General features: G+C 38.1%; 2 protein-coding genes and 1 long non-coding RNA gene across 12 annotated transcripts; 2 read left to right on the top strand and 1 right to left on the bottom strand.

The window, feature by feature from the left end:
- Positions 1-34,720: 34,720 nt before the first annotated feature.
- Positions 34,721-119,440, bottom strand: dysf (dysferlin, limb girdle muscular dystrophy 2B (autosomal recessive)). 10 transcript variants are annotated; one of them, XM_081359317.1, is made up of 56 exons: positions 119,065-119,440; positions 110,763-110,818; positions 110,548-110,639; positions 108,912-109,017; positions 105,952-106,066; positions 105,556-105,773; positions 104,442-104,570; positions 104,275-104,337; positions 104,136-104,186; positions 103,875-103,905; positions 103,582-103,697; positions 103,345-103,471; positions 103,163-103,266; positions 102,251-102,319; positions 102,127-102,170; positions 101,745-101,827; positions 100,563-100,595; positions 100,161-100,276; positions 92,362-92,475; positions 92,074-92,251; positions 90,978-91,102; positions 90,785-90,891; positions 90,504-90,699; positions 88,507-88,653; positions 88,262-88,393; positions 86,802-86,968; positions 86,571-86,685; positions 86,274-86,379; positions 86,028-86,170; positions 82,992-83,165; positions 81,058-81,145; positions 80,891-80,968; positions 75,848-76,029; positions 74,392-74,532; positions 73,870-73,899; positions 73,334-73,369; positions 73,170-73,211; positions 70,816-70,917; positions 70,493-70,654; positions 69,613-69,778; positions 69,163-69,236; positions 49,752-49,850; positions 47,433-47,561; positions 45,837-45,992; positions 45,135-45,226; positions 44,639-44,809; positions 43,602-43,744; positions 41,939-42,078; positions 41,655-41,743; positions 41,471-41,566; positions 41,045-41,186; positions 39,495-39,594; positions 38,490-38,662; positions 37,434-37,543; positions 37,124-37,271; positions 34,721-36,470 (listed from the first exon to the last, which is right to left on the bottom strand). In XM_081359317.1, exons 1-56 carry the CDS (start codon positions 119,150-119,152, stop codon positions 36,417-36,419), a joined length of 6,288 nt encoding a protein of 2,095 aa, XP_081215443.1. In that variant the 5' UTR covers positions 119,153-119,440; the 3' UTR covers positions 34,721-36,416. The 10 variants fall into 10 exon arrangements, with proteins under 10 accessions (XP_081215443.1, XP_081215448.1, XP_081215442.1 ...); XM_081359322.1 differs by having other exon boundaries at positions 82,992-83,162; XM_081359316.1 differs by lacking the exon at positions 119,065-119,440 and adding an exon at positions 116,510-116,936 and having other exon boundaries at positions 82,992-83,162.
- Positions 119,441-124,834: 5,394 nt separating this feature from the next.
- LOC308686129 (zinc finger protein RFP-like) lies at positions 124,835-130,520 on the top strand. Its single transcript, XM_081358518.1, has 7 exons — positions 124,835-124,859; positions 125,376-125,962; positions 126,520-126,615; positions 126,773-127,006; positions 127,087-127,237; positions 129,093-129,479; positions 129,570-130,520. The coding sequence occupies exons 2-7, from the start codon at positions 125,384-125,386 to the stop codon at positions 130,136-130,138; spliced, it is 2,016 nt and encodes a 671-aa protein (XP_081214644.1). The 5' UTR covers positions 124,835-124,859; positions 125,376-125,383; the 3' UTR covers positions 130,139-130,520.
- A 7,312-nt stretch (positions 130,521-137,832) lies between these two features.
- On the top strand, positions 137,833-139,990 carry LOC308707440. The gene is made up of 4 exons (XR_014032166.1): positions 137,833-137,913; positions 138,400-138,456; positions 138,921-138,995; positions 139,086-139,990. It is a non-coding gene; the product is annotated as an uncharacterized lncRNA (long non-coding RNA).
- Positions 139,991-144,179: the final 4,189 nt, after the last annotated feature.

Genomic DNA, 144,179 nt, shown 5'->3' with positions numbered 1-144,179 from the left:
TATATGTTTAAAATGTAACTTAACTAATTTTCAGCAGTCATTACTCCAGACTTCAGTGTCACACAATTATTCGGTTTTACTTTATTTTGATGGTCCTTTTAACACATTCTGTTGCACTCACATGTCTAATAACTCTCATAAGAGTGTTAGTAGTATTAGTAGACTGGTAGGGTCAGGGTTAGAAAAAGTTGACATGTACTTGCAAAGTTACTTACAGTCAGTAGAATGTCTGTTGGAGGACCATCACAATAAACAGTTAGCAGATATTAAAGGAGAACTCCGGTCAATTTTAACATTGAGCTCATTTTTTTTGTACATTTGGAGTGCTGTCAGTACAGAGAACAACGACAAAAATCGGTGTTGCCTACACCGTGTTATCCTCTTTTTAAAATGTGCACCCTGTTGACTTCAATGGGGCAAGTTTTAAACCTACTTTTAGCCTCTTAACATCCTTGATGTGTCATTACAAGTGCATAGGTCACGTGAGTGATTGCTTCGGAGTGATCACGGGTGAATCTGACTGCAGTAGATGTGAAAGATATGAATAAAAATGATGTTTATTCAGCCAGTGCACATACCTGTATTTTCTTCCTGTTGAAACTTGCCCCATTGAAGTCAACAGGGTGCAAATTTTAAAAAGAGGATAACACGGTGTAGACAACACCGATTTTTGTCGTTGTTCTCTGTACTGACAGCACTCCAAATTTACAAAAAAATGAGCTCAATGTTAAAATTGACCGGAGTTCTCCTTTAAGAAGACACTCTACTAATACTCAAATGACGTTACAGGTTGGGTGGCTTAGAAAGTGCACGAGGAAGGAGATGGTGACAGATACAATGTCTTTAATAACAAACTCAGTAAGATAATGACCACGTTCACACAAACAATAGCCGCCAAGGACTGAACAGAACAGGGAGTATAAATACACATAGTAAATGAGGACACTAAACAGGAACAGCTGGACAGAGATTAACTAATCAGAATCCATGGTAACTAATGAGAACTAATACAAACATGACAGAAAACAACTAAACACAATATAAATGTGACAAATGAGAGTTAGTTGTACATGTAGTTGCAAAGTTACTTATAGTCAACAGAATGTTCAAAAGGGACCATCAAAATAAAGTGTTATTGATTATTGTAATATGCTGTTTTGGTGCACACGGTTAAAATTCGTATTATTACCAACTGGAAACAGTTGTGTTGCTCAATATGTTTGTAGAAACCATGATTAAAAAAAAAATTAAGGATTCTTTAATGAATGGAAAGTTCAAAAGAACAGCATTTGTCTCTTTTGATCAATATATTGCATCCTTGCTGAATAAATATGTTTTAAAAAATAAAAATAAAAATAATAATCTTACTGACCCCAAACGGTAGTGAAACTGACAGTCCAAAAAAAAAATTAAAGTTAAAAATATAAAGATTTCACACCACACACAAAGTCTCGTATGTATATTTGATGTATATAAATTTGAAATAAGAAGTTTTTGTGTCTGATAAACAGGATTTGTGGACAAGCACTAAACTTTTTACCAGTCTCCTTCAATCCTGCATTATGGTTCAAGCTGCTCTGTGGTTAAATGTCTGCTTTGGACCTCTGTTTGAGGAGAAATGGTCAAATGCAGCCAGTTTAAAATCTTCTTTTAAAGTGGGATTTTAGGAACTGGGCAAATTGTAAACAAGCATAACCTGCAACAAGCAAGCTGCATTATTTCAAATCTGAAGTACATCATTTAGCCTAGCGCAAAAGTCCATACTACATAAAGATGGGGGTAACGTGTTTTATGAAAAGTTTTCACCATAGAGTCACATAAAGAAAATCTTCCTTGTAGCATCATAGATCTAGATAAGATACAAGCTTTAACACACACAACCTGTATTTACAGAGATTACTAGTAGAGCTATCAGTTAATGCTCTTAAAATAATTTAACACAGGGCATCAGGCACTGAGGATTTACAATCCCTGTTTTACGTGAAGCAAGGAATGGAAGACGAGTGAAGTAAACGAATGGAATGTTTTAATTATATGGCTCTGATTGGGTCGGTAATGAAACCACAACACAATATTATGGCTGGCAGCAGGTCAAGGCACTGATGACCTAATCCTTGAGAGCTCTGACTTATTTACTTTCCTCCTCCTGTTTCAGGATTGAGGGAGATGGAAATGAAGAGAGCAATGGAGCGCCAGGCACCAGTGTTGCGGAAGCCCAGCCTTTAGCTAAGGCCACAGATGGCATTTTTGAACAACAGACAGTTATTCTGTCAAATGATGCTCTAGTTTACAAACACTGGAGAGTTTCATCCAAAAGCCCATTTCTGATATTTGATTCACTTGAAATACTGAAGCAATTCTGCTCTTCATAAAGGATTCCTCGTCAAAACACACTCAGGCCTCTTGATGACGGATTGCAGCGTCACAGCTGACTTGAAGAGAACGTCAGACTTCTGGTCCTGGATCTTTTCAGCGACCACTCCATAGAACAAATTAGAGATCAGAGGGGATGAAATTAGTATGAGGGGCAGATAAAAAAAAGAGGAAGGGTTCAGAAATAGCCTGGGGAGTCTGATGGAAAAATCAACAGAAGTGGTCTACCAGAACTTCTCTAGATGTACAATTAGTGCCTGAACAAAGGTGAGAGGGTTAAGAAATTCCAGTAAGAGGAACCTTGCTTTTAATAACACAACGGTAAAAAAAAAAAAAAAAAAACCTATAGAGAATTAGAACTAAAATACTAAAATGGTCACTCATACAACAAAAAAAGCTGCAACAATCATTTAAAATGGCCATAAAAAGGCCACAGTCTGGAAAGTTTTGAACGAGTCTGCTTCATCAAATATCATATTGCTAATGTGAACATGAATATTTATTAATATTATTAATATTTATTAAAACTACACGAGTAAAAATTGTGAAAATATTACTCTTATAAACCTTTTTTTTTATTAATCAAATGAAATAAATTTTTAATTAGTCAAATTTACTGTCTAGTTGTAAATATACTATAAAGAAAGATACATATTTACAATAGAGTTTTGTTGTATTTTAATTATGGTATTCCTATTCCATCAACCTTATTTTGCAACGCAGTAGATATTTTCTCTTAATGTACAAGACTTGAGAATCAGTAGCTGCCATAAGTAAATAACTACAAACCAAATGCGTTTATGATTTCAATAAATAATATGATCATAAATACCAGTTTGCAACATCAAGTAACACAGTGGTTCCCAAATAAAATGTTTTTTTGCTGTTCATTTAATTTTACCCCATCTTAAAATGATTTTAAAACCGAGCATGTATTTCAAACAGACAAAATGCCACATCTAGTGTAAAAACAGGAAAATGGTAGTGGCGTAAAAAGTCAAATACATGACATCAAATCAAATTACCTCATCTTTTGTGGGTCAAAACTTACAGCATCCAAGACACGTGCATATGATAGGTTGCGTGCAGACTACGCTGCCTTAGGAAATCACGCTACATTACTGCCATTCTCGACAATGTACCTTTGCCAAGGTGGGGATTTATGCTAATACTAGCATGAAGAACAAATATAGACACAGAGACTGCATAAAGATCAATTTAAGACTCAAACTCTCTGCGATACAGAAATATACCCTGTGTGAGTTCTTGTTTTTAATGTTGATCATATATTATACGAATATTTTCCCCCGAATATTTACACGATTGCAAATGTGACACTGATTTGACATGGTTGAACATTTCAACAAACAAAGAGGTCATATTAAGTGACGTACAAGTGACGCAAAACTGTTGTGGTATCTCCAACACACAACGGTGTTTCATTAGTGAACAAATCGGCAGTTTTGAACGAATTGGGAGAGTCAATGTTTTAATGACTCGTTCATACAGCCATTTGCTTCGTTACTGAAAGAACTCATTAAGACAGTGACTTGTTGCCACCTACTGGTAGTTTTAGTTAAATATTTAAAAGTATTAGTTTTTTACCATCATTTTATATGTCTCATCATTCAATTTTTTTTTTTTTTTTTTTTTTTTACACAACATAATCTCATAACATCGTTTATGCCATCGTAACTGCATTCAGGCCACCTCTGAGCAGCATTAAACAGTGTAAATGCATCTAGATGCAGCTTGTGCCATTGCAGTGCAAAGATGGCTATACCGGTTTCATTGATTGAAATTATTGATTTAGTTAATTTATTGATTAAAGTAAATTTTTTGCTTTATTTATTATATCAATAATTACATTAAGGGAATTTTGACAAAACATCACACATACAATTAAAATGGTTAGAAAAACTTTTCCTTTATAAAAGTAAAAAAAATGCACCTGAAAATCAATACAAGACGCCAGATATTGTCCCTTGATGGAAGAGGTGTGACTGCAGTCTAAGTGGAAGAGAGGGGGTACGCAGAAGGATGTTAAATGCCTCAGGGAGTTTGCCACTCTAAAAAGTCTGGGAACCACTGAAGTAGCGTAACAGACTGTTTTTGTACAGCTAAAATAACTTAAGCATCTAAGAACTGAAGCCTTGTACAGTCAAGTTACAAATGGCCAAACCCACTATCTCTTATGTTAAAAATAAGGTGCACAATGGAATTCTAAAACATTCAAATATTTTATAGAAAGGTCTGGTTCCAAAGATATTTTCTGTACAGTATGACATGAAGAATATGAAAAGAGGGCATGACGAGGGCAGATACTGGACAGCACCACCTAAATGTAAACCAGTTTTATAACTTCAGGGGATGAAGGTTCCTTGCTGGAGCCTTTCTCCCTCTCTTTCTGTGTCCTCTCTTCCTGCAGGGTTCTGGAAAGTTCAGGTTTAATGCTTCATTGACTGCAGATGTTGCAACCATTGCGAAATCTGGAGTCTCCTTTCTCTCAACGCCAGCACATCTCCATACTTAGTCTGGTTTGGTCTCCTCTCAAAGCTCCTCTGAAGGCTGATTGAGCTCATCCCCTCAAATCGATTCTCAGCTCGTAGGATATGTTGTTGTGGTAATGATGAAACAGCATGTTTGCCGTTTCAAGTCTTCACTAGCTAATGCGATTCTGGTAAATGAAGCCACGGGCCTAATTAGGTTCTTTAGTCTGTATAGGTCATCTTGAAGTAATTTGTGGACTTTTGAAGAAAATATATTTAAAAAAAGGGGGGGGGGGGTGGGGGAGGGTGGATTGAACAAAGCAACGCTAACTCTTTTTAAAAGAACATTTGAGTTAAAATAAGATGGATATGCAATCAGATACTTATCCCAATACAAAAGGTCACATTTACAGTATTGGCACTGAATCTATTTAATTAAAGGTAAAATTTAAATTTTACAGAGAATGAATCCATGCAACTATATTATGAGAGAGAGAGAGAGAGAGAGAGCCCTCAAGTCATCCTAAGTGTATATGACATTCTTCTTTCAGAAGAATACAATCAGAGTTATTTTTTAATATTATAAATTTAAAAATGTCCTGGCTCTTCCAAGCTTTATAATAGCAGTGAACGGCCGTTTCTGTTTTGAAGTCTATAAATGTGCATCTATCCATCATAAAAAAAAGCTCCACACGGCTCCTGGAAGCTAAAATACTTACTTTGTCACGTGTTAAATAGGAATATTTTTCTTACACAAACACTTAGCTTCAGAAGGCCTTTATTAACAACCCGGAGCCGTGTGGACCTAGCCTGGCAAGCCAGACCTACATCAAGATGTTATGTCTGGCAACTCACCATTGGCACGGCTCAATCCGAGGGGCGGGATAAACGGTTGTCTTTCAAATTCCCTCGGCACGCAATAGGATAGCGCTACAACCAACCAGAGCATTTTCCCACCAGCGGAGCTAGTAGATTAAACTTTGCCGTATCCGGTCAGCAAAACTACGAACACATCTTTTTAAAGAATTACTTAAGTGCCGTTCTTTGTTCTTTTCTCAAAGAAAAGCTTAACTCCAAGTCCTCCAGAGTCGCGGCCAAAGTCGATTCGAAAGACCGCTGTTCACCAGCAGCAGCAGCCATTCTTTGGCAGGGAATTCACACGGAACCGTCACAACTCTGTCGTCATTATGTTAAGCCCGCCCACCAACTCTATACACGATTTGATTGGCCTGACTAGAGTTTGGTTTTTCCAGCTCGAAAGTCAACGGAGAGTTGCTAGACTACACTGGCTGCAAAATCAATTTTGCTGCCGCTAGGGTGCGTCTAGATTTCTAGGCTAGTGTGGAGCACTTTTATCATGGATGGATGCACTTTAATGGACTTTTGGATATTGCTTTTAGTTTCTGCAAGTGAAGTCCCACCCACTGATCTATAATATGTCTGTAGCGTGAGTGGGTCCCACCCTCTGGAAAAATGAGGAACGAGTGTTTGTAGTCTCGACCCCTACAAAGATATGGGACTTCCTGCTTAGAATGATGCAAAATGACGATTTTTACATCATTATAAGCAGGAACTGCAACACTGAAATCCGTATTCCTCCCGTCTCAGGGGAAAACGAGGGGATAATGCACGACCATTCAAAAATATGACTGGGTTTCTAACAATACAAAGCTTAATGCAAATGGGTGAAGTGTCCCTTTAACTGTGTCTCATTTCGAAGGCTGCGCCCTCCTTAGGTTGCACTTGTTGGCTGCATATACGTTGAGTAAGTCTAATTAAAAATTTTTTTTTGACTGTTATTCCTTGTGAGGCATAAATTATTGTAATTTCTTTCTTACTTTGAAATGTAATGGCTAGGCCCTGTCCTAAATGGAACCCTAAGCACTTGCGGTCTTCCTACGAGTCCACACTTTCGTGATGTAACACCGCTTTGATTGTCGGGAAGTAGTCTGTTACGTAGCTCGCATCAGTGCGGGCTCAGCAAAAGTGCGCATATCAACCGCAAAGGGGGCGCTCGCGAGCAACCTTCTGAAACCTAAAATGACAAATGGGACACCCTACGGACCCTACGGACTCATGGAAGCGCACGCAGTAGCCATTGTAAGTCCACAAGACTGAAAGTGCATATGAAGTGTGCCATTTGGGACAGGGCCTTACTTTTCCGAAATGAGGCATGCTAAATGAGGTATGCAGCCAACAAATGCAACCTCTCGAGGGCGCAGAGGCGCAGACACACGGTGTCAGGCCATTCTGCCTATAACGCTACGTTACAACATCAAGCAATATTCCAATAATTTATATAATTATAACACTTTATTTAGGGCCATTCTGCATAATGAGTAGTTTCACATTTAGTACATTTTGCTGACTACTTATTTAAAATAGTATTTAAGTAAAAGTACTGTACTTAAACATGGTTTTTTTTTTGTGGTATTATTACTTTTACTTTAGTAAAAGATCTGAGTACTTCTTCCACCACTGGTAGAAAGTAGAGGAATTAAGACTAGAAGATAATAAGGGTTTTGCCAGTGACACTTTTGATATATTTATTGATATAAGCTATTTTTTATATAACGTGACTAAATAAAAAGACAAAGTAGTTAGTGAAGATTGTGCAACAGTATTTAGAATATAATATAGAATAGAGCATACAATGCAAACTAGTTTGGTTACAGCTCAAATGTATATTTCTCATTCTATCATTCACCCTGCCTCCATTACATATCTTTGTCACACGTGTTTGATCAACACATTTGAGTGATCATTGCAAAAAAAATGTGTTTATAAACATATTCTGTTTACTGTATTCTATATACAGTACCAGTCAAAAGTTTGTACACACGAATGGGAAAGTGTGGCCAAACTTTTGACTGGTACTGTACTATAATATAATATTGTTACTGTATTATGATATACACATAAATAATATCGGTCGATATATCGATATTGGGCTCCCTTATATCGGTATCGGGCCCCCAAAAGTCCATATCGGTCAGGCTCTACTACTCACCAAATACCAGTTAAAACTATTTTATTTTAAATATCATTTTTTTTAAATGAAATATTAATTATTTTATTTTATTATCTAATAAATTGGTCAGTAATATGAGAGCCACTAAAATCGGTTGCCAAAATGGTCTATATAGCTTACAATTATTATTATTTTTTTTTTTTAATTTGACTACAGAATTCTGTGCCTGACCAATCAGAATCAATTTGTCCAGAGAGCTGTACGTAATTAAAATATTTACAGTAATGAAGACTTGACTTTTGACATCCATCTGGTCTAATAGCAGTTTGTGTGAGAGTCCATGAGAAAAAGCATTGCCTCACACTTATATGCAGCCCCTTGAACGATGGGATAAACCTTCTTTGACTCTAGACTCAAGTTGGACTTGATCTCACTGTCAATCCTCAACAGCTTTTGTAAATTCCTCAGTACCCCCTTCATAGATGCCACCCTGCACTGAATTCATTCACTGGCAGAACGCCTTTTGTGTTTTTAGATCTCTCTCCTCTCTTCCCTTGGCCTTCTGGTTGTTGTTTTGAACTCAACAGGGAATGTTGAAAAAATGTTGTTGTTTTTTACTGCAGAACATGCCTTGAGCACATTGTTAGCGAGCAAGATTTAAAGGACCCTTTTAATCAAACCCAGATCACGGTTCATGGCAGGGTCAGCAGTCCTTCTCTGCAGGGCACTCAGATCTACACGTCTCTCAGAATCTGCAAATCTTTCCTTCGGTTGGACATCCAGGTGTGAGGATGAGATTTTAGGTCATAAAAGCTGCTGTGCACCACCCCGCCCAACAGTCCTATGAACTGAACTGAAACTCGGCAACTATATAGCTCGACTAATCACTGCCTATTGGCGTAGTATTTTATCAGATGCATTTTACAAACCATATTAACAAGAGGTGAATAAAAAGGAAGAATGGTAAAACGACAGTAAAAAAGAAGTGCTGACGGGCTCCAGCCGCTAATGAAGGTACAATTTGTTCTTGCTGACTATTTGTGGGAATTTTGTGGGTGTCAAGAAGTTAACAACCAGATTTACTGTAACTATTGCATCATTTTTTTTATCATTTACGCATGATATATGCAAGTAACCCACATGAGCACCTTTCAAAGGAATTAACAACATTAAGTATCTAGATTGAGGATCAGTGTTTGCTTACTTTGCTAATGTGGAGAACAAGCAACACCGGTAGCTGTAAGTATAAACAGCTCCATAAACAGTGGCGGCTCCAGACAATTTTGATTGGGGGGGCAATGGGGGGTCCTGGTCATTTCAAGAGGGGGTCTCATGCAAACCAACAAAAAACACCACACGGCTAATAACTGCATATTAGGCTACTGCTACTAAACAACAAAATCAGCAGAGCATATAAACTACTTTGTTTTTAATCAATTTCAGTTCGCAAACAATATGCTGAACTTTAATTGCCATAGCCACACCCATGACAGAAAACATATTTACAAAATAGTAGGCCTATCTATTCTCTGTGGAAGCTTGCTTCCGCCACTGAATAATAAATAAATAATAATAATTGCGACTTTTTCTCTCACAATTCTGACTTTTTTTCACACAATTGCGATATATCAAGTCAGAATTGTGACTTTTTTTCTAAGAATTGAGAAATATGAAGTCAGAATTGTGAGATATAAAGTCGTAATTCTGAGAAATAAAGTCGCAATTGGGAGATATAAAGTCAGAATTGCATGATATAAAGTCGCAATTGCGTGTTATAAAGTCAAAATATTATATTACAAATATAATAAATATAAAGTGAGATATTTACTATTCTGAGGTAAAAAAGAAAAGAAAAAAAGTCTGTCTTTTTTTCCCTAATTGGACTTTAGATCTCACAATTGTGAGTTTATATCTCACAATTCTGAGATGTCAGAATTGCGAGATATAAACTCGCAATTATATGTATTATAAAGTCAGAATTGCGTGATATAAAGTCGCAATTGCGAGGGAAAAAAACTGAATTCTGACTTTAAGACGCAATTGCTACTTTATTTCAAGCAATTCTGACTTTATATCTCGCAATTCTGATTTTTCAACACGCAACTGCGACTTTATTTCATGCAATTCTGACTTTATATCTCGCAATTCTGAGAAATAAAGACAGAATTGCGAGATGTAAACTCGCAATTGTGAGATAAAAAGTCGCAATTATCTTTTAAAATGTTTTATTCTGTGGCGGAAACAAGCTTCCATGATTATCATACTCTCACCACCTTTTGATTGCCCTACTTCTGTCCAGTTTCCCCCTGGCATCTTCTCTGCTCCTCTTTTGTCCAGCAAAGCGATCCATGTTTAGCTTCAAGCTCTTGCGGGCTCGCGGCAGCGCCTTGATCGCAATGACGCGAGGCGCAACGACGTTCATGGGGCGTCGCAGTGATTCTTATGTTTATATTTTTTTATATGTCGAATAAATTATTAATTATTATTGTTCTGCGTAAGAGGAACATTTTTAAATCTTTATCCCCGGTATATATATTTTTTAATCAGGAAGGGGTTGGGGGGTCAAATGGGGGGGCAAGGTGTTTTTTGGGAGGGTCTTGAGACCCCCCAAGACCCCCCCTGGCGCCGCCGGTGTCCATAAATATACGTAAGTGAGTAAATTAATAAATGCAAATGTTGTGCTCTCTACTGCTAGTGTCACATTCCTCACCTCCAGACCCTCCTGGGTGAAGCAATGTACCAATAAAGAGTAAACGAGATCAAGCCACTGGAGCTGGACACTTTTACTGACTGAACTACGTGAGATCCAGATGCCTGGAAAGCCATCAAATGGAGATGATCATTTAGAGCAGTATTTCTGAAATGGTGTCGCGACCCAAAAATGGGTCACAGTAGAGCTGTACGGTTAATCGTTAAAAGATTGCGATCTTGATTAAAACACTTAAATAAAACATTATTAAATGACGATGATTCTCCGGTGCTGCCACTGACCCAGAGAGAGCAGTTGTCATGTGAACAGCTTCACAAACAGTCTTTTCAACCACACAGTATTGTTATTTCTATGTTAAAAATTTAAATCACAGAATTACTTGGATAACAGTCTACATCAGCGATCAAAATAGAGCAAATCACCTTTTGAAAGTAACTTGGTGCTTGAAAAAAGGATTGTTTCGATTACAGTGTTACGCAAATGACTGAAAAAAATATTTATCATTGAATCATTCATTCAAGAGATTCATTAAAAACGCTGATTGATCCAGTAATGAAACAAGTGAAGTATTTGTGAGCGAGTCATTGAATTATTCATTAAAAATGTGTTTTTTTTTTTAATAATTCATTTAAATTAATTTAACATTTTTAAAATGATTGCAGCAATTAACATTTTGTCAGAGCCTCTAGTAAATTACGTTTTTTTTTTTTTTTTTTATCTGTTCAGAATCATGGGAGAATCGCAATCTCTATTTGAAAAAAAAAAAACACAAAAAAATCTCCATTTATCCAGAGCCGTGTAGTTCAGGATTGTTTGGAAAGAGTTGTGAAAAAATTGTGAATAATGCTAAAAGCAAATAATAAATAATGCTAAAAGCAAATAATAAAATAAAACTAACAATTTCTATGCATGTTAAGGTAGCAAAATAAATAGGCTTAACTAGGAGAAACTGATAATGTCAATCAATATTCTTATTTATGTCCACCTGGCCCATCATGTGATGATGATGATGGATGATGATGATTATTGTTTTTATTATTTATATATAGGCGACATGTTGCAATTAGATTAATACAAAAAAATATGATTTTGGTTGCTGTTGTGTTATACATAAACTAGAAAACATTTAAAGGCCATGCTCCTTAGCCGTGTTTCTGCACTTACAAATGTGGTTGTAGTACTATGGTAAAGTATCAAATGGTAATACCATGATACTTTGTGATGATCAGAGCCGGATTAACGCAAAGGCAAACTAGGCACGTGCCTAGGGCCCGATTGGCGGGATGGGGCCCAGACAGAGGGGCAAAAAAAATAAAAAAAATTAAATGTCCTATCTACAATTTATTTCAAAATGTAGCCTATTAATCAACTAAAAATAGTGACAATGTTTATCTTAACCATAGACTGTTACATTACGTCACATTAACGCCAGCCCATGACTGTATAGAGGCGCCAGCCAGTTTAGTCCGAGGGGACGTCAGAGGCGATCAGAGGCGGTCAACGAACGCATCCATCAGGTGCTGCGAGTGCGAAGCAAAAGCAGAAATAGGCACGCAAAGAAGCACAGCTCGTAATGCAGGTCATCGATTTTGGTGTGATTGCAATGTATTTTAAATATAAACTTGTGGGATACTGTAGATCAGCGTCATTTCTGGAAAAATCATTCACCGCTTTGTGAATTTAAAAGAGCGCGCGAGCGTCATTAACGTGCCCAGACGCGACGCTTTGAATTTGCGCGTACAATCAATGAATAACATCGCGTCCAAAGCTAACTAGTAAAAAAGCTACAAAAGTAAAAGACAAGACGTTTGTGTTCAAAGTTAAAAAACCAACACACTGCAACATTTTTAAATGTTTCAAATAAAGGATCTCATATCTATGGGTCTATCTTCTATGCTGATGCTGATGATTAGATAATACCCTGACATCATAGCCTATACGAATATCAGTTTAGATTTTTTTTCCTGCTCAGTAGCGATCGTGTCTTTCTCTTCCACTTGATTTGTGTATAGCATATTTAAGGTAGCAATGCAATACATAATAACATATTACTGATATTAATAATATGACAATATCTGCAGTCAATATTGATTAAATGGGAGGGAAAAATCCTGCCCATAACGCAGAAAAATTATAAAAGCACGTTCATGTTCATCTACTGAAGTGGTATTCTGGAACTGTGAATAAACTGAATAAAACAGCAAAATAACAACAAGAACAATAACATCTTCATTAAACAAAAAAGAGATTAGCTTAGATAAAGTTTGATAGGCTACCAGTAACAAGTCTGGACCCATTACTATTTTTAATGTTTTTGAAAGAAGTTTATTATTATGCTACAAGCCTGCATTTATTTGATCAAAAATACAGAAAAAAACAGGAATATTCAGCAAGGATGTGTTAAATTTATAAAAGTGATATTGAAGACTTTTTTAAAACAACTTTTTAATAATCAAAGAATCATGAAAAAAAGTATCACATGTTATAAAATAAATATTAAGCACCATTTCTAACATTTGATAATAAATCAGAATATTATAAAGTTTTCTGAAGGATCACGTGACTCTAAATTTAGCTTTGCATCACAGAAATATATTTTAAAGTATAGCCTAGTAAAATAGAAAACCATTATTTTAAATTGTAATAATATTTCACTATATTATTTTTCTGTATTTTTGAACAAATAAATCCAGGCTTGATGAGCATAAGAGACTTCTTTCAAAAACATTACAAATAGTAATTTGTCCAAACTTATGTACTGTGTAAGTAAAAATATACTAAATTTAAAATTAAATGTTTTATAAATAAAAAGGTTAGGAATCATATTTGTTTCAAGTGTGTTTTATTGGGGGTGGGGGGGCCTCCAACATGAATTTTGCCTAGGGCCTCCAAATGTCTAGATCCGGCCCTGCTGAGAACATGAATTCAAGTATTTTTCTAACTGCGCTGGTTTCTATCAAATAAATTATTATTTTTAATAGCCATTGTATGAATTTAATCTTGTTTTAACTTTTTTTGTTTTTTGTTTTTTGCAAATTACTTTTTGTTCTTAAACTACAATGAGAAATCAGATACTCTACATCTCAAAGATCAAACAAGGAGATGTTTTCTACTGCCACACATATTTGATTTGAGGTTAGAACTGAAATAGTTTAAGTAAGCTGATGACATTTATGTGAAAACCTCTCTGTGGCCTCTGAAATATGAATGTTTTATTTATTATTAAGCTGGAGTTCAGACAAGCTTAAGGTTTAGTTCCAGAAATTTACAGCCATTCTAATATTTCATAATTTCTCAGGAGCTAAAGTATTGACTGGGAGGTCCTGCAAAGACCCAATTTCTTTTTCTTTTTTTTTTTTTTTTTTTTACTTAAGACAGGAAGAGAATGACAGGAGGGATGAAACTGAGGTTAATGCAAAGAGGCAAGTCTAGAAGAGTTGAAGTAACGCATATCCACATATAAAACATTCCATTAATTCACACCTTTCTCTATTTACTTTTACTAATATGCATACATATTAGGAAACTATTACCGCATATCTTCTAAAGCCTCAAAAATTGAAGTTAATATTCATTCAGAATTGATTCAAACAGCTACTGCAAAGTCCCTGGAGTTCTGCTTCTTCCACTCAGTGCGCCCTGGCCAAACATGAGAGCGTTTCAACAGGCCTGATTGAACGGGGATTGGTTTTTTTGGAAGATTGGTTTTGTTTATGCTGGCTTTCCATTCATCGTGCTAATGGTCCATAGTGAAATAGCTGAAAAGACCAGGGCATGTTCCAGACATACTGTAAGACTAAAGTGAAGAGAAATATGGTCTGAAATAATGATTTTCTTAGCCAAATGTTCTGTTGCCCTGAACTTGTGACATTTCCAAAAACTAACAGTGATGTCTGTCTTGTCACTCACTTTTCGTGGTGGTACATTCTCTGCGAAATGTGACACTTTTTCATCGTGATCACTGATGATCATGGATATGTAAAACTTTTTGAATTAAAGCAACAGTTCCACTGAACATGAAAAGTCATCTTGTTCCAAAAATGTGTGAATTTCTTTTGTTCTGTGATTAGGTGGTACATGCAATTAAATGAATGGAGCCCAGAGCTTTCAAGTTACAAGAAAGAACACAAAAGAATCACTCAAGTGGTCCACACAATACTTCAAGTCTTCTGAGCTATATACAAGCTGTGAGCTATACATAAAATACTTATGTCACACATTTGATAGCTATGTATCATTAACAGACCAAAAAGTCATTATTCACTGATAATCAACTGTTAACTGCTGCGAACGGATTGAGTCAAATCACTGAGTTGAATTTGAAGACCAAATAGGTCTGATTTGTGAATGAATCATTTGCATCTGATTCGTTGCAAAGACCTGGCTCAAAATAACAATTTGTTCACAAATCAGGTATTGCATGAATCATATCGACTACTTTTATGATTGTGCTTTTTTGTCATTTTTGTTGCTTGACAGCTCCAGTTCTTATTCACTTTCATTAAATTCAAAAGAGTGATCGAGATATGCTTAACAAATCTCCTTTGTGATTTACAGAAGAAAGAAAGTCATACATGTTTGGAACGACATGAAGGTGAGATTACTGACAGAAACATTAACCAAATTTTCCTTTTTATTTGATCTATCCCTTTACATGCTGCATAGTTCATAAATAATACAAATACCAATGTCAAAAAGTACTCTCATTATTTGTATAATTTATAGTCTAAAACACAAAACAATTGAAAATGTGAGCATGCCATGGTCCAAATCAAACATACTGTAAAAACTAAAAATATTTCCTTTTTCATTCTTTGTAATGACCATGCTAATCTTTATATGTCTAGCATATAATGTGAATATTATGACTTGACTGTAAAAAGTCCACACCCAAAGTAAAACTAGCATTTACAGAGCTGTAACAGATTAACTAAAATGTGGCTTAGCACTGAACTCTAATAAATGCCTACCTTATTAAGAAATTGCTATTTGTGAATCGTTCCAGAAATCCAGGAGTACCACCCTGTGAGAGGGCAGTTGCTGGGACTATGAACACAACTGTGAACCTTGACCCTGGCACCCATGTTGATTGCTTCTCTGGGTTGATTATTGGGTCTCTGCCAGACTGTAAAGGACCCTGTTCTGCACAGTACCTCGACTTCTAACGGTTTTAGCCGAGCATGCAATGAAATGTTTTGTGGCCTTTTGGGAACGACTTATGGAAAATCAGAGGAGGCGAGTGGCCATTAGGCCTGCTTTGCAACCAACTGGTGCCAGAATCACAGCTTTAGAAAGGCCGAGCGAGACAGCAAATAGATTTTTCTAGTGCTCTTGGGAGCTGTTTTCAAACCCCACTGGGACCAGGACTGGGAGTTGATTCTCTCCCTCTCTGGATTCAATTCTTTGTGAAAAGCTTGTCAGTCATTTTATATTTGGCACTAAAGGTTCATCTCACCCTCTCTTTCCCATCCCTCATGTTTTAACATGCGGTAAAAGAGAAGCTGTTGTCATAAAGAATTCTTGCAAATTTTTCCATTTCAAAAGCCTATGGCGTCATTGTAACCACACAGATTCTTGAAAACAGAATGTTAAGACTAGAACGCTGATCGAGTTGGTGGAGGATGATGGGCTTTGTTTTAGATTGAGGGGGACAAGACAGCGTTGAACTGTGGTTTGTGTGCGTAACACCAGTCCCGGGAGAGTTGCGAGTAGAATAAGAGTAGGAAACCGAGAAACCAGTACTTGTTCAAAACCGCGGTTCCATTTTAAAAAAAATAACAGAACCGTATTTTTTTTTTAATGACGTTCGGTCCGTGAACTGTTCTCCTGCGTGCATTCTTCATGCTCCATTCGTGCTATAGTGCGAACGGAAAGTGAAACTCTGAAAGTGTTCTTGGCATTAATATTCAGCGTGAAACATACAACGCAGCCAGATAAGTCAGATTCCAGAGTGAATATGTCTTCCCTTTCTTTTTAGTGAAGGAAATCATGGTGTGTCCTGTGAAATCCGATTCCCGAGCTAATGATCCAGTCATTTTTACTAAATAAAAAATGTACATGTATAGTGTGGTCAGCTCTGATTCCAGAGTTAATGACTTATGAGTCACTACTTTTTAGTGAGTCAAAAACATACAGCGTGACGAGAAATGACAGTTATCCAAGTAAAAGTCTTGTAAGAGCTGATACTTTTTAGTGAATAAAAAATATACAGTATGACCGGTGAATTATGAAAAGCTGTGGATTTTTAGTGAATCACAAATGCAATCCATAGGGGACAATGCTCAGTGTTTATATGAAGGAAATTTCCGTATTTTTTTTTTCACAGGTGTTTTGCCCACATTTTGAATTATGCATTGCATAAAGGCCTGTTCACACCGGGACGAATTTCGCGCGCGATATTCGCCGACGTTTAACGCCTCGTGACTAAACAAAGGGCGCCAATGTGAGTGTGCACACTGACGCGAAAAACGCCACGCGTAAAAGCGTCATTTTTTAAAAAACGCCTCGGGTTCTTTTTTTTTGGTTTGACGCGCCGCGTCAAAAACTATCCGACCAATGAGATTGGCGCTTTTGCTCACGTGTCTGGAGCTTCTGAAGTTACAGTAAAACACAACTTGGAGGCGCTCAAACACAAAACGGTCTTGCCGAGCACACATACGTAACGGCGAAGAAGATATATGCCGAGTAGCGTCTAAACACTGCCGGGAAGAAATAAGACGAGGAAGATGCAAGGCAAGATGAATGTAGAGCTGCTGGTCTCGTTGGTGTCGGAACATAAAGAACTATATGACAAACGCGACAGCGACTACAAAAATCTTGATAAAAGAGAACTGTTATGGAGTGGTATTAAGCGCCATCTAATGTCAGGGAATGAATTTGCATGTTCACTCGGCTCATCGGCAGCGAAAATCGCTTGGGTGTGAACACAAAAAACGCGTTGAAAAACGCTGGCGAATAACGCGCGCCGATATTCGTCCCGGTGTGTAGGGCCCTTTAGGGTTCAGGGAAATGTTCATCCTGGCAGAAAACTACCAGTAGCTTTTACATATTTCTACAGAATTTTTTTTTTTTTTTTCAAAGTGTGCTTATGAATCAGTTGAAGCAAATTCTCAATTATTCTAACTGAACTGTAATTTACAAATTTTGTCATGAACCAAGTGTGTTAAAGATGCAAATCATGGGTTTTGTCACTGGTTTTATTAAAATAAAAGAATGAATGAAATATATATTTGAAATAACATTTTTGTTCCATGTTGTATTACATTTATCAGGCTATTGAAATGATCCCAGCATTTGGCAACTGAATTGCCTTTTTTCTTCCCTAAAGGTTCACAATGGAACATACCTGTATAACCGGAATCATAAAGAGGAATCGGAATTGTTCAATTTGCTGTGATTCCCTTTCCAATTCTTTGTTCTTCTAATGAACACAGCTTTGTAATTGATGCCAAAATTGCTATGCTTTACCTGTTTTGACAGACAAAAAAACATTTTAGTTTTATTATGTGCTCATGTGGCTAGGATTAATGAAATGGCTTCTGCTACAAAATACGCTCATGTCTGTAAGGTACAGTTGGCACGCAAAATATGGCTACTAAGCTTTTTTTATGAGTGTAATTGACAAGAGCAATTACAGGGTGCTTTATAAGGCCTAAGTCTGTATGGCGCAGCTCACACATTGCTTTCATTCAATAATTATAATTTGGAAACACTCACTGTAAAACAGTATTAATGTATGATGGTTGTGCAATAAAACCACGCAGAAACACAAAGGAGCTCTGGTGCTGTTTTGGGGGACTAGCACTACACATATTCCATCTGGTTTAGCATTTTATAAAATGTGTAGGGTCTATTGGATAAAGCTACAACCCGAAGTTAATCTGAAGTGCTTGGCTGATAAACTGCAATGTGAATCATTACAATCAAGTTGCTGAAATGTTTGCACAAAAAGTAAATAAAGAGATAAACATCTGATGCAACATGGAGCAAGAAATACAAGAAAAATCATTTGGACAGCGCAGTATTGTGCAAGTATAGACATGATAATTACGGTGAGGGCTGTCTCTCACTTCTAAACATGACTGCAAACAAGTGTAAACCCATTATGGTTTTAATGGAATTTAATTTGATTCTAAAGACAGTTTGATTATGCTTGGTAGAATCGAGGAAATGTGCGAGGCCAGCAGAGGTCATTATGATTTTATAGATTTTTTTAGTTCTACATAGAGCATAGAGCTACGATTGGCAGACACTCTCCTTTTGAGCTCAATGCTCATACAACTCATACTTTTGATGTTTGAAGCCAGGAAGAAAAAAACGTACTCCTGGTTATGATTTAATAACCTCTGACACGTAAGGTGTTAGTCTTTTTCATTATGGAAGCACTGGCTCAAGGCGAATTCCTTTGCTCAGGATTCAAAGGAATTCTTTACAGGTCAAACACTAACTGTTTCGAAAGAAGTGACAGATTTTGCTCCCATTATGGAATCAATACCTTGTTTTTGATCATACCATGTCTTGAAAGTCTTCTTTGAAAATTTGAACTTTACAAGCTCCACATACCAGGCCCTAATGATTCTGAACGGGGAAGAATACCAAAGGATTTTACCCTTCTAAAATGAGGGGTTCACTGGTTGGCAGATGCAACACACAAATCAATAAATTAATTTATTTTATGAAACATAATAATCACCACTATAAAAACCAGAAATATTGTTTTTGACATTTTCTTACTGATACCATTCCCCTTCGGTTTTATGGAGGTGACTGAAAGGTTGAGGAAATTTGGAGGGAACTGCATTCTGCAGAACTGGAAACAAATGTGAAACAAAAAAAAAGAACATCAAACAGCAACAGGATATTATATCACAAAGTAATGAGTTGCCAGTCATTTGATCTATTAAAGTGTTTTGCGATGCTATGATTCATAAAGTTCATAGGTCATCTCTTTTTGGAGGCAGCATACTAGAATAAAAAGTCACAGAAACTGTAATAAATTGATTAGAAAAATAAAAAGTGAAATTAACATGGCTCAAAAACTTTTCCAAGCCACATTTTCAGACCGGACAGCATTCCAGCAGATTCCAGTATTTCTCTGAATGGTAATAAAGATGTTAACCACGTTATTACTTGAAAAAATAGTTCCTTCGCCACACTGTATCATTTTCCTTGTTTTGCATCAGTAAAATGGAATGATGAAAATGTCCTGTCCAGAACTGATTGCAAAAATTGCTAGTTAAACACCACTTATGCCATAGGCTAGTCTTTTGTCTTTGGTTTAGGAAAGCTTCTCAGAACATAGTGTGGTAGATTTGGAGACGTCATGGTGATCAAACTTTAGGTCATGTAGAAAGCCAATGGTATATTAATAAAAACAGGTACCAACATGTAGACACAAGTCATTACGAACGGGATTAGTCAAAAATGTAATGTTTCAGATTCTGGTTCTAATTCCTCTTATCAATAATTGTGGCCCCTTAATTGTTATATTAACAATTTTAGTGATCCTGCGCCTTCAGTCCTCAATCTTCAATCCTGCTCCTGGAGGGCCACTGTCCAGAGTTTAGTTCCAACCTGCTTCAGCACACCTGCCTTTGAATATTCAAGCGATTCTGAAGAGATTAGGCTTGTTTGAGATGCGCCTTGCCTCGCCTGAAATGTAGTCGAGAGTAGGCGGCTGCAGTGAGAGGAGGAGTGAAAAAAGCGCAGGCAAGCCGGACAGTTCTCTATTCTCGTAGTGGATCTGACACATGTGAGATCAAAGACGGATATCGCGGGATTCACGCTCGTGCACAGTGTTGATAATAAACTGGATGGAATTTAAGTTCTGTTGCTTTTATATGAAAATAAATATGATAAACAAGTCACCCAAAGTAGCCTACTTATTTAATTCCATTCCAAATACATGTTTATCAATCTTTTTTATTTAATACAGACATATGTGTTTATTTTTTTTTTTTTTTTTTTTTTAAATTACATTGCATAACCCAAAGAGATCGCACTGTCAGATAGTTTGGGAATATTCACACATAACGTATACTCATAAAACATGATATCAGAGTTTTAAAATCAAACATTTTAAAAGAGAACGATACATCACGGTTGTTTAAACCAATGAACATTAAGCTGTGTCGTCAGCAAGTCGTTTCCCATCATTTTGATCAGCGCAGTCGGTGGAGAGCAACTGCGCTCGACTGCAGAATCCGACAGGTGCGCCTTGCGCTCGCGAGAGATTTTTGACATACGTCAGCATGACATCAGAGCAAGGCGGGCCGCACTCGGACACATTTCTAACCGGCATGCATCTCGCGCTGATCACCGGTGATCGATTCTGCGCAGATTTTGCTTATCTCAAACAAGCCTATTGATAAGCTGATTCAGGTGTGTTTGATTAGGGTTGGAACTAAACTTTGCAGGACAGTTGCTGAGTCCCAATTCGCCTACTTATACTACGACCTAAAAGTATGTACTTTTTTTGTGATGAAAAAGTACATACTTTTGAGTGTGTAGCAAAAAAGTATGCACGTTCTGGGACATACTTCGATGACGTCATGCAACGTGAACTTGAACGTGGTTGCCTAGTTACGCACACCTCGACTGTTAAAAAAACATTTAACATTTCATCATTCTTATATATCCAATATCATTTTATTTAGCTACTATTCCCATCTTTTTTTCCACAATACATTTACAACGTGTTTACCAAATTGAGGAGTGAAGCAGGGCGTCGTCGTAGATCAACCAAACGCAGGTCGTTTGTGAGGCGGCTGGTTCTGACGTTCATGTGCAAATGTGTGTAACGAAAGCTAGCGCTACTTATTTTCTGAGTTAAAATATTTAAAGTTTATAGTGTAACTATTGTTTAACGTATTTTATACTTAATCTTATACTTATGTATAATACTTAAAAATACCCCGATGAAAATGAACCATGCTTTTACTATAGTAAAAGTGTAGTAACCATGTTTCTTTTGATTGGACTGATAAAGTTAACATATGTACAGCCACAGTATTACTACAAATAAGTCAGACAGAAACATCAAAAGAAATACATAAAAAAAAGACACTTGCATGACACTGTACTAGAGCCTTTTTATTTATTGTTTTGTAGCCTGCAATGAGGCGCTCGTTATCTTCATCGGACCCTACAAGATAAACACGGTACTTTTTTGGCACAACATAAACCCATTAATATTACCAGACAATAAAATATAAGTTTAATTAGGGTTAAACATTTGAATTCTTACACTTAAAAACTGAGGGCGCATCTCCGTTGCTGCATCCGACTGCCAGGTTTACATCACCATCATCACCGCAAAGCTCCTCCCTCCCGCACGCAATGGGTTGTGGGCAATATTAGCCGTTAGAGTGTGCATTGATCTGCACTTCGAATTCTAACCGGAAATAGTAGACCATCCGGGTATCTTTGGAATACTCATTTCAACATGCTACGATTTGGGACGTACTAAGTGGCTCTCCAGGAGCAGGATTGAAGACCTCTGTTCTAAGCAATAGATCTTTTTTTAAAAAACATTATTAAATAAAAAAAAACACCTCACCTGTTTTATGTGTTGTTATGCAGGTCTTACTATATTTTAATCTGGTTGTTCTGTAAAGCACTTTGGTCAGCCTAGTGGCTGTTGTAAATGTGCTATACAAATAAAGTGAACTTGAACTTGAATTTCATATTGCCATGATGATGATATAATTTCAATAATAATGTAATTTAAAAACATTTTGCAAAAGGACTTTAATTGTAGTCAAATAATGATTTGTAGTCAAATAATTGTACTGCCTTTACTATGTAGTAGTCAAAACATAGGAAGGCCGCCCGTGTTTGATTCACTAACAAGAACCGACTTCTTCGAGTCATTCTTTCAATCAGACTACACTGGTTGCGCTGTATGTTTCAGATTAACTTAAAAGATCTGGCTCAAAACAGTATTTTGTTTTGGAATCAAATTACTCTGGTTGCACAGATTCAGTATACTGCCCTACAAAGCAAAAAGGCAGTAACTACGCAGAGTGCAGAACTGAGAAAAATGACTTTAAAGTTATCCTGTCATCCAGCCTAAGTAGTTGTAGGTAGATTATTGGACATGTGGCTGTTTTGTTACTTTATGTTAGCTTATTCTTTGTACATATCAATCCTCACATTTAATTTGATATTTTACCCCTATTTTGCAGTTACTGTATTCTTGCTTTGTATTACTTACTAAAAACGTGGCACCATACCAAGGAAAAAAGCAGTAACTACAGATTCTCCAAAAACTATTTTGCCACAACTTGGGCTCTGGGTGTGTTAGATACACTGTATTTGAATTAATTGGAACCATTTGTTTTCCTGAACATGGATATACCAATCCCAAACTAATTTGACCATTTTAGGTCAATATTTTCCACCCGGAAGCTGCTCTGGTGCTGAAACGGCTGCTTAAAGTCGCACATTGCTAAGCTGTATCAAGGTCCAAATGGGGACCATTTATTTTAAAAAGGACCACATTATTATGTGTGAGTATTAGATTAATGTGTGTCTGGGGGTGTTTCTGTATCTGTAATGTAGTATCTGTTATACCTACAAATCACATTAATGTTAAAGCACTGCAAAACAACTTTTCTTTGGAGCAAAACAAAATCATTTTGCCTACGTGTTTCTAATTTGTGTGAAGTTAGAAGGGTGAAATCGCAAATGTTAAAACCGTCCCGTGAGTAGGCCTATGTCTCGATACCAAAATTCCAGTAGTCGGTACCGATACCATTCAAATTTTACGGTTCTCGGTACCAATTTCGGTACCACAGCAAAATCTGTTGAAATTTTTCTATTTTATTTAACTGTTTGGGAAAAAAAAATATTTATGACGGTGATCATAAGTAAATAATACATAAGCATTGAAGGCTACATGCTGTTTAAACGTAAATATTGCTTATAAAAAAATCAAGTGAAAATTAAGCAACCCTCTATGCACACATTATTTTTAGTAGTAGTAGTAGTATTTTTAATACATGGAGACGTGGCTAAATCTACTGTACAGTAGCCTAATATAATTATTTCGGTCAATTTCTTCAAGTTAAACCGAACTTTTATTTTGACGGGTTGCCGTGAAGACCTTTGAGTTTCTGTGTGTGTATGATATGACGATAGTTTTTCTCAAATTAAACGGTAAAATGCTCATGAAGTGACTCTCAGAGCGGCTCTGGATATGAATTTCATCATGCCATCATATCGTGAGGCAGCAGAGACTGAAAACAGCGCGAGCGTCACTCATGCTTGTGTGTGTGTGAGAGAGAGAGAGAGAGAGAGAGAGAGAGAGAGAGAGAAGTACCGTAAATACCGCGCATCTGCGCCATTCATTCACAGAGACAAGCAGAACATGCAGGGTTAATGTTTAAATTGTCTTTTTGCGGTTTAATATATTATACACAGACACTATATCATGGTATATGCCGGCTACGTCAATATGCACTTAGATAAACATAGAAGCAACTGCAGCTCCTATTACAGAAATGCTGGTATCGTCACATTTAAAAAATTTCAGTACCGAAGTACCGGTACTTTTGACAACACTACCCGTGAAGATGCCGCGAAATCATCTGTGTGTGTTCACCATGGCAACAGTAACTTCACTGCGCAGCAACACGGTTATTTTTTTGTTAGGTAAAACATAACAAGAACACAGTAATGGATGTTACTGTACTCATGCTTTGTTTCACGAGGGCTTTTTGCAGTTACTGTACAAACGACTACCATTTTTCTCCAAAACGACACACATTTGAGATAAGATGTTTTGTCACATAACAAAGGATGCCTTGAATGTCATGAAAATGATAATAACTCATTTTTGACCAAAAATGCAGTTACTGCCTTTTTGCTTTGTAGGGCAGTATTGTGCCGCCACTAAACTCTGTCAAGATACTTTAGTAAGGCTTAAAGGGATAGTTCACCCAAAAATGAAAATTTGGTCATAATTTAATCACCCTTAAGTTGTTCCAAACCTGTATGAGTTTCTTTCTTCTGTTGAACACAAAGGAAGATAGTTTGAAAAATGTTGGTAACCAGACAGTTGATGGTAGCCATTGACTTCAATGGGGGGAAAAAAATACTATGGAAGTCAATGGCTGCAGTCAACTGTCTGGTTATCAACATTCTTCAAACTATCTTCCTTTGTGTTCAACAGAAGAAAGAAACTCATACAGGTTTGGAACAACTTGAGGGTGAGTAAATTATGACAGAATTTTTGGGTAAACTATCCCTTGAAACTCAATTCTTATTTATTGCTCAGATCAGATCAGATTTTTTTTTTTTTTTGGCTGGTCACATTATCTTTTAAATGTGGCCAATATCAGATTTGGGCCACTTTTGCCTGCAGTGTGAACATAGCCTAAGTTGTTCTGTCCTGAAAAAATGTAAACAGAACTGAATGTCATTCATAATGAGTCATTCATAAATAGTAGATTAAAACTAGTAGACGACACTAGAGGCCATTTTTATGATTTGTCGGTAGAAATACAACATGGAAATGACATACTTTCTCCCTCCCAGCTGATCGGAAACCACCAGAATGTGCTGTTTATGAAGGTTTGGTCAGCTGCTCAGATGTTTTCCTAATTAAAATGAAAATCAATGTGAGTGTAATAGAGGGCTTTTAGCTGTAATTGGAAATGGGAACATTATACACTACTGATGCTACATGTTATTTAGCACCCTGTTTTGCTGGAAACAAAAGAATTGTGGGCACATCTAAGCATGGGTAAAATGAAGTGGTAAAACCAAATACCACTGGGGACAACAATGCAATTTCCCACAACAAAGGAACACATTGTTCTAGCTGGAGAAGACGACCCAAAGGGCTACATGCTCAAAGCTAAGAGCTTAAACTCCCATATTACAGCTTCAAAGAAAAGGGCATTTTTCACTTCCTGTTAGCTGACCTTTAATGCTTCCTCTTGCTGCAATGAGAGGAAAGAGGCCATCTGTGTGGAGTTTGGTTCCCAGGCATCATAATGTGAGACTGATGCCTTTACATCTGAAATACAGCCAGTAACAACCGAGTGGCCGCAAGCCACACACTTGTCTTCCATCACTGAAGGTCCTGTAAGGACTCATCTGAGCTCATCTTTCTTGTTGTCGTTCAACACCCTCGGCCCCTTCCGCCTTCATAAACTTGGAACCACAAACGGTTAATTTAATGTCTTAATAATCAGCATCCCTTGCATTCCGCAGATTGCGTTTCGGTGACTGTATATGTGATTTTCCCAGCAGTTTTCTCCTCTGCTCCCTTTCTTTTTTCTCATACTGTTCTCTGCCGCTTACTGTCAGGCACTGTGGTAGGTCGAGCTAATAGCCTGTTTGGAGGTTTTGTGGATGAGAACTAGGCTGACCTGTAGCAGGAGCTTTTATTGTCATGATTCAAACTCAAGGATAGGCTGTGAGCCAGACCCGTCTCAGTAGGGCATCACATGCGTGTACCACCCTGCTGCTTGCAGAATGCATGGAACGGGGCAAACGATTATGCATACTGCTCCATAAAACCACCTCCTTTGTGGTTCCCATGAGTGTAAAGGGTGAGAGGGCACAGTAAGGCCACCTGGCCTGTTGTAATGGGAAGAACTTAGAATACAGAATGAAGTAGGTATTTATATGGTTAAAGCACATTTGCATGTATGGATATGCTGAAATGTACAATATGGACATACTGACAGCATCTAAAACATATTTACAAAGTAAAAAGCATCTACATATGCATAGAAACAAAAAACTAAAATATAAATACCTATATACAGTTGTAATCCCAATTATTCAACCACCATTGCAAAATCAGGTTTATTGGCAAAATGTACAGACGTTCAGCTGTTGTAATTAAAATAGCTCAACACAACAAATGTTTCAAGTGGTTTCCCCAAATTCAACTGAAAATGCAACTTTTAATGACTTCTGCAGTCTCAAAATTGTTCAGCCCCTTCATGGCAAGCATCTTTAGTACTTAGTAGAACACCCTTTTGCTGCTATGACCTGCTGCAGAGATGTATAACCAGACAACAGCAACGTGTCTGAGGAATCTTGGCCCATTCCTTATGAGCAATGGCCTTCAGTTCAGTAATGTTTTTGGTTTTGCGTGCTGCAACCGCCTTCTTCAAATCCCACCAGATATTGTCTATAGGGTTCAAGCCAGGTGACTGATAGCCACTGTAGAATCTTCCAGGACTTCTTCTGTAACCAAGCCTTAGTGGAATTTGTTGTATGCTTGGGATCAACAAATTCAACAATTCTCCCCTGACCAGGTAGTGTAACTACTGTTCCTTTAATTTGAACTTGCGAACTATGCTTCCAACGGTGTCTCTAGGAACATTTAGTGCCTTTACTATCTTTTTGTAGCCTGGATACCAGCCAAACTTAGCCCCGCCCACAACATTTTTAGGTCAGGAAGTTCGGTCTGGACTTGATCCGTTGTGGAGCTATTATGCCTGAACCAAAGCTGTTCGGACCAATCAAATTGTCAGGGCGGGCTTTATACGATGATGGACAGATGATCAACAGTAACGTAATCATCCACGTCACCAAAGAGCGCTTGGGTTGAATTTGTTTACAACAAAGATGACTGCCGCTGGAGAATTGAGATTTCACACTTACAAATAAGTCAGATAGAATAAATGCATATTCGGCGTACTGTCCGAGAAGAGGGCTCCGGGCTCGGTATTCGGCCCGAACCCAAAGTACTCCCCCTGTATTCCTGGCTGTGGAAGAACAAGCCAAGAGTGAGTGGAGGGATGCTGAAAACTGTCAAGGAATGTTAGGTGAGTTGACAGATTGAATATATATATATGCTTCCTCTCATGATGAGACAGGGTAGACATGGTAATTGTTTGATGACAAGTTGATTGGATTGATTAGCCTATTTGAACGTGCTCCTCCCAAACTTTGTTTATGAAACATCATGTGTAGATTCCGCCATCACGTCTGTTATAGAAGATATCGACAGCCCATTAATTTGAAAAGAGGAACAGAGAACCGCGATCAAGGCATTTGTCGATCGGAAAGATGAATGAAGAACATACGTCACTTACTCCGTTGCTCTGATTGGTTGTAGGTCTATCCAATTGAGTGCAGAGGCATTTTCCTTTCTGGTTCGGTTGAAACACGCCCCATAATCACAGCCCAATGGAGCAGTATCAGACTCATATTCTGACTAGAATCTGAGTATGATGACGTCAGGCTAATCTTTTTGTATCCTGTTCCTTGTTTGTGAAGGGCGGTGATATCTTCTCTTATCTTCTCGTCTTTTGACTTAGCCATACAGTATTTCCAACATGCAGATTTGTGCTGTTGTAAGGTTTTCTATTCAGGGGGTTGAATAATTTTGAGACTGCAGAAGTCATTAAAAGTTGCATTTTCAGTTGAATTTGGGGAAATCACTTGAACATTTGTTGTGTTGAACTATTTTTATTTCTTTTGTTTGATTTGTTCATTGCAAAAGTCTGTACGTTTTGCCAATAAACCTGATTTACAATTGGGGTTGAATAATTGACCGTTCGCAAAGACCCGCCCCCTTTAGTTACTGTTGCTATTGCTATATCGACAAGCTACGCCAGGTGGCGATAATGCTCCATATGGTTGCAAGTCGCCAATAAAAAGAAGAAGAAGACAAGCTACGCTGCTCTCACGCCACTCCATGTTCTCACCATAGACTGTAAAAAAATATGGACGTAGTGTCCGTGACGTCACCCGTAGGTTTCTGAAGACCATTTTTGAAGCCTAAAGTGGGCGTGGCCGACCGTCGCCATCTTGGCAGCGCGTCACTCCCGAATTTATTTATTTTTACCAGGGGCGTAATCTTTCAGAAACAAAAGTTTCTCCTGCTCCTAGCTCATGGACACCTCCTACTCACACTCTCCGTCTCTGCAAGTTTCGGAAGGGAATGATTCAGATTTCTCTTGGCACAGCTACTAGAAGACAGACAGGTTGCTCACGTCACATCTACGTCGTCAAGCTCAGTTTGAGTCTGTGCAGTACGGTCAGCCATCAGGAAGTGAGTGCTTCTAATTTACTTCACTTTTCTCCGTTGAATCCAATGGGGGCGCTGTGTCCATTTCTTTTACTGTCTATGATTTTTACAGTCAGACAATTAGCTGAGGTAACCTGACGGCTAACAGACAACAGACAAACGGCTAATGATGACTAATGACCACTGCAGCGGGAATCCACCTGTCACTCATAAGTGAACACCCTTAATTATGCAGAAATTTAAGGCTTAATATAATTTAAACGGATGAGTTATAAAAAAATTCACCCCCCTCACAGTTGTCATGAAGGGCAAAATTAGCTGTATAGACCAAAGCCACTTTTTGCTCCAGGCTGTAAACATGTTTTTTTCTGCTGTAAAGTTGGGCATTTTAACATGGGGGAGATGCAGATTTGACTCACTTTTGCAGCCAGCCTCAAGCGGCCAGTTGATGAATTGCCGTTTAATACACATCCGTGTTGGTTTCAAGAGAGAGACAGGGAGGTTGACTGACTTGGTTCTCACGCAGTGAAAAATACATTGCGGTGGAGAGAGGACACTGACAACGTGTTGACAGACAGGACAGACCAGGTTACTTTTGATATGAAAGAAAAACCTCAACTTTCAAATTTGTTCATTTTCTAAATAAATTTAAACAATAAATACCGTTTTGTGGCTCTTTAATGTGTCTGATAGATCGCTGTAGAGTCTTAAAGCTGCTCGTGAACAGATCATCTCTTCCTTCTAGTTAATTTATAGCATCAAATAAACATGAATGAACAAAAGAAGGAATGTTGTTTTAACCGCGGAAAGACATCAGTACACTCCGTTTTTTCAAGTTCAAATTCTCCAACGTTAATCTTCTAACTCTCCTGACTTGCTTTGTTGGACAAAAATGGCGGATGGCGGATTATGATTGGTCAGATCGCCTGTCAATCAAACTTCCTGCGAAGGGTCAATTTCGATTACAATGGTTTTTGTATAGTTACATTATATTATTACTCTTTTCATTGAATTTATGAGCCTGTACGCACAACCTGATTTCACCAAGTGCAACATGTTCCTGGATCAATGTCTTTAAATTAGACCAGATAGATCAGATTTGAGGGACAAATTTACAGTTTATGTCAAGTTTAGGCTTACAACCAGGGTTAGGTGCTTCTACATCAGTGTTATTCACCTATGTTTTGTCCCTCTGACAAAATATATTGGCCCAGGAACGGCAAAATCAGGCAAAATCAGGACATGCATAAATGTACAGTTACAATTTAAGTGACCATTTTTAAGCAGGAATTTTGTGAATGTAATCATTATATGAAAATGGGTAAAATACGTTTGATAATTAATCTTGATTAAAAATTATAAAAACAACCTATTAATTTCATAAATGTAATATTCTTGGAACCTACAAGACTTTTCTAAGGTTTTTATTTCTCTAAGGTTTAAAGGTGCTGTCAATACATTAATAATGTAGGCTTTGGTTGAGTATGTACAAAAATGTAGAACCATATTTATGTATATGATTACTAATGAGATTATGTTTGATGATCGAGTAATGTCTAGAAAAGATTTTTTTTAAATGCATTATTTAGCTATTCAGAGAGAGCAAACATGCTAAAGCTCAGGCATTGTCAAAACAAGGGCAAGAGAAACAAAGGTGACTCAACACATCAAAAATCTAGTGATTGCTCAGCTTGTAAAATTATATAGCTTTTTCCACTTCGCAGTTCAAAATTCCACCTTGTTTATTCAGTTGATAATTAAGTGTAAAATGAGATAATACATATGTATATGCTTGCAAAAAAATGCTTTAAGAGGCCACTTAGCGAGACTATTATGCAGTTAGCTGCCATAAAGGCAGAGAATAAACATGCAACAAATGCAAATCCAAAGATGACTAATTATCGAGGACCCACGTCCAACATCATCCATTTCTTACAGCACCCATGATGTTCCCATAGTTCTGGGGTTATTAATCCATTAATTCTGTCTACGTGGATTTGGTCTATGGACGTGAGATAGTGGCTGGGGGCGATCTTGGCAAGATCAGAGCAGTCAATGCAGATGTGGTTTTATAGGAAAGGCTTTTTGATGTTGATTGTCTGGATTTTTCCATGTTCTCACTCAAGAAACATTAAAAAATAAGTTCTGTTAAGCCCAATGATCCTTTTCCATGTGGAGAACAAGTCAAGACTTTGCCTCAAACATAGTAAACTTCATTACAAAGCACATTTGAAAATGACTGTACTCTAAGGCCTATTCTAAACTAGGCTATTATTAAAGTGTTAGTTCACCCAAAAATCACTCTCATGTTGTTCCAACCCTGCAAGACTTTCGTTCATCTTCGGAATACAAATTAAGATATTTTTAATTTGTTAAATTTTAATTTGTGTTCCGAAGATGAACGAAACATTACGGGGTTGGAACAACATGAGGGTGAGTAATTACTGACAGAATTTTCATTTTTGGGTGAACTAACCCTTTAAGTATTATAGATATCAGCGTCAATTTAAGCAATATTTCCATATTTCCTAGCTGCATCAGGACCCTAATTTATAGGAACCTCTCAGCTGGTGACATCTGATATTTCCCCAAAACAAAGGAGAGACCAAAAGTGGTGACAAGGGTCTGGCTCCTGCCTCCCACCCATGCAGAATGTGGACAGCGGTCATGGAGCACAGGAAGTTCACCAAGGCTGAAATAACACACCCAAACCAAGCCTGACATTCACGTGCCTGTTATCTACACAGGGCGAAGTGTAGAAAGCGGGAGAAACGCAGCAGCAATTAAGGAAAACTAGAAGACTGTTGAAACAAAGTTACAGTGAACTTTTTGCAGATTTCACAAGTTCACGAACAGGTCAGTGAACAGAGAATGTATTTCACTTCTTTTTGCCGTTTAAGAGAAGAGTTAATTATCTTGTAAAATTGACATAACCATGATGTCACTTCCTTTACAGAAAGATGGTGCACAATTCAATGCCTGAGCAATATTGAGTTGATTTTGTCCATGGGGAATATTGCTTTTTTTTTTTTTTCTCCTATAGAAACAAAATATGTCCTTCTCTTGTTCGTATGTATAAAGTGTCAATGAAAATGTTTTTAAGCAACTGAATATCAACTGTTACATTAATAAAGCTCTCCTCAAGCTAGATTTAATCCTAAATTCCTACATTAAATGCAAGAAATAAACATGTACTGACTTGGAGAAATTATATGTTTGCCGAATTAATACTTTGAATACTAGTATGCCAATAATGTGCACTGACCCGATTTTCTGATTACTTTTAGTTCTGTCATGACAACTCTCTTAGGGACTAGCATGGTAATGCCAATGGATAAGGCAATGTTTATGTATTTGGTCGTGGCGGAATAGATCGGTTACGCTGCTGCTGCAGAGCAAGTAACTTGCTACTGCTAACACATTCACAGACATTGCTGTGAGCATGTAAGACATGTAACATACATGAATAACCCTCGTAGCAGATCTATACTAGCCTGGAAATCCAGACCTAAATCTGAAAGATTAATGGTCTGGCATCGACTAATGAAAATCTCACTGCACGCAATTGGATAACACTACGACCAATCACAACAATAAACCCCATACGCTTAGCTACCAGCGGAGCTAACTGGTAGATTAGACTCTTACCGTATCCGGTCAGCAAAACAGCAAAAACGCCCTTCTTGCACGAAACGATTCGAGCGCCGTCGTCTGTTCCTCTTTTAGATATTCAGCCAAGTCTAACTCGTTCATTGTAGCGGCCAAAGCCGTTTCAAACAACTGGTGTTCATCCATAGCCATCTTGCAATGTTTACTAATGACTTCGACGTCACAGCGCTGTCGTCATCTTTAGCTCGCCTCTGGCCCGCCTATATTAGATAACGCGATGTGATTGGTGCAGCTCAGATACAAGGGCATATTTAATGAGTATCATTACTCGACGCCAGAGTAACTTGCTGAGCAAATTCAACTTGTGCTCTCGCGAGAACTCTGGATTTCCAGGGTAGATCTGGTGGAACTGGGGAAGTGGAGGGTTTCTGAAAGCGTGCTGCAGTCTGCTAACAGCAACACTACCAGTATTTGTTTGAATGTTGAGCCGCAGCTCATTGACCGCTGATGCAACAACAACTTATCAGCTGCACTGTGAAGATGATGATTCGCTCGCTACCAAATGACTTAAGGACCTATCAGCCTGCAGTTTCATGCCATAACTAGATAATAATACAAAAGGAATACTGAAGGAGTGACCATGTTTACATACACAAGAATTCTTTAGTTTAAAAAAAAATGGGAAAATTACAAACAGCAATGTTGCATCCTTGAAGGGCACTTCGGGAAAAGAGGATGCCATTTGTACACTGTTAAAAATTTGCTGTAGTTTTGCAGCTGTTTGCCAGTAACTTACTGTAGATTTAAATTTATGTTATTTACTGGCAACAGTTTGTTCAAAATTAAATGAACATTAAACATTAAGAAGTCTTTGTCTTTAAAGAATAAAATTATAAAATAACAATCTAATGCAAAGCATTCTGGGAACCAGAAATCTTCATCAACCTTTTTCTGTTTTTTTCCTTCAGATTTTGGTTCCCAGAATGCTTTGCATGAAGATGTTATTTTAGTTTTATTCTGTAAAGATAAAGACTTGTTAATGTTTAATGTTCATTTAATTTTGAACAAATTGTTGCCAGTAAATAACATAATTTTAAATCTACAGTAAGTTACTGGCAAGTAGCTGCCAGTAATACTGTAATTTCTACAGATTTTTCTAACAGTGTAGGGGTGTTCCAAACGAGAGTCTTAAATGTAATTACCGCACAAAGTTGACAACAGATGCCCCTTGTGGAACACAGTTTTGTAATTCCAGTTTCACTAACTGTCTGTGACTTCACTAAACTAAGTAGAAGAGGAACTCATGACCTGGTCATGGAGAGAAAAATTACAAACAGCAATGTTGCGTCCTTGAAGGGCACTTCGGGAAAGGGAGATGCCATTTGTATGGGTGTTCCAAACGAGAGTGAACAACTGAATCCCTTCACAAAGGGCCCTTCCTCAAGTCAGTTAAGGATACATGTGATGCTTTCTTAAAGTAATTTTATGGTTTATGGTCATGTGACCCAGGGTGGCGAATCCCCGTGATTCATAGGGATGCTCACTTCCGATTGGAATTTGTCCTATACAGTATATAATTTGCTGAATTTTTTTGCAGCCATTACTCCAGTCTTCAGTGTAACATGACCCTTCAGAAATAATTTGAACATGTTGGTTTGGTGCTCAAGAAATATTTATTAATATTATCAATGTTGAAAACAGTTGTATACTGCTTATTATTTTGGTGGAAATGGCGATTTTATTTCAGGAATCTGTGATGAAAATAAATTGTGTTCTTTTGAACTTTTTTTAAACAAATTTAGTATTTACTGCTTTAGTGCCCTTGCTGATTAATGTATTAATTTCGTTAAAAACATCATAATGACTACAAACTTTTGAATGGTTGTGTAAATATATTATATATTCATGTAGATACAAATATTTTCACACATATACACATGAACTTGTCTCTCTGGTCCCATTCAGATGGAGCATTACGCAGAGCTACAGTGAGGATGTGGTGTCAAATCTACCACTCTGTTAAAACTTGCACTGGATACTATCATATGGCCATTTCTCTATATGGTGTAATCTGGTTACAATGAGTGAAAGAGTATGAGAGCGACACAGTGCCCCTTCAAACCAGTGTACTCACCAGATTTACAATGTTATAACATTTATAATTTCCTCCCTGCACTGTTATGAGTTAACAAAACACATGTAAGAGCACCCTACAAGAAAAGCGAACTCGGAACACTGTATTATTGTTTTAAAAAATGTGCTGCTTAATTTTTTTAATCACTCACTTTACAGAACAGCTGGTAGAAATGCAAGAGTAAGTTGCCGTTGGCTCCATGAATCCCTGGCTAGGCACTGGACTGCTTCTAATTTGCTCTCAAGTCAAACACCCTGACCAGTCTGTTGTGGTTTGGCTTTAAAAGGTTAAATCTGCACATAAGGTGGTCCGAGAATCTGGTGGGGGGGGGGGGGGGGGGGGGGAATCGAATCAAAGCAACACGGTTCTTTAGAATAGACTTCAGTTACATTGGACTCAAAATGGCTCAATCAGAAAAGATCAAAAATATACAGAATAGAATATATATAGGTATATATTTGACCATAGAGTGCTCATGAGGAGATACAAATACAGTCAATTTAACACAGTGAATTCATGATAGCAGAAGCTTTAAGGCAATTAGACGACATGCATCATTACAGTAAAACGGCAAAATATCATTCTTAAGTTCAATAACAGAAATATCCATCTTGATTGTCAAATTAAGAGACTTGTCGTGAAACTTGTATATGAATGACAACTTTTCATAGATGCTCAGCATTACCAGAGAGGATTTGTGTTTGCATAAATCCAGTTATTCAACTATATTCTGTACAGTATTTGGCAAGAGTGTTTTTGCTTAAATGCAAGGGTTTTTGGTTCATCTGATTCATTTTACTTTCATAAATCAGTAATATTTTAGATCCATGCACAGATGTGCAGAAAATAAAATAAATTGTAATCACTCTTTTTGTAATTTCTGTGACGGATAGGAATGCATTCTCTTTACTGTCAAATCAGTGACGTTTATGGAAACATCAAATCCTTTCTTCTTTACATTTACCCTACTTTTTTTAAGAATAAAATGTAAGCATTTCTGGAAATCGTAACAGATTATGTCGGATTAACGCATATCTCTTGACATTTCCTGTTCATAGAAAAGATAGTATGATTCTTGCCACCAGATAAATGTAATGTGAGAACAAACAAAGTTGACAACAGATGCCCCTTGTGGAACAGAGTTTTGAGAATCCAGTTTCACTAACTATCCGTGACTTCACTAAACTAAGTAGAAGAAGAGCTCATGACCTGGTCATGGAGAGAAAACAAACAATTTGTGTATTTTGTCATGTAACAGCTTGTTCACAGGCATGTTTAGAAGTCTGGCAACTTCTTCCAGATGCGCCTGTTCATTTTCATACTATGCAAACAGGCACAAAGGCACCGGGGCGCGAGTGTAACATTTACACAAATAAACAAGTCTTTTTCCTCTTGTTCTCGTTCGCAGCCCACATTCCACACACGTACATACATTCACACACATGATGCGAACCCACAGTTGACCTTGAATCCATTTAGTAGGGATTTCGCTAAAAGAAAATAACAGAGTTTGATAGTAATCAGAGAGGTGGGCTTGCTGACAGCGGGGGCTCAGCTAATAACCAGCCTGTCTTGGACCTTACAGCCTAACTGTACAAATCAGGGTTGAACCTAAAGGAAGGAAAGGAGAGGAGAGGATCGAATTGATGGGAGGTGGTGCGACGCGGCTCTGTCTCCCTCTCTCTCTGCGTGAAGGAAGAAGAAAGAAGCATCTGGCTGTGAAGAAAGAACCCTGTTTTACAGGAGACATGAAAAAGGATTAAACAGGCAGGGAGATGAAAGTGTAAGTGGGAGTTAAAGAGAATACTGAGAGAGTTCAGGACTAGGTCAGAGAGCTTGATGTGTAATACATGTACAAACACACACAGACGTTATGCAACTTTCATGCATATAGGACTAGAACAGGCTAACGAACACATGAAGGCACACACACACACACACACACACACACACACACACACACACACACACACACACACAAGACTTCAAATAATCTCAGCCCGTCTTCAGCTTGCACATGTGCACGAGAAAGGCAAATCTCTCCAGTAGGATGGAGGAGTTGTGGATTTTGATGGATTTTTGGTGAGGTGGTTTTGAACATGGGGGTCTATGTCCTCTTTCCCACAACAGTCTCACGGTGTTCCCTTTCCACTGAAGGGTCCAACCATCTTCATAGCAGCATAGTTCTGTAAAAAATTATAATATATTTTAAAATACTAAATTCTAACATGGGTATATTTACATTTATGCATTTCTTTAATGTTATACAGAATTAAATGAAATCTCTTAATATAATATACACTACAATTTGAAAGTTTCAGAGTGGTTTTTTTTTTTTTTATGTTTTGAAAGAGGTATCTTGTGCTCACCAAGGCTGCATTTATTTGATCAAACATTCAGTGAAATTACTCCAGTCTTCAGTTTTGCATGATCTTTCTAATATGGTGCTCAAGTACATAGCATTTCATTATCAGTTTCGAAACAGTTGTGCTGCTTAATTCTTTTGTGCAAACCGATTAATTAAATAGGTCAAAAGAGCAGTGTTTTTTTTTTAATAGAAATCTTTTGTTACATTATAAATTGATTTACTGTCACATTTGATCAGTGTAATGCACCTTGTTGAATAAATGTATTAATTTAATAAATTAAATTAATTCATTTAAAGTTACACAGAACTATATGAAATGTCTTCAATATGCATGACTCTGTGTGTATGAGTGTGTCTGCAATACTGAATAACACATGCCACACTCCTGAACTACAATCAGAGACACACATCTCTGATCAAACATTTCATGATCACAGAAACCCCCATTTTCACAATTACTCAGATACTTACAGGGAAGGCGTAGAGAAAGACTCCAAGGAAGAGAATAATGAAAAAGAGTATAAAGAAGCCCAGAATAAGCCACTTAAACCTCCTCCACACAATGAACCTAAATGTCTTATATGGGGACGAGAACCAAAAGAATGAGGTCTCAGGACGCCTGGAGAGAGAAACAGACACTATATTAGCAACCTTATATTCAATTCTATAATTCCCACATTGAGATGAGGACCAATAAAAAGGCTGTTAATGCTGAAAGCTGTTTTTTCTTCTTCTTGTTATTTGGTAAGAGGAATGACTGTGATGGGTGTGCTTGACTTACTGTGGCTCTTCTAGATGAGGATTCATGTTGGGCTCATCTCTACCGTGTCCGGCAGGCCTCTCATCCTGCTCCTGCTCCGAGACGATTTCCAGTGACATTTCCAACTTTCCCTGAATGACAGACAGAGAGAGAGAGAGAGAGAGAGATAGAGAGAGAGAGAGAGAGAGAGAACTGGTAACTGGTAATATGTAATAATAGTATATCAAAATATTTAACCAAAATAAAAATCGACTAAGCTAAGCAAACTATAAATGTGTATTACGCTATAAATAAAAAACATATAATAGTGTCCATAAGTGATGTCCGGCCTAGGAAAATTGCCATCTTCACCCTTTATTCAAAAGTTATTAAAAATGAGTTAAAGGTTTTGTAAGCATACGGCATAGTTGTGTTTGGAGTCAAATGTTATTTATGATAACGCACTGAAACATTCCAAATTGTATGGATATTATCTTTGTTCAGGATGTCATACAAAATGATGAACACATGAAATTGAGCGTTGTAGTCAGAGTATGCTTTTCCTGTGAACTTTTTTTTTTTTTTTTTTGCTTAGTAAAATAAAACCTGTAACTGTAGTTTGTCTTTGTTTGCCAAATAATTTTGTCACACAGATTTAGGGTTACATTCTTATATATATATATATATATATATATATATATATATATATATATATATATATATATATATATATATATATATATATTAATATTTATATATTAAATATTAAATATTTTCTTAATATGTTGATGGATTAATTGAACTTCAATAAAATTAATTAGTTCATTAAAAACAAATATCCCTTCCGGATATCACCTTTAACCTCTATTGTATTTACAAGAAAATTACTTTAGTATTTATACTTTTAATCAGTGCATTACAGTCTGATTTAATTATTCTTCCAGGTGTAGTGTATGTTGTATTGTCTCACAAATACAACAACTGCATAAATAGATATGAGAGGGTTGAATTGATATGATACCAGTCATTTTCTTTTTGGTATGTGACATATAAAATTTCTCAACACAATAATAACCCTAGTTTATGTGTAACTCTTACAGCAAGTATCTTCTCGTTTTCTTTGTCACACACGCAAGGCCACCAGCCTTTCATTGTCTTCTGCTCAAACAAAGACACCAGCTTGTCCTGGGACTGAGAGAGCATCTCAAGGCCACACTTCTCCGGAGACTTTGCTGGACTCAGCATATGGTTCAGGTCCATCTCCAAAGAGCCTTAGAAAGAGAGAGAGAAGAAATTAAGCACCACAATCCTAAAGTTCAATGATACACTACAGCAGCTGACTTCACCTAAGACTGCACAATAAATATAAGAAAAGAGAATGTCTGTGAATTTAACACGAGGAAAATATGAAAATGTATGTTATCTATGTAAAAGAACAGAACAGAACAGAAGCAAAAGTTAGCAAGCATTTCAAATAATATCAGTCAGAAAAAGTGTTTGTCCTTCAGACTTTGCTGCTGGCAGTCTGACTGTAATTTTCTTTGAGGTTTTCACATTGTGGTTAGATGCTAATTATTTTACAAATGTACATAGATCAGTGTATTTTATAGAGGTTTCTAAAGAGTCAGGTCATAACTTATTTCTCTTCTAGTTGTGCTGACATGTTGGAAATTAGGTTCAGCTGATAATAATAACATTAGCAGCAAAGATGTTATAGAGGACTCGTGTGGTCTGAATGATGTATTTGCGTTAAGGTTGTTAAGTGCATTTATGCTGACGGTCACGCTTCACAGTAATGTGGTGGGTAACCTCTCACAGGTTAAGGAGGTTCAGGTTTTGGTAACCATCTCCCTATGCACTCATGTCCATATACTCAGGCGTATAGGTTAATGACAATAAACCACACACAGGGTCCTATCAGTGTGGTCCAGTCCCACAAAAAGTTTTTCATCTGTCATGTCAAGGCTGAAAAATATGCTTGAATAACAGCTTTGTGGTGCTGTACAAGGTTAACACGACTGAATTTGCTGACGGTGGCAAAGCTGAGGGAGGGAGTTGAGGAGTGATCTGGCACAAGGGACGACTATAAGGTTTTGCTCTTACCAAGGAAATCGTCAAAGGAGAACTTGTCATTGTCCCAGATCTGGATAGTAAGTTTAGGAGGAAGTTTTGTTTCAACTTTATCCAGACTCCAAAAATGCTCCTGCAGAAAAAGAAACATGGTGAGATTCACAGAAGTACAATCAGAACTACTTGCTAATTTATCATTCAACTGGTGTAAGTGTAACCGTTCATTTCATTGTGTATTACTGTAACCATGACAAGTGTAAATTATTTTCTGTTGTAATCGACATTATGTAGCAAATGCTGTCTAGAAGCCTAACTTGTATTGAACCTGAAACGTTCCTTTAAGCAACCTGCACTAGAGACCAATATTAACATTTTGGCTGATAACGTTGAGCCAATAATTGTTTTCATGTTAATATATAAATTATTATCCTGATTATATATATACAGGGTTTGAAATGAACTTTTTCACTCACCGGTGAAATTGCAAGATATGAACTAAAAAGTGTATATCTCTTAATTCTGACTTTATAACAAGTGCCTCACTTGTGAGATAAGACCCAACAACCTTTAGTTACCAGCCCTAGAAATGAGCTACACCACCTCTAGGAGAAACAGAGAAGCAGAAATAAACTGACAGACCAAGACTGATAAAGACAGAGCGAGGAAATGATGGCGTGAATATGCGAAGCAGAATTAGAGAGAGGGTGAGAGACAGAGAGAGAGTGAGAGCCACCGGGAGCGACAGAAACGTCCCAGTCAGAAAACAGTGTTAGCGACTCCCGCTACAGCCCTGATTCTGCACCCCACCGCCAGACAGGATTCCATCTGCGTGACAGCATTCCTACTGTACTGTACCCGTGATGGATGTGTGGACAAACACATGGTGGATAATGAACTCCCGCTTCACAGAGCTGAACTGCTGCCGTTCATCGGTAAATAGGCCCCGTCGGTTTGCACATCCTGCCTGACAACCGCATACAACTCCATCAAAACAAACACTGCAAATAAGGAATCACTTCCAATTATCACTGAGAGCCGTGTTTCATGCAAGAGAATCCGTTTCACCATGTATCGGTTCTATTGTGTGTTGCTTCCAACAAAGCTGAGCCAAAGCGGATCTATCGTTTGACAGCTGTTGCGGGCCACCCTCAGTTTAATGGGTGGAACCGCTATCTTCAATCTTACTATAACTGATCTCTTGCCTGCCAAAACCTCACTTTAAGTGCCTTGTCCATCACAGCTGTTTTCCCTGAGCTGGCTTGGCTGAAGTCTGGACTGTCTTGCTGTTACAAGATGTTCATGTACCACGTTTGGTAAGTGGAAGCGTGCCAGATGCAGCCAGCAACATATCTGGGTTTGAAACATTGCATTAAACACCTGCCAACTGCAGTGATATCCTTCAAAATGTGGGCGTTAGACAAAACCTCTGCAAATCACGCAGGGTGACCTACGGATCACCTATTCAGATTCAATCAAGGCAGAAGATTTTGGGATATGAATGCTGACAGGGTTTGAGTTTCCCTTTCAGTTCTTTCTCACTTGTTCTTTGTTTCCACTAAGCCTAAGCCTAGATCACACCTCACCTTCTTATCAATGGTGCAGAGCTGTTCTGCAGGTAAATAGTGGAAGGGGTAGAGGAACCGCCAATTAAAGTTGCCTTCACCTCCCAGCGACCGATAGTGAACGTCTGTTTTCTGCTTGTTCACTTCGTGGCCGTGCATCCAGCTAGGATTGAAAAAAGAACAATTCGCAATTACCCGACACATCATTTCCAACACATTAGAATACAATGCAGCTTAGCTGTAATTGACCTACAGCTAGGGTCTATGGTTGCCTTGCAACTGTGTGTTTGTAGCTACTGATCGATAATTTTTGCATGCCGTTGTTACTATTGGTCACAGTGGCAACAGACAAGCAACAGGCCCATGACATGGGAAACAATAACAACTTAATCTAACCAGAGCTCATATACACAAACCCAACAACCTATTTATGACACCCAGATGTACCCTTTCACATAAATGTCACTCATCTTCTCCCCAGAAACACTGACATCATCCAAGATAACATCTCTTGTGTTCCATATAATACAGCGCAGGAAGAACCTATGGGAGCAGAAAACATTGACATGTTATGCTTCTGGATGCGTTTCGAGACAAAATGATAGATATTAAACAAAAGCGATGCGTTTACTTTTTAGCTTTGCGTGGTGTGATGTTAAATGGAGGTCCTGGTGGACCTAAAGATTTAGGGAACAGGTCCACCCACATCTGTAACCGCCCCTGTGTGTTGGAAAATAAAACAACTCCTTGAAGACTGACAGGGCAACTCGTAAAAAACATGAAAAATAAAAATAATAATAAAATAATAATTACACCAATATAAAATAAAAATATAAAATCATAAATATAAATAATATGTTTTAATATATTATTTAATATATATATTTTTTTGTAATAAGAATATGAGACTGTTACCTGTTCTATATCTGGCTGCAGGGGGCTGTAGAGGGGCCGAGTCTCTACATGTTCAGGCACCAGACCCTGCCTTCTCAACACCAACAGAGCTAGACGCTCCAACACTGGTCCCAGGTTAGGGTTTAGAGGTTTCCCTTCATCTGAGGGCCAAATGTAGTCAACCATAAGGCCATTGTAGATTATATTCACATTGACGCAGAAGGTCCTACTTTTTTTTTTTAGCTTAAAATTGTTTAAGTTATAAGAAAGATTCATCATAATGTTATTTTCCATTAAAACCATGAAATGGAACCACTATTTAACCTCTGATTTGATATGAAGAACATTTGGGCATAGGGTTTTATGAAGTCATAACCGAGAGCAGAAAAGAGCCAACATTCATGAAGCATTCCACTTAAATAGTCGGAAATGTTTATCTTTCCCCTTTTCTCAGATGATGCGTTGATTTCATTGCTGTTGATCTAAGAAGAGAGTTTCCCCTTTCAAAAAGCAAAAAGAGAGAGCGAGAGAAGAAAAAAAATAAACGTCCACTGTTGAGTTTATGGTTTGAAACCCTGTGTCATGTCCCTGAGGGAAACATGGTCGGAGTGTGGAGAAAAGAGGAAAAAGACTGAAGTGGAGGAAGATCATTTCTGCCATGAAGTTGGATGCCCGAAACGGCCACCTGATAATTGCTTTGACGCGCGGGTTGCCGCAGTTACGTGGGCCAAACAAAAATATGTAGTATTCCTCCGCGGCAAGACACGGGAGCAGGAGGCTGAGAAGCCCGCCACAGTGTTGACCTTGGCTGAACATGCTTATATGCTAGTTCCCCATAAATCTGAAGCCGGCCTCATCCCAAAGCATCATGGAAGGGAAAATGGCTGGAGAGCTTGGCTTTCTGTAGGCCTTGTGTTACATCTGAGTGGTAGAAAGACAGCCATGGGACTTTAAGGGCTTAGAGGTCAAACCAGAAGTGTTGGGAGGATCTGATCAAAATAATACACACCTAATGGTGAACTAGCATTAGCTAGCATTGTCATCCCAGGGGCACACTTTAAAACAGGAGGGGACGTCAGGTTGCTGTGGCAAGGAGTGATATATTTGCTGTGAATGAATGACTATGTCAGAGGTGCTGTATGTTTACACAAGTCCTTCGTCTTTACAATATCGCACTTGTTTTTCTTCACACAGAGGAACAACTCATTCTTTCCGCTCATAGCGCCCGAGCAAGAACAGCCAAGCGGCCTCCCCGACAGCTCTGTGATCCCACACACAAAGATATGATGTATGGCACAAGCCGAGACATATATCGTTATTCTTTTTCTGTCAGTGTTTTCACAGAACCGCAGCCGATCTCGTGCTCGGCTCACTTTTTTTAATGACGGAAGATGTGATGGAGTCAGGCTGCTGCTTTGATTAGCTCTTACTCGTGACTAATGCTTTCAGCAGCTCCAAAGAAAAGACTTCCACTTTCTTTTTTCGCCGTCCAGCCGGCGGGTTTGATAGGTCGTGATGCCCGTGTTTATTCGTACGTACGCGTTCATGTGCATTGCTGCGCGCAATTCTCTAAGAAGCCGCTCTTTGGGAATGACAATCGCAGAATTAACGATCAAATATCATGAACATAAAATTCACTGGTAGGAAACTAGGTCTACTTGGAGTGTGTGTTTAGGACACTGACCAAGGTCTGCGATGGTGTACTCCTGTCCTCTGAAATAGACTCTATCCTGCTTGTAGACGGGCAGTTTGTAGTTTCGCCTCTCGCACAAACGATGAAGTAACTGGGATGGTTTTACCTGATCTCGCCACTGGTTAACTCCTGACCTAGAGTCAGGACAGAAACATAAAGAGTTCATTTATGATGAAAAACCAAGGGTGTTTCTGAGCAGTATGTGTTATCACAGTTGCGACAGCCAACAGTTACTCAAAACTTTTTTTACATTTAGGAGATGATTACTCTGGTAACAAAAAAAAAAGAATAATAATAAGGTGGTTAGCTGGTCTCCTAGCCAGGCCAAGCTGTTTAGGCTGGTATGTTTTTGCCGAACACCTCATTAAATAAGCTATATGAGACAGCATGGCTGTCAAAATGCAAAATGGAAAATATGCATTACATATTTAAAATAAATAAATACAATAATAAATTAAAATAATAAAAAATGCATAAGTACATAAAATAATAAATAAAGTAAAACAAAATATGCTATTCTTATAATTAATATAAATACTTTTATTAAAATTAAAAATATAAATAAAAAATTATGTAATTTGGGGAAAAATAATATCAGACTGTGTTACCTGAACAAGTCAAAAACCAGATTGCCCAAGCAGGATCACAACATGATACAGGATTCAACTCAATAAAAAAAAAAATAAAAAAATAAAAAAAAAAGGTGCTTTACTGGTCTTCGCAGGTAGACAGCTTGGGGAAACTGGCTTCAACTTGTTTAGCTGGTTGTCCAGCATAACAGACTAGTCTTAACAGCTTGGCCAGGCTAGAAAACCAGCTAACCATCTTAGACTGGTTTAAGCAGGGTCAGAGAAGATGAAAGTCAGGATCAGAATATGACTGAATCCGATGGGATTCAAAGGTCAGAGGCTAGGTCATGGCTCTAACATGGCTTAAACATTAACTACCTGTTCTTTACAGTTTTCATAATGACTACTAATAACTGTGAGGTGAAAGGAAATAGGATGAGAGACAGAGGCATTTCTTACAGACAGTAGGACTGTGGCAGCCCGCAGCGAGCGCCATGGCGCGACAAGAAGCGATTCTCCAAATCAATGACGGTCTCTCCGATTTTCTCATCTTTAGTGACCATGTCGTAATCATACAGCATGATCTTTAGGTCCTTCTCAAGAGGCAGAGAACACGTCAGCTCAAACATCCTAAATGAGAAGCAAAAGACACACATTTCAATCTTTGAATAATTCCTTTAGTCAGAAATTATTTTGCTTAAAAGTTCTCCAAGGTAATCATCCACATGCTTCGTATTCTGCCTCTGTATCATTTATCCACCAGATCACTTTCCTTCTTGCACGTATCCGACATCAAGACTTTTTAATTTAGGGGGGTCATCATTATTATGAGTGTGGCGACCCCTGCTGGTATAATCAATCCTTGCTATGACGTGTTTCTATGTGTGTGTGTGTGTGTGTGAGAATCTGTTCAAAGACACAGAAAGAAAGAGAGAGAAAAAAGAGAGATACTCACTTTCCAAAGACGGGGTCCAAAGTACAGGGTATGTAATTGTCGTGGTCATCGACTGATTTCTTGCCAAGTGTGATCTTAACATAGGGGTCACACTAAGAAAAAACAAGAAGTGCTTGTTAGTATGTGTTAACATAGCCACATACTCACACATATATACTATAAGCAACAATATCCAAAACAGCACTCCCTCTTTTTGTACTTAAAACAGGGGCTCTTTGCTCTCGCGGTGGAAAAAAGCATCAAATCTCTGTGATCAGTGCGTGTTTCATAGGCAGCGAGTACATGTGTGAAATGTTCCATATCATAACTCCTGGCCTGAGTAGGTGATGAAAGGACGTCATCTTAGCATATTCGCAACTAATGAAGGGAAAGCCCATCTGACGCAGGGCCAGCGGTGGTGGCGTGTTGGCCAGGTCTCGGGCAGCGATTGAGAGTTTATGGTTGTGGGTAAAAGGGTGGCTCCATGTTTTCATAAAGCAATTTCTCGGCTCTCTTATGACTCTGGCACTGCAGAGGCTTCACAAAGGGCTCGTCTGGCTGACAAAAAAAACTACAAAGATTTGTGAATGCATCTACTGAAAATACAAGGGCTGTTGAAACAAACTCTCCCAACCCTGATCCGTATACAAGGACACTGAAAAGCAAATGGCTAGTTAGCATGTTCCTTTCCTTTTTCGTGTATTTTGGTTGTGTTGTACCTACCTTGCCATTGGCATCTTTGGGCTGTAAGCCATAGGCCTGGATGATGTAGACGCGTACCAGGCACTCTTCTATTCCGTTCGGGGGGAGCTTGGAGAACCGGCGTGGGGGTACAGACACCGAGGGATCGTCAGGCAATGGATAGATCTTAAATGAACCCTGAAGGAGGACGGGACAGGAGTCAGTGTAACTCATGGTGCAATTTAGTTTTACTTTTTTCTGGAGACCTGCAGTCTGGGGCCTCCAGACAGACCTCAAATTACACTTTAATCCCTCAAATTTAGTTCCCTCAAATCCTACTAGAACTAAACCAGTTGTAATCCAAATAAACCATGAAAAAGCATCTACACTCTTCAAATTAGAGGTTCCCATTAGAATCAAAATGGGTTTTAAAGCCATATGCCAGATGCCATAGGAGAGTATTTTTAAAGGTGCACCAAAAAATGAAAATCATTTAATAAAAAAAAAATCATTTACAAAACCAAACGTTTCTATCCAATATTATAGACTATATTCTTTTTGTTGGCTCTTGCATGTCATATGACCGATCACAACACAGATTTCAACAGGACTGGAAAAAAAACCCCAACTTCAAATGAGATTTGAGAGTAACAGCCAAAGGGATAAGTGAACAATGACTTTTACTTGTTTGGTTTTGACACAAAAATATTGCAAGCTATCTTCAGAAGACTTTTTTTGTATAGTATATAACTTGTGAAAGTTATATGGACTACTTTTGTGGGATTTTTTTGTTTTGTTTTTTGTTTGTTGCTAGTATAAGTGATATATCTATTTTTGATGTATGGGGAAAAGGGTGTAATATGTGTTATATTGTTAACTAAAACTTTTCATTAATTGAAATGGAGCTTAAATAAAATATAAATATTACATGAAAAAACTGAAAATATAAAAATAAAAGCAAATAACAATAAATATATATAAATAAACTTTACTTACTATAATGGTATATAACTATTACTAAAACAACACTAGTCTGAAATTATATAAAACATGACCAAACGTTTTCCACAGAAGACATGACATGTTGACAAATTTTACATTTTTGTGTGAATTATATTTTGTACAAATGTTAAATAAAAAAATATAATCATTTTTAAGTTTCACAAAAAAAAAATTATATATATATATATATATATATATATATATATATATATATATATATATATATATATATATATATATACTTTTTTTTTGTATATATATATTGTGCTTTAAAGAACACATAAACCAGTACAATGACCTGAGGAACCCAGAATGTATCTTTGGGAGTTCATAGTTCACCAAAAGAATGGCACAAGACTGTCTGTTGCAGAACGCTCTAAATTAACAAATTATTCAAAGGTTATTCAAAGGTAAATTTGACAAAGAACAAACTGAACCTGCCAGATGCAAGTGTGTGATCTGTTAAATAGAAGGCCTGATTCAATGATTTTTATTAGCTCAGCTAATAAGCATCAACACCCATCCCTTGCTTCATCTGGCGACGCCTGAATGTTTTCCCTCTTGAAGACTGAATGAGAGCACATGTGATATCAGACAGCTGACAGTTATATAACTGAGATGTTATAATGACCCTACCTTGAACTCTCCAACAACAGAAGGGTCTTCACTCTCATTCTGGGTTCTTCCACGGTAAAGTTTAAACGTTTGACAGAAATCAGCAAACTTCTCAAAGCCTTCCGTTTTCTCCAGTTCTCTGTCATACACCTGAGAAAGGAAGCACAGGAGAATGTGTATTTTTGTGATTTGCATGCAGATCTTCAATCAACTCAAAGGGCTGAAAGGACACATGCTATATACAAGACATCCATTGTTTGTCTTGCCAAAGCAGTTTTCTTTAAGAATCTTGGACTCTGGGATATTTAATTGTGGGTTTAACATTTCAGGCACAAGTCAAACTACCTCAAATGCACCATTAATGCAAAAAGATCTGGAAATTCCTGATTATGAGAATGTTTAAAAACTCCAATAAAATGCGCAAAAACGATTTGTGCCCAAGGAAAATATGCTTTGCCGTGACATTACACAACTTTTAACTAGCGGCGCACAACTCTCCAACCAAACGGCCACCCAGGAGACAACTTAGTGACAAAAGTATGAAGGAATCCTCGTAAGCGAGTCGATCTGTTTTTCTAGTTGACTCACTCAGGCCCGGTCCCTGAACGTGTGACACGACACACAACACATGAAACCCTCTCCCAGTCTCTTTTGCTCTTTCCCTGCCTTCAATCTGTCCCTCAGGCACCATAAGCCCAAAATAACAGCTCATCTCAGCAGTTTTAGGGAAAGTGTTTTTGTCTGCCGCTCCTCCCGGTGCGTGGGACACTCTCACATGGTGGCAGCCAACAACTGGGCCCGTTCCTCGCAGGTAGCCCTGAGACCCGAGGCCCCTGCCAGATGACTAACGGACACGTTATAGATTGGAAAGGTTGGAAAGAGTGGCTAAGGCAAGTAGAGAGAGAATGTGGTGACAGGGGAGATCGCTGACAAACCGGCCAGAGATCGAGGGATGATAGGGAGGTGTGGGCTGGGGGGAAAACGGCTCGATGACGTCAGTAACGGAGCCCTTGTCTGCACTTGGTTATCCCCCTGCGGCAACCCCGACATGAATTCATCGGAAAAGTTGGGAATCTGGCAGCCACTGGCTCTATTATAAATGGATAAGCTTGTGGGAAGTGGGCTGGAGTGGACTGGAGTCGGGGTGAGTGAGCATTTGAAAGTAGGCATATGCACTCCCTAGGGAGACCGCAGGGCTTTGAAGTTCGGCTGTGTGCGGAGCTGATGTTTCTGCGACCTCGGATTCTGGCATCCTTATGTTGGTTTTGCTTGGGCACTGATAATGTCACTATAGTTATGATGAACTTTTGCTGTCAATCTCCATGTACAGATTTCATACCGCTGGGATCATGTTAGACGTGCCAGTGGGAAGACATGAGCATGAATAAACAATGACAAAATGTTCATTTTTGGGTGAATTATTCCTTCAAGTTCCACAAAGAACTTTTTATTCTCTAGCTCTGTAGGAAACCATGAACTGTTTCTTCAAGAGAATAGTTCCTCCCATATTGAAAGTTATATATATATATATATATATATATATATATACATATATAAAACTCTCTATATAGAAGTCTTAAGGGCTTTTTCCATTCTAAACCCTGGGAAAATACAATCCTGGGTTACTTTTTACGTCTCACACTCATACCTTATCCAGGGTTAAAAAATAATCCTGGGTCCTCATGAGGTGACGTTTCACACTGGGTTAACGTTCTTATCTGCATATTTGCAGTGTCAGAGTTATTGATCTGTTTAAATAAAGGCTCTAGCATTGTGTATCCTTGTATTATATATTGCCCTGTGCCCTGTATACTGTATATTGACCTATATCAAGTTTTTCCCGAATTAGACTTTTTGGACTACAGAATTAAGAATAAAACATGTGTTTCTGTGACTAATATTATCCAACGCATGTGAATATGAGGCATGCAATTTGGCATGCAATCACAGTTTCTAGCTGTGACATTCTAACATAGCATTGCTTCACACTGAACAAGTTTGGCACCACAGAGTGGGTTACCACTGCAAAAGTGGTGCTCACCCGGCTCTGGAGTTTCGTAACCCCAGGTCAAAGGCAGTGCTAACCCCGCTTCTTAATTACAAGTGTGAAACGTTCTATGCACTGGGTTAAAAGCAGAGTTTAGAACACTTATACCCCAGGGCTAAGTGCAGTGTGAAAAGCCTTTTAGCGTTTTTGGGGGGTCTAATGTTGTTTTGGGTCCCATTGACTTTCATTGTATGAAAAAAAAAACCTTATTTTGTGTTCTGCAGAAGTATGAAAGAAAGTCAGTCATACGCATTTAGAACAACATGAGGGACAACATTACTGTGATGCCTTACCTGCAGTGTATCGAAGCCCTTCTCCATATAACTTCCACACTTGTTCCTCTCACCTGTGGAGGCATAAAACTTGCTCCACCAGTCCATAAATTCATCCTGCTGTAGACACAGAGGAAGAAAATAAGAGAACAGGAAGATTGAAGCATTACAAGCAAGGAGGGTCTATACATATGTGACCCCACATCCCTCATTCAATACACCCTTGCTTAATTAAATCACTAATTTCATGAATAGGAAGGTCTAGTCTGAAAGCAATGAAGGCCTTAACTTACCCACTGTCCCATCTAAAGCATGTCCGACAAATTCAACACAAACAATAAGACAAGGTTAGAAAAAGTGAAGAAAGAAAAAGAGTCAAGAGAAAATACCCTCAAATGTCAAAACATTTTAAGCAGAAACATGCATGAGTGACAGTGACACCATCCACAGACCAAACGACCAGTGGAAACAACCCTTTCCATAACTTAATCTTTTCCATAAGTAACTGATAAATCATTCATCTGCTGTAGTGATGGTAATTGTAAGGATATCAAATTAAACTAGAAAGAAAGCGTTCATATTGTCATTTTTCTGGTACTTTCATGGGTATGAATCAGGAGCGCTAATGTTCTGTTGCAATTTGATGTACTAATCGCCACTGATACTGCAAGTCTCGCCAACGCTCACTCATTCCACATGGAAAGTGTGGGACATTTTTCAAAAAGGTACAATCAGGCAGTTCCCACCTCAGCCAGCACCACATTCCCATCCAACCAAAAGACAAAAAAGTGTTGTTAATGAGGACAACACCCTCCACAATTGACACTACCTCAAAACAAGACACAAAAGTGTAGTCAGATTATGATGTGAGTCTTGTGCAAATACATGTGTGTGTGTGTGTGTGTGTGTGTGTGTGTTTGACAGATGGATGAAAGACAGACTGACCCACCGTGGCATAAAACACAGTGTGTTTGGAAGAGAAGAGATCCCTCCATTGGCTGCACCCACACACACTTCTCTCTCTTCTAAAAGGCCAGTTTCGACTCACCCTGAGGAGAGACTTCAAGTTTCGCTTCCATCGTACTTTTAATGATGAGAGAGGAAAAACAGTAGTGATGGAGCAATGCCGGGATATGCTGGGTTTTTTCCTCGTCTTAGTGGTTGGGGAGTGTGGCGGAGTGGCGTGCATTTTGGTGGCCAGGCAGGGGGGGCCGACACTGTTGTTTAATTAACCCACATGCCACTGCCGTGCCAAGGAATGTGCGTGTACTCGTGTCAGAGTGTGTCATATAGGCTACATGATTATGTGTGACAAACTCTGAATGAAATCTTTCATTAATACAGTTAATCATTCATAGTCTTCTAAAACAAAAATAAATGAGAAGAAATAAAAAAGTTTCTGTTCAAAAGTTTGGAGTCAGTATTGTTTTTTGATGTTTTTGAAAGAAGTCTCGTTTGCTCACCAAGGCTGCATTTATTATATCAAAAACAGACCAAAACAATAATATTTCTAAATTTAAAATGAAAAAAATATATTCTAAATCTAAAATAACTGTTTTAAATTTCAATATATTTTAAAATTAATTAATTCCTGTGATAGCAAAGCTGCATTTTCAGCATCATTACTCCAGTCTTCACACGATCCTTCAGAAATCCTTCTAATGTGCATATTTGGTGCTCAAGAAACATTTCTTATTATTATAATCAATGTTGAAAACAGTTGTGCTGCACAATATTTTTGTGGAAATCATGATACTTTTATTTTAGGATTTTTTATTTAATCATGTTAAAGGAACACTCCAACTTTTTGGGACTTTAGCTTATTCACAGTATCCCCCAGAGTTAGATAAGTCCATACATACCTTTTTCATTTCTGTGCGTTCTGTAAGTGTTATTTGACGCACCCACCGCTAGCCTAGCTTAGCACAAAGACTGGATGTAAATGGATAAGGTAGCATACTAATCCCAATAAGTGACAAAATAATGCAAACATTTTCCTATTTACATGTTGTGATCTGTATAGTCACAGCGTGTACAAATAACAAGGCTATATGAGACAGAGACCATTTTTAATTGTATAAATACTGGGAACTATAGTCTCACAAGGCGTAGGAGCACAGCTACTTGGGCGGAGTGGCTACTTGGGCGGAGTGATTAGCGCAGCACACGAGACGTGTGCATTATGTTTGAAATGTTTGCATTATTTTGTCACTTACTGGGATTAGTATGCTACCTTATCCATTTACATCCAGTCTTTGTGCTAAGCTAGGCTAGCGGTGGGTGCGTCAAATAACACTTACAGAACGCACAGAAATGAAAAAGGTATGTATGGACTTATCTAACTCTGGGGGATACTGTGAATAAGCTAAAGTCCCAAAAAGTCGGAGTGTTCCTTTAATGAAAAAAAAACTTTATTTGAAATAGAAACATTTAGTAACATTATAAATACAAAGTTCTGTCATGAAACTCTAGATGGCGCAGGCTTATTAGTCCTTAACTCAATCTGCTTGCAATCACTCTATACGGCACCTCTGATTGGTTCCTGGTGTATCAGTAGCCAATGACCTTGCTGCTCAACCTTCAAATTTGTGGTCAGCAATGGCACGCTTACAGAAACCCTCCACCTTCCCCAGCTCCACTTGTATAGATCTGCTAAGGGCAATTCATCTACGCTATATTGTACAGCAGCAGCATGTCTTACTTGCTCTCAGCAGCGTGTTGTGTATACATGTACGTATCGGCAGTAGCAACTCCCGTACTTTCTCTGCAGCAGCAGCAGCAATGACCAACAGCAGCAGCAGCGAAGCAGATTCCGCCAAGACCAAACATATCAATATTGTCATATTAATTACCATGCCAAACACTCAGAGTCATTATGACAGAAATGCCTTTAAACCTTTACTGTCACTTTCGATCAACTTAATGTGTCCTTGCTGACTCCACACTCTTAAATGGTAGTGTATTTTACTCGTAATAACTTAGAAGATGCTAATAAAGCTATAGTACTTACAAATAAACAATCCTATAAAAAACAAGCCAGTAATATTTCCGGGGAGATAGTAAGATGAGAAGTGTCACAAAACAAAGCTCCAGAATTGCTCAGAAAATGTGAGACTCCGTAAAATTATAAAACAACAGAATTTTTTTTGTTGGTTTGTTTGTTTACAGAAGAGACGTGTGCACCACATGTGCGTAACCTGAAGTCAGAACGGGTTAAAGGACTATGCCGTGTTTTGAAAAAATAGTCAAATTTAAAAGAAATAGTAAGTACTATCATTTACAAAAGACACAATATTCAAAATAGGCTGAAGGGATGTAACCTGAAAGCTCTAGAAGTAAGAGTAAGAAATTTTGGTCTCAGGTCAGAGATTCTTAAAAAAAACGCTAATTTATGCAATAATTTCAAGTCAACATAACAAAGGAGAGAATTAAATGACTCAACAACACTGGTAATCCACAGAGAGAATGAGAGATTAGAGCGTCAGAGAGATGAGCAGGAAGGTGAAGGTAACATGAAGGGGACGTTTTCGGGGGAGTGTCTCCTGCGTCTACCCAGAGGCTGCACACGGGGTCAATGGGACTGGGTGTGCAGTAAGTATCTGCAGTGTATTGTGAAGCTGCCTTCAGAATCACTTAAGCTGAGTTGGCCTGGCTGTGCGGCAGTCTAACAGCCCTGAATGGTGCTTTTCATAGTACTGCCACATGTCTCCTCTCTTTGTCTGACAGAGCTATTAAAGCGGAGCCTACGAATGCCGTGACAGCCATGTTTCCATCCGAGTTACAACTGTGTGTGCGTCTTAGGTGTTTGTGCGCAAGTTTGTGTTAATCGGATCGCATGTGACCAAGGAAATAATGTTCCATTTTGCCTCTGAAATGATGTGTAATGAGTGTGCGTGCATGTGCGTCTGGTCACCCAGACACTTCGAGTGCACCAGATGTATGTGTTTAGTTATTCTATACTCTGCCCAAAGGTTTTAGGACTTAGGGGTATTATTAAAATAAGTACTGCTCCATATAAACCTGGGTGTATATGTGCGTGCATGCTCGCAAAAAAATGGAAACGCACTGTCGAAAGAGATGTTACACAGATGAAAAGATAATGTTAAGTGTATGATATGATTTCAGACATTAGGAACGTCAAAATTTATGAAAATGAGAGTATTTATATTGGTTGCTATGTCCCAGGGTGGATTGGTACCTGAAACAGGGTGGTCGGAAAGGCAGAGGGAAAACAGGGAACTTCACTGCTCCTCCAAAAATTAATTCATGCAAAACCTGTTAAAATGGTTGCAAACATTCTCAATTCCTGAGGTAAAGGTTAACACAGGGCACTGGTGGTGTTAGCATTGGGTCTAAAAATGCTTGTGTGCACTAGTGATGAAAAATAACCAAATAAAGTTGGTAATAACCGAGCACTGAACAGACGTTTAAATACACAGTACAGACATTCCATGTGTTTTGATTGACGGCTCATTCAGAAATATAAACAGTATCCAACATGGCTTCAGGAATTTGCGACATGGAGTTGGTGGAAACCTGTGGGTTCTAAAGCAGGTAAAGTTTATTCCACAACTTTACAATTCAGTCCATTTTGCATGAATGATGTGATGGAGTGCAGTAGAGGCTGCATATTCATAAAGCATACATACTATACAGTATACATTCTGAAAAGTACAGTACACTTCTGTCCTGTTCTGCCTGGTGGAGTACAGAATATAGCCATGCTGTTTACTAGCAAAACTTCACTAGTCTGTTTAGGCTACATTCACACAGTCATTGTTTGAGGATGACTGCCGTATTAGTATTTACTTTCCTACAATATAGAAGGCAAAAAACAGTGTGTGAAAAGAGAGTTATGTCCATATTAATAAAAGTACCTGGATGACCTACTACTTCCGTAGAGTAAGGTAAGGTGACATAAATGACGTAACTGGAGCTGACACAGACCGAAGTTGGTTCAGTGATTATCCCTCCGCGTGCCATAAGGCTGAGTTACCACATGAAAAAAGACATTAAAAAATCCTGAAAAAGGGTGAAAGTTCTGTTCCAAAATGCAGTTGTCACTCTCACTAATAAGCATAAGGCACTTACACACATGCACAATTCCTATTCTTTGCCTTTCATCTCTGCCAGTTGCATAAACATAGCCACTAAGTTAAGACTGGTCTTAAGAACTAGTCTGACCAACTAGCAATTAGTTAGGGCTAATCAGTCTTACTTTTCAGAATTAAATTAGACCATTCAACTTTTTTATGTAACTGACTTTTAAAGAATTTGACCCGTCTTGAAAAAAAATGAGATGACTAACTTATAAGAGGACTAGTCTAAGCAGTTTATGCAACCGGCCTGGTCTAGCTTGTTTCCTAGTCTTACGTTCTAATAAACTATTAATATATTTGGCTTTGTGACGAATTGCATGTCCCTCTTCTGTAAGTTGCTTTGGATAAGAGTATATATGCATATATGTAAATGTGAATAATAAATATGTGAAAACATAATTGTATTTAGCTTCCACAATATATCACATCAATATTACACCAATGCTGGCCTTCTCAACCAGGAAGTTGGATAGACCCTAAAGGGACTTTTCAATGCAAATATACATTTATAACTGAATTTATTTTGGTTTTGGGCATCTCTTGTTCACTAAGAAGTGTGCTGTATTCCTTCACTGTCTGCACATTTCAGCAGAGTCAAGGCAGTCTTTCAAATAACCTCCAGCATATTTGCATGGTCTGAAGAAAATGAAGCCACCAACCAATATTCCATTTTATGAGTAACCACAGTTCGGCATGTTTCTTTTTCTCCTCTCAAAACTACTGATGCGTTTTGGATGTCAACTGCTAAGACCGAAAAACTGGCAAAACTGCTGAAATACTATTTGTCCTCTGCAGTGTCTGAAGGCTTGGCAAAGACTTAGAATAGAATAGAATAGAATAGAATCTGGAAAATATTTACTTTGTATTAAGCTGAGAGCGTATCTCTTTTTCTATCCGCTTCTCACAAAAACATCACTCCAAAGCAGTAGGTTTTTTTTGCAATAAACATATTTAATAAATACTTTAAGTTATGTAAACTTTGACAGCCCTACAAACACATGTTGTAATATCTATCTCTTGATTTTGAGCCTCTCCAAAGACACCTTAACTGTTCCATGCTGGTGGAATGACCATGCCTATCTCAAAGACGCATCTCGCCAACACTTCAACCATTAATACTAACACTTGCGATTCTATATCTATTAAAAAAAATAACTGGGAATAGTCACAACACTTTTATTGTTGGCCAATTGTTGGTTTGATTGCTTTTATTGCTCTCCTCATTTGTAAGTCGCTTTGGATAAAAGTGTCTGCTAAATGGTTAAATGTAAAAGTAAATGTTTTAGGTTAAATATTTTCCAGAGCCTCTGGTACCCTTTTGTGGATCAGTTTGAAAATCCCTGAATTCCAAGACCTCAAAATAGCGAAACAAATCTCATCGTAATAACAATTAGGAAATAGTGTGATGAACGACTCTCTCCTCACCATCTTTTCTCTCTCCCTCCTGAAAGCAACAGGACAGGACAAGCTCATAGTCTGCATCTTCAAAATTTCATTAGTTGAAAAGTGATTGAATACACATTTTTCATCCCTCTCTCTTTCTCTTCCTTTCACTCATTCTTTTTCTTTCTGTTCTTGACATTTGGCAATGAGGGGAAATGCACTGGGAATCTTTTAACAGCCCTATTTACTTTGGCTCTGGTGAGAGAGAAAATTTGGATTTTTGATCATCTGGTTTTAATGGTTTCTAATAAAATAAATATCTTTGTTTGCAAAAAAGAAACCTCTATGTCTTGGCAAGAGGAGGCAAAGAGTACTACATTTAGAGTGTGATATAAACAAGAAGTGGTATCAAAGGATTCTGCTTAGTCTTAGCCTGGTGTAATGTAGTCATAAGGACTAGAACTAAAGCCCCAAAGCTGTGGAGATCATTTGACTAGAAACAAATTGGACCACACTAAGACCTGCATGACTTCCAAGAGTAGATGGGCCTAAGAAGATGACAGAACACACCTTTCTCCTATATGCTTGCTTCTCATTTATATGTTCCTCATTCATGATCCTGACTTTTCTTTGTTGGAGAAAGTGCAGAAAAAAGAATAGTTTGAATTCAATAAGTCTCCTTGATCTTAACACAAAACAGGATTCGTGTTCTGCAACCAATCTGAAGCGTAACAAAAAGCGAAGACAAATATGAGGGAAAATTAGCTTTGCCTCAGAAATAAATAAATAACAATATACCATAAAATAAATGAGTCTGTCACCCAAAGTTCCCGCAGTCAGTCACATGTGCAAAATCCTTCATTGAGTTAGAAACCTAGAGTAACCACTCACAAAGCCAACTAGATCATGCAGATCTTCATGATTAGATGCACCCGTTAACCTAATTAGACTGGTGTAAATATCATTTTGAAATACACTTTATGGTCAGAAGTATGTGGACTCCCTAACACCACACCCATATGAGCTTGTCTGAGCATTTAATTTCAAAACTATGAGTACTGACAGGAAGTTTGCCTTCCCTTTGCAGCTATAATAGCTTTCAATCATTTGAGAAGGCTTGGAACATGCTGTGGGAACGATGTGGAACATGGCTGCAGGAATTTGCACACATTCAGACACAAGAGCCTCGGCGAGGTCAGGCACCGATGTTGAACAATGGGGACTGACTAAGTTGGAGTTCCAATTCATCCCATAACAAGTGGGTTTCAGGTCTGGACTCTGTATAGGCCAGTCAGGTTCTTTCTCGACAAACTCAGCAAACCATATGGACCTCACTTTGTGCAGAGAGGCATTATTATGCTAGAGAAGAAAAGGGACTCAGACAGTTGAATGCTTGATTTTTCACACTTAACAGCCAAATCCATTCATTAATAGAGCGTGTCCACATATGTACAGGGTGTACATTTACATTACAGTGTCTGCAGTACACATATTGTGCAAATACAATTGCTTAAAATTGCAATTGTACTGTATAGCTCTACAAAATAAAGTACAAAATTCTTACAGAGAAAGTCACAGTAAAATAAAAATGACATCCTAAACCTTTTTTTTCTGTGTGGAATCAGTGTTGTTATTGTCAACTAAAACTAATCAAAATCATTTGTGGAAACGTAACCTTAAACAAACCTTAGAAATGCTGCCTTAGCAACTAATTGAAATAAACTACTAAAGTACTACAATTACTAATCTTAAAATTGAAATAAAAATAAAGTGAGTAAATGACAGAATTTTGAGGTGAAGTATTTAAATATCATCTTAAAAAAATTTTAAGCGAGAAGCACAATGGCTTATTGATATTAAGACTTGTTTTAAGAGAATTCATCTTGACAAATATTTTGTCATATTGTTTAGTATAAATCTTTATGAAAATGTCAGACCTTGGTCTGGGTGATGTCACTTGTCCTTGCATCGTCATACACCAAGGGCATGCAACACAGAACACAAGCCACATCGCATGTGTATTCCCCTTGTTGACTTTGTCACAGCTATTCTGACTGAATAAAGGTGACATGCCATGAGCCACAAACACATAAAGAGACAAATAAAATCCAATATTATTTTCACACGTAGTGAGGGAAAGAAACCCTGGACTCAAACCATAGCATTATACACTTAATGACCTAGTCACAATGAAATGAAGGTTGCAGAGAGATGGAAAGAGATGTGAAAATTGGTGATGATGTCATACATACGTACATGGAGGCTGGACTGAGAAGGTGAGATGTTAATAATGGCAGAGCTGGTGCCGTCTGCCTGTTATAAACCAGAAGCATCGGTTAGTTGGTTAATGTTAGTAAACACCCTTCATTCGCTAATCAACACGCTTCCAAAAACATGCAATCATAATAAGAGAAGCATTCATAGTTTCTCAGAAAGCCAAATCTTTCAATTTCACTATTCAAAGTCTAAAGCAAAACAGTGTTTCAGATTGAAATGCTAAATGTTTGAGTTTGTAATTGGAACGTATAATATTAAATATCCTTATTAAGACAAATCTAACTGAACTACACATGTTATGCCACACTCTACCAGCCAACAGTTCAATCCTGGCCATAGTTGTGATGAGATATTTTTTTATAGCATAATGAGAAATGACATGAAAACAGAGCAACACATTAGATCAGTAGCATATATGGATGAAGTAAGATGACAGCATATATTACAGAGCAGACAGTGGATTGGATCGCCAGGTCTGGAACTCCCAGACTAAGATGCAACAGAGAGCGTCAATGAGGCACAGATGGCAACCATACCGAATGCTCTGACTCTAACCTGCGGTTTGTGCACTCAGACAGGACTGTGTTTCTAGCTGATAGATAAATCATTACCAAGGTCAGGACCATGAAATGTGATTCCCCGATGAAGAATGACACCCCAGGATTGTTGTTTTTCCTGGATGGGACTCAAAAGTGTTTTTTTTTCCCCCAATGATAGCTCTAACAGATGAGGGACTCTACAGTAGGATGAGTTCATGCTGCAATGTAAGCGTTAACGCTAATTAGCAGCAGACACAACACAACACGCATTTATGTTCCGCAGCGCTGTGCCTCCCGATGCTAAATAGAACCATTGTTTTCAATAGGAACGTGTTGCAGCGAAAGGACCACGCCAGCCATAAAACAACACGGGTGAAAATGCATTTTGCGGATTGAACAATGGAATAAAATAATTAAATTCTGAGGAGAGAGAGCTCTCCAAGGAGTAACAATAACCTAGCGTAGCCGTATCATTTTAAAGACGTTTGTCCCTGTACACATTATGAAATGTGTTGTAATAAATAACATGCACAGGACAAACATTTAATATAATTTAAGTGCAAATCTTATTACATCTATGTCAACAAATGCTCCCCTCAAAAGGATAATATATCATGCAAAACATAACAACAGCAGTTCTGCTGTTACATGGAGAATAAAAAGCTTTATTGTAATTGTAATTGTTGGTAAAGTCTGGGGTCAAATACGGTACATGTATTTGTCCTGAATGATCACAGTACGGATGTCTTGGTTCAGTGCATACAGTCAGAAGACGAATACAGTCAGTCACAGGCGATCCACACTACAATCTTGCTAAAAAAAATAGCTTGCTAGTAGCCTATATGTTGAGTTTCAATTCCTTTTTGTGACACTCTCCAGAAATGTTTGTTTTCTTTATTTAACAAAAGCACAATGGAAGAACCAACCAAGTCAGTTTCCTTATAATTGGCTAATAAAGCTGGTTCTTAATAAAATAAAAAAGTCAAAAGCACTATTGTATTTTCCCCAAAATCAATTTATACAATACCAAATATGCACGTTTAAATTTTAAAGCTGCAGTCCGCAGTTTTTCCTCTTTGTCGCCATCTCTGTTCGAAATCTGCAATTGCAGTTATTCGCGGCATTATCAACTTTACGTGGGTTGTGCTTCAGCATGGCACAGCGTGGATGAATCCAATGTTTTGAGGAGAATGTGCGGCTGTCAATCAACGCCCTGGTGGTGTGGAGACTGTCATTCGGAATCACAGATTCTACTTTTTGGAAATATGAACAACATAAGAATTTTCACCTGAAAATGTCGTCTAAACAAGTAAGTAACATCCACTTTTGTTCTGACCAACTAAGGGGAAAAAAGCACTGCAGTAAATTGCGCTGATTAAATCTAACGATCGCTTATCATATCACGTCAAACCGTGCAAATTATACTTTGTTCTCAAATTGTTAATGTTAACAACATCAGCATTGCGTGACTACATTTAATGCCCTACCGATATTTATCCTTGTTTTCACATGGGCCGTGCAGTCTTTTTTTTCTCCCAAATCTTTCGCGTTTTACAACGGGTGAATCTCCAGTTGTCACTGGTGATTGTTGTTTGAACCTTTCTGGATCCGCCATCAAATTGATAAGTTTAATTATATTAAGTGCTGTGAGAAAAGGCTATAAATCTCCACCTCCAACATCCTCACACGCAACATAGCCTACTAGCCGAGACACCTTCTTTATGTGTACAGATGTAACGTAATGATCCAAAGACATGCTCGAATATCCTGCGGAAATCCACCACTGGAATTAAAAACATTATTACAAGCTTACCATTTTGAATCGAACTACGGCAAGCGGATAGTTTTGAACACTGGCTGGTTATGTACTTGCTCAAATAATTATTTTGGATCATTTTTAACACAAAAAAGCTACGGACTGCAGCTTTAAGTTGCACAGCTAAATATATTTTGTGATGGTTAGATGTTAGTTAAGAAATATTAATAATATTAATGTTAATAAATAGGTGACACACCTATCTCTATTAGGGTAATAATTTATTTTAAAATAAAACTATTAAAAACTAGTATTGAAAAAATGTAACTTAAACTTAAGCCACATTTATAAATTTTGTTTAGTTTAACTTGAAGCACTAAAATGACCAACTGGAAATAAATAAAAACTAAAACTGAAATAAAAATAAAAATAAAATAAACCTAAATAGTAATAAATTAATAAACAACTAATAAAAAATGACAAAAAAACATAAAAAAACTAAATTTGAATTAAAATGAAAATATAAAAATAAAAGCCAATTCAAAATATTAATAAAACTTATAAGTATGCAAATAATACTACAATAACGTTGGTCTATATCTTGTGTGAATTGGTGATTACACATTACACATACAGTACATCATTTATTTTTACATGTACTGTATATATCATGAGAATTAATCCAACCCAAAAATGTCTTGTGAGAAACAGCAGCTTTAGCTAAAAGCATTTTATGCAGAGCAATTTTACACATCTCATCGTGATGAGCCTGGGAGATCGCATTACCTCACCGCATCTGTCACATGCTAATCATGCCGAAGCATTCCTGATTCCTCTGTATTCTGATGCACATGGTATGGGTGATTACAACGCTATGGTAGGCTGGTGTTACAAACAGCAGAGCCGTGCCAGAGCTGTGTCTTCCCATGCAGCAACCACATCCTGCAGAAATTATGTGAAATCAAGCTTACTCTTTTACACCGCAATCTAAATACAATCAAGAATGCTGGATGTGATGTTAAACATCATCAAATAAACTTGCTAACTGTTCTAATAAGTGCAAGACATAAGGACAGTTCTTCTGTCTATGCAAACATTTTCAAATAGACTCTTACAAGAAAGTCACAAAAATGTTGCTCAACAGGCCATCAGACTGGCTGCTCATAAACAGGGACCTGGTCGCAAAGGCCTGTCATCGAGTGCTCTCGTTTCCCCAGAGTCGACCCCTAGCAGGGGAGGTGTGGGGGTAGGGGGTGGCAGTTATTGTGGCGCCGGTGGTGAGCAGCCAGGAGCGGGGGGATGCAGTTGCCCAAGACGAGGACTTACCACATCAGAGGGAGGACTGAACCCTCGCAGCGCCTATTGCTGTGTAGTGCCAGGGCATAATAAATACAACAAGAGAGAGGACTCCATGCAGCTACTCAGTAGAACAGCTAATTAGGACCAGGCCGCTTTGTTTGCTGTTGTCCTCCAACTAGAGGAGTTGCATTACAGAACATTTTGAAGTACACACATTAGTAGGGCTGTTTGACTCTTTTGCTGTCTAAATGGCTTTGGGCGAAGCCACCAAGACGTAGGATCAAAATCAAACCTTTTTCAGTAGTTCTCCCTCAAGTTTAACCTCAGAAACCTCTTCAAAGCTCCTCTACATGGGCACTTGCTTTTAGCGCCCTGTTTCTGAAGTATATCGTTTAACCCACTCAAAACCGTGGCAAATCCACAAAGCCACCGGATTGGTGTTACTTTCCCCTATGAGGTTGTGTTTGGCCTCATCAAAAACCTGCTTTAAGTGACGAACCTGATCCAGGGAGCTTTTTTTATGAGACCGCTAGGGAATAGTATCGGGGTCTGGGCCAAGCCAAAGTAAAGTCTTTGGGGAGATGATGGGGTTTGAGTTTCATTTAATGCACAGGGGAGTTCAGACCAGCTTGATGGACCACTCTGTACACCACCAAACACAAAATACAAGGCATTAGAGGTGAATATATTAAGTTATAATGCTTAAGGGGGAATAAAGAAAAAAATCCAAATATATTTCAGTCCACTGGCACACGCTGTCTCTAGAATGCAATTTGCATGTCGCAATTCTCAATCATGGAGGCCAGTTATGAGTGCTAAAGGCTGTGGGGGATGCAACTGACTATCAAGATCTAGCATAATTTGATGGCACTATACAATTGTCACGTTGTGTATGGTCCAATCCAAAACGCTTGATGCAGGTACTATTTAATCCACACAGAGAATCACACAGGAGAAAGCAGCAGCAGCAGCAGCAGCAGCGGCGGTGGCGGCGGCGGCGGCAGCAGCATAATTCACATACTCGCTAAAGATAACAGGGCTATATATACAAGGGACAAACAAAGGCATCTAAACTAGACACAGGTGAAACTCATTAGTAACTAAGGCAACTAACAAGGGAATTTAGCAACACTTAAACTGAAAGGAAACACAAGAAACAAGCATATGATTGAAAAGACAAGAACACTGAACATCGCCCTGACAACATCACAGCTGCGATTCAGGCACCTGAATCAGCACATACAAAATAAATGTACAAAAACAACTAAACCATTCAAAAGTTTTGGGACAGTAAGTAAAAAAAAAAAAAGAAATTAATACTTTTATTCAGCAAGAATACAATAAACCAATCAAAAGTAAAAGTAAAAATATTTATACTTTTACAAAAGATTTCTATTTTAAATAAATGCTGTTCTTTTGAACATTCTATTCATCGGGGGGGGGGGGGGGTCATGGTTTCCACAAAACATTGATAAGCTGTTTTCAACATTAATAATAAGAACATTTTCTTTTGCACCAAATCAGCATATTAGAATGATTTCTGAAGGATCATGTGACACTGAAGGCTGTCATTAAAGAAATTAAACATTTTAAAATATATTAAGATTTTAAAGTTATTTTTAAATTGTAATTGTATTTCACAATATTTAAACAAATAAATGTAGCCTTGGTGAACATAAGAGACAAAAACAACAACAAAATGTTTTTACCCCAAACTTTTGAATGGTTGTGTGTTTTTTTTTCCTCGCTTAACCCTCTGGGCTTCTTCATAATTGGGTCACACTTAGCTTCCTCCCGCCCGAAAAAGGGCGAAGCCTTAAAATTGTACTTAACTTTGTCCTAGGATAACCAATCAAATATTGTTTTGTTCTATAATGTTTTCTGATTATTATATAGAATTTCTAGAATTTTTTATGATACTTTGCATTAATTATATAATTTTTATGAGCTATTTTTTCCATTAGAATTAATATATATATTTTTATTTTTTTTATTTTATTTTATTTTTCAATAAATGCAACATTTCACATCAAATTAGAGTGCAGGCCTAAAAAAAAAAAATATTTCAAGTGAGAAGAGCGCCACCTAGTGGCTTCAAAATTTATTAATTTGTGTCATGTCCTATAACCGCCCATAGGCGGCCTATAGCTTTTTAATTTATTTATTTGATTTATTCCCATTCGGAAAGAAAACAATTTATTACTAATCAACCACTGAATGGAACAACACAAATTATATATCATTTTAAAGCTTAGAATCTCAGCTTTTTAATGCATCTAATTAAATGTATTAATTCCTAACGAGTGCTGAGTAATCCCTCTAAAACCAAGTGTACCGCCAGCAGGCGCCACCTAGCTGCGAAAATATTTATTACCATATTTTTCAAAAATCTTGCCTTGATAAACACAAAGTTTATGTCATTTGAAAGCTTAGAGTCTGAACTTGACAGTGAATGTATCCACTTTGAAAAACTCTTAAGTATTGCTGAGTTATTTGCTGATACATAGAATTTCTCTTTTTTTCATAATCTATAAAATAATGTACTGCAATGTGTCAAAAACATCATACAGCTCATGAAACATTCTCAGATAATTGAAAATGGCACTTCATTTTTTACAGCATATTATTACAATTAAAATGAGCCCAAAATTAACATAATCTATTGCTTTTATGACAAGATATTCTTCATGGAGAAAAAATTGCCCATGAGGGGGTGTCAAAGACTGTACAAAAAGGCTATCTCTTTTCAAAATGCTGTAATTTTTGATTCCTTTATCCAAAAATTATTATTTTTTTATCCAGATGCAGCTAACATGTAGGGGGACTTCACTAAAAAAGAATTTTCCTCCTACCTTATTTCCTTCCTGAGTTATTCCATGACAAATATGAAAGATATGCAAAATCATAATAAAAATTATATATATATATTGTCTTTTATCCACCGTTTCTTGGCGGGACAATGTCCAAATGTAATGTAATTTATATTTTCAAAAAATTTAAAAAGAGTTCTTTCAAACGATACCTACCTTTTGACTCTCCTTGCTATAGTTTTGGAGTTATTATGATTATATCATTTTTATATAGTTTGGGGCAAAATTTGCTGTTTCAGTCTTACCAGTTCATTTCTCTGTGTGTGTGTGTGTGTTTGTGTGTGTGGGTGTGTGTGTGTGGGGGGGAGGGTGTCTTTTTTACACTCTTGATGTTCTAGAGTGTCACCCCTTCATTGCTGTACACTTTTTTTCAGCACAGTGGCTGATCTGTAGCTTGTACCACCAAAAGTTTCTCTGAGTTTTCCTATTTTTTCGTATTTCCCATTCATTTCCTATGTCGCCCGTTTTCGGGCGGGAGGAAGCTAAGTGTGACTTTTTTTTTTACGACCCTTTAACATATCAGAATCATCTCCTTGATTTTTTTGTGTGTTCATATAGGTAATAAAAGAAAAGTCACCAAGTTTCACCCCCATCCGATGAAGCAAAAAAATTAAACAATTCGAAACGTTCAAGTTTTCGCCCGTTTTCGGGCGAAGAAGCCCAGAGGGTTAAATACGATAAAAAAATATTTAAAAAAATCGTGAAGATTTTTGTACATTCTGCACTCTTGGAAACTTTGGAGTCTGATTGTTTTTCTTAAATGTGTAAAACATGGTTACTGAAGGTATTTTTAACCGCACTTCTAACAAAAAATGCTGGGTTGTTTCAAACCCATGTTTGAGTCAAATATGGACAAACCCAACCATTGGTTTACTTTTTTTTTTTAACCCAACAGTTGGGTTGAAACAACCCAGTATTTTTTAGAGTGCAAGCTTGAACATGTTTTTGCTATGTTTTTGTGTTCTGTTTTTAAACAGTCAAAAGTTACTGTTCACAGGATATTGATTGGAGACATTTAGTATCTTCTTTCAGATCTCACCGAGTGAGAGCAGAGTTACTGCAATCAGGTTCCAAACAGTAGCCGCATAGAGACGATCATATTTTCCTCTTTGGCTTTTCCTGGTTTTCCTGAGTGGATCACAGCAGCCACAGGCTCCCACTGGAATGCTAGAAGTCATGCGGGATTGTGGCTCAGGGATCAACTTGCTTTTCCTTCTAGTGCGATAGACCCCTGAAACTTTATTCTGAACCAGTGCAGCTGGCCGGTACGAAAGACCGTGCTACTGTATGTCAAAACCACCCTGGAGGAACCTGAGATGTCTATGAATGCTACATATTGGAGTATAAAACAGAATACGTAGAAAGAAGATGAGTTGCCAAAATTGCTAATCAAATGCATGTTCTACATGTGCAAAAGAACAACAACTATACCCTCAAGCAAAAACAAAATGTGATGAGCATGCAAACCCGTGAAACAATAGCCCTTCTTTACAAAAATTAACAGTTAACATTCCCATTTTCCCACAGTTCCTTCACTTCCTATATTCCATCAAACATTTCTGATAGACAAAAAATAGGGTTATTGGGGATTCTACCACAGATGACTGCGGTTGTGGTCCCTCTTTTATTTATGTTAGCAAAAATAAGCCATTTGATGGCAGTCCTCGTACAAATCCACATTTATAAATCAAGCCCATAGTGAAGTGGTCAAGAGACATCTGAAATCAGGACCAGAACTGGAGGGGATGTTTACTGAGTATTCAGCAATACATTTTCAAAGTCAAACATGTGGTTATTTCTTGAGTATTCAACTGATTTCATTAAAACCACAAATGGTGTGCCCAATGATGCCATCTGAATCGCCTTGAGAGTTTGGACTGACGTCCAGGACAGTGCACGTTACATAACATTTCAGGTTCATCATTGGGTTACAAATAGATGAAATTAAGGCAAGACATTGCAGGTAAAAACATTACTTTGTCGCATACAGTGGAATAAAAAGAAATCGAATCTTGCTCTCAGATTAGATCAACGGAAAAGGTAGCAAGTGCAGAAGAATACAAATCCCCATTAATGACTCTTAACTAGAGCTGGGCGTGGGCTTATAAAACTGAGCTCAAAAGGGCAAGCGTGAAGTATTCCTCTTTCCACTCTGCATACAACAGAACGTCTCACATCCACAGGGAAGCACTGCCAGCCGGGCTGGAAGGTCAAAAACCTAAATAAACTGCCGTTTGTGAGTACGATACATTTCCAAGGAAACCAAGTGGGCCATGCGGGCCCGAATCTGATATTCTAGTCTCATTTTTCTTCCAGTGACTGAACAAATAAAGGCTGAGAGGTTAAAGCTGAGACATGGAAACAATTCTTCAATTTTCCTAATCCCCCTTGATAATTTTTTTATGTTGTTTTTATTTATTTTTTGGGAGTATTTTTAGGTCGTAGTTATGAGAGGGAATTGATGACAGCTCGAGGAGGCGTCATTAAAGTTGGCCCCTCTTTTCTCAGAAAGCGAAGCGTGTCATTGTCTCAAGATGGTGTAAACCTTCATCGTACACACTAGTGCCAAACAGTATTCCATCATGTTACTGAATTCATGATTTCATCACTCACACACCCCCAATTATGCCGTAAGTTGACTAACATGGCACCATAGCAACATTACAAGGCTAGTTCGGCCAATATTTTACATCTCATATTGAAATCACAGTCTAAAAGTACATTCAAGTAAAATATTTCAAACTAGATTTAGAAACAGCTTCTACTAATACCTAATTGAAATTCTATGCAATTCTATGATGCCCATTGCAATCTTGTCTCTCAGTCCTTCAAGAGGCAGCCTTTGACTAGTCTACAAAAGCCTCACTTTCTTAGTGCCACAGACATTTTGTCCCTCTGGGGCAATGCCGTAACCCAGACTTTATAATGGACAGGATGTGATTGTCATGTTTCACAACTAGAATCACACTTTAATTCCACCATTAAAGGCATGGAGAAAACGACCCCTAGAAGACCTTATAAAGTGGTGTGTATACTCAGAAGTGCTTAAACTTGCCATGACAGCATACCTCATACTCTAACAAGGCTCTAAAGGAAACCTGGAGAAACCCAAGCTATGTGACCAATGAGCTACTGACTAACAGCCAAGAGGATTAACATCATAACAGACAAGAAAAAAGAATGTGTATTCATAGCTATAAAGAAATGGTTCTCAACTTTTTGACTGCATTGTCCACAACAATATTCAAAGACCCCATGACTTTTCCAGTTGTTCCTGATTTACTGGAAAAGGAATAAGGATAAAGATTTTTTACGTGTACCTGATAAACTATTTCAGAGCTTGGCAAAACTAGGAAAATGTATAATCATCAAATGTATAAAATGTCCAGGGGTGCGTTTCCCGAAAGCATCATTAGCCAACTATGGTCGCAAGTTCCGTCGTTATCAGCATAGTTGAACGATTTGGTGTTTCCCGAAACCATCGTTCCAACGAACATTCGCAAACAGCATCGCAAACTTGTGTGGTTGGAACAACAGCTCGCGAGTTTCTAGTTTACATGAGATGTAGACTGAATAAATTCTTATCTTTAGCAAAATAAGCAAGCTGACATTCAGTACAACCCGTATTATTTATTTAGAATACATACAAAATGTAATTTACGTCTTTTAGTTTGTCAAGAGATTCAAAGTAACATTTTTGAAGACTGCGCATGTGCGAACGTGCTCTACTATGTAAGAACGAGCCAAATATTGAGTCTGGTAATAAAGCGAAATAACTGAGAAAAATTAGAAATGGTCTTCAGATGCCATGTCTGTAACTTATATGACAAAATCTAGCATTAATTCGATCTCAAACAGATTAATTCAAATAAGTTATTAGTCCACCACGTGCGAGACGTCATGAACCAACGTGGTTGAACGATACTTTGCGTGACTAGCTAGTTGTTTCTCCAACGATGCATCGTACTATGGTAGTGAAGCAGCGAGCTATATAGTTGTACGGGAAACGCACCCCAGGGAGATATTAGATTTTATTAATTTAAATGACATTTTGAGGCTCCCTTAGATTTTTGCTGAGGTCCCCTGGTTAAGAATGACTGCCATAAAGCCATTTTTCCAAAGAGCACTGGATAAAGCACTACATGTCACCAAGTCAATCAGCTAAAGAAAAAGGACATTTTAAGTTGCAGATAAAAAGATAGATCATACCTGTCCAGGAATGAGAGGCTCCTTGTCATCGATATCAATCAGAACTTCATCTCTAGGGGTATGAGCAATCTCCTCTGTTAATGAAAATATACCATAAAATACTGTACGCATAAAGAATAATGTTTCATCTACATCATCAGAAGAATGCACACTCAAAACTGTTAATGAAACCGAGGATCAAGAAAATCATTTGATTCTTGCATTTAAAATAAATAAATAAATAGGTTCTGAATAAGAACCAATTCTCATATCCAGTCCTAAACAAAAGCTCAAAATAGATCTACTTGTATCCAATGTGATCGATTGATTGATTCCCTTGGCAGAAAACACGTACCTTTAAATGTATCTGTTGTGTTTACAATAATTCTAATACAGTCTATTTTGATGTGCAGTTAGGAACAATATGGTTCAAACGTTTTTTAAGTCATTTTCGTATTTCCTCTGTCTCACCAAATTCCTCTTCTGTAGGGTCTCTCTCCAGGCTCTCTGACAGACAGCGAAAGTCATTCAGTGAGTGGACTGTGCACTGGCCCACCACAGGCTTCCTGCCGAACTGTCGGTTGTCTATAACTTTGATGACCAATGGGGGCATGTAGAGCTCTTCCTTGGGCAGTCGCTAGAGTGTAGGAGAGATTATGAAGGGCAGAGATGTGAACATACTGTAAAGAGATGCAAGACTTTCAAACTTTTAACTTGTAACATAATGACTTGTTTATTTCTCCATTTCAGTTGTTATTCCAAAGAACCTTCCTCTCTCTCTCTCTCTCCTCTCGTCCTCTGTGAAAGTATTTCACACCCTAAACTGAGTCAAACATGACATGGTATGGCACAGGACTGACCACGACTGACAGTGCAAATAACTTTCCCAGTCATTCAGCATTCTTTCCATGTGATGCCTCCCAGTCTTAGATGAATATTGGAACGGAATCCAAACTATCTTACGTTTTAGAATTAAGAACTGACGCTCATTGCTGGGGAACATTGTTACTGTGCCAGTCATCACTCATGAAACATCCACCATGTGAAGGACACCATGACCACATTGTATATAAGTCTGTCACAACTGGTTAGCGGTATGCTGTAACAAAAAAATTTGATATCCTAACTGTTTTTTTACATGAAGAATCTACAAGAAATCTCTGAAGAGGGCTCAGACAAAGGTCAACTGTATTTACTATTAACCTCTGAATAGATTGATAGACTACAATAGAGTATTTTTGAATTCATCCCTGATGAAAGCACATTAAAGTTGAATTTTATCCAACTGCATCTGCTTTACTGCAACAAAATTATGTAGAAAATAACTGACAAATCAAAATCCAGAACTTACGACATCAATGAAGAGGGTGTTGACTTCAAAGTTAGGGTTCTTCTTAGAATTTCGAATGACGCACGACTGAACCACACTTGCTCCACATTCCACCTGAAGACTGGGAGATGTCACCGTGGCCAGCTGGAAACTCTTCAGGTTACGCAAACCCCACGCCAGTATCTAAAAGTTTAAAGGTTAAAAGGTTGTCACGTCAGGTGCAAAGGCCTAAAGTAATCATAAAAGGGAAATAGCATTTTGTAAGGTTGAAATCAAGTCTATACTGTGCTAGAAGTGTTTTTAAACTGTGTAAATTGATAATTGAGATTAGGTTTTGGGCTCACCTCAATAGCAGTGCGCTGTAGGACAGGTTTTATCCCCTGTGGCACCATGTAGACATTAGGTTCCCTCAGTGGTGGTGGATAGGGCAAATCAGAGTCCTCTGACTAACAATAAAGGGCAAAGCATAATACGAAAAGTCAATAAGGATCTGAGCTATTATCGTTAACTAAACCTAAAACTATTAAAAATGTTTCTTAATTTAATTTAAGTTGAAATAAAATACAAATATTAGACAAAATTTTGAATTGTTGTACACTCTAAAATAATAATAATAAAAAAAAACTAAAAACAGTCATATTAAAACAATACTAATAACAATTACAAAAGCACATAACTTAAATTAAAACATAAAATAATTAATACTAAAATAACATTGATAAGGATATTTCAAAATATATATTTACTACAAGTTCTTATTTTATTGCAAACATGCATTAACAGTTTCAAAAACCATGTTATCTTCTTGTAACTGAAGGAGACAAAGAGTACATTTAGAGGGATCAACTTCACAAACACTATGTTTCCATTCTTCTCTTTAAGTACATTTGCATGACGCACCAAATTTGAAAATGGGTGTGAAAACAAACAAGAAATTGGTTACTAATAGCCTTCAAACATCATAACTTCACATGCCAATCAAAGTCAGCAATCACACCACAGTGCACACAAGCACATGACTAGCCAGGACTGCATTGAGCCAGTGCAATTGTTTGATGAATGGCACTACTGTTGAATACAATGGTGCTCTGTGCAAAGGGACCTTTGGAGATATCTTTCAGCCATGAAGAATTGTAATGTTTTAAATTCTCCATGGCTGAAAACTTCTCCATGGTTAAAAACTTCATTACGTTGGGTTTAAAAGAGCGGCATTAAAGTCGGCATGAAACAAAACATCTAATCTAACATACATACATACATACATATATATATATATATATATATATATATATATATATATATATATATATATATATATATATATATATATATATATATATATATATATGCCCCCTTTGTAAATATGATAAAAAAAGTAAAATATCAAGAGGATAAACAATGCAGATTTATTTTTTACAGCCATCTGACCAGCACTGTATATATTGCACTTACATTTATTCATTTGGCAGACTCTTTTTTTTAAAGTGTCTTTCATTGCATTCAAGGTACAATTTAGTAGTCCATGCATTACCTGGGAGTTGCTAGTGCCATGCTCTACTGTTTGAGATACAGGAATGCAGAAATTTTTCTTTACGTTGTATTACACATTGCATATTGGCCAATATAACTTTTTTTTATTTACTGGTATTGGAAGGTTAATTTTGCATGCTTATTTATCCTATTTTTATTCATTTAGAATACATTTTCTGTCATCTAACACTTACTAACTCACTTAAAGTTAATATTTAATAACAATGTTATAAGTAATATTTACTTACATAATGAATATCCATTTTTCACACTGTACATTATAATGCTGTGATGCCTAAATTCACTCGTAGCATTTAAAACATTTGATTTTAGTTTTTTTGTTTAGACAAAATATTCTAGAATTTTAATATCAGTCATTTAAGATAATTGCATTCCTATATCTTAATAATATCATGCAGTTATTTCCAGCAAAAAAAGGACAGTAAAATGGAGTACAGAGGAAAAGGAAAGGGAAACGTGCAAGACCATGAACCCTTGTTTTCAGCGCCATTTTTCCCATGCTTTGCCAATGTTTTCATTTGCTATTGGCGACACAAAGCACACGTACTTGTCCAGTGTGTTTAAGTCCCTAGTGTGTTTGTATCTAATGAAGAGCAGCTATTATGCAGTCTAATAGCAGCATGTTAGTTCCACCATTACTTTGTTTCTTTTTGAAATGCCACTGCAGAACAATACAAATCTTTGTGCAGATGAAGTAGAATCCAGTAGTTAGGAGAGCTGGGAATACAGACAGATCAGAAAGGTTTCTAAATTTCCAAGTCACCTCCCACAAGATCTTGTCCTTGGCAGGCCTCATAAAAATCGAGGAGTTGCGTACATAGTACATAGTGTTCTGGAGGAATCTACCCACCAGGAATAAAAAAACCAAACAATGTAGATCTCAACACCCCATATCTAGCCTAATGAAAACCAGTGGGAATGACAATTTGGAGCTAACTACTGGTTCCAGCTATCTTCCATATTGAGTTATGTTTTAACATTTGAAGAGACGCTTGGCTGCTATAGAGATCTGAAGGACTTTTATAATCCTTTTGGTTTAATATGGTGGAGCCACATGCCCTGTGTTTTTTGTTGAGTTTTTGAGTCAAAAGTTCCTGCTTAATACAGTAAAAAGTGTTTGCGTATGTGTGTGGATGCTGAATTGTACCCATTGCTGTTGACTGTCAGAGAGGAACCCTGGAAGCACAAGCTTGAAGATGCCCAAAATAAACAGAGAGGGGAAAAATGAACAAGAGAACAGGAAAGAGATGCTCTGGGACAACTGCAAACAAGATTCATTGTCTATTCACTGAATCCTTTACCAACACTTACCTCATCCATGATATGTGAGGGTGGTAAAATATCACCCTAGGGAAAAAAAGAAAGAAAAATCAAATAAATAAAGTGTAACTGTGTGGGCATTTGTTTGTGTGTGTGCGTGGGTGGGTGGCTTGACTGTTCTCTAAAAGTTCACTTTAATTCAATTTCCCTGTGATTATCCCACTCTAACAGATGCCAGCTGGTCCGGTCTGGACGGGGTGGGGCCTCTGGCACTCTTAAACTCCACTGGCATCTCCAATCAGTCTCCTGGCTGTCTGCATTGCCCAGACAGGGCCGTTCGCCTGAACTGAGAGCTGCAGAGCAGTGCCAGTCTCCAAACAGACAGGGCTAGTGAAACCGGTTCAGATACAGTGATGTTTATGTCATTTACAGCAGCTCTATCCAATTACTCAATCGTGCCTGACTGAGAGAACAGGGAGTAGCGGTGGCTTAAAGGAGAACAGAAAGTGTGTGTGTGTTTGTGCATGTTTTTTTTTTTTTTGAGAGAGAGAAAATGAAGGGATTAAACTTAAAGAAATATGACTAACCTCTTGACCTGGGATGTGATGGACTGCAGGCTGTGGAGGAAGAAAATAAATGAATACATTATTTCAACACACATCTATGTGTACACAGATGCACTATAAAAACGGAGAGCGGTTTTGAATTTTAAATCATATGTTGTCAGACGCTATGCATACAAATGCAACTGCGTGGGTGAAGGAGCCACTGAACTTCCTCTGTGGTGCTGGAGAAGCTGTGATATGTGCCATGTAAACACTTGTGGGTTAAACTCATAACAAAAGCATCTCTTTCAACAGAGATGCTGCAGACAACAGCTGTGCTAGATGTGTCTAGAGGACGCAAAGAATCCCACAGAATCATCATTGAGGTCATCTTAATTATGATGGCTCTTTATGGCCTTATATATTTGACCTTTATGGCCTTATATCATGGTATCATGACTGTATCCTTCACAAAGAGCACTGAAAATTGTAAAATGAAAGCCAATGATGCCAATTACAGTATCACAATTGATGGTAATGACTATGAATGGATAATAATCTTACTTTATCTCTACGGATCAGTTCGAAAGCAGCAAGCAGTTCTCCAGCAGCCTTCCCAGCTTTCTGGATGGGATACCAGGCGAGGCGAGGGGAAGATACCATTGAAGGTTGGCAAACACATCGGCCCATAAACTCATCAGCACCCTGCAGAGGTCAAATAACTTGTCAAGCACTTTCTGTTTCAAGACCAGGTTAACAGGAGGAAAAAATGGACTGTTCCTGAGGAAAAGCTAAACACTGGTTTTGTCAAAGTTTGCCAGGTTCCAGCTAGGTTTGAAACATTTGGTTTTGGTAGCAAGCAAACTTGATATCCATAACTGTCTACCTATCTGTGAAATAATGCTTTGACGTTACATTATTTGAATTCATGTTTTCAGTGTTAGTCTATTACTGTGGTTTCATTAACCTGTTCCTAAACAGCATATAAAACAAAATGAACTGTGGTTGGTTGCTTTACACAGATATACTGTGGTCTACGTGTACATGAATTGGAGAAAGTATAATGCTCAATATAAATTCTTGCCTACAGTTAAAACATGTTTGTTTAAATAAGAATACAAATTTCAAAATAGGAAAAACTCAAATTCAAAAATCAGCCTAAAAAAAAAAGTTTCAGCTTAAGACTGTTATTTTAGTAATATTTATATACAATTATAGTATTTATTATTATTTTAAGATTTTTTTTTTTTTTTTGGTAGTATTTATATTTAGCTTTAATGTATTTTAATTTCATTCATTCTTTTATTTCTGTTATGTGCCAAGGCCAAGTTGCCAAGATTTGATATTTTATTGGATTTGAGCTGTATTTCAATTAACAAAACCCCATTTTTTTATGATAACACTTTATGATAACTGCACGCTATTAATCATTAGTTAAGCATTAGTAAACAGTTAATTCATTTATAAAGCATTAATAGACATTAATAAGCAGTTTATAAATACAGCTATAAATGATTTATTCTTGATTTAGAAGCACATCTATAATGTGTTTAATAATTGTATTTTCATACTTTATTAATGATCAATTTATCATTTCTAAATGAAGTATAGCATTATTTACAAACCAGTTATTTAGGAGTTGTCAATTATTAAACACATTATAGATGTGCTTTTAAAACAAGAATAAAGCATTTATAGCTGTATTTATAAACTGCTTATTAATGTCTATTAATGCTTTATAAATGATGAATTAACTGTTTACTAATGCTTAAATGGATTCAGTCTTTCCATATTCAAGTCGATAAGAGCTGTACTTGCTTGGCGTTATGAATATGACTTTGAGTGAAAAAACTTTGGTCCGATAATCTCGACCTGACAAAATTGGCGGTTCTCAACCTGAATAAGTTGTAAATAGGACCAGACTTCACATCGACTGTCAAAAGTCTGGATACGCAAAGCAAATTTGACATGAAACACACCTGCTTATAAAATAACACATACCAACACAACGAAAACTCACATAAGTGTCTTGATCGTACAGCTCCACCACAATGTGCGGAGGGCTCTTCTCAGTCACTTGATGGTCTCCAAATATTTCCACTTCGTAGAAGATGAGGGTCTGGTCCCAGGTGGGATTGAGTGTGTTCCGAACAGTCACAGTCTTCTGGCTCTGATGCAGGAAGGACACAATGGCATAGGGATCTAATCAAAGAGTCAAAAGATCAAAGGTCACTGAATTGCATCGCATTTTCATGTCAGGATGAGTGATGAAGTATGGCATGAGTTGCAAGTTCACATCGAGTGGGAATAGCATGGGTAATGTGCACTTGTATACTGTCAAAAACGAGATCTAAACTGTCAACTGAAGCCAGAAAGGCTTCGGCAGGTCAGATGGAGGTTATTGCCACGTAGATGAATAAACGCAATGGAAAGAACTGCATCAAGAGTTGGGAAAGATGTGCAGCCATCAACTCATTGAAGTCTGTTTGCCATCAAGCTGAGGCAGTGATTCGGTACATTCTCCTCAGAACAAGACTTTCAATGCATCAGTAAACATAATAAACACAAGTATTTCTGTTTTTATTTGGTTCTGTAATGAGGGTGACGTTGCCAAGAATATAACATCAATTATGGACGTGAAAAGAACCAGAGATACCCTGAGTTGGTGCAGGGAGGGTGAGACCATTTTTGGTCTATGTAATGTCTGAAAGATGATGTGTGGTTGTGAGACAGAGAAAGGGGGGAAAAAAGTGAGTGATTTAGCATAAGCATGTACATGTGTTAGTGTTTATTTATTTAAGTGAGTGTTTTAAACAGATAGTTCACCCAAAAATAAAGAATTATGTCATTGTCATTCCAAATCTCCATGTAGTTAGGTTTCAAATTACAATTTTCTTGTCAAATAGGCATATTTGACATATAGTCATAGTAGTGACAAATGTCAAATTTGTGAGCTTTGTCAAAACAGGAATTTGAATGTGATTTAAAGAACACTAGTAACTAAGTGCACGAGTAGTGTTGATTACTTTTTTGTCCTTTCTGGAGCATGACAACAGTACTGTGGTCACTATGAATGGCCACTGAAAACAGTGTACATTCTTCCAGATTTCTCTGCATTAAATAACAGCATATGATATTTCAATGACATGAGGGTGAGAGAATAACGGGATATTTTTATTTTATTTTAGTAAACTATTACTCCAAACATTGTGTGTGTGTGTGTGTGTGTGTGTGTGTGTGTGTGTGTGTGTGTGTGTGTGTGTGTGTGTGTGTGTGTGTGTGTGTGTGTGTGTGTGTGTGTGTGTGTGTGTGTGTGTGTGTGTGTGTGTGTGTGTGTGTGTGTGGAGAAAAATAATGCAAGTGACATCAACTACTTTGGAATGCCAGAAATTGGAAGGACAGTCAAAGTTTATTATTTCAGTCGACGTAAAGCAGCCTCAGTGGGATAGTTTCACTAGGGAGGGAGAAATAGACACTTTTCCCAGCTCTTAATAAACTAGCCCAGTTACACACATGCACACACAACTTCCCACTTCCCACAAACACAGTGGCTCAAATAAACAAAGGGATAAACGAGCTTTGGGGAGCGTGCACTGTTACCCAGGAGCCAATGGGAAATAAACACAGGCAGTGTCTAATCTGCCTGCTTACAGTGAAATGTAAATAAACTGTCTCCCCCAAGGGCATTGTGGGACTGGACATGTCGACGGCTGCCCACGTGTAGGACTCAAACATGATGCATCACCCTTGGGAACAATGACATGCTCAAAGAAAATAGGGAAAGGATTTTGGCAATGACTTATTTCCCATATATCAATGCTATACAGTGTTTAAAATACTCTTTGTATATATTATGTGAGCCTTTAATTTTATATGTTTTGTGTATGTATTAAAATATAAATAAAAAAACGTCAAAAAACGTACAGTAAACAATAGTTCGAAAGATCAGGAGACAGACAGACAGACAGACAGATAACCAGACAGACATAGATAGAAAGACAGACAGACAGACGATAGAACGATAGATCGATAGATAGACAGACATCTATAGCACAGAGGGGCCTACAACCATATAGCATCTGGCAAAAAACTCTGATTTCGTCTAATCCCCCTCCAGTAGCCATAGCACTGATGCAGCTCTACATTTTCCCCTGCTTTATAAATATTGTGGTCCATCGATCATTTCCCTTTTCCAAACTCCTTCTCAAGCGCACCAAGGACAAGTGATTTCTGCCTCGAGCTTGATTTATTCATTTTACTCATACCTCAGAACACTGTAAAAGATCTAGGCTGGGTTTTGTGCATCAGGAGACTGACTCAGAAGTATTTGTAGATTTGTAATCAGAGCGCCAGACTGGCCTGATTTATACCAGGCCTGTATTTTTAAAAGGATCCTCAATGTTTTTTCATCTGTGCTTGCGGGTTCAGAATGAACCTTAAAGGCATAGCCTGGGTAGCTACATTTCCAGGATTTCGATAAAACAAAAAAACAATATACTTCAGATCTTTCTCCACCTTAAAGTCTCTTTTCTTTTCATCCTTGTCCACTTTGTTCGCATTTTTAGACTATGGTTTTTCCATGCATAGGATATTTATACCAGACATCTCTAATGGGTGATAACCAGCAGACGTATTTTGCCTGCATTTTAATGATGTGGAGCACTCTGGGTTAATAATTTCACTACCACAACTTAGAGCTTTAGACCATGGCAGCACTCGCTATGGTTTAAAGGGGGTGAAATACTGCTCCGGTGTTGCCAAGAAAGCTCTTTTATATTTGACTTTTTTTTAGGGACTGTTTTTTTTTTTTTTTTTTTGGGAAACATCAACAATCAGTGTCACATTCTGAATGAAAACTCACTTCATGTTTATTAATACTGTAGGTAATATTAATATAAGGTATAATAACAAGGCCCAAACGGAATCTGCTCATTTATGAGGGGAATTCTGTGGAATGGCTTAAACAGAGCAGAGAACACTACACATATTGGTGGCTAAAATACATTTACATAACTCTTTCAAATTACACTTATTAAAAGAATAATAAAAGAATAAGTGTAGAGCTTTCGGAATGACAAACTCTTTGGATCTGCCAACAATTCCACAATATTCACTACACTACTATAACAATAAAACATTACTGAAAAAACTTTTGTGGATTTTTTGAGTAACTTCTTCTTCTAAAGAGTTAGGGAAAACCACTACAAAAAAAATCTATAACCAATAGCTAATAAATACAGCATACAGATATGATTATAAAGGAGACGGAAGCACTTCTACAACTGCAAAACCAGAGAATGTTTCACCTGATGTGTGCGTTAAGACAGTTTACATAACTTTGGGAATGTGGTTAGACAAGCAGAAGTAAGTCCCTTTGACCCGGCAAAACGTCACAGTGCAGTGCACATGCTACAGTGTCCACTTGTTTTGATAATTTCCAAGGACACAAATCATGGAAGATGAAAAAAATAGCTTGGCAAATAAGGAACCAGCACCAGTAAATCAAAAAGAAAAACGGCAGAGCAGAGCAACAAATTCAGCATATAATGTCTCATTGTTTTCAGGGCTTTTCACTTTTTAAAGTTCAGAGAAGACAGGATGTGATTGGGAGAGAAAGAAGGGGGTAATGGGATATGTTTCAAGCCAGATTCAAACTTACTTCATCCATAAGAGCAACAGCATCAGAGCTCATGCACTACGCACTAGACCATGGCTCCGACTTGATTTGTTTTATTTTATGTAGTACCACCTCTTTTCTATACAAATGACATTTTTTACATCTTTGCTGCCAACGTCTTCTCTCATGGACACCATTGTAAATCTACTTCATTTCGCTTCTCTCTGGGCTATACTTGACCCAAACTTCCTCGGCCCAGCCTGTGCCAGGCATAATATTTCACCCCCTCTGACGTAAGCTCAGTTACGGTTCCTCTACCATTTACTCTCAAAAGACTTCACTTTTATGAATTTCTTATTTATAAAGTTCTCCTATTATTATAGACAATACTGACCCTTTTTTAACAGAAAATCATAAAATCAGAATTCTGCCATGTTAAGCTATTGCTCTCAATATGCTTCACATTAGGACTACCCATTGACCTCAATTTGTCTCACCACATGACCTGGAAATATGTATCTTATTGTATGTTAACAAAATGTCATTGGAGCTGGCAAAGCGTTCTTCATGCCATGCGGCATTGTAGTAAATGTCTTAAAAGGCTGATTTCGCCGATGCCTGCTGTGTGTCTGAATGTCATGCTGTTAGTAGATTCAGAAGAATATATTACTCAGAATCCATACAAATAACCACAAGTTCGGGATCTGAAAGGTCACAGTGCAATACATGTAGATTCTGACAAAGCTGCTTTACAAAATGAATGACTGCATATATTTCTTGGTACTTTTATTGCCCAGAATGCATTGTTGTCTACAGTACATCACTGTTTTAATGAAAAACAGTATGTTACTCTCAGAATATGGCCCTTTTTTTACCCAACAAGATTGAGTAATCTACAAAACTTTTGTTGATTTCTTAGGTTTTGACCTTGGAATTGTCACCAAAGATGGGCTGAAGAATTGGCTCCTTAATTTCTCCTTTTTCTTTTTTCAAGCAAAAAGCAAAAATATACTACCCTTCAAAAGTTTGAAGTCATTGGGATTTTCTTTTTTAGCGCAATTTTCCACTGGACAAATTGCGATTGTTAACTCATGATTTCTGTTCTAATACAGAGTTTTTATTACTTGTTTTTTACGTATTATACTTTTTATGTATTATAATACTTCTATTTCAAATAAATGCTGCTCTTTTGAACGTTCTATTCATCAAAGAATCACGACAAAAGTATTATCAGCATATTAGAATGATTTTTGAAGGATCATGTGACACTGAAAACTGAAGTATGCTGAAAATTCAGCTTTGCCATCACAGGGATAAATAACATTTTAAAATATATAAAAAAAAAGAAAAAAGTTATTTTAAATAACATTAAAAAGTCAATTTTGAGTTGTGCACAACCCTGATTTACACCAACCTTGATATGTTTGTAATAGTTGGTATGCTCACCTGAGAAACTGTCTTTATCCATTGCCAGCAGATCTCTGGCTTGATACAAGTAACATCGCAAATGATACAGGGTCCCATCTGAAGAATCAAGAAGCAGCATGGCACTGTAGTTTCAGTAATCTGTCATTATTTTAAATGAAGTGAGAAAACTGGCATGTTCAACTTACTGTCAAAGAAGCAAGAGATGGTTGGGCGGTTGACACCAAAGGTTGTTGTAACTGACTTATCGTCATTCTTTTCATCAGTAACACTGCTCTGTTGAAAACACACACACACAGATTATGTTTCTTCAACCTAAACAGTAGACTCACACATTTTGGCGTTCAGACAAGACAAGGCATTCATGTTGGATCAAATATCATAATATTCTGACCAAAAAGGGTAAACAGAGTATGTGTTAATGATAACTGCTGTCAGTTGTGGAAAGGGCAACTGTATATGCACCACAAACCACTGGCATGAAAAGATTACATCACCACCCAAAGACACTCGAATATCATTTTGACACATACAAAAATCCTGATCTTCTCTGAATAAAATGCCTGATGATGTCTCTTAACCAAAATGAAAATGCTATGTCATTTGTGGCTCACAATATTTACATAACCCAATACACTTGTATGGTTTTGGAGTAAAAAAGAAAAGAAACACACCCTCCAAAGTGCCCTCTAAAAGAAGAACAGAATTTGGAATCCAATTCCAACTAGCAGCGGTGTAGCGCAAACCCAAACACTGAAACGCTATTTTTAATGTCACATTGTTTGCACATGCAGCTTTTAGTGCCAAGCAAGCTGATAATCAAACCTGATTTTCGGTCTCTCATATGCGGCGGTGAAAAGTTTGATTCGTTGTAGTTAATCAAATCATCCTAACTCTCTTGCATATGTAGAGGTGGCAAAAAGGGTAGTTCATTCTAGTGAATTGGACAATAGGTTCATCTTGAATAACTCTCTATCTCTCATATGTAGCAGAGAAAATTGAATCAGTTCATCCTAAACAAATCTCTCTCTTATCTGTAGTGGTGGAAAGTCAGAGTAATTCTAGTGAATCAGTTCATCCTAAACATCTCTCTCTCTCTCTCTCTCTCTCTCTCTCTCTCTCTCTCTCTCTCTCTCTCTCTCTCTCTCTCTCTCTCTCTCTCTCTCTCTCAAATGTAGTAGTGGAAAGTCTGATTCATTCTAATGAATCAGTTCATTTTAATTGACTCTTTCTCATATTTAGCAGTGGATTAATTGTAATGAATTGGTTAGTCTTAAACTGCTCTATCTCATTTATATTGTGGTATGATTGATTTTAGTTAATTGGTTCACTGTAAATAGTAATATCTCTCATATGTAGAGGTAAAAAGTCTAAAAAGTCATTCCAAAAGACTTTCTCTCATTTGAAGCTTTGGCAAGTTATTCCAATGAATCGGTTCATTCGGACAATCCCCCAATGTAAATTAACAGCGTATGCTCTAGCAGTGGAGATACAGGAAGAGCAGGATTTAAAAACGAGGTTAAACACTCTATATGATATGGAAATAATTGAAAATGACTAAATTAAGCATTTGATGAGATTAATTGATGTCTATGGATCTGAATTTTCATGTGCCCCAGAAGGCAGAGCAAGGGAATCATCTAGTTCACCTCTGTAAGGCACTACTTGCACAATGGACCCGTTCCAGACCCTCATCAACTCTCAATTCTCAACTCAGCCAAGCCCACATGACATCTTGTTCCAAAGCTGCCTGGAATAGACCCGTAACAATGGACCCAGTGGACCAGACTATGAGTAAAAGAATAAGCATACTAACTAGGCTTTATGCATACACCGTCCTTCACACTCACTGCTCCATCTCTGTCTCCCTGTAAATTATATCCCATGATGCCCTTATTTTACCAGACTGATTCCACTTTGCTTGCCCAGTCTCTCTCAGCACCTCCGGTTCGTCCAAACTCAAAGCCCTCCACACCCATTCTCGCCTTTGCCTTGTCTAAATTGCATCTCGCCTTCGTTTGATTCAGTCCGACCACTTTCCTTTCCTTCCATTACGGTCTCTCTTTCTAAATCTCACCCCCAATTCCAACTCCACATCACTCAAATAGTCAACCCTCATTACCAGCGAACACTCCAAGGCAAAGATGGCCGCCGGCCCTGTCTTTTCTAATGGTTCCATACGACATCTCCAGCGCCGGCGCCGGAAGGCGTCCGTCTTCCTCTGCTTGAGGTGAAACTTCCAGCCAAATAAAGAAGCATACTCCCAGCCCTCACGCTCCGACTCGTCCGGACGCTGCTGTAGAAGAGTGAGCACACACAGAAAAAGACTCATTTACATCATTTAACTTGATTGAATTAAAGCATTTTTCTCATATCATGCATGTTCTGTATGATCCTATCCAGTGGTTCACAGTGCAAAAAACATTAAAAAAGACAAATAGCAGACATGAGTTTTTTCAGATTAGTGAGGAAAGGATTAGTGAGGAATTAAAGTTATCTAATAGAGTAGAAAGACAGGAGGTACCACAAGAGAAATGTTTCTAATTCTGTGCTTAAAGAGTGCCACCATGAGGACAACTGATTTTACTCATAGTAACCCAAAAAAGTATTTGGACACTTCAAAAATATATAATACTATATATTATATAAATATATAATAATATATAATACTAATAATCTATCTACCTAAAAAGCACACTTTTCAAGCAAAACTAGAATGTAACATTTTATAAGTATAAAATTGCAAATTTGCTAAGTTTTTTAAAAAAGAATTAATTTTTTTCATAAAAATGTAATTGCATAAATAATACACAGCCATTCAGAAGATTGGGGTAAGTGCGATTTAAAAAAAAAGCAATTAATAATTTTATAATAGTACGTATTATATTGATCAAAAGATTTATATAGCGCTTAATACAGATTGTATCAAAGCAGCTTCACAGTATTAAATAAAATAGTACATCAGTGTTTGTTTCTAGTGTAAAACGTCCATGTTTGGTAATGCTCATCAATAGTATTGTTGATTGATTAATTAAATTAAGTATCCCCAACTGAGGAAGCCAAAGGCAACAGTGGCAAGAAACCGAAAAACTCCATCAGGTGACCTAATGGAGAAAAAAAAACCTTGGGAGAACCCAGGCTCAGTCGGGGGCCAGTTCTCCTCTGGCGTTTATGAACTAGAGACCGAATTTAACTGTAAGATTAAAAATATTATATAAATGCCTGGCTGAAGAGATGCGTCTTTAATCTAGTTTTAAACTGGGAGAGCGAGTCTGAGCAACGAACAGTATCAGGAAGGCTATTCCAGAGTTTTGGAGCTAAATGTGAAAATGCTCTCCCTCCTTTGGTGGATCTGGATATCCTAGGTATGACCAAACGTTTTGGTATTTTTGGCATTTTGGACTAACTGTAGCTTGTTTATTGAGGATGCAGGACAACCAGCTAATAAAGCATTACAGTAATCTAGTCTCGAGGTCATGAACGCATGAACTAACTTTTCTGCATCAGAAACAGATAGCATATTACGTAGCTTAGCAATGTTTCTAAGGTGGAAAAAGGCTGTTCTTGTAACATATGAAATATGATTTTCAAAAGACAGGTTGCAGTCAAGTATAACACCCAGGTCTTTTACTGTAGAGGATGAAGTAACAGGACATCCTACTATGTTAAAGTTGTATTGTGAGAGGTTTTGTGGGCGGTTTTTTGAACCAATAAGTATTACCTCTGTCTTGTCTGGATTTAATAAAAGAAAATTGCGCGTCATCCAATCTTTTATATCTTTAACACACTCTGTCAATTTGGATCATTTAGCGTTTTCATCCGGCCGTGATGAAATATATCATAGTAATATAATCATAGATGAAATATAAAAGTGACAGTAAAGACATCTGTAATGTTACAAAAGATTTCCATTTTAAATAAATGCTGTTCGTTTAAACTTTCTACTCAAAGAATAATGAAAAAAAGTATCATCACAGTTAACAATCAGTACAACAATCGGAAATGCTTCTTGAGCACCAAATCAGCATATTAAGATAATTTCTGAAGATTTCTGTAATATTGTGAAATATTATTACAATAACTGTTTTACTGTATTTTTGTAAATAAAATAAATGTAGCCTTAGCATAAGAGCAGAGACTTCTTTCATAATTATTTAAAAAAAATCTTACTGACCCCTAACTTTTTGAATAGTAGTGAATTAATAGATTTGTATCTGTTTTATAGTTAATATATATTAAATATATATATAATATATATATATTTTTTAAAAAAACCAAAACCACCTTTTGATCCCAAACACATTTTCCTTGAAGTTCTTTACCAAGTTTTAGTAGACCTATTTGTTTCTTGCGCAGAACCAAACGGAAACACAATGAGCCTCATTCAGGGAACACAAGCAGAGCAAATTTGTGTGTAAATCATTCATAAATCCATTCTTATGTAAACTGTCCAATTGAATTGAATGTGACAATTTACATAATGGATTTGCAAATGATTTATAGACAAATTCGTTCTGTTCGTGTTTCATGAATGAGGCCCATTGCCATTCTCTGTAACTCTAAAAAGCAAACATGTTGAAGTTCTTCAGTCTAACAACATCATTATTGTTATCAGAAACAGTGATCTCCAGAATTTAATTTTAGATCTTTATTAACAAAGTGTGTTTTACCCAAACTTGTTTGCCTGTGTGGATAAGGACTTTCACAGATTGAAACAAAAACGCTTTATCGCTCTCTCTCATGTCGCACACATGCCCCTAACCCACCCTCACACAGATGATGAACATTAAACGTATTTGCGGCGGGACTTTAAAGTTGGACCTGGGTTTTCCTGCCAAGTGGATTCGAGGTGTGGGATTGATTTCAGATTATTCTCAGATGGCATGATTAATTAGGTGTCCACTCGAGCTCCATCTGCCTCTCACCAGATGCGTTCAGGGACAGGGGAAGACCTCCTGAGACTACACAGAGCTCTTTATGTCACGCCATCCTGAGCTTTACCAGAATCCCCCCAGAATTCAAAGGGAATAAAATGAAGCTTGGGGCCAAGATTCCACTTTTGTTTACAAGCTGCTCTCAATGGGAAACTTCGTTATTTCTTTGACTGAAAACAAACCGAGCGGGAACACTTTGCTAATGACTGATGATGTAGGCCTACTTTTCTAAGCGCCTCCGTTTTCTGCATATCTCTACGGCGGAGTCGGATCCAACGTCTCCGGCGGTTGGTGTGGTACATCTTCTCGGATGGAACCCAGGACTTTGGCCGGCGGTCCGGGGGGAGGGTTATTCCATATTCCCACCCTACAGGTAAAGCAAATTTACTCTAGAGATACATTGCTTTTGAAAATCATCTTTATATACAAAATAATGAAGAGCAGAAGTCAGTGGCATAAGATTGCCATACCATGATCATCCACTGCACGCTTCAGATCCTCGCTCCACTCACTATCCCCCCACACCCAGCCCGGGGGACACTCGATCTCATCTTTAGGCACAGCCTTTTCTCCATTCTGCCCCCCAGTGGATACATAAAGAACAAAAAGGTCAGTTCCTGGCCAACTGATTTTAATGTAGAACATAAGTATATATTTTTTTTTTAATAAGTATTCATTTGTGCCTCATGAATAAAACTCATTACTTCACTGTACTTAAAAAGAACTTAAGTTTCATCAGTTTTGTCACAATACAACTACACACTGACCACATCTGTGTACCCCTCTGGCATGCCGATCCACTGTCCTCCTGGCAAACGCATCTGATTTTCAAACACCTCCTCCAAAAAGCTTATATGACCTGCATCAGCGTCGTACAGCATTCTGGGCATCAAGACACATCCATGTAATGCCATTTCACAGTGTGTTCAATGATGTTGATATCACTAATACTTAAAAAAAAAAATGTCTGAGTAAATTTATGATAAGATGGTACTCACGTTTTATCTGGGCTGACATACCAGTCTCCTGCCCAGCTCCATCCTGGAGAGGGTTTGAAGCTCTCCTTTGGCAGTTTGATTCTGCCAGTCACATCGCTGAACTTGGGGTATGTCAGACCCGTCGTACCCCAGTTCCCCACCAGGGCCAATTTAGTCTGGTTCTCATACTGTGGATCAAAATAACTCCATTAGTAGCTCAGAAGCTCAAACACAATGCTACAAGACACAATCAACTCAAAACTGAAAAACCCAACAAGTTAACTCAACTCAAACCAATTGAGGAAACTGATTGCGGCAAACCATTTAAGTTTAAAAATAAATACATATGAGTCATATGTATTTGTACATATATATATATATATTGAGTCATCAATATATATAAGTTCACAATACTCATATGTATTTATTTTTAAACTTAAATGGTTTGCCGCAATCAGTTTCCTCAATCGGTTTGAGTTGAGTTAACTTGTTGGGTTTTACAGTGTATTTAAGAAATTCAACCAAATAAGCTATAACAAATGTAACCAATGTACTGTATAAAAACAAAGGATGAGCTTCTGTGATTCTTTGTTTTATTTTACTACCATTCAAAAGTTTGGAGTTGGTAAGATTTTTTGTTTTTAAAAGAAGTCCCTTATGCTTATCAAGGCTAAATATAGTGAAATATTATTAACATTTAAAATAACTTTTCTATTTTAATATGTAATTTTGTTTTTGAAAGTTGTCTCTTATGCTCATCAATGCTAAATATTGTGAAATATTATTAACATTTAATATATTTTAAAATGTAATTTATTCCAATGATTTTTCAGCATCATTACTCCAGTCTTCAGTGTCACATGATCATTCAGATATCACTATAATATGCTGATTTGCTGCTCAAGAAACATTTCTCATTTGTTATCAAATTTGAGAACAGTTGCAATGTGTAATAATTTTTTTTATAATATAAAAAATAATATTATATTATAATAATTTGATTAATAGAAAGTTCAAAAGAACAGCATTTATTAAGAACAGTATATTTTTTATATATTTTTTTGTATTAATTTAATTTAATCTTTGCAGAATATAAGTAGTAATTTACTATAAAAAAAATCTTACTGACTTTTGAAAAGTAGTGTTCCTGTCCAGTGTAATTTAATTTTTTGTCACAGGAGATTCAATAGATTAAAACTTTTTTCTCACTTGGAAAAACTTATTAAAATATTTTATAAAATATGAATTGCGAAATGTTTATAACTATGATAATCTAAACAAAGAGTGAAAGAAACTATTTTAATGTTTATTGTGTGAAATTGATTTCCTAATCAATAAGTTGTATATACACTGCTGGAGATTGTTAATAGAGAAATGAATAAATTAGTGATCGAGTGAAAAGTGTTAACTAAAAGTTAACATCAAAGGCCCATTGGTGAAGAAACACCCAAAAAATGCATGTTGGGTAACTGCCCACTCACCGTTTCTGCAAACACAGATAGTTTGCCCTCTGCAAACTGGTTAAAGGACTTGACATCAGCAGCGAGTCCAAACCACAGCTTGACCCTGAGCTGAGCTGGGATCTTACTACATCCCACATCTTCCTGCGGACACTGAGCACAACATTACACACAGAGAATCAGAGATTTATCACTACCCCTACGGTTCCATTCATCATTTACACTGTAGCATTAGTATGTGCTTTGCCTCCAAATAGTGTGTTTACCTTCATGAAAACCGTCTGAAGTTGTCCACAATGCTTGCCACAGTAACCCTGGGAAAAGAGAACTTGATGGGTGGGGATTCTGTGGTAGGCCACTCGTCTGTCTCCCTGAAGCATCCAGATTATTATATCTGGAAAACTGTTCTGGGGCTGAAAGAAAGAAAGTACTGCTGTCAATCGATTAAAAAAAATACCTGATTAATCGCACATTTTTAGTAATTAATCAAGGGTTTTTTCTTAATTTCTGGAGGTGAAATGAGTAATTATAACCATTCAAAGTTACAATATAATTAAAAGTCAACATTTAATAGGCTTTAAAAAATATATAACAACTTTGAATTTATCCTAAAACCATCTTCACATAAACCCATTAAAATAAATGGCACATTTAACTGTGCTTTTAATATAGCAGGGCTCAACACCCCACCACAATAAAAGTTATAGTTTTCGTTATTTTTGACCCATGTAACAATGTATTTTAATAAATTAAGTTGTTAAAATACCAACCCAGTGCCGTTCCTTCCTATACACAAAGTGTGCTAGTTGTGTAGAGCCCCCAAAACACCAGGGGGCCCCCTTGCTCTCAAAGATGATTGAATGACTAGCATTTTAGTTTCGGTTTTGATTTTGGCTTCCAGCGATTATGAAAACATGATGCCGCATCCCGTTCCTTTGCTTTAAAGTGGTGCGCTGTCACCCTTCCCACGTAGCATCCAAATCAGTCAAATCATGTAAAATGACTGTCGTAATACACAGTCTCCTGCCGGATGTGCTCGATACTCAAGAAAAAAAGGAGTTAAAAGCGTATTGAGCTGCGAAAGAGACGCTGTTCCCCTGGCGGCTTTCCGAGATGGAGCAAAACACGGACAAGCATAGGCTACTTTGCGCTTCGGGCGTGCGATTAAAAGGACAAATATACATAAAATGTCAAAATGCCCGTCTTGGAGAGTTTTCACTTAAACACAGTCGGTTATGTTGAAGTGAACATAGACAGTTGGGAAAGTAACAATGCTTGTCAGTATATTATATCTGTGCATTTGGTCTTAAAGTGACAGCAGCCTAATAAACCTGCTGCTGTCTGTGTCATTTAATGTTAATAAAACAACAAAAGAAAATGAGAGAATCATTCACTGCTCTTTACTGAATAACTTTAGGAAATTTAATAAGAATCAATGTATATTTAATTCATATAGTGAAGACTATTTAGAGTTTAATGTTGAAATTGTGTAACTTTATTCAATTTCTGTATGCTATAGGCTAAATTGTTTATTTCATTTGTCCTATTGTTTTTAATGTTATTATTTATGCTATTAATGACTGTTTCAACTCACTGTTGTTGGTTGACAGTGAAACTGCTCTGAAAGAACAGATTAAGGGTTTGGGGGTCATTTTGGGTTTTTATGAATGCTTTGACAGGGGCCCCCCTACAAAGTTTTGCTTAGGGCCCCAGAAGTCTGGCACTGCACCAATCTTTTACATATCAGTAAAATTTCACAATTAATTCTCGATTACAATTTTTAAAGAGGAGAGCCAAAGTATACTTTGGGCTTTATCCTAACTAATATAAAGTTCAAACATGTTTAAATACAAGTAAACAGTCAGTAATAAGAACAAATAAACAAATTACAAGCACAACACAAATAATACAAAAGCACAGATTAAGCAAAAAAAAAAAAATGTTTTAAGATTTTCAGGTAGGTTAAACAGTAGTTTTCAGGTTACAAATACTACAGAAATTAAATAATACAATCAAATGTAACATAACACTGTACAGTCTTCACTATATAAATAAATTAAATATTAATGAATCCCTATTAAAGCTACAAAAGTTAATCAGTCAAGAGCAGTGAATGAATCTTTTTTTCTTTTGTTCTTTGATTAACGTTAATGTCACAGACTGCGGCAGGAATATTAGGCTGATATCACTACTTGAATCAGGTGCAGGTAGTATAAAACCACCAAAATATATCATTTTGACATGCAAGCTACAGCTGTTTCACCTCCTCAGCGAGGTGACGTAGTCTCATGGTCCAGTCCTCAGCCTGCTCCAGCACCGCACTCAGCTCGGTCTCTGGTCCGTGTTTGAGCGCCAGTGCCGTCTGCACGATCTGCTGCATGTTAATCTTGCGCAGATTCCTCAGAGCTTTATCCAGCGGAGTCACACAGGGCCATTTATCCACCTCGGGGAGCTCCTCACTACAGCACATACACACACAAGAACACTTTAGTTGGTCATAGTGAGCGCGGTCCAGCTTTACAAAACACTTGAACACATCTGCACCTGCAGTCGGCTATGACATCATCAAGCAGCTGGACAACCCTCTCTTCCACTTCCTGTTCGTCACCTCTTGCTTTGAGCTCCAGCTGTACCTGCTCTAGGTTTGATTCCTATTATGATAAACGTATTAGGAAATGACTGATTGCGCTTTGATATATTGGCTTATGATTGTGTTGAGCGAAGAAACGCTCCTCACCAGACGGTCAACTATGCTGAGCAGCATGTTCAGGGCCTCTATGCGAGGGCCGATATCTTCCCACTCTGAAGACAAGACCACCACAGGTTTCACATTTCCCCATGGCAGGTAGTAGTAATGGCAGCCTAAATAACAATGTAAAACAGTGGAAGCGATGTTAGATACTTGAGTATCACACAGTGGCTTATAGGTAATAAGATCCTTCCAAATATTAATATAAAATGAAATGTTATTGGGCAGGTCATGTAACATTAAAATACTTAAAACTCTTTTTTTTTTTCACAAAATCAAACAGGGCTCTGCATTTTTCCTTTTACTAGTATAGATATGCACTATCGTTCAAAAGTTTAGACTAAAATGTTTTAATGTTTTACAAAGAAGTCTCTTTTGCTCATCAAGGCTGCTTTTATTTGTAAAAATACAGTAACTTAAAATAACTGTTTTCTATTTTAATATATTTTATAATGTATTTTATTCCTGTGATGGCAAAGCTGAATTTTCAGCATCACATGATTCTTCAGAAATCATTCTAAAATACTGATTTGGTGCTCAAGAATCATTTCTTATTATTATCAAAAAACAGTTGTGCTGCTTAATATTTTTGTGCACACCGTGATAACATTTTTTACAGATTCTTTGATGATTAGAAAGTTAAAGAAAATCTTTTGTAATGTTAAAAATGTAGTAAATGTCTTTACTGTCACTTTTTCTTCGAAAGAAATTAATAGTTTTATTCAGCAAGGGTGCATTAAATTGATAATGCACCCTTGCTGAATTAAACTATTAATTTCTTTTGAAGAAATGGCACAAATACTGTACATTTACACACACACACACACACACACACACACACACACACACACACACACACACACACACACACACACACACACACACACACACACATATATATATATATATATATATATATATATATATATATATATATATAAATTTAACACAGAAATAAAATTCTGGTGTTTCTGTTAAAGGAAGAACAAATGCCACAGGAATTCAATTCAAAGTGAAATAGCAGTTAGGACATTTTATGTGGGGCATTCCAAAATGTATGGTTGATCATTAGGTGGTTTCTCACCATCAAACACAGCCCTGCTGAACTGAGTGGTGGAGGGCAGAGGCAGACAGGTGTTGTCGAACTTGTTGCCGTAGTTACCAATACTGACTTCGAACTGAATGGCATCATCCACATCCTGAAGAAGAGTGGCTGAGTAGAATGCAGCAAAGAGGGAGAACTTCCTCTTCCGCATAAATTTCTGTGCGACACAACACAACTGTGGTCTTTCACTGATATTAAATGATGCATTCCTGTGTCAAATGATCTCATGTCTGATGCTAAACCCAGGAGGAATAACTGTGATCTCACCTCTACCACCAGCAGGTCATCAGGGTGTATGTCTTCAATCTTTTGCTCCACCTGATCAGACAGCTTCGTAATGAGTTCTAACAGCACACGTCCTCGATAGGCCACACCCTCTCCCTATGTCAAAAAACACACACATAGGAACTTAAAGCATTATTACAGTAAGTAATATTAAAGGGGGTATATGTAAGAATTCACATGTATTAATCACTTTTTTTTATTACCAATGTGTGAACAGCTTGTAACAAAACTTAAAAAACAAGACCTTCCCCGACTTCCTAGGTTTTCTATGAAAGATTGTAGACTGTTTTTTAGAAAGACTCGGGATGTTTTGCCGGGAAAATCAAACGTATCTGATGTTCATGCATGGTCCCAAAAGCCTCTCTTCTGTTCAATGGCACATGAAATGCATGCTTATACAATGTTTAGGATAATGCAGAATGAGCCATTCTGTACTGTAATTTCAAAGTGTCATGCAAAGAAAAGTGATTAATTCAAACTATAGTCTCACATGGTCAGATCTATATAATCTATTGTCTCAAAAGTACTTTATAATCAAACTATCATAACTGTAATTTTAATGACCTCATCAGTCGATATGATGCCTGTGAATTGCAGAGCTTATGCAAACATATCCACATCGCTATGATCAGATGCTTTCTTAACTGCTGTTTTCTCACCGCTGTCATTTTTGTTGTGTGTTTATTTTGTTATTGAGGGGAAAGCGTGCACATATTTACATATTAGTCTAAATGTTGCTCTCAGCAGTGTGGACGACGTCTCGATGTTCTTTAACAATACATCGCTACAAAAGGTATTTCCTATAATTTTAGTTCTAAGCAAAAAACGAAAAAGAACTTCGCCTTGAGTTTATTTGTCACACACTGATGTATTCGCGTGCATCTAACATAGACTAATCACAAACGTGAACGGCGCATGATATAAAACAGAACACAGGTCAATATATTGTGTTTTTTTATATTAATTTGGTGCTATTATGCACAGCTGAGTACAAACTTGTGTTTACTAAATGTGCGTCACATAAGGCGGTTCTCTTTCATCATCTCGTTTCGAGATCCACCTATGGGAAGGGCATCCGGTACCTGACCTCTGTAGAAGCATCCAATTGCACCAAGTCTGGTTAACAGACAGAAGCGCGCAGCCAATGCCCGGTAAGGCCACACCCCCTTACCTAAGGCATATAACCCCAATGCGCGCTCATGTACCTCAGTTGTCATTCGCTTCTCGCGATCTCTGTATTACTCAGCTCAGTGAAATTTTGCACACTGCTCACCGCGTGTCTGCAGGAGGACATATCGACTCGATCAGCCTCCGCCGGACGTGACAGTCGTGTTTTCAACTGTTGCTGCGTTGCATTCGGAGCCGCCCACGCTCTCTATCTCCGTTTTCCTCCAATAACGGCTGCCCGCCACGGATTTCTCCAGCTTTTTTGCGGATATGTCGCTGTCCAAGCCTGCCGCTTCGTTGGGGGACTCCCTATCACGGGCCTGCCCGGCCGCGTGTGGAGCCCTCATTGCCGCGAAGGACCCTCACCAGCTGTGCTTGGTTTGCTTGGGTCCGAAGCATGCTCGCGAAGCCTTGGAGAATCCTGAAAATTGTAGCCTTTGTCTAAGGCTGCCGAGGAAGCTGCTTAAGCGCCGTTTCAAGGTAGCTGTGACACAATGCACCGAGCTCTCCCTAACTTCGGACTCGGACGGAGGACACGGTGATGACGCGCTACCGGGGGCCTCCCGGGGCGCGACTCAGTTCATTTGGGCTGACCAGCCTAATTCCGCCTTCCCCGAAGAGGACATCTTCGAGGGCGGCCTCGCTCTCGTCCACGAACCGGCCGGTTCTGGCGAGGAGGATGATGCGGCTATCCTTGGGGTCTCCGAGGACGAGGAGGCCATCCCGCCCTCCGGTGTTCCCCAGGCTAGCACGGCCCACACGGCTTTACCACAAGCCGTTCTCCTGGAAGTGTGTGAGCGAGCGGCCGCTCGTCTCAACGTTGAGTGGCCAACTCCCCAGAACGTCACTGACCAGGAGAGGGACATTTATGATGGGAAAGTGCTGGGACCCCCTCCCGGCCCGAGGAAACAACTCTTCCCCATCCTCCCGGCGTGCGCTAAGCACATGAGAACCTACTGGAGCGACCCGCTCGACTTCAGACACGGTCTCTCGGGACTCGAGGCTAAGGATATGGCGGCTCACGGTATGGGCGACCCCCCCGCTGTCGAGCCGTCCATAGCCAGACACCTTAACCCCGCTCAGGGTGGGCTACTCGCCCCGCCTAAGCCGGTCCTGCCAAATAAGATGGACCGTTTTGCTGCTTCCATTCACCAAGCCACGTATAAATCATCGGCCGTGGCTGTCAGGGCGCTGAACGTTTCCTCCCTCCTCTCCGCCTACCAGGCGGAGATTCTCGAGGAACTAGGACAGCAGCTGGTGAAAGGAAATCCTTCGGATACCCTCTGGAAGGAAATCCTCACGGTGAACGACCTCGTTCTCCGTAACGCCCGGCAGGCCGTCCAAGCTTGCGGGCGCTCCATGGCGCTTTCCGTAGTGGGAGAGCGCGCGCTGTGGCTCAATCTGTCAGGATTGCCAGACAGCGAGAAGCGGCGCATCGCAGGCGCGCCGGTGGAGCCCGGCCGGGCTCTCTTCGGTCCCGCCGTCGCACTGATGCAACAACGGTGCGATGATAAGAAGAAAGAAGATGAGGCGTTTAAGCTGTGCCTTCCCAGGAAGGCTGCCCCACGCCAGGTGCCCCCTGCGCGTGTGCCTAACCCACCTGCCATAGGTCGACAGTTTGCTCAGGGCAAGGAAAAACCCCGCAGCATCCCTCCACCACGGCAGCAAGCCCCAGCGCCGGCCAAGCGCTGGGGAAAGTCTAATCCCCCCGCGGCCGCGGCCGGGAGACAGGCTAACCCTACTTCTACCGACTCGAAACGCAAGCGGCCTGCCTGACGTTCTACTGATGGGGGCTTCGAGTCTGCCGTCGCGGGTCACAAACCCGTCGGACTCCCCTCTTTGTTCAGGACCCCCGTCGAAAAGACCCAGGGGTGCCCTCGGCTCACCGCGCCGCGAGACTGCCCAGTTCGCGGGTGCAAGTGTGTGTTTTCCCCCCACGTTCAGGGGGCACTCTGTGAGGTTACGTTCATGTGTAGTGGCACCAAAGCACCACTCGCCCTCTGTTCCCCTCACGGTTTCAATAAAGGCTTCGGCCCAAGTGCATGTCCAGCACAAAACACACACAATTCAAAAAAACACGAATCACATAGATTCGTTTCGGAGGGAAATCCACTCTCTGCAGAGAGATCTCATCTCATTGCAGAGAGAGGGAATTCCTCCGAATCCATGCATGCCGCCCCCAGTGTGCCCACTGGATGGCGGCATTGCATCATTGACAAACCAGCTGGACGCTCACAGCTCCGCTCCAGCCCGAGCGGGGGCGCTCGCGAGCAACGAAGCGGCATGGCAGGCCATTTCAGCTCCCGAGTGGGTGTTGCGTACCGTAACCAAGGGTTACAGGCTGCAGTTTGCAATGAGACCTCCACATTTCAACGGTGTTCTTTCTTCTCACACAGAGGAAAACGCCGCACACATTCTGAAAGAGGAAATCTCCTCTCTCCTAAGCAAGGGAGCGATTCAGAGGGTACCACCCAATCTGATAAACCAGGGGTTTTATTCCCGGTATTTTCTTGTTCCAAAGAAATGCGGCCCACCCCGCCCCATACTGGATCTTCGAGTGTTGAACAAGCACTTGAGGAAATACAATTTCAGAATGTTGACACAAGGCTCTCTCGCCCGTGCCATAAAGCAGAACGACTGGTTCACATCAGTCGATCTGAAAGATGCTTTCTTTCACATAAGCATCTACCCCCCACACAGAAAGTATCTTCGTTTCGCCTACCAAGGCACATGTTACGAATTTACAGTTCTGCCGTTCGGGCTCAGTTTGAGTCCCCGAACGTTTTGTTTATGTGCGGAAGCAGGTTTGACGCCCTTGAGACTATCAGGGCTGAGAATTCTGACGTACATAGACGATTGGCTCATCATAGCCGAATCGAAGGAGAGTGTGTCGCGGGACACCACCCGGGTACTCGCGCACATCACATCCCTCGGTTTCAATGTGAATATGAGAAAGAGCAATCTGACTCCCAGTCAGAATGTAATTTTCCTGGGCTTGGAATTGAGCTCAGTCTCCATGCGAGCGCGTCTCTCTCAAGAGCGCGTTCGCTCTCTGATGGACTGTCTGTCTCGTTTCAGAGAGGGGGCGAGAGCACAATACCGTACATGCCTCAGGCTGCAGGGTCTCATGGCTTCATCTATCCAGGTTGTGCCATTGGGTCTACTGAGAATGAGAGCGTTCACGAAATGGGTTTTGTCACTGCATTTCAGCCCGATTCACGATCTCTGCCGCTCAGTTATGGTGACGCGCGCCTGCTCGGCGGCCCTGCGTCATTGGGAGAGCGAGGACTTTTACGCACGGGGAACCCCCCTCGGGACGGTTACGATGCGGAAAGTTGTGACGACAGATGCATCCTTAACAGGCTGGGGAGCCACCCAGGAAGGCAGAACGGTGAACGGCCTGTGGCCGAGCAGACTACGTTCAGCGCACATAAATTATTTAGAGCTCCTGACCATCTGGAAAGTTCTAAATCATTTTCTGCCTCGCCTGCAGGGACATCACGTTCTAGTACGGTGCGACAATACCACGGCAGTGGCTTATATCAACCGTCAGGGCGGCATGCGCTCGTCGAAACTCCACGCTCTAGCGTACAAGCTTTTGGTGTGGAGCAGACGGGTGTTTCTGTCATTACGCGCAACTCATGTTCCGGGCATTCTGAACAGAGGCGCGGATCTGCTATCGAGGGGAAACCCAATCTACGGGGATTGGCGTCTTCACCCGCAGATAGTGGAGATTTTATGGGCGAGATTCGGACAGGCAGCCGTAGATCTATTCGCCTCGCGCGAAAACCACCATTGTCCTATGTTCTTCTCGCTAAAGGACGTGGACGCGCCCCTCGGGGCGGACGCACTGGCCCACCCATGGCCCAAAGTGCTGCTGTATGCTTTTCCTCCTCTGTGCCTTATAATTCCTACACTGGCCAGGGTGAGGGAGCATGGCCTGTCTCTTATTCTGATAGCACCCAGGTGGCCCAAAGCCCCGTGGCTGGCAGAGATAATCCCTCTGTTATACGCCGAGCCATGGCGCCTCCCCCCTCGCACGGACCTGTTGTCCCAAGCCAACGGGGAGATTTACCACCCCCACCCGGACAGGGTGGCTCTCTGGGCCTGGCCCGTGAGAGGACGAACCTAAATGCACAGGGGCTCCCGCCACGTGTAATTGCCACGATCCAGAATGCCAGGGCCGCGTCCACGCGATCCCTGTATGGTTGTAAGTGGCAAGTGTTCGAGGGGTGGTGTGATGGGCGTGGTCTCACATCTTATCAGTGCTCGGTGCCCGATATTTTGTGTTTCCTGCAGGACCTCATGGAAAAGGGCAGGTCCTTTTCCACAATTAAGGTCTATCTGGCTGCGATTTCAGCCTGCCATGTGGGTTTTGAGGGCTCGTCGGTTGGGCAGCACCCTCTAATCCGCAGGTTTATGAAGGGTGCACGCCGCTCTTTACCGGTCACCAGGAGATTTGTTCCGGAGTGGGACCTTTCCATGGTGCTGGAAGCGCTGTCTCTACATCCCTTTGAGCCGCTGGGGAGTATCTCCCTTAAGCTGCTGTCCCTCAAGACAGCTTTGCTCTTGGCCTTGGCATCTGCTAAACGGGTCAGTGAGCTACACGCACTCTCGGTTCATCCCTCGTGCGCCAAGTTCTCCCTAAGTGGAGATAAGGTTTCTCTTAAGCCTAACCCGGCCTTCATGCCGAAATGCTTCCCTGCGTTCACGTCGGAGGTTTTGGAGCTGTCCGCTTTTCACCCTCCACCCTTTGCTTCCCTGGAGGATCAGAGGCTGAATGCTCTGTGTCCCGTCCGTGCTCTGCGAGCATATATGACCAGGACCAGTGCTTTCCGTAAGAGCGACCAGCTCTTTGTTTCATGGGCTCCTCCGCACAGGGGGAGTCCCATTTCGAAGCAACGCCTCTCGCATTGGCTTGTGGATGCGATAACTTTGGCGTATGAAGCGAAGGGAGTGCAGCCCCTAGAGGGCATCAGAGCTCATTCCACAAGAGGCTTAGCCACCTCTTGGGCTTTGTTCAGGGGAGTGTCACTGCAGGACGTCTGCTCCGCTGCCAGCTGGGCCTCTCCTCATACCTTCGTGCGTTACTACCAGTTAGATGTCACTAGAACCTCGGTGGCACACTCGGTCCTAGGGGTAGGGTCCTCTTAACCCTTTCCCTCAAGCCCCGTTGGGTATCCAACAAGGAGTGAACGGGCGGGCCAGTCATGTTCATTCCAGTCACCAATCACTTGCATTCCTTCTTGGGTTTAGCTATGTGCATTGGTAATGGGGATCTATTTTCATGTATGTGTCTCATGCATGATGCATGCTCTGCTTGTCCACTGCAGTCAGCGTGGCGTTATGCTGGCAGGGTCATGTTTTTCTTTTAGGACGTGTCAGGCACCACCTCTCGGAGGTGACCGTCCTTCTCTGGTCTCAGAATTTCACTGTAGGTGTATTGGGCAATCGGGGAGCTGTCCAGGTCTCCCATAGGTGGATCTCGAAACGAGATGATGAAAGAGAACAATAGGTTACTGTCGTAACCCCGGTTCTCTGAAACATCGAGTGGAGAGATCCACCAGCTTTGCCCCGCTTGCTGCACGAGAAGCGAATATACTTACTGAGGTACATGAGCGCGCATTGGGGTTATATGCCTTAGGTAAGGGGGTGTGGCCTTACCGGGCATTGGCTGCGCGCTTCTGTCTGTTAACCAGACTTGGTGCAATTGGATGCTTCTACAGAGGTCAGGTACCGGATGCCCTTCCCATAGGTGGATCTCTCCACTCGATGATTCAGAGAACCGGGGTTACGACAGTAACCTATTGTTTTCTGCTGCTTCCAAACAGATTCTTTTGAGGAGACAGTGGATTGCCGTTCATTTGCCTCCCTGACTGCACTCGCTATGCGCCAATACACTGCAGGCTCACTCGCGTTCACATCCAAGGTAAATCACCAACCCTATCATCCCTTACATGTGTTTTATTTAACTAAATACATCGTTATCGGCTAAAACGCATGCGCAGTTTACTTTACTTCCTGAATAAGTGCACACCCGAGCACCTCCTTCAGGTACACTCTAAAAAATGCTGGGTTGTTTTAACCCAATTTTGGGTCAAATATGGACTAACCCAACGTTGGGTTAAAAATGCAATTTAAAAATGGACAAATTGCATTGGTTACATTAAAAATGTAACCCAACGGCTGGGTTTGTCCATTTTTAAATTGCATTTTTAACCCAAAGTTGGGTTAGTCCATATTTGACCCAAATTTGGGTTAAAACAACCCATCATTTTTTAGAGTGTAGTCTCGGGTCCAGTAAAACCTGAGTCCGCATGACAGCTTTCACATTACCAATTTTTCATTAGAACCGTGCCCTGTTCCAAACTAAACTGCCAGTGTAAAAACGGCAAGTGAAATTAATGTAGAGAAACAATTTTGATGTTTAAAAATATAAAGACAATATTTTACAAACAAGTTTAAGAAACTCTGTAAAAGTATCATTTATATATATATATATATATATATATATATATATATATATATATATATATATATATATATATATATATATATATATATATATATATATATATATATATATATATATATATATAAATAGTAAATCTCACCTTTCCCAGGTTTAGTGCCTCATGTGGGTCCGAGAAGGCTGTGAACTCTCTAGGGCTCCCATACATGTTGACAAAGCAGGGGCCAAAGGTCGGAAGAAAGCCTATATTGTCATCAACTTGTTGATATAAAAGAGCAAGAATTAGACACACAGCAGTTACCTCTAGCTTTAGGAGCAGTAAAAAATAAATTGCAAATTGCAAACGTGTTGACACATTCAATGGCAGATACATTTGCCATTTAGTCATAGAAAACACCTTATCTAAAGACTAGCTGAATAAAGCTAGAGGCAATTTATAAACTATAAGCACTATAGCCCAACAAAAGGCAAAATCTGGCATAGCCATTGGTGTGATCTATAGGAAGGGTAGCACAGATTTTTGAGATCAGAGAGACACACATACTGGTGCTGTGGAAGGTCCTGAGAAGGAACTCATCTGAGTGCAGAGAGAAATAAAAGTTGAGACAAAATAAGGATTGATGAAGTGAATATTGCAGGCAGTGCAGCCGATGCCATGCAAACGGGCCTTTATTAATCATGTCTGCACCAGACGTAGAGTTAAATTTGCACACCAAACTCACTCTAAGCAACACACAATATATCACAACCAACTGCTAACTGCTAACACTGAAACCAATTTCAGTTACACTAAAATAGACTACAATCACTTGTTTTTTTCCTCCCCAAATGCAACAGTACTACAATTTTGATCTGTCATACCTCCTTGGCAATAGCATAGATGCCAAAGTTTAAAAAAGTAGCTAAAAAAACATAGTAGTTTTAGTCATCCTTGTTTCTAATTCAGAGTAAAACATACAAGCTAATTTTGCACAACACTCCCCAAAATGCAGTGTTAATTTCATTCTCGAGTTTCAAATCACTGCCAATTCATTACTTACATGATGACAATACAAAGTGATACAAAATCAAGACAACAAATCAGCTAGCAAACAACAAGTAGTGTTTTTCCTCACTTCAACACTGGAACCAACACATTACTCAAAAAAATGTGATGTCTCTCAACATTGACAAATGCACTTAAAGGTGAAGAATATTTTCTTTAGATGATACGTTACTTACAACTACTAGATAAATAGAGTAGACAGACACTACAAATACATTTCTTGATGCTGTTTGACTTCCCAAAGAGTGTGGCAAACACACTGCTGTCTGAGTAACTCAACATGTCAAGTTCTGGCTCAACCAATGTGAGTTTTGGGAAGGACTGACTGTAACAAGCTCTTGCACTGGGAATTGACAATTGACAAGATGTACCATTTTGCAGCAGGTATATTTGATGTTGTTAGTTGTGCAGAATTAATACACTTAATACACATCAATACACTATATAAACGGTTAGTATAGAGTAGTGGTTCTCAACCAGGGAGGGGACCGGGGTGTCTTTGAATCTTATTGAGGACAATAGGGGTCTTTGGAGTCAAAAAGGTTGACAACCACTGATATAGAGAGTACAAAAGTTGCAAAGCAAGACAATGACCCTCTAGACTTGCCACTGCACTTAACAAAAGCCTTCAATCAAACTGTATTTTGAGAAGCAATTTGTACACAACAAAACACTGCCTACCCTCAATATCTCCTCCAGGGGCTGAGATTCTGGACATACATAAGTGTGTAGTGCCAATAACGTCATTGTGGCTAGCGCGATCCCTGAGAGAATGAGAATGGGAAGGTATGTAAGATAACACATTTTCATCATAAATAAAGCAATCCATATTAACATATGGTGGTTAGTTTATTTATTTATATAGCACAATAAATCAGCTGTTGCTGACCATTGTGCTGTACTAAAATTTCAAAGACAACACCATTGAAACAATAAAATAACAAAACAAGCTCATAGTATAAGCCTTCTCTAAAAGGTAAGTTTTGAGTTTTGCTTTAAACAGATTCTGTAGCGATTATCCTACAAGTAAGTTTTAAACACATGAAAGAAAAATTTAACTCACCAATCTAAAATGCGTATCCTCATCTTTTCACACATGGATGGAAACTGGAGTGAAAAACAGACTGTTAATAAATCTATTGAAGGACTTGTTGGGTTGTTCTGTGAGGTGAGTGTATGTCATTTACCCTGATGGGTAAAGTGAGGCTCTGGTTCCACTGAGGGTTGGCGTTTTTCTCCAGAATCTTACTACTCATCTAGAAATAGAAAAATACAATATAGGTACCTCTTGAGCAAATTATTAATCCTATAAAGCATGACATATAAAGTAATAGTCCAAAAAATAATATCATGTCTGATATATTTGTTTTTTATGGCTCATTTAGTATGATATAGGAGAATATGGAGCTCATACTCGAAGAGGAAGAGGGAAAAAAAACATACGTTTTATTCAGAGGCCCAAACTGAGCAAAAATATGCAATATTTATCCAATAATCGTTATAGCAGTATAGCAGACTTTTTAAATTAAATGCACTTAAATATACTGTAGGTCTCACTCTATATCTGCCAATAATATATCATAGTAAGATGATATTTAAATGCTTAGTTTTATGATCAAAGCTCATGTTTTGTATTGTGGGGAGCCAAACATATAATGCAGTGCAATGTAATACAATGACAATGAAAGATGTACATTCCTCAAAAGCCTGATCTATCATATTTGATACTCACATTTTAACAATATTTTTCTAATAAAAAAAAGATATATGCATCATCAAGTAAACCACCGTTACTGTAGTCCAGTAAATGTTCATCTTGAAATATTACTAACAATAAAAAATATATTCTTACGTTTACTTCATAAAAAGAAGCACAAAGACTTGTGTATCTCAACCTGAATAGGGTCATTTTTTGAATTATACTAAAAGGCCTTTTACTTGCTTAAAAGTAAGATGACAGAAGGCACGTAGTAAATTCTGAACAACAGGTATTTCAACATTTGATCATGTTGATAATTTAGAAATTTGAATATCAAATATGATACGGTGGGTTTTATAAGCTTAATACATCATGATTCTAGTTACAAAGTCAGAAGTACCGTTTTTCCTGCAAAGTTGACCTCCACCAATGGATCCACCAGGTTCTTACGATTGGTTTCAAAACCAAGGAAGTGTTTGACATCGTCTATAAGAGCATCATCCACTGCCAAAGGAGGAGAGCAGATTAACAGAAGCAAACAGAAAAGGCACAACCCTACACACAGACGTGTTTGATACTCACTCTGAGGCAGATCATCTGCCCTGTAAACTCTGACAGTAAACGAGGCGTCCCTCAGGGTAAGACCAGCTGGTCTCAACAGGTTCCCCTCTATATCCTCTTTTTCTTCCAGACCCTCTTTCTTATCCATCTAACACACAGAATTAATGTTTTCAAAAGAATGAGTGAAAACTTTACAATAAGGTTCAATTTGTTAACATACTGCTGCTGAATCATGCTCGATCGCTCTCTCTCTCTTACCGGAGGTTCGTCACCTGCAGCCAGCACACACATGCTGACCTTCAAATAACCTCTGGCCCCTGCAGAAAGATCATCAGGGTCTGACAGCAACAACCATTTCCTGAGAATAGCATGTCCTGTTCAGTGGAATAGAAAAAAAATGGTTAAATACAGTATAAAACATCGGGGGGCATTTAGCTTAATTGAGTCTAAAAAAACTAACATGTCCAGAGGTTTGTTTGTTCTTAGACACAATCAAAACGGTGCTTTGGAGAGGAGCAATTAACATCACATTATGACTATGTGGTACTTACGGTGTTCATTATACACCATGCCAACATCCAGCTGAAAGAGAAAACACAAAACCAGCACTATTATTAGCAAAGCCTGAAATAACAGACACATGTGTGCTGGAAATGATAGATCTAAGAAAAAACATGCCTGTGACCAGTAAAGAAAATCTAAATAGAGATATCCTGGAACTCACTGGAAATGAGAAGAAACCACCAAATGAAGACAGTGATTAACAAGAGAAGGACAGAGGGAAGAAAAATAAGAAATAAGAGCCAATCTACCTTGAATTCTCCAATAACATAGTCTTTCCGTAGTGACTTGGAGTCAAATACCTTTGAACGGACATAGACAAGATAACTGCAGGTTATCAATGTTCAATGAAACAACAACAACATTAATAATGATAATAATATAACTCACAGATAAAAATATAGGTTCGTCAAAAAGATCTGAAGGTTTCTCATAGAAGTTTAGAAAGAAAGTCTGAAAGGAAAGAATATATGCGTATTATTACATCTGAGCATTTACTGAATTATTTACATCATTTTTATTCCCAGAGTGATAAAACAGGGGGAAAAAGCAGTTACCTCGTCAAAAAATGGATTATTGCCCTTCTTGATGCGTGTTCTCTTCGTCTGTCCTCCAACTGAGACCTTGACAACTGGTTTAATGTTGACACCAGGGAGCTGCCTTCCCTCAATAATGCGCAACCGTACCTAAAATTAACATTCAATAAATAAATGTTTCTGGACTTTTGAAATCAAAACAACTCAAATATATCAGCTAACGATTGAATTATCACATAGGAAATTAAAGCACTTTTAAACATTTCTTTGGATAAAACCTCTGCTAAATGCTTAAAGGTTCTCGACTGGTTTTGTAAGTTTACATCAAATGGTGACAACACAGTATCAAAACTGTTCATGATACAAAAGTAAACAAAACATCCTTAAAATGAGAATTTAATTATATTATTATCCATATTATTATAGTTACTATTGTTGTTACTGCTTATAATTATACTTAGTATTAATAATAAAATGTCCATGTTGGAATATGCCAAATTCAGCAGGCCTCAACTAATGGCAAATTAATTTTACTATAAATTGTTTTGTTAGTTGGATTTTATTGTTTTTATTTAGCATTTTTCTCCACAAATCTTTCATTTGAGCTGAGAACTACTGGCTTAGATGTACTTGAATATTGTAGCTTTTTTTTAATTGTCCAGTCAAAATTTTCGAAATCTAAATTAAACTCATTAACATAATTTTCCAATGTTTATGAATAGATTGTATTGCCTTGAGCAAATAAACAATTTCACAGCCAATTTTTTGACTTATTGCACAGTACTTTATATTACCACAAGGTGGCCCTATTTTCAAAGCAGAAGCACGATGAGAAAATGACAATTGCAAGAGTAGACCGTGATTGTCATGTGATACAGATACATACTTTAATTTGGGAGTCCATTCTGCACTGAGCAATAAGAAAACACTATTAATCAGATTTTTACAATTTATAGACGAAAAGTAATTTTGTTGTTAGCATATGCTAAAAAAAATTCCAAAAAAACGTATTTGAAGATTATGAAGAATTTTCAGACGTCTGTAGAGACTAGCCACACATGACAAAGCAAATTGTGGATTCATAGAGACATACAGAGATGCACACCCAAACAAAGATTCATACTTATATACACACCTGGAGGTCCTGGGGTTTGTCAGACAGAGAGGATTTGTTTCCCTGGCGTTTCTTTTTCTTAAGGCCATGGTTAAAGTTCGGTGGAGCCTTCTTGGGTGGTGCTGTAGGGGCCCCGATATCCTGCCCCTGTGGCCCTGGTGTAGGTTCAGGCTCCTCCACCACCTCCATCATCAACATGCTCTCAGTGTCATCCTCGCCCAGAGTGTCCAATGAGAAAACTACACAGTCATATACACAAGTCAAATGAATCACATAACACAAATATGCCATAATGATAAAGCCCTTGGTAAACAAATATTAGAGAAATCAAATCTAGGCAATGAAACTTTTACATCCTCTAACAGTGCATGTGTGTATGAATGGGACCTACTGTATATATTATGTTAGTAGACTGACCTGTAACTGTGTCCAGCTCCACCGGGGTGTGCTGGGCCTCTGGGTGTGGAGGAGGCTGGAAGATGGGCGCCATTCCTGGAGGAGGGATGTAGGAAACCTGCAGGGTTACTGTGGCCTGGCAGAGGGAACACAGATTGAAGATGTTTTGACACTTCTCAGAAAGACTGAAGAAAAGAGCGCAAGATCTGCAATGATGCAACAACAAATGTGCAACAAACATTTGTTTCCAAAAATAAATATTTGCCGTAATAAAACTCATAGTTGGAACTCTGATATTTTCTCATTATATCACAGACTGCCATCAGTTATTCCTTAATACATTTATTTGTAATCTAGGATCTTAATAATTTTGAGGTGTATTGGTCCAGAATTATATTTATTATTCATACACGTACAGAAAACAAACACACAAACTACATCTGCAATATACAATAACCTGAGTATACTAATAGATGATATATGTAAAACTACAGGCACTAATCTGCACTACCATACAAAAGTTTGGGATCAGTAAGATTTCTTTATAAAAAAAAAAAAAAAACTTTTAATCAGCAAGGAGGAATTAAGACCAGATCAAGATCAGATTACCATTTCAAATAAATGATGTTCCCTTTCAGTCAGTTACGTTCAACGTTATATTGATTCTGACATATAGGGTCTCACTTGGGAGCCCAATCACGTTCGGGTAGTAAGAAAACGATCCAATGAAGATTGGTGAGTGAGATTTGCAAGCCAAGCCACTCCCCCGGACATACGGGTATATAAGCTGGCCGTCAACTCATTCATTTAGCTTTTTGCTTCGGAGTCGAGCGGTTGTTTTGACGGGCTCTGTCATTCGCCTTCGCTAAAGAGAGGAGACGTTCTTCTGTTGGAGAACCAAGTGTTTCACCCCACAAAATGAACAGATACATGCAGCGAAAACAAAATAAAAAGAGCAAAACACGGGTGACATTGCATCTTTTTCAAGATGGTATTCCACCCGTGTGTTTCTGGATGCGGCTTTTCTGGCCCCGCCTGACAGTCATGATCACTGCCTCACAAGCCTGGGCCGTCAACACGCTGAGCCAGCGTTTATTGATGGTTCATGTTAAGATCGATACCTCTTGTACCTTGAAAAAGTGGAGTCCCCTCCATTATTCCTTTTTCTGGTTTCTCGGCACCACAGACAGCCACTTGATCTAAGAATTGTAGTGGAAACTCTCCTGCTGGGCCAGCCCCACAGGCCTCCCACTCCTCACACACATCGCAACCGACGAGCTTCCCGATAAGTCTATGGGTCCATCTCATGGCATCTCATTTGGAGCTCCTGCGGAGGATGAGATGTCATTCGCTGCATCAGAGGGTGAACTTAATTCCTCTTGGGATGAAGAGTCAGCAGTGCTACCCCCTTCTGGGAGAATGGTGCAGGTTGATTCAGACCCAGAGTTGCCATGCTTTCCTGGGCCGCTGCGAGCGTCGGGCTTGAGTGGATCCCTCCACCCTGCCCTGAATGATGTTGGGCCTCTAAGGCTCAACCTCGCTGCCCCTCCGCATGTGCGTCTGTAGTTCCACTGATGCCACTGGCACGGAGTTTGGGGGCCTGGCTGGCGCTGCCCAGCCCATCTCATTTGCATATTCAGATGATCAGACTTGGCCCCCAGGTTCAGCAGCACCCTGTTTACCTCATTGGCAAACAAAGACCCCCCTGTCCCGCTTGCGGAGATTGCGGTCCTGTTGGCGAAGGATGCAATAGAGCAGGTGCCTCCAGCCGAGATGAAGTCCGAGTTTTTACAGCCCGTACTTCATCGTACCCAAGAAAGTTGTGGGTTACGGCCGATCTTGGATCTGTGAGTCTTGAACCGGGCCTTTCATAAGCTCCCATTCACCCCCAATATTGGTTTGGTTTGCTGCGATTGACCTATAAGTACTTTGATTTTGCCTTGACACAGACCGTTCCTACGGTTTTCTTTCAAGGGTCGGGCATACCAGTACAAGGTCCTCCCCTTCGGTGGAGGGTGCCCTTGCCCCGTTAAGGGAAGTGGGCATCCGTATTCTCAACTATCTCGATGACTGGCACATTCTAGCACACTCTCAAGATCTGTTGTGCGAGAACAGGAATCTGGTGCTCAAGCACCTCAGCAGTTTAGGGCTTCGGGTCAACTTCGGGTCCCCTATGCAGAGTATCTCTTTTCTCGGCATGGAGTTGGATTCGGTTAACATGACAGCCATCTCACAAAGGAGTGTGCCCAGTCGGTGCTGAGCTGCCTGAACTCATTCAGGGGCAGAACAGCTTTTCCACTGAAACAGTTTCAAAGACTCCTGGGGCATATGGCATCTGCAGCCACTGTAATGCCACTCGGATTGTTGAGAACGCTTCAGCACGGCTGAGTACCGAGATGGGCATGGGCATTGTTCATTATTTTGCAGCATTTTTGTATTTGTGTATCATCGCTTAATGTCAAATTGAAAAATTACTTATCAAAGTTCTAAATGAAGATGTAGATGTTTTGGGAGGGGTGGGAAAGAAAAGCTACATGATGGAGTTGTTTTTAAGATAAGGCCGGCGTCAGGGTGATACCTTATAATGTACTTTCCTGTAATTATTTCCGGTTTCAGCTATTTCAAGAGCACACGGATGCAAAGGAGCTAAGAAAACCAACTCCACCTTTCCCTCTCCTTCGTTCTCTATCACCCAACGTCAAACTACACGCATAAATAACCACACAATTCCAGGAAGTGGCACTCTGTTGTGTAAGAAATAGCCTTGTAGTATTTCTTCAAAATGTCTTTCTTAAATTATTTGTGGGACAGGGTTGGCATGAATTTGAGATACAAGTGAGGTACAGACTGTGGTAAACATGAAGATGGGATGTTGCTACCAACAATGAAGGTCCAGGCTTCAAGTAGTTCCATCATTCAATGTAAATGTAAATGTGATAGACAATGTAAAATGAAATGTGAAGACAAACAGAGAAACGCACCCCAGTGCTGTTCCTTTTGGTGTCTACCAGGGACACAGTGAAAGTAGCAGCTAGGTTTGGAGAGTTGAGCACATCTCGAAGAGCTACTCGACACTCCCCCAGAAACCTGTGAAGATACACAAAGGGTTATTTTAACAAATGACATGCTATTTAAAGATGAGGATTAACTTTCTGATGCCAAGAAATAAAAACACACACAGACACACACACACATATACAGTTACTAAAGCTAAAACAGTTGTGACACATGACAAGTCATCTGACCCTGAATGACAGTTTTTTCATTGTCTGGACAACTTTTCTAAAAATTGCTGTTCTTCTGTGGCTTTCTGAGGCTCAGATAAGATTTAAAAGGAAAGAGAAGACATGACAAACCGCCCTGACTCACTTCCTGTGGGCTTCCAATTGGCTTTTCCTTCCCTTTCTTTTCCTCCTCTCCTATTACTTTATTCCATCATTAAAGTGACAATATTTCACCCAAAATTCTGTTATGCTAATATAGTATTCACTGACCTTATTTTCATCTCTATTATGTATTTGTGAGTAAGCATTTACTGAGTGTGTAGTATATCATATTCACATGACATTTTGAGACAAAGCCTATGAACAGTTAATACATTTTCCTAGGTCTGACATTTGTTAACATTGAGAGTTAAAAGACAAAACTGAATTTCAGGTCTAATGATGTAAAAATATGCTTTAAATTAATCAAAAGTGACAGTCACGTTATAAAAAAATACATTTAAATGTAGTTCTTTTTAACTTTCTATTCATCCAAGGATCCTGAGGAAAAATGTTTCCACGGTTTCCACAAAAGAATATTAAGCAGCACAACTGTTTTCAACATTGAAAATGTTTCTTGAGCACACAATCAGTACATTAAAAAGATTTCTGAAATGTGTGACCAATTTTGCGTTGCACTCACAGGATTAAACTACATTTTAAAATAAATTAAAAATCAAAAATTAAAAGGTCCTGCACATTATCTGTACTTGCACACGTATCAAAATAGCTTTATTAACAATATTTCGGTTCTATGACCTTCATCAGGCATATTAAATAAAATAAATCAAAATAGAAAACCGTTATTTTAAACTGTAATAATATTTCACAAAATTACTGTTATTGCTGTATTTTTGCAGCCTTGGTGAGACCAAGTTATATTGCTTAGAAACTTAATTTAAGTGTCAGAGTGGGATTCTGTAGTAGATCAAAGACTGTATAATGTAATATAGATACTAATGTGAAAATAGATAATGCCTATGATTTTAAAAACCTTAGCCCCTCATTAGGGTGGCATTCAATACCTTTATAGATGTACAAAGTGGCTTAAAATCAGATTTAGTAAGTCCTATATCAGCCTAATGTCATGGGTATTAGATACAGAAAAAAGCCAGTTGGGAACCATGGGAACGCACAGCATATTGCGTGGCTGTTTACCACATTCCACTTATACCACTAGTCATTTAAACAATGGCGCATTCCATAAATTCTAAAGCTCTCCCAACTGAATTGTTAAGCAATTGTTTTATGTTGGCAGAGAAGTGGCTTTTGCAGATTATTCTGAGACACTCTTACATTCTCATGAACAGGGAGTAAAAAGATAGAACATGAGAGACAGAAAGAACGACCTTACCTATTCCTGCCCATTTTCTCATGGTCCTTGACAACAACATGAAGCTCTGCTGCAGAATCTAAAGGAACTCCCTTCAAGTCCCACTCAAAGCCCTGGAAGAAAGAAAAGGGAATGATGAAAAAAGGAACAGAATGACGACTTGGAAAGCATTATGGTAACAAGAAGTAGTGGTTCATTGATATTAGTCAAATAGATGTAAGAATCAATTAACCAACCTCGTTCCAGACAGGACTGACATTATTTTTGATGATTTTGGTCTTCTTTTTTGTTCCTACAAGAACATGAAAAAAGGAAAAGTACAGTTTGTGAGTTTTTCATGAGATATACACTACCGTTTAAAAGTTTCAAAATAAAGATTTGAAAAACTATTTGATTAGGGAAACATCTTTTCAGATAGGGCATATGAGGACAGTCTATCTGACGTTATTTTTTGCAGTGGCTGGCCTCCAATAAATCCGTGATGACAATGTTTCAGTGAGAGGAAGATGGACAATGGGTACTAACTTCCACCTGACAAATACAGATGAAAGATTTCCAGAGGAACACAGATTAGGCTTGACATTGAGCCTGAATTGGTGAAGGACAATTAATAGTTGATCTAATGAGCAGACACACATTGCCCGTGTGTTTTGAGACCTCTTGCTACATTAGAGCTACAGAAGTCACATGCACAAACAAGTAGGCTACCAATAGTATGGCATATCCATTGTATCCATTCAAATCACCACTGGTCAGTCACGCTATAAAGTGTTTTAGGAAAGAGCTCTGTTTATCTTCCTGTTTTGATCGTAGATGACAAAAGATGTGAATAAAGTAAAAACAAGGTCCTTTGGTAGATATACACTCAGTTGCATTGTGGGAAAACCCTCTTTGCCTTCCTGAAATAGCCCAAGAGCCAGAAGAGGACAACAAAAGATTCAGGAAAAAAGCAAACACTGGCATGCTATGACATCCTCGACCAGAATGTGATGGAAACTGGTTGGAATGTTCTTAACCATCTGACCCTCAAAGTCTTGGGCTTTATTTGGTGTGTATTTCAAAAACATATCCGATACTAGTCAATGGGTGGATACAATCTGAGAAATAGCCAGGAAACCATACCTTCAAGAAGTTCGAGTTAAAAATAACAAGACCGAGATGCTGGAGTTTCAGGCCGAGTCTAAATACATTTATTCAGTTAGTGTTAATAAAAGTCAAAAGAACCCGTTCTTCGGTACCAAGTCAATACTTACATTTTAAAAACTGCAGTACTGTTCCGCCTATTGTGACCTATTACCTTAACGAGGTAGGAGTAAACCTGAATCGACACAGAAGGCCTAATCCATATACAAAGTAATGCACTAATCGGTGTCATCAGTGTTAATACCAGTTAAACTTTTACTAACTTGTACAATCCAGCCGTCACTTTTTTGACTGGGTCTGCCTTGATTATGATGCATACTTGTCAGTAACGCGTTTATTTGTACTATATTTCAAGTTTTGGTGTATAATTCCATTGCTCTTTTCTCTTCTCTTTTCAAAATGTATGTGTGATGCGTCAATTTAAAATGCCTACGTCATTAAAGATATCTTAAATAGTATTTAGACTAGTAAAAACGTATTTAGAGATTTCTCAAATTGAATTTCTTACTAGAGTAACTTGCAGATATCTCTAATAATCATTCTGACTTGTCAAATTATAATTATGACTCTTCAAAATACAACTGTAACTATTTAAAATATATTTATGGATAGACTATAATTTTATATGCCAATTCCGCCTGCTAGAGTGTGAGCACTCTGTGGACAGCGTGAAAAAGGTTTCTATTCACAACGTTGCATTGCCATTGCCAATTACAGACATGTTTGTTGAGCGTATGAACGCAATGGCCAATCATAGGTGTTTTTTAAGGTACACTATGTAGCGGTTAAAAAACAAAACTGCATGTATTTTGCGGAAGAACATTATTTTGGTTTTGCTTCGGGTCTGCGTGACTGTGCAGATGAATATGATTATCCTACTGCTCATAAAGCATTCACTAGGCTTAAGAGATGTAACCAGCTTAGATGCAGGATCTCAAGCTGACTAGCTGAAGATGTTGCTGCAGCTACACACATTAACAGACATCTTCCTTGAAAATAAATTCCAGCACAGCGCTACAACAATCCATAATGAAATGACCCTTCACAGTAATACCAGTCCGTTCTCATCCTAGGGCGTCATATATTGACGCTTTTGACATTTCGTAGACATCGAACGCACATGGCACCCTTTAGCGTCAATATGAGACGCAGATAGAAATGGGCCAGAAGGCGCCTCCTAGCGGTCTAACCCTAACCCTACACTAGACCTAAACCTACCCATAACCGAACAAAGCTCTGTGCGTGTCATATTGACGCTAAAGGGTGCCATGTGCGTTCGATGTCGACGAAATGTCAAAAGCGTCAGTATATGACGCCCAAGGATGAGAATGCGTTGGTAATACTTACAATGAACTCTGTTAGAGAGCTACATATGGCAATTTATCTGTTCAATAAAATAACTTATTCAACTGCTGAGTTACAAAAACTCCATCTCCATGTCACTTTTACAACATTTCAAATCCCTGTTCTCACCATCTCCGAAAAGCCAAGCTAATGTTGATTCTTGGTTTATTATTCATGTGTTTGTTTTTTTAAATGGGTGATTCCCTAGAGGTTCGAGATTTAGTGTGCTAACCAACGCCACTCCTACACCATACAAGCATCGAAGTAGCCAGAGCAACTTTTCTCTATTTACGGATATGAGAAACCATCCCGTTAGGTCTAAAATATAAACGCTTATAATGGACTTACCATGGTAAATCAGGGTAAGACAAAAACACGTTTTGGAAGAAGGATTGATGATGTATTCACATTTTGGTTAATTTTGAACAAAAAAGTTACATAGTGCGCCTTTAAGTTAGTCATAATCTGTTAAAAAAAAAAGTCAGAATAGATCCGTGCATTGTGTCTTGCGGTGTATTGAACAAGACCTGCCACTTGTTCTATTACCTGGAATTTGTTTTTCCTTTTGTTTTTCTATTTAATACTTCTTTTTTTATTTGATCTTTTTAAAGCAATTTTTACTTATTTAAACGATATTTAAAGGCTACATGCTAATGTTTTATATCATTTACTTATGAATAGCATTTAGAATCAAACATTTTCATTTATTTCATATTTTTCATTTTCAAGTAAGAACAGTATTAAACTAAAATAGTTACAATAGTGTTACCAAATTGGCACAGAGAACTGTAAAATTTTAGGGGTATTGGTACTGACTGAATTGTTGGTATTGTGACAACACTAGTTTGTATTAAACACAATCTAGATCTCATTTCTAGATGCAGAAGATACTGATACCATTTCAGCACTGCCAATAGTCTACATTTCTCTGTACAAAGTTTCATTCTGTATCTCTCTCTCTCTCTCTCTCTCTCTTGCGCAGTCTGCATATATTGTTGCTTACTCAGAGCTCAAACTAAGGACTCTGGCAGTTGGACCAGGAGGATGATTTGCTTCTGTGATGTCTATAAATGGAGATGGTATTTGATACCGTGCCTGAGGATAAAAACACTTACTGCAGCTACTTTTATGTCTTCCATCCCCTCTCCCTAACATTCACACAGACCGGAAGACACACTGTATACACAAACAAATAATTAAGAAAACACAAGATTGTTCTGATTACAGTGCAATCAGACCAGTTAGTAAATTGGCAGCAGTCTGAAACTAAAACCTAAAGATGCATATCTATACAATTATTCGAACAAAGTAAATGGAAAAACAAATAATAAAAAGGTGTGGCCGCGAAATGTGTTACAGCCACAAGCCCTAAAGTAGTGACCTACTAGTTGTTCAACTCAGAATAAAGGTCAGAACACCTTATTTTCCTTCAATTGTTTGGTGTCATTGTTTATAGAGTGGATAGAGTGACTCAGTATCTGTTTCTGACAGAATGAGGGGAAGCCTTTACATCACATGAAAAAGAGGTGGAAAAAGAGATGACCCACAGTAATGATACAGAGAGGAAGTTCTCAAGCTTAATGAATTTAATGAAGTTTAATGAATCTTTCTAACAAAATTTAAATAAATGTAATGAACAAAAAATGAATAAAGTAACAAGAGAATGAATGAGCAAACAAACAAATGAACAAATCAGTGTTAAAGCGTTAGTTCACAAAACATCTTTTTAATTCTGCCAATAATTGCTTACCCTCATGTCATTCCAAATCCATAAGACATTTTTATCTTCCGAACACAAATGAATATCTTTTTAATGAAATCTGAGAGTTTTCTGTCCCTCAGTTGACAGCAACTACCACTTTCAAGCCCCAGAAAGGTAGTAAAGACATCATTAAAGAAATCGATATGACTGCAGTAGTTTAACCTCAGTTATATGAAGCGACATGAATGCTTTGTTTGCGCAAAAAAACAACAATTTACTACTTTATTCACAAAATATTTATCTGCAACGTGTTCACGAGAGCACCACGACATGTGTAGTTGCATAGGCTGTCAATGGAGGGTCAGAAAGCTCTCAGATTTTATCGAAAACATCTAAATGTGTGTTCTGAAGATGAACAAATGTCTTAAGAGTTTGGAATGACATGAGGCTGAGTAATTAATGACATTTTTTTTTTTACTTGTTAACTAGAACAAAAGTATTAAAATAGTTTTTGTTAATTGAAATAAGGTTTACATAAAAGAAAAAATATAAATATTAGATGAAAAACTTAAATGACAAACAAATTAACTGAAATAATAGTAAGTTTTAGAAATTACCAACACTGAAATAAATATAAGGCTAAATAGAAATATATATATTTTTAAAAGACAAATGTGCATAGCAAATTTGCTAAAACTTAAAAAAATATTTAAAATATGAATGAACACTATAATATTTAAATAATGCTAAAATAACACACGAATGAATGAATGAATATATAGCCAGATATAACCAAATTAGTGCTGCAACTATACAGCTCTCTTTGTAAAAACCAAAAGGATATATCTCTCACAAGTATATCCAAATGAAAGTCAGAAAATCTGTTTTCATGATATTGACGAAAACTGTTTCCGAAGATAATGATCACCAATGATCTGCTAAATAACACAGGCAGGAACTGCATTGTTTCTCTGAGCATCCTGCAAAAGCACATCAGAAAAGAAATAAATGAAGTCATACTCAAAACAAAACCTCAACTTTATTAACTTAATATTTATCAACTTAATTATACTCGTCATTTTGTTGTTTTGTAGTAATTGAGAATCAAATGGGATCACGATATAAGAAAGAAAGTGAAGAAATGATTTTGTTGCTATGGCAACTCGGAATACAAAAACACTTCAAGCTCATCAATCCCACACACAAACGCATGTTCCTGTACATCCCTGTGCTGGAACAGGAAGCATGGAACAATGAGAGGAACTGCCACTCAGTTTGCAAGGTAGTCTAAAACCAGTGCCTGTCACATTCATTCATTCATTCAACACAAGAACTTATAAAATCATTAACAGAGCTCAGATTTATCCAGAAATCTTTAAGAATATCTAGCATTTTCCAGTGATATAATAACATCACTCTGCTATTGACTGTAATGATCTATTGATCTATCAAGAGTAAAGTTATCATTTGTCATATATTTGTCAGAGATCTGCTATGTCTACCTCTCAACAAATGTCAGAATGACCTGTCAAAAAGGTCCTTCTAACTCTAACATGAAATTATTTAATCATTCATTGTGTAAAATAGTAATATTTTTAGTAAAGGGGAACACTACCAAAGTTCTGCTCTCATGTTTCTTTTCCAGTTTGAAATTACAATTCCTGATAATTTGACATAAGCATCCACAAGTAGCATCCATCAACCCAAAAGAGTCTCAAAGACCGAAATCTGAAGATCTTACTTTTTCATGCACTCAAAAAGCCTGTCAATCATATTTTTGGTGTCAATTCTTACCTCTGAATGTGACGCTAGCAAGTGGATCGCTATGCCTCTCCCCCTTTTCTACATTTCTCAGGTTGGTCGCCCTCTGTAGCAAACACCTCAACATGCTGCGTTGATGCCCAAACTCTCCAACAAGAAACAGGCCAAACTAGCATCAGACCACAGAAGAGGGACAGATCCCGGCAGGATCCCCGCAAAGGTTTCTCTGAAGATAAACGCGTCCAGTGATCTTTAGGTCCAAAGCTGAAGATGAGCGTGATGTCCAGAATAGAATGTATCAGAGGTTGTAAAAGCCCACCACTATCCTGAGAAAATCAATTTCTGCCTCCGTCTTTGATAAGGCGTCAATATCTGAATTGATAAATGAGTTTCACAATCTTCCCTTACAAGCACTTCTTAAGTGTGTACACAGAGACTGTCATGTAGGAACGTAGCGTACTCTGGACCACACTTTCCTCTCCAGTGACCCTGCCCATAACTCAAGAGGAAATTTAAACATTTCCTGCAGCTAGTTCTTCTCTCTCCTTATTTACATTTTCCCTCTTACTATATTACTTTTACTTGTATATAGAAACCTTAAAGAATATAAAATCTTTATAAAATGCAGTGAACATCTTGTAACAATTAGTGTAAGCAAAGGAATTTGCGGATTTAAATGTTACATGTAGCGCCTACATCGATATACTAAAATCCACTCATTTAGGCACTTGCGCACATCAGTTTATCATAGAGAGTTCTTATATTATGTCAGTCTGTTATACTTCAAGAGTTTCTATGGTCTCTGTGTAGGCTTGATAATGGTTAGCTGACATTTCCAGTCGAGGAGCACCACCTACTGCCATGACACAGTCAGACTGAACTGCCATGACTGCTCGTTTTGTTTTTATGTTAAAATACTTTCAACTATCCTTAATATGTAGAAACAACTAGAAGTTGATTTGGCTGAAAAAAAAAAGAATACTTTGGCACTAAATATAGAGCCTCTTAACCAGCCTGACACAGCAAAAGTGGCTCGGCCAATTGCTTGAGTCTGGAGTGACTCTGCATTTGACCGACCAATCGCAGATGGAGGGAATGTTCACGAAAGTGAGGTCTTATTTTTGCAAAACATTTTGGTTATGCTAGCCTACACACTTGACTTTACCATTTAGCTTATAAACCATCCACAAAAAATGGATTGAGATGTTATGCTAAATTTACACAGCAAAGGTGGCACTTCTGACTTCTGATCTTTCCACAGACTTTTTAATGCTGCTCAGAGGTGGCATAAATGCATTTACACAGCAAAAACTGTTTACTTTCATAATAGATGTTGAGATGGGTCAGAGAAATCATAATTTAGTCTGACATTGCAACTAACTTGCAATTTTGAGCAGGCATATACCAGCCTTAACTATAGGCTGTGTATAGATATATGAATGAATTACAGGAGATTTAGTCAAAACATGGGTCATTATTATCTAGATTTCTGTATTTGAATTGACAGATCTTCCAAAACCTCAGCAATAAAAGATGCAGTAACAAAACAGCTCGGATCAAATCAGTAAAACGAACACACTCTCATTATAGTTATTCTAAAACACACCACTGAATGGATGAAATGAAAGGTAATGCTCTATTGATCTGATATGGTGGTTCACAGTAGCACTTTAACATAGCCATCTCTGATTGTGCCTGCTGGTATATGATTGCCTCATGACTACAACAACGACAAGCCTTCTATTGAGCAAACAAGCTGCATTCCCCAAGAAACACAGAGGGTATAACCCCCTTAGGGGAATGGACTCCTACTCGTGTCTGTGAGGGGGGAGATAAATAACATTTGGTGCTCAAGAAACTTTCTTATAATTATCAATGTTGAAAACAGCTGTGCTGGTAAATATTTTTGAGGAAACCATATTACATCATCTTTATTATTATCGTCTTTACTGTCACTTTTGATCAATTTAATGCATGCTTGCTGAATAAAAGTATTGATTTCTTTTTCTTTCTTTTTTTTAAATGGTAGTGTATATAGTAGTAGTATAGTGTATAGAGTAGTGTGGTAGTGTATGTGTGTGTGTGTGTGTGTGTGTGTGTTTGTCTTAATATTAAATGGTATCATCTTAATATATTTACAAAAAAAGATAAAGAAATCAAAAGAAACCATCCAACAGAACACCTGGCTGACACAAGAGGAGCCTCTCTGGCCTGTCTTATGAATTATGGGCCCCTAAAAGATTTGAACGTAAAGCAAACAGGAGCCCCACATTGAACCAAACTGTGATGACATAGCATCTCTTAGAAACACAGAGCAGCGCTGCAGCACTCATTCAGACACACATATTCCGAGTGCAACAGGACACCCATAAACATACACGAGAGAGAGAGAGAGAGAGAGAGAGAGAGAGAGAGAGACTGCAACTGCTTTTCCAATAATAGCCTGCTTGATGGAATGTCGAAAGTAGGAAGACTGACAACAAGGCAGTGAAAGAGAATGATTGTGATTGTGCAGAAAAGAAAGTGCCAGTCTAAGCAAACATATTTGATATAATACCCTTCCTCATTTACCCTGGTCTGGCTCCTACCTTCATAAGTGACGGTGCAGTAGGCATCGCTGATGTCCTCATCATGCGTCAGCACATTCTCTGCGCACAGGATAAACACACGCAGCATGGGTGGACAGTAGTTACTCCAGGTTCCACTACTAGTAACACTTGAGAATCACAGTACAGCGCACTGTGGTCCCGCACAGAGATGGACCACTGGGGGTGTTTTAGGATCTTAAATAAGTCCCAAAAGAATCAATTTCACTCCACGACTAGAAAATGAAAATAGATGAAGAGAGTAGAGAGAGGAAAGAAAGAAAAGCTCTGCTACAAACTGTGCATAGGACAGCAGTCTGATGGGACTGTAGCTGGTGTAGTTGCTGCCCCTCTTCCTGGCAGCTTGCACACACTCACACACACTGGCTCTAATGCCCCCGAGTCTGACTCATACACACTCTGTCCTTTCAATCACAGACTGCAGCTCCTCTTAAAGGCACAGGATGCTTTTGGTCAGCACCTGTTAAAGCAACTGTGACTCAAAAGTTTTGGGAAGTTCACTTCTCCTGCTGTCTATGTCTCAAGTAAACCTCTCCTTTAGAAAACAACGAAGATCTCATTATAAATAGATTTTAACATTAATAACAATGCCATTAGGCCAATAAATTATTGTTCACTATACAAAATATTTATAAGATTGTATACTTAAAATTTAAGTCATGCAAGCAAAAATGGTTTGACAGTGCCAATGGCCAAAAACATCCACCCAAAAGTTTGCCATTTTCCTGACACTATTAAGAATGTGTGATTCCAATTTAAATGATTGAGTTTGAGTATATTAACATTTCTTACAAACACGAAGCCATCCATCCATTCTGCTTGTCCTCTGTAGGGCCATGGGAAACATTAAGACATTATTTCTAAGACAATACTACATTAGTGTCGCGACTCAGTCTTAAAGTTATTTAGCATTCATTTTTATTATTTTAAAAGCATTAAATCGCACTGGTCAATGTCCTATAGAATACCTGGGTTTATGGCTATGTACTGTACACTGTAAGATAAATATTATTTTCTTATGTGTATTCGATCAATGCCACATGATCAATTTTGTTAATCTTACATGAGTTCCATAGATTACGTAACTTTTAAATCATGAAAAGATATGCGTTTTTGACGTATATACATGTGTGTGTAAAACAGTATTTTTATTGTGTGTATTGAAAACAGATTTTCTACCTTTATAGTTTATTAAGATATGCTTCTGATAGAGGGATTATGGAAGGAGGACAAAAGTAATGGTTTAAAAAAAAGTGTTAACTGTTTAAGAAAGTAAGCGGACGAACTGAAGATTAATTGTCGCTGCCCAACAGAGTTTATGACATACATGTAAGGGTTAGATTTGACTGATAAATATGGAAATGTTGTAAGTTATCTGAGGCCTTACATTTAAATACTTATCAGTTCAAATCTAACCCTTACATGTACAGTATGTCATAACCCCTGTTGGTCAGTGATCTGCTTGAAACCTACAGTTCAAATACTGAGCACAGGCCTCCTCAATTCCATCACTTGGTAGAACTAGACTCAGATATATTGTCCTTTTTATCTCTTTTCACGTTCTCTCCCTCTCTGATGTTACAAGTTTGATCTACAAATGCTGTGAGAAGCAACTTGCAAATAATGCCTCTTTCTGCAGTCAAGGTCAGTAGGCCTGGGGAGAGTCTAGGGAATCAGATAAAATGTTTCCAAATAAAAATGTATTTACGTATGTCAGGTGGGCATATTATGTAATGATGAGGAAGACCAATGTGGATGAAGATGAACCGGAAAGTGTACATCTATGATAAAAGGAAGTAGTAGGCGTTATGATAATCTGTTCATTTGTTTATCAAATCATTTTTGAAAGTCTTTGTTCAATGATAACTGAATATGTATGATTTTACTGAATAAATACTCTGTTTTGCTTAGAGCTCATTTTGTAGCTTTCTGAGATATGTTTGGGTTGTAAGAGAGACTACCCTGGATAGCGATTTCAGACAAATACATTTTATTTGTAAACCATAACAACATTCTGGCATCTTGTGTGTTCGGTATCCGCTCTTTTTGACCCAAGAAATATTGCAGTGAATTTTAACTAAACCACCGTCAATAGAGGCATTGTGTTTTGTATTGGAAGGCTGCTTTGTAATCGGCGTGAAACTGAAGTTGTGATAGTGTTCTATTCCCTATTGTGACGTACTGTATATCCATGTGAAACGGCTTCTCGAACAAGATAAAATGTAGGGCAGGACTTGACTTTGTTTACTGGGAATTGATTGGATCGTTATTTTGTTATGGTTTGCTATTGCTGTGATGTCATGTGAGTGACGGGTTGTCCCGCCCTCACACCAGTAAACACATCATCAGAATGTGCTTTTTGCTTTTTGCTCCATCTTACGCTCGTCTATACAGTATAATGGCAGTGAATAGCTTCCAATGCGACTTTTGCTATATATTCCAAGTGTTTTGGGGGTGTATAGGGTTTCGTGAAAAACAAACCAAAATTGAATGAATATTTTAATGAAAATCCTGACCTTGGCTGCTGGTCTTCTGTGCAGTTCACTCCAACTTGCCCATTAAAAACAAACTGTGACATGAAATACAATGCTTTGAAATCCCAAAAAATGATCCGTGTACTTTCTTCACTGAGGTAAATCTCTCTAGACAGGAACTCTGATTGTCAGCTGGCAATCAGAATGAGATATGAACACGATAACTTCTTGTTGCGACGAGCACAACAAAATGTGAACAAATACCTCAGAGAAAAAAGCACACGGAATGCATTTTATGTCACATTATTATTAGGTTGATTTCTCACAACTTTTTTTCTGGGTGAGTTGGAGTGATCTGCAGCTCTAGAGTCTCATAAATGCGTGCCGTGCACCGAGGACCAAGGTCTTGATTTTCGTTAAATAATAGGCTACAATAAATTTCAGTTTGTTTTTCACCAAATCATATCATACACTCAAAAAAATTATTTTCTTTGTTCAATTTCATTAATTAAAATGAGCATATACGACACAACCCTTCATAGAAATGATTCCAGCTTAATTTCATTAAATGTAATCAATGTAATTTTTAAAAAATTTGGTTTACCAAATTTTTTTTAATTGAGTCAACATGAATATTTTTCGTTCGTCTTAACCGGATGTCACTCAAAAAATGAATTTTGGCCTCTTGTTAAAATAATTAATTCAAATAAGCAAAAGTAACATGATTGTTTAATATTGTCACAACTTAATTTAATTGTGTTCAATCAACCTAATTCATTTGTGTGAAAACTACATGAATCATTGTTGTTGACATCTAACTGGGCAGTGGATCTGTAGTTCCCAGCATGCTTTGCAAGGGACTGCATTAAGAGGGTCAATTTAGGGAAAAAGTGTTATTTTATGTGTTTTTCAGTAAATGGAAAGATGTTGTTAGTTAATGTTAGTGTTTAATGTTCAGTTATGTTAGAAACTTAGAGGACTTTCTGTAATGTTTTTGAATTTTGTGGTTACCATAATGCAGAAGAGTGGTGACTGTGTTTAGGCTGTGGGCTCAGTATTACGCTATTATAATTTATGCAATAAATCTCTAGGTCAGACTGCGGGCACTCAGTATACACTGTGTAAACCTCTCCCGCGGACCTGCATAAGTAATATTATATTACTATGTAAAACATGGTTTTAATTCAATTGAACACTAATATTGTCTATCATTAGAAGTGACCGGATAGAGTCAAATTAACTAAAATTATAATGTTGCTGATTTAAGGCAGGACAAAAACTAAATGTAGTTAACCTGACAAAACTTTATCTAGCAGGAATGATTAAATTTATTTAAATTCATACAACAAGATTACAACAAACTATTTCAAACGAATTTGATTTTGTTGGAAAAATGTAATTCAATTTCGTGGAAAACCTTTCCTTAATTTAATTAAGTTCGTTCAACAGATTATTTTTTTGAGTGATTACACATGGAATATATGACACATATCGCATGGGACCATTCTGTGATCCTTTTGCATCTTTTTAAAACTTGATGCTGGTTGCTATTCAGTGCCATTATATGGACGAGAGCTAGCAGAACTTTTTTTTTTTCTGTGGTCCGAAAACGAAAGAAGGGCATACGACATTAGAACAACACCAGGGTGAGTAAATGACTTAATTTTCATTTTAGGGTCAACTATCCCTTTAAGAGTTTGGTTTTAAGTTAAAACTCCAAGATAGGAACTCTTCCAAAGACTCCCATAGTGGTCAAATAAAAATTGTGAATACAGCCCTGAATCTGAAATGCAGCAAAACGTCTTTAGGAGCATTTCCTCCATTACACCCAGGAGTGTAGGCTACATGCTGCACACCAGTAAAAACCGAAATCCTCAGAACCTCAGAAATCAGATTTATTTTCCGTGTCACTCATTTGTGTGTCTGGGACAGAGTGGTTATTATTACCTTTAAAGTGAAGACATCCCTGATTTTATCCCCAACATTTTTTGTAATGAGTTTCGTAAAAGTTTCATATTGCCACCAACACCAGCAAAGGAATAGTTAAAGGCATAGGTACTCCTGTTGACATTTGGGATCATATGACGTAAAGAGGATTTAGCACACACCTTTACAATAAAGTGAAAGTGAAAATCACCTTAAAAACCTTACCTTTACTGAACTTTAAGTTATTCAATCTTTGGTTTTAAATAGCAGGGACAATCAGTTCTACTATGTATTTTCTTCTTAATAACATAAAGTCAGAGGCAACACTAATACACAGATGAGAGGAATGAGTGTTCATACGAGAAAACACATTGAGCACTTCTGCCAAGCATTGCAGCGTTCATAAAGCTTTTGTTATCTGTTGGTAAATAAACAAAAAATACAAATGTAATCATGTAATCAAAACTCTTTGCTAAAAAATGATTTAACAAGAGCTGGATCAGGAGATCACTGAGCTGAAGAGGAGAAACACTGAGCTGGAGCAGCTCTCACACACTGAAGATCACCTGCACCTACAGGTCAGCGTTCTTTGCGCAGTAATATTCAATGTTCTTTAACCAGAGCAAACCACATGCTTACAGGGATCTCCTCTCACTTGCATTACTGCATCTGCATCTACATCTGCATGCTGCCCTCCACAAGTCAAGTCCTGGACCAACAACAACACCACTAACAACATACTATGTATCTGTACCTAACTGGGGTAAGCCTGAATTAGTCTGAAGACAAGAGCCACTATTGTAGCTTCTCCTACTTGTATTGATTCTATCAATAATGCCAACAGGTTTAAATGCCATTTTCTTTATACAGTATTTATTATAACATAATAATTATAAAAACATAATATAATAACACTTTACATTTTATAATAACTATGTATATATTTCAGTTTCAACTTTTTTTTTAAATTTCCTTTAATAAGGAGTCTGTTTGTTTGAATGCACTTAAAATGAAGCATAATAATTGAGCAGAAATAGACAGACTATTACAAATATTATTTGCAAATAACCAATCAGGTTATACTGTCACACTCTGCAATAATATTCCCAAAAAGATAGCTATAAATAATAAAAGAAGAACAAATTGAATTGGTCTAATCTCAAAATATCCTCAAAGATTTAAGTGACAATCTTATTATAGTCTTTAAGAAAGCATGACAAAGGGACAAGGTGTGTTTGGCAGTATTATGTAAGACTTACAGAAAGAATGAAACCAACCTTTACAGTGAAGTGAAACTGAAACCGACCTGACCTCAACATAAAAACCTGCCGAGTTCTGCTTTCTTCTCCTGAGTCCTGAGAAAACACGAACAGACAGGTGAGATTTCGCAGACCAAACCTTAAAGCGATATATTGTAAAGCAATTATCTTAATGTTACTTATATATTAGATTATACTATATAATTCTTAGGAAGAACAGACCAAGCGCCATGTTTATAGGCTATAGTTAGAACAATTCTTAAATAAATAATCATGTGACATTTGACATGCATCAATTATGTAAATGGATATTTTTTCATAGATTTTACAGAGACTTAGTATGAGTACTGGTATTGAAAAATATGATTTACCTGTTTTTCAGTGGCATTTTACATGCAAGTCAAATTAGATTATGAAGAATTGCCAAATCATACGGTATTTTACCATTAGCACTGTGTTTTAAGCTACACTTATGCTGCCTATATGGCAAAACAGCCAGTGTTCACTGCCTGAACATAGCATTTAAGATCACAGTTCAATGTTTAATCTGGTAACTGCTTTTCTTACTTGTTGTATAATGTAATGATCCTTGATCAGTCCAGTATAGAGCCTCATGGTGTCACTGTTTCTCCAGTAACAGTCATGACTTCCTTCAGCTCATCACTCTCTGATGAGCTGCTCCAGTGCAATATATGTCTGGAGGTGCTCACCGACCCAGTCACCACTTCATGTGGACACAACTTCTGTAACATCTGTATCAAGGCATGCTGGGAGAGTGGACAGCTCTTTATGTGCCCTCTATGTAAGGAAGACTTTGAAAGTAAACCAGAATTGAAGATAAATGCAGCATTTAAAAAGGTTGTTGACCGTTTCAAAGTGCATCAACAGCCAAAGAAACTTCAACACCAAACAAAACATTTTCAACAAATTTTATGTGATGTCTGCTCTGAAAACAAGCAAAGGGCAGTAAAGTCTTGTTTGCATTGTGTAACGTCTTTCTGCGAGACTCACCTTGACCATCACAAAACAGCACCAAGGCTCACAAGGCACAGATTGATCAACCCCGTGGAGAACCTGGAAGATTATATCTGCAGGAAACATGATAAACCACTGGAGATGTTCTGCAGAGATGATCAGACATGTCTGTGTCTGTTTTGCACTGAAACAGAACATAAGACTCATAACGCTGTTCCTATAGAGGAAGAAAGTGAATACAGGAAGGTGAGAAGCTTTAGAGGATATTTTATCATATTTATTCCATTCTACTTAAATGAACTGTTCACACAAAAGTTTATTTACTCATATCATGTCATTCCAACTTCTGTGAAACAGAGCAGCTCTTTTCATTCCAAATCCAGTCAATGCTGATTTATAATGTAAAGACAAAAAGACAAAAAAAGCAGCATAAAATCTGATAAAAGTAGTCCATAAGACTCACATTTTTTAATTATTTCGGAAACCATTCAATAGCTTTGTGAGACATTAGCTGATAATTTTCTCTGCCACAAAGCTCTGAACACGCACATCGATATTACAGGAAAAAATTATACCAGTATTCTTAAATGATGATGGGGGGGGGGGGGGTAAATTACACCAAAAAATTGAAAATGAACCGTACTGTCAAAGTATGAATCAAATAAAGCATAAAGTAAATTAAATTGGTGAAATCCAAAATCACTGAAAATAATATATTCAAAACAGTGAGACAACAGTTCAATGCATATTTACACTTTTTGCATGTACTTCAACATAATATTGCTTTCGGTTTCTGTCCTCAGATTCAACTGGAAAAGACACAGGCAGAAATCAAGGTGATGATCCAGGACAGACATAAGAAGATTAAGGAGTTAAAAAACGTAGTAAAGTCCAACAAGGTTTGTCGTTATAGTGAAGTGACAAGAACAATAATATAAATACAAACTGAATGACATATTATTTGAGTATGATTATCTACTGTATAGAGGTGGTGGAAAGAATGGTTTGGAATTTGACTGTGATTTGACTGTCTAATATTCTTCTCAACATAACCAGAGCACCACAGAGAGAAATAAAGCAAACAAAGTTGAGCTGTTCACTGCTCTGATCCACTCCATTGAGAGATGTCAGTCTGAGGTGTTGGAAGGAATGGAGCAGAAGCAGAACGCAGAAGAGAAGCAGGCTGAAGAGTTTATTAAAGAGCTGGAGCAGGAGATCACTGAGCTGAAGAGAAGAGACACTGAGCTGGAGCAGCTCTCACACACTGAAGATCACCTGCACCTCCTACAGGTCAGTGTCTGTCTCTCTGCTCACAGCACATGACAACACTCCTTATTCTGAAGCAATTCTCCTCTTCTGCATTGCTCCAGGTTTACTCATCTATGTGCAGCCCTCCACAAGTCAAGACCTGGACGAACATCAACATTAACACTGATCTATTGAACGCAGAAAATCTGGAGAAAGCTCTTACTTGCCTCAAGGAAAAAGTCAACAAGGAACTGGAAAAAATCCATGAAATCGGTAAGCATTATGGAGATGAATTTATATATGAACCAGCATTCTCAATCTATTCTGAATCGTAACGGACATGCTTTATCAGGCATGATAAAGAGAGAGAAAGAATTCAAGACTTGGTATTGACTGATATTGACTGACTTGATTCTAATTATCTAAGAGGCTTATCATGTTCAAGTTCTTTAAGAGTAATCACAATTAGCCCACTGAGAGATTCTAAACAAGTATTATAAGTATAAATTGCTATTAAAGGTGCAGTAAGCAGTTTCTGAGAACTGTTGTTGAAAGTGGATTGGACTGAGTGCCATAACAAACTTGTAGCCAATCAGCAGTAGGGGGCATGTCCACTCATATTGGGGGAGGAGAGAGTGAGCAAGAGGGAGATTTGAAGAAAGACTGTAGAAAGAGAGATAGCTGAGAGACATTACAAAAGAGAAAATGTCACAGGAATATCACTGGAAAAAGATGGGTTATGATTAGGCAACTGATTTAGAAATAAGAAATTAGAAAAGCATTCCAGCACTAGAGACACCTAAGTAGGAAGGCCTGAAAATGGACACCAAGGTTGCATTGTTTCTTCTCAATATGTGAGTAACATTGTTTTTTTCTATGTTTCACAGAACCAAAAAATACTGTTGTTGTAATTTTAGCTATATAGTGGCAGGACAGTTTTGAGTGTCACTGGCTACTTTTACATGCAACCAAATAATCTGTTAGTAATTGATGGCTCAATCGGACTGAAAAACCTTCATGTAAATCGATCCAACTGAGCTCAATCCGAATGAAATTTCAATCGGATTGAAAGGGGTGATTTATTCCTTTTCTGATCCAATCGAGAGAAAATGTAAACACTTGATCGGATTGAAAACCGAAACTGAAAGGACTGCGCATGTGCAATGACGCTGAAATAGCGTGATGACGTATGATGCGTGGAACGAGCTGTTTCTTCCTGTTGAATAAAGTGTCATATAAATGAGTGTCCTGTCATTCTAAAAGTCTCCTTTTACTCAGCGTCTGTGAAATGGAGCGCGGGGAGGGATATTTTTACAGTGTTATAAATATAAGCAGCACGGCACAACAGTTCATATGCTCATTGTCTACAAATTATGACCAGAAATGGATAAATTTTAAGTCCGCTGTTTCAAACAAATAAAGAACCAATGTAGGAGAATGGTTATTATGCGCAACCAGCAGGAAACTCTGTATATTCGTGTAGTTTGCGCATGTCAAAAAATCGACTCCAATTTGAAGCTTGAGACATATAAACGTGCACATCAACACCATCATGTTTAGCGTTCATGTAAACACTACGTTCGGATTCATCAATCGGAATGAATTCAGTCCGATTGAAACAAAAGTTGTGCGTGTAAACGTAGCCACTGTTTGTCTGGAGCTGGTGTGCTGCTGGTGACTAACAACCAAGTCTTGCTCGTATACTCTTGTGTACTGTATGTTATTTTTAACATTTTTCATTTTTGCTTTATTTTTCGCGAAGCATTATTTTGCTTCACTTCAGCTATGATAAAAGACATCCACTCTTTCTTTGTGTGTTTGTGCATTTTGGGGGCGGAGCAATGAAAGGGAGGGGTGTGTTTGTTTGGGTTGATTTCAAATATCAACAGTGTTTCTCAGAAATCGCTTGCTACACTTTTAAATGTGACTGCAAGTCAGCTTAAATATATGCTCAGTTTTTTATTCCGGTCAGAATTCTGATTGGCCAGCAACATTATTTATAAACCGCAGCTGTCTAATGGTGTGCTTTGCTCAGTTCTTGATCTAGTGATAAAATAAGGCTTCCGTCTTGTTTACTAATAATACAGTATTAAAACATTTCAGTGAATTTTCACATTTACTTTCACAGCTCAACCTTCTGTTATTCAAGGATTCAACTTCATTCAAGCAACGTCACAACCTTCAGCCAATAGGATATTTGTATTTGGCAGCACTAACACAGATTCTGTTCCCTCACTTCCTTCATGGGTACCTAAAAGTTCTTCAGTGATTGAGAAAAAGAATGCGACGGTTACTCTGAGAACACAGCAGGGCGCCCTGACAGAGATTTCAAAAATGAAAACAAGCAAAATTCAGACAGAGGGCAAAATCTACTTTACTCTAGGTAAAACTACAGACTGCGGCCCTCCCTCAACGAAGATAGTGGAAATGAATAATAAACAAGTGAGGGTCTCACGCTTCGGTGTGGGTACTTCTCCATTGCCAGATCTGAGCTCAATACAGAAACTTTATGCAGGTAAGATATGCTGTAAATATGATTAATAATAGCATGATCTTCAGGGCTGCTTGTAATGCATTCATCACTTTACCTGTCTTTCTCCTGCAGTGGATGTGATTTTGGATCCTAACACAGCTTACCCTAAACTCATCCTGTCTAAAGACGGAAAACAAGTGAGTCATGGTGGATCCTGGACAGATGTTCCCAATAACCCTGAGAGATTTGACTCATCTGCCTGTGTCCTGGGAAAGGATGGGTTTTCCTGTGGGAGATTTTACTTTGAGGTCCAAGTCAGTGATAAGACTGAATGGGATTTAGGTATGGCTCGAGAGTCTGTTAGCAGAAAGGGGAAAATAAGAGTGTGCCCAGAGAATGGACTTTGGTGTATATGGTTAAGGAATGGGGGTGAATATATGGCTAATGAATCCTGTCCTGTTTCCCTATCCATGAAAGACAAGCCCCAGAAGGTGGGGCTGTTTGTGGATTATGAGGAGGGTCTGGTCTCCTTCTACAATGTGGAGACCACGGCTCTTATTTACTCCTTCACTGGTCAGTCTTTTACTGAGAAAATCTATCCATTTTTCAGCCCTTGCAACAAAAGAGGTGATATGAACTCGAAGCCTCTGATTATCCTGAAGTCTAATTATGCATTCTATGTTCCTGAAGAAAATAAGTAATACAACAACATATAAAGTCCATTGTTTAGTGGACACACAATTATTCATTCAAATTTGAGGAATTAGGCTTACTATAATTTATCATTGTAATTACCATAGAACAGGTTGTTAGATAAAAACACACTACTTAAAAGTTGTACTGTTAAATATTGTAATATTATTGTAGTAGTAGCCTATTTAATGGAAATTTGGTATGGTACCACTAGACTTGTATTGTTTTCTTCCTTAGATGAATTGCTTCTTCTTGTTGTTATTCTCCTTTGTGAAAGGAGCTCAATTAATAGCCTAAATGTAAATTTATAAAATGAGGTAATTCCATGTAATTTTTGTTTTTTCTTTTACTTTAAACAAAAATAAATAAAAATAACAGAGCATCATTCTTTACACGTGTGGCCCAGCGGGCACCTTGATATCAATTTAACGTCAAAAGTTAGTCAAGACTTGATCAAGATACTGCATTTCATTTTAAGATCAGTTTGAAAGGCACTGTCTTCCAGTGGTAATTAGTCTCAAGTCTCAAGTCTTATTTATTTATATAGCCCTTTATGCTACATTGTAGGCCAAAGGACTGAACATCCAAGAGGTTGTAAAATAAAATAAAATAAAATAATAAAATACATAAAATACATGACATACAATGACAAAGTCAAGAATTAAAAGCCACAGAATAAAGATACGTTTTAAGACGAGATTTAAAAACCACAACTGAGGATGCAGACCTTACATCAGGAGGAAGTGCATTCCACAGTCTAGGACCAATAACTGAAAAAGCTTGATCCCCTTTTGTTTTTAAGCGAGTTCTCAGTACAAACAATTGAAGACAATTGGAGTACCTTTGTGCTCTGCAAGAGTTCATACGCACCAAGTCCTTAATATATTTCGGGGCCAAATCATGCACAGCTTTATAAACGTACAACAAAACCTTGTACTGTATACGCTGTTTCACAGGGAGCCAATGCAGTCTTTCAAGAACTGGAGTAATGTGCTCCCTTTTCCTGACACCAGTAAGGAGCCTTGCGGCAGCATTTTGTACCATCTGCAACTTCGAAGTAAGAGATTGACTGATAACAACATAAAGAGCATTACAATAATCCAAACGAGACGTAATGAATGCATGAATAACTTTTTCTAAGTCAGGAACAGACAGAAAAGACTTCATTTTCGTAATAGTCCTTAATTGGTAGAAGCAATTTTTTACCACATTTTTGACCTGATGATCGAACATAAGAGCACAATCAAAAATAACCCCTAAATTTCTTATTTTGGGTTTAACATATGTTTCCCAAGAGCCAAGAAGGCCCCCTAAGTCCCTGTCGTCATTGTTTGTCCCAAAAACCAAAACTTCCGATTTGCTGGCATTTAACTTCAGGCCGTTTTGCTCTAACCAGGCAATCACCTCCTGTAAACATAGTACCAAGGATTGATTAGTGCTAGGGACACCAGCACTGATCGGTAATTATACCTGAATGTAATCTGCATATAAATGGTATGAGATACCATGTTTCTTAAAAATGATGCCCAAGGGCAAAAGAAACAAAGAAAAAAGAATAGGGCCCAAAATTGAACCTTGTGGAACTCCACACTCCAAAATAATTGACTTGGAGGAAAAATCCCCAACCCTAACAGAACATGAGCGTCCCTTTAGATATGACGAGAACCAATTTAAAACCGTCCCTCTCAGCCCCACTACATGTTCTATTAGGTGAAAAGAGAAAGTTAATACCCACACTGAAATTGGTTTATCGATATGTACGTCAATATGTTTGACATTCAGTTTACATCAAATCAATGTCATGGATTGGTTTTGACGTCAGTTTGATTTGCATATTTGACCATTTTTTTTACGTTGATTTTGACATCAATTTGATGTCTTTTCAACATCAATTGCCCACTATTCAAACAAAACGTGGCTCTCCCTTAAAATATACACACCAAAACACAAATGGCTTGCTAGGTTTGTTTATTTCAGATATCCCTGATAGCTAACTGGTGAACCCTCCATCACCCTAAATTAGGTAAACCAGCTTCAACTGAGAAAAATAAGAGACATAGGCCTATCCATTTTTCCCGCGGACACATGCTTCAGCTGCGTAGAGGCTTCTTTAAACTAGTTTTCTAGGTTACGAAAGTTACCGGCCATTAAGAGCTACAATTTGATCATAACGTAATGGTAGGCTAATTTACAGAAGGACGACCACATTTACATCCAAATACCACGGAACAGCATCAAATTGAAGAATTGCATGCAATAGCCGTCATTTCACCGTCTCAGTTAAATATAGACCCAATATAGTCCGGCTAGGTGTAACCCACTTCGCAAAGTCAACTGTAATTACATGGTGTTTGGCTTCATTTCTTTGCCATGTTCTATGTGTAGGCTGTGCGTAGCCCCGATTTAGCAAAGAGTTTGAAGTTATCATCATCTACAGTACATAATATCATCCAAAGATTCAGATAATCTGGAACAATCTCTGTGCGTAAGGGTCAAGGCCGGAAAACCATACTGGATGCCCGTGATCTTCGGGCCCTTAGACAGCACTGCATCACATACAGGAATGCTACTGTAATGGAAATCACAACATGGGCTCAGGAATACTTCCAGAAAACATTGTCGGTGAACATAATCCACCGTGCCATTCGCCGTTGCCGGCTAAAACTCTATAGGTCAAAAAAGAAGCCATATCTAAACAGGATCCAGAAGCGCAGGCGCTTTCTCTGGGCCAAGGCTCATTTAAAATGGACTGTGGCAAAGTGGAAAACTGTTCTGTGGTCAGACGAATCAAAATTTGAAGTTCTTTTTGGAAAACTGGGATGCCATGTCATCCAGACTAAAGAGGACAAGGACAACCCAAGTTGTTATCAGCGCTCAGTTCAGAAGCCTGCATCTCTGATGGTATGGGGTTGCATGAGTGCGTGTGGCATGGGCAGCTTACACATCTGGAAAGGCACCATCAATGCTGAAATGTATATCCAAGTTCTAGAACAACATGCTCCCATCCAGACGTCGTCTTTCAGGGAAGACCTTTCATTTTCCAACATGACAATGCCAGACCACATACTGCATAAATTACAATATCATGGCTGCGTAGAAGAAGGATCCGGGTACTGAAATGGCCAGCCTGCAGTCCAGATCTTTCACCCATAGAAAACATTTGGCGCAACATAAAGAGGAAGATGCGACAAAGAAGACCTAAGACAGTTGAGCAACTAGAAGCCTGTATTAGAAAAGAATGGGACAACATTCCTATTCCTAAACTTGAGCCACTTGTCTCCTCAGTCCCCAGACATTTGCAGACTGTTATAAAAAGAAGAGGGGATGCCACACAGTGGTAAACATGGCCTTGTCCCAACTTTTTTGAGATGTGTTGATGCCATGAAATTTAAAATCAACTTATTTTTCCCTTAAAATTATACATTTTCTCAGTTTAAACATTTGATATGTCATCTATGTTGTATTCTGAATAAAATATTGAAATTTGAAACTTCCATATCATTGCATTCTGTTTTTATTCACAATTTGTACAGTGTCCAAACTTTTTTGGAATCGGGTTTGTACATCCAGGACTTCTCTAGAATTGCCAAACCCATCTATGACCTTCTGCAAGTAAAGGAAAATAATGCAATCAGACTGAAGGAAAGAAACAACAAAGCAAAAGGGAAAGGTAACCAGCTTCTTTCTAAAACACCAGTGATCTGGACTGAAGAACACAAGAAAACCCTAGGAACATTGATTGAAATTCTTACTGTTACGTCAGAAACGAGGACACAATATGCAAGTAAAAAGCTCTTTATTAATAGTCAATAATGATGATGATGATGATGATGATGATGATGATGAATAATCCGGGTCATACACCCACTCACACACTCACACACATGTAAATAACAAAGCACGAGACTAGAGAGAGACATAGGATCTATGAACCGTGACACTTACCCATCCACCTGTGCTGGCTTATCCTGATTTCAACTCTCCATTCACTCTCAATACTGATGCCTCTGAGAAGGGTTTAGGGGCAGTCCTCTATCAATGGCAGAACGGAAAGTTAAGGGCCACTGCATATGGATCTAGAATCCTTACCCCAGCAGAGAAAAATTACAACCTTCACTCTGGCAAGCTTGAATTCCTAGCTTTGAAGTGGGCTATATGTGAGAAATTCCGGGATTATCTATTTTATCCACCTCACTTCATTGTATACACTGATAACAACCCTCTGACCTATGTGATGAGCACCGACAAGCTCAATGCTGTGGGGCATCGATGGGTGGGAGAACTGTCCGATTTCCACTTTGACATCAAGTACCGACCAGGAAAGGAAAATACAGATGCTGACACTCTTTCTCGTTGTCCTCTGGACATAGGGCAGTATGTGGCCTCATGCTCAGAGGAGATGTCCATTGATACAGTGGTTTTACCAGCTGAATTTAAGAAGAAGGTTCTGAAGCATCTTCATGATGACATGGGTCATGTTGGCACAGAGAGGGTGATTCATCTGGCAAGAGAAAGATTTTATTGGCCACATATGAAAGTGGACATTGAAAATTTTCATAGAAGGCACCAAATCACTGCTTCATGTAGGAGACTGAGCAAATTGTGTTTGTGAGGGAAAAGCGTCAAGATGGAATGTTGGTTGTGGATATTATCGACCCAAAGGTCACAAATCAGCTGTTTGATCTACCTTGTGAGTCAAAGCTGATTAACATCATATATGTGATGGACAATGACCTTAGCAGAGCGAAGAGGAAGCTTTTGGAGGCAAAAGATCTGCATAGGAAGGCTGTGTGTTTACCACATCCACAGGGATTTGCCATATTCCCTCTCCTCCATGTCTTTAAGATGAACTGAAACTTGGTCCTGTCTTGTCAGTTAACTTTTCTGGGTGAGAATATTGCCGACGTCAATTAATATACCGACTCGTATGCCCAATGAATCTAAAAAATCTAGTTTCATCATTCTTGTATTTTATTAAGGTTAGTAACAAATCTTTCAGTTGTCCAATCCACAGGCCATTATGTCTCAAGGACTGAGGCGTGCACCAAAAAAGAAAAGTTATGAAGACTACATCCAAGTGCCATTTTCACCTTTCAGTTTCCACTACAACTTTGTTGATGCAGGTCAAAATCTCAGAATTGATTTAGGTGCCATGTGAACATATTTCCGGAGCAGTAACAGTCCAAGTTCTGTGCTGTCAGATTGCTGTGGCTCTTCCATTGAATGCTTTTGCATAGGATATGATTGCTTTAAGAAATGCTACATTCTGGATAAAAACATCAGTGTTTACATCACATTTACATTATTTTAATATATTCCTTTCATGTTATAGTTTGTACTTTCCCTATGCCACCCAACAAATATGGTACGGCCTCCAAAGCTGACACTGCCTCAGGTACGCAACACAACATTATAGTATAATAATTATTTTGGCCATGTCCACATTAGTTATTTTCAATTAGCCTGTTTTTCAGAATTGGTTATGTATCTTTTGAAAGTAAAAAATAATTACTGATGCCAATACTATGCTTTTTAGCACTAAAAAATATCAGCGGGAGTAAGCTAATAAAGAGGGTCCATTCAAAAATGTGTGAGGTCATTAATCGTCCTTGTAAACTAAGTAGTTATGGATATTGGCCATTTCATTCATTTGTTTTTGCACTAAGAAAAGCTGGAGGAGCATTGCTGCTTCAATCACTGGCCTTCTAATGGCAAAAAGTGTCTGTCCTTGAGCAACAGACCCAAAGCTTAACTGCTCTTATTGTGAGTGGGTGAATGACAGGCATCCTGTGTAAAGAACTTTGCTTGAAGAACTTTTATTATGATTTTTCTTATTTATTTCTTAATTGTATCATTTTGCTAGTTCCAGCGGAAAACTTTTCTGAGGACCTTTTTGCAACACCACCTACCTCAAAGCCTTGTAAGTAGACTTGTTGCAAATATAAATACATAATGGTTTCACATTTTCATGACTAGTAAATTGATTTAAAGTTTAAACTTTCTTGCATATTATTCAAAGTGTAACCTTGTGTACATAGTGTAGTAGTGAAAACAATTATTTATTGAAAACTTTCATTAGGTACTCGGATGACTCCACTGGATGACCCCGAAATGTCTACACCACCAAGTAGGATATATAATGAATTCAGTAAACCTAACTGTTTATTAAACCTAACAATTTACCTAACTGTAAATTCAGTTTATTATATGATGCTGTGCTGTATTAACAGGGCACAGTTAATGCTACACTGTGTAATTTTTTAAGTTGATTCTTAGCAAAAAACACTTTGTTCTTTCAAAATGATATGTGCTCATTAATGTGTAATTACTTCTATACCAACTAATCAAGTATTCTCGTAAGCGTAGAATCTGCCATTTAGAATACATACAAGCGAGTCGCTCGAATGGCGGCAGCCATGTTGCGCCTCCATCTTGAAAATACATTAGCCAAAGAGGGACATACCTGGAAATTCAAGCTTCGCCTTTCCTGTTTTTACACTCAGTGGCACCGTGACGAATGCAAGGGGGAGATTACTCGCGACTGCCGGCAGATTTGAAATAATACGGCCACCGTAGGAGTTAAAACGCCCTCGGAATGGGAGGGGCTAGAAAGTAATATTCAGTTGGTAGTCATTAACAATTTCACCACTAGATGGGAGAAAATCTTACAAAGTGTAGCTTATATGCTGTAAATTACATTAGGGCTTATAAGCCCTAAGTTACATATTGGTATTCCATCTATTGCTGTTGTAAATTTTACATTTTAATACATGTTGCTTTCCATGACTCTACACTGTAAAAACTAAAGGAGCCTCAAGTATCCTGTTGGATACTCAAGGAACTTCAAAATGTAATTTTGGTGCCTCAAAGCTCTTTTTCCTATAGTAGGGTTACTGGAGGAGCATTGACAATCTTTGAGGTTCTTGCTGGAACTTATGGGATCCTTTAAGCACTTTGTATTTACTTCAGAGGTTCTGGAGTCACCTTTTCATTACCATGAGACCTCGAAGTGCTTTGGGGGAAAATAGAGGAACTTAAATGCGATAAAAGGGTTATTGGAAGATCTTTTAACATTTAAGTGGTTCCTGGAAGATCTCTTATGTTAAAGCCAGCATCTGGAGGAACCCAATGGTTCAGTGAGGCCAGAATTAGATTATTATTCTATTATTATTATTATTATCCTATTATTATTATTATTATTATAGGCTACTTAAGTTTGATTCAGTATACATACCCAGGTGAAAAAGACGTACTATTAAATGTATTAAAAATGTACTTGAGTGTGTTTTTAGTAGACCTACAATACAAATATAGCCTACTTTAATACATTTTTATTATTATTATTATTATAGGCAAGTTTGATTCAGTATACATACCCAGGTGAAAAAGATGTACTATTAAATGTATTAAAAATGTACTTGAGTGTGTTTTTAGTAGACCTACAATACAAATATACTTTAATGCATTTTTAATACATTTAACAGTAACTATAGTCTTTTTCACTTAGGTAGCTTACATATATTTAGTATAGGCCTATTTTATTAAGTCATTTAAACCTTAAACAACAACACTAAATAATAATAATATTATATGAAGAAGAAGAAGCAGGAGGAGAAAAGTGTTATTCTGTCACGAAACTGCTGCTATTCCTCTGCTGTCGTCGCTTCAGTGATGCTCGCGCTGCTCGCGCGCAACAACGCTCAGCTGATCGTCATCAGAAAGTAACGGCTCCTCTCATCAAAGCTTCCGCAGTTTGTTCGGCTCTCCATTACAACTTTACAAGGTTTGTAAACTCGCCAAATAAATATAAATACAGAGTCTATTCACTATATATTTAAACACACATATCTATAAACTAAATTTATTATACATTACTACGTTTTTACAGTGTTTACCACTCGTTTATTGCACAGTATCTGGTATGAAGGTTTTAGCCGCGATGCTAACTACGTTGATCTAATGAACAAATGGAAATGATTGACTTATTGTCTTAGATTGATTTAGTCATTCAATTCAACATATTTTGTACAACTGTGTCTTCAAATTGCTGATATAGCCTAACGTTAACTAATTTAGAAAATTCTCTGATTCTTGGCGTTTGTTATGAATAACAAAAACAGGTTAGGCTATAGTTTGCTCTGTTTTTGTTTAGCCTAACGTTAACTTTACTTACAGGTGCCCTCATTCTCTCAAATACCATTTTAAAGCCATTTACTGGTCAATAAATATTATGTTGTGAATAATCAGCTTTGTTCTTTTGTTTCCCCAGAACAACCATTACATTTCTAAAATAATCTGAACATTTCAGTGGCAACATTGAATTACAGTAAGTTACCTGCACCACATGCAAGTACTTTATTACTATGAACTTTCTCTGTGTGAAATTGTATTGTTTGACTGTGTACTTGTGTTTTTTAATCAGTTACTCTCTGAAAATCTTTTCTCATGATCTCAAATCTCATTCATGTTACTCAGAAAAATAATATCACAGGTTTGATTCACAAAAAATGCTATAGACATTTTAACTCTGAATTATAACTTCAAGTTTAGTCTTTTTCGACAAAAAAATAAATAAATATGAAAAAGCAATTAGGCTTCAGAAGACTTGCAACACAACCCATAACACATGAGTTGTGAACTCATTGATTATTTTTAGGATCTTTTCTGGGACATTTTTGGAGCTTAACCATTTTTACATAAATTGTTGCATTGAATTGAACTAGACAAGTGTGCATAAGAATGGTTTCATGAATGATTTACACAATTGTTTTCTGCTTGTGTTTCATGCAGTGAAACCGAATGGTGACTGGGGTTGCATTATGCCTGAGATCTGCTTTTGGGTTCCACAGACAGAAAGTCAAACAGGTTTGGAACGTCACAAGGCTGAGGAAATTATTTAAATTTCACAACTATCACTTTAATAACATTACTAACAGTAAATTTTGTACTTTGCAGGGATCTCGGAAAGCTGAAATACAAGTTTGATCAAGAATAAAAATCCTCCTGTAGACCTGAAAATCATTGAAGTGCCTGGACCATCCACCAGAAAAGAGGAAAAACAAACGGAAAACGAATCTGCTGTACCTTTTCACTTTTCTAACTCGTTAAGTACCTCACACCAACTTGGTCCCATAGTGACATTTTTGACCACAAACGAAATTGCTGATCGTGTGAATTCATATTGAAATGACTGAATTCACCAGTGAACATTCACAGAACAACAGATCATTTTACTGCACCTTAACTCTGTTTCGGGTCGAAGCCTCTACTTCTACTTCCTCTATCTTGTTTCATGAGAATACTCAACAACCATTTATGAACACTGTTGATTCAAGTCACACATTTAAGATTTTCAAAAGCCATAGTGTACATTACAGTCTCCAGTCTAACAGCATCCCAGACTTAAACATTTTATGATTCAAAATAGCTGAATAACTAACCATCTGAGATTTCGGTATAGAGATAAAGGTTACAGCACAATTAGTGTATATTAGCACTGTTGTTTGTTTTTGGCATCTGATAGAGCTTTTGGACTTGGAAACAGTGATGTCAGACTAACCATTGGACTGAAACACAAATGTTTTAAAGTTAAGTATGATGGACATTTTTAATTAGTTCAAATGTAATTTTTTTACATTGATTTATTTAGTGGAACATATGTGTTTCCATGCATTTTGTTGAGATGTCTTTTCTTGTTTATCTATTGTATATACATGGTTGATTATTCATGTTGCTTATGTATTATACTATTTTTTTGTGTAGTCATTGATATTAATCTGTAGTTAGCTTTTTTCCCCATGTGCATGGAAGTGTATGTATAAAAATGAATATCAAATATGTAATAAACAATTCTTATTTTGTATTTGGTTCAATTTGTTTATTATAATAGAAGTCAAAGGTAACCATAGTAACAACATGAAATTAAATATTTAAAAAAAAAATGAAACTTGGTTCCTGGAGGCACCCAAAGTGGTTCCACACAGTGCCTAATATAAGAGTTCCTCAGGAAACCTGTGTGGTTCCTCAGAGAACCGGCCCTTTTTAAAGGGTGCGAGGATCTTCAGACGGTTCCGCCGGTGTGGCGAAGTGAAGATCCCCAAAAGGTTCCTCCAGGCACCTTTTATTTTTACAGTGTAGGCACTCCACAGTCTCTGGACTCCACAAGAATCGAAACGCCCAAAAGTAAGATGTGCTTTGATTATTGTTATTTGTTGACTCTTCGATCCTGCGGAGACAAATTGCATTCACTTGAGAACTTAACGAGAAGTCGTTACTTCAGAAAACCGGAGCTCTGTATTTCTGAATTAATGACTTATCTCTTCTCTTTAATTCATAAAAACAGAACAGATTTTTTTATTTTTCTTAGGTGAATGCAATACGCTTCCAGACGTTACTGATCTTTATGTATTTCTAATCAAAATATGCTTTCATCAGGGACAAAGCAGACATTCAGGGGTCATTTTTTAGAATTACCAACACGCACCTCAACCCCAGGTAATGGAAAAACAAACAAAACAGATAAGTCAGGACACAGCATACCAGAGATTTTGTTTGGTGGTGAATTAGTACACTAGAAATATTTTCTAATGTCATTACAGCGTCCAGGACGCAGCGCCAATCAGCCAGGACTTCTCAAGACAGAAACCCTCAAGGTTATATATGGACATGTTTTTCCAGAGTTGTCAGATGCTGATGTGAATATTCCAAATAGTATATTTCAGTACTTCATTACAGTTACCGGGACTCTGCGCCAATCAGCCCGGACTCCTCAAGGCAGAAATACCCAAGGTTACGCTGTATATTATAACAGTCCCAGCTTCTTTGCACTGGTCAAGCTACATTTCAAAAGGGGGTCACCTTGTGCGCAATGCTCAATTTGTCTCAGTTGAAAAAGATCTAAAATAAACTCTTATCCAAATAAGTGTAATGTTTCTTTCTTTATATATTCAAAGCTTTACTCATTCATTATCCAAAAACCCAATATATCACAAAACATATACCTGTATACAGAGATACAATTCATTCATGAGCTAGTATATACATGTGGGTGTATCGAAATGTCCAACACAGTCCTCTGAGGTTCACAAACCCCAACAGTTCAGAAAATGTCTTATCTGTCTTATCTGTAGTTTGAACATAGGTGCAAAGGTGGATAGTGATGAATTAGAAGGTTGACCAACGCTTAGTTGTTTGGTGAGTTGTAAGGTTTCCCAGCAAACGAATCAAAACAGTGCTTCAGTAGTATAAGCAGGGTGTTTGGTCAAACACTTACTTAGCAGTATCCACAGCTGATGAGCAATAGTTACATTTATTGCTGCATTGAATACGGCCTCCGAAGCTGAGACTGCCTCAGGTACGCAACACAACATTATAGTATAATAATTATTTTGGCCATGTCCATTTTTAATTAGCCTGTTTTTCAGAATTGGTTATGTATCTTTTGAAAGTAAAAAATAATTACCGATGCCAATACTGAAGAGGGTCCATTCAAAAATGGGTGAGGTCATTAATCGTCCTAAACTAAGTAGTTATGGATATTGGCCTTTTCATTCATTTGTTTTTGCCCTAAGAAAAGCTGGAGGAGCATTGCTGCTTCAATCACTGGCCTTCTAATGGCAAAAAGTGTCTGTCCTTGAGCAACAGACCCAAAGCTTAACTGCTCTTATTGTGAGTGGGTGAATGACAGGCATCCTGTGTAAAGAACTTTGCTTGCCAACACCGCAAGGTAACTTTGAAGATGGCAAAGGCCTACCAGAGATTTTGTTTGGTGGTGAAATAGTACACTAGTAATATTTTCTAATGTCATTACAGCTTCCAGGACTCAGCGCCAAGTTGTCAGATACTGATGTGAATATTCCAAATAGTAATAGGCTATATAAATATCTTTTGAGTTAAAAAGATATGGAAATAAAGCCAACAATGAATCGTTGTTTTAAAAACTAGCAGGTTTTTTTATTTACTTATTATTTGGTCATTCTTTATATTTTTATTATCTTAAGTTGTTGTTTTCCATATTTTGTATCATCTTTATATTGTATTTGTAATATTTAATTTGGTCATTTTAATATTTGGATCTTTTTGAAAGTTGTCTATAAGTTGTTAATGTTCTTTTTCTAAATAAAACCTTTATATTTAATTTGTTTGGATGGATTGTCATTTATGAGAACCTGTTATATTTGAGTGAAAAGAATCCTTTAGCCTCATTTTGTTGTCTATTACATGTATATGTAGTGAGTAACCCCAGAGTGCAGTCTGGACGATGGGGCGGGGCGACACTTTTAGGCGGGGCGACACGTGTCGCTCCGCCCACACCCGATTTTATTGGTTTATAATACAGCAATCTAATTGGCGTAGCCGTTTGAGGCATGAGCATGCGCATTCCTTTATGTACGAGTCTATGGTAGGAGTTTATGAATGATCTACGACTTCGACGCTGTTTGGCCATACTACAGAAATATTAAGTGATGATAACCATGGGGATTTCCGATTTTAGTAGCCTAATGATCAATTGGATAATATTTTGCTGAATTTACGGGTCAAGTTAGATGAAGTTACTGTCAAAATGTATTCGTATAGCGCTCAATTCACATCGTCTCAAAGCAGCTTTACAAAAAATCATATTGTAAGCTTTAGGCTAATATTGAGCAGTTTTAGGGCTAGGCAATATCACGAAATATGTTGCTGATAAATTACTGTTTGAAATTTAGATAGCCTACTCTTATATTTATTAATTTACCCAGCAGATAAGTCAGTGCCACTTTTAGTGAGCAATGATCATGACAGCATGAAATTACTGGCATATAGGCTATCAAAGGAGAGATCATTTCTAGGCTGATATAGGCTAGACAATATTTTTCCGCATGTCATGCAGGGCTCCGGAATTTCAAATCATTCGTAAATGCTTCTTCGTTTTTCCATTAGGATCAGTGAATAAACACAAACTCGGGATTTTACACAAATGATGATAATTCACTGTATTTCAGTAAAACATCGGATAAATCCGAAAGTTTGTTTTATTTTATTTTAAAGCAAAACCACAGTGACAAATAAGACAATAATAGGCTAGCCTACCAAATAGTATACAAGCCCAGATCGATATAATAAATCTGTTTTAGTAAATACATATTTATTTATTTTCACATTTCAGCACTACACGGTTTTAATTCTATTGTAGCCAACGCACAAAACCCAATGGCCTGATGATGTCACAGTAACAGATAGTCGAATTGTAGCCTACGGTCGACACTTATAAAACATGAATCTTTAAAACTATAACATAGGGATTTTACAGAACCAACAGGCCCTCATTTTATTAACAAAGAAACGTGAGTTTGCCATTAAACATTTTATTTGCACTGTAGCCTACCAAATAACGCACGCATTGGACAGCATCTCGCTAAAAAAATGACAACAAAAAACGGTCGTGCTTTAAAAATGAAAATCAGCTGCTTTTACATTCTTACAGTGAATTCTCATCCTTTGAGTAAAATCGAGTTTGTAAAACATCTCTTTGAAGTAGGCCTGCGTTCGTTTTTAAACAATAACTTCATCCATTCTGTTTCTTAAGTACAATAAAACATTAGCCAATAGATCTTAACTAAAATTACCATGGTAAACCGACAACATATAGCCTACGATTAAAGTTAGCATTTAATATTTCTTTAATACGGCCAAATCATTCATAAAATCGAACTGAAAGGAATGCGCATGCTCAGACCTGAATCGTCTACACCAATAAGATTGCGGTATTATAAACCAATTAAATTGGGTGTGGGCGGAGTGACACGTGTCGCCCCGCCTAAAAGTGTCGCCCCGCCCCATCGTCCAGACTGCACTCTGGGGTACTACGTTATGTCACGTGTGTGTGTTAGTTCACTTCATTCCATAATTTTGTGCTGGTTCGTAAAAAAGTCTGTATCGAAAAAGATGGGATGTTGATAGGGCATTTGTCTTTATATTTGTGCGCAGTTATCTGCAGTAAATCAGAACAGATACATATTTAGAAGCGTTTTTGTTGTTTTGACACTTTTACCAACAACAACCACTGAC

The sequence above is a fragment of the Scardinius erythrophthalmus genome, assembly GCF_964197995.2.
Source record: "Scardinius erythrophthalmus genome assembly, chromosome: 2".
Taxonomy (NCBI): Eukaryota; Metazoa; Chordata; class Actinopteri; order Cypriniformes; family Leuciscidae; genus Scardinius; species Scardinius erythrophthalmus.
The sequence above is the reverse complement of the archived record's forward strand: the minus strand, read 5'-3'. Positions and strand labels throughout refer to the sequence as shown.

Coding starts and splice junctions, on each gene's coding strand:
- LOC308686129 (XM_081358518.1), top strand. CDS start 125,384: ATGACTTCCTTCAGCTCATCACTCTCTGATGAGCTGCTCCAGTGCAAT. Junction 126,616..126,772: donor ACGTAGTAAAGTCCAACAAG/GTTTGTCGTTAT, acceptor CAACATAACCAG/AGCACCACAGAGAGAAATAA. Junction 127,238..129,092: donor GGAAAAAATCCATGAAATCG/GTAAGCATTATG, acceptor TTACTTTCACAG/CTCAACCTTCTGTTATTCAA.
- dysf (XM_081359313.1), bottom strand. CDS start 116,603: ATGTTGAGGTGTTTGCTACAGAGGGCGACCAACCTGAGAAATGTAGAA. Junction 41,187..41,470: donor AGTGACATTTATGTGAAAGG/GTACATCTGGGT, acceptor TTTCAATCCTAG/CTGGATGCACGGCCACGAAG. Junction 38,663..39,494: donor CTCCTTTGACGATTTCCTTG/GTAAGAGCAAAA, acceptor TCTCTTTCTAAG/GCTCTTTGGAGATGGACCTG.